Source organism: Salmo trutta, chromosome 17, assembly GCF_901001165.1.
Source record: "Salmo trutta chromosome 17, fSalTru1.1, whole genome shotgun sequence".
Classification (NCBI taxonomy): domain Eukaryota; kingdom Metazoa; phylum Chordata; class Actinopteri; order Salmoniformes; family Salmonidae; genus Salmo; species Salmo trutta.
This window is the reverse complement of record NC_042973.1, coordinates 53337404-53481582: the sequence shown is the minus strand read 5'-3', so window position 1 is coordinate 53481582 and position 144179 is coordinate 53337404. Positions and strand designations below refer to the sequence as shown.

Here is a 144179-nt window from a genome sequence, read left to right as displayed (position 1 = left end):
CTCTGACCTCGCCATGCCACACACACCAGTGTCTGAAGGTCATAGACCATCTATTGGTGCTGGGACCCCTGAGGAGAGAGAAAGAGAGAGATGGAGGGTAAAGGCCCAATGCAGGCGTTTTTATGTCAATATCAAATAATTTCTGGTTAACAATTAAGTACCTTACTCTAATAGATTTACATTAAAATTGGCAAAAATAGCTTAGCAAAAAATAATTTCTCAAGCAGTAATTTTGCTAGGACTGTCTGAGAGTGGTCTGAGTGGGGAAGGGAAAACTGAAAACTAGCTGTTATTGGCAGAGAGTTTTGGAAGTCTTTGTAATTGGTCTATTAACCAATTTACTGCATGGTGATGTCACCATGGAAAGCCGAAACTCCCGCCCATGCAAACCTGCTGATTAGAACATCCTATGTAGATTGTATTTTCAAACAGAAACTATCAGGAAATAACACTGATCACATTGTTTAACACTTTCACAGTGTTCGTTTAACCAGCTGTTAATATCATACAAAGGAAAACAGAATTTTTTGTGTACTGAGCCTTTAAAGCATGCTCAGAACTTACACACAGCGTTATAATACCTAGTGTGCACCTCCTATCTTTCCATTGATAGGCTGCTGTGACATTTGTGGCAGTGTGCCCTATAGGTTTTATAAATCTGTGACTTTACATTATCACTATTTGTTTTAGCTAAGCCCTGGATTTGGTAAAATATATACCTGGATGACTTCAGTTGGAACTTTATGATCAGTCCTTACCGTGTTGGTTTAAACCAGAGGGTTTGAATCTCGCTCAGGACCTTATGTCCAGGACAGAAATTGGGCCTTCGAAATAAGAGCAGATCAGTGTCATGCCTATTACACCTTACTGAGTTCTTTATGATAAGTGACCACGTTTACATGCGCACAGTATTCCGGATAGTAGCTCGTAACTCCTACAGAATTATGCATTTCTTGCAGTAAAATGATACAACAAATGTTAATTTTGTCTTGAGGAGCGGAGAAATATGATTTCTTTCTTTCAGCATCTCAGAAAATGTGAATGTGCGTGTAATGTTATCTTTGACACTGTTATGCAAGCAGACAGTACTTCAACAACATAAAATATGTTCCCAAAACGAACTGAAGCCTTATCAGAAAGGTTTCATCGTTTTCACAGCTTTTCATTTCCTTAAAACCGGTCAAACTGATGGCATTTGTACATTTTGCACAGGACCAATCATTCCACTGTTTAGGAGTTTTTGCGTTTTTGCGTTTTCTCCCCGGTCCCTAAACGAAACAGACAACTTTACCAGTATTAATTAGGTTACTAACACATTCATTTTATCAATGTAAGACATTATTCTGGTGAGCACTACTTTATTTAGTCTTTTTGGGTAACAAGTTATGACAAAAGAGAAGCTGCATGTATCTAACTATACTGTAGTTGACAAACAAATGGTCTACCAAATGTCGGAAATTATAATATGGCCTACCAAATGTCAGAAATTATAAGCAGAAAGTTGTCTAAATTAGGGGTGAAAGTAGCCAGTAGGCTTTACGGGCCAGTACGGAGTATCAGCAAAACGTATTATTATGGAATTATGGTGTATCATACTGCGAAGGTAGCCTACTTTTTGAAGTGATTTGTTTGACAATCTGATAAAAACATCATCACACAACATCCATGATATGCGAAAATGAGCCTACACAGACCGCAAAAAAACACAGTAAATGGGATAAGATGTTTACATGCCACAGTATCCAGTCTAAGATCAGCATATCCCAGGCATCTTATCCGGCTTTCTTACAGCCAGGATAAAAGCTTTTCGGGTTATTGTAAATGGGATATGATGTTTGTGTGTCAACTCGAAAACTGAATACTTGAGTATCCAGAATAATAAGGGAAAATTGGTCTGCATGCAAACGTGGTCAGTGTGATGAACTTACTGAGTTGGTTCTCTTGCGTTTCCAGCAGTCAGGGTTGAGTCTCTTCTGCTCGTCAGCCAGAGCCTTGGCCTCTATGGTGTACATCCTCCTCTCCTCGTTCTTCATCTTCTTCCACTTATCACCCAGGATCACACTGATGGCTCTATATAGGGACACAAGGACATACTATAATTTATACCGTAATTCATTCAGTCACTCATGTGTGTGGAACTTTATTAATTACTGTGAGAGACAACACTCTTTTCTCTGCTACTGTAATCCTACCTGTGGCTCTGGTCTAAAGCAATAGTCTACTCAGAGACGTTCCTAACATAGAGATCCTTTCATTTTGTAAACAATTTGTCAGAACAGGATGGATGTACTACTGACCATCCCCCCCAGAAAATTACATTTTACACGCATGCACACACACACGTTTGGTCTGCCTACCCACCTGTTATCCTTCCCAGGGTACATCTGTGTGTACTCCAACCTGTACTTCTTAGCGAAGAGCATGAAGGCGTTCATTGGCCGCTTGCATTTGGTGGGCGTGGCCCCGCCAGGGGCCGTCCCTGAGGTATTGCTCCTGTTTGATTTGCTGGTGGAGGAGGGGTGGGAGGAACTGGAGAGTTTCTCTGGGTCAGGGGAGACAGCGCCACTGCTGGACTGGGAGGTCCTACGCTGCCTGGCCATGCTGCTCAGCACATACACAGCTGAAGAGTCCAGAGGGGTGAAGTCATAACTGGAGAGAGATATAAAGAGAGAGGGGAGATTAATACAATTTATATCATTTCACCAAAATCGTATCTACTGTGTCATACTGAGGCATTGATATTGTCTGAATAAACTAAGCCCTCGGGAGCATATACCAGTGTGCAGACATTTTTGTTTAACATTGGCATTATTCTGTACCTCCTGAAGGTGTCGAAGACAACAGAGTCGTCACAGTTTATGGAGTCTCTGTGACCTGGAGGAAGACATAGGTCCCCCACCTGCATCTCATAGCAGGGGATACCGTGCTGCACCACCGTCAGGCTGGGATAGAACGAGGACCAGCCTGGGACAGGAAGAGACATGGAGTTGTAATTTTTTTTTTTAAATACACAAAAAATATGTGAACCTGTCCAAGATGTAAATCTGGCCTGTACTATAAGGCCCTATCGCCCATAAAGTCTCAAAGATTATCCTACCAATAGGCCTATCCGCTTCCATGGAACATCAAGAGCTGAACATTTGCTTAATCAATCTGATGATAGCTAGAACTTCCGGACTTCAGATTAATAGCGCCTGCATTTATCATTTGCATGCAGTTCCAGTTCGCCATGTTCCCTTAACTGATTCAGTTATCTTGTTAACAATTCAAAGACATTTAGTTCTTTTACCTTTGTTTTTCACAAAGAAGGGGTGATCAAATCTGCACTCTGCCGTTAAGAGTCCATCTTCTGGCGAGCCGGGGTCAAAGGTGAGTTTGAGGACAGCCTGGCCGTATGACACGTTCTCCTCGTGGGCCACTAGCTTCAGACCTTCCGAACCGTAGCTCTGTAAATCAATCAAGGCATGTTCATAAGGCATCAAACGGAAGAAAACAAACAAACAGGGAGGGACTAGCTGGACTTCTTTTTTTTCCCCGCTGTAAAACATTTTGCTACCTTTCGGGCGGTGGACGGCATTATTCTCTCATCATCATCTGACACGTCATCAGAGTCTCCCAGGTCCTCAGCCTCTTGCCACTCCTTGTTAGAACCCCTGTGGAACCGCAGCCGGGTGCCTGAATAGGAGGATAACAGCAAAACATTTAGTCAAATAGAGTAAGAGAGAGAGAGAGAGAGAGAGAGAGAGACAGATAGATAGAGAGACAGATTTTTCTTCTTGCCTTGAGACTTGACTTTTGATGCTTCTTATTGATACATCCTTACTTACAAAGAAGTACAAACAGTATTGGCCTGTCATACTGCTGTCTAAACACCAGAGGCTGATATTTCCCTATGAATTTATGTTCACTCTGGATTAAGTTAGCAACTCACACAGAGGAAACAGGTACATTTATACAACGGAGTAAACACAGGCTTAAAAAAAGAATATATTTAATATAACACTTTTCATTACAGAGTTATCGCAAAGCTCTACTGAGGAAAAAAACAAGTGATATACAATAAAAACAACATACATTTAGAAACAAGGCAGGTAAAATAGCAATAGTAGGCTAGTTGCTAAATACATTTTAGTTTGGGATTAGGACAATGAAAAAGACTGTGTCTAGAGAAGTGGGTTTTAATAAGACCCATTTTAAAAGTTCTGAGTGATGGAGCGGCTCTCAAATGGTCAGGAAGAGCATTCCATAGGCGAGGGGCAAGGGAGCAGAAGGCTCGGTCCCCCATAGTTCGGAGACGTGTCTTGGGGACTTGAAACAGTAGGGAGTGGCTGGAGCGGAGAGTGCGTAGTGGCTCGCTGATTGAGATGAGGTCGCTGATGTAGGTCGGGCTCAATCCATTCAAGGATTTAAATATAAGCATGATGACTTTGAAATCGATCCTGTTATTGACCGGTAGCTAGTGGAGTTGGTCCAGGATCGTTGTAATGTGGTCTGACTTCTTGGTCTTGGTTAGGACCCTGGCAGCACTGTTCTGGATTAGTTGGAGCCTCTGTAGTGATAGCTGGGAGGCTCCCAAACAGCACATTGCCGTAGTTGATCAGAGAGAAGATGAAGGCATGGATGAGTTTCTCTGTATCTGGCTGGGAGATGGTATGACCCGGACAAATGGAATAACTATGTTTTACATACTTGTTTTATGTGGGCATCGAAGGACAGAGAAGGATCAAACTTGACTCCTAGGTTGGAGATGACAGTGGACAGCCTAGCCATTGATTGTAGGGCAGATGTTTCCAGCACTGATGACCTGCTTGGGTGTCCCAATAAGCATAGCCTCAATCTTGCTACTGATCAAATGGAGGAAGTTCTCTTTCATCCATTCCATGCCACAGGATCTGTGATATGTTGCCTGATACAGTCCTGAATCCAGACTGCACAGCCACTTGTTATCAATGTGTTAGCTAGGCTTTTTCCACAAGGAAAAGGTAAACACACTCAAGGTCATAATTCTAGGAAAAGCTTATCCATTTCTCTCTGTGTATGTGTGTGTCTGTGTGTGTGTGTGTGTGTGTGTGTGTGTGTGTGTGTGTGTGTGTGCGTGCGTGTGTCCATACCTTTCAGGAAACAGTGCCAGGCAGTTGAGGGCCAGGAGTTAGACCAACCCATGTCCTCATCATCAGAGAAGGATGACATAGAGAACACACCAGACTCTGACTCACTGCTAGCCTGAATGGGGGATGTTCAAACAAAGAAAAACATATTACAAAACAGGTGATTAGCACGTCATAAATTGCAGTGTTGTCGCAGAGTTATAGAACAGTTACATTGCCCTGAATGAAGCATGCCCATCAGGGTTGGCCAATGCCACCTCAATTCAGTTCAATAAGGAAATTCCTCAATGAATTTCTAATCCATAGAGAGAAAATTAGAATTTCAGTGAGGGATTTCAGTTTACTTCCTGAATTGACTAAACTAAAATGGAATTGACCACAATGAACACTAATGGTCATACATAATCTTGTAGTAGACAGTCTAGATGACGTGACACGTACAAAAACATTTTATTAATTAATTCAGTATAGGAGTGGAGAGGGTGATAGGGTCCACACACAGGAAATGGTTGAACTGAACTGAAAGGTAAATGGTGAAAGGTCGTACTCTGACACGTCTGCTGCGCTCCCTAAGGTGACCCCTAGAGGGGCTGGGTGCACTGCTGGCCAGGGGAGGTCGGGCGTAAGAATGTAAACTACGACTGGTGGCAAAGATGTGCATAGGAGACGACCTGATGAGAGGAATAAAGAGAAATACATATTAATTATCAATACATTAACAATCTAACACCATCACTTTGCCCGTCCATGAGACGACCTGATAAGGAGAAATACAGATATACATATCAAATTCAATATATCAAACATCAACCTAATGCTTTGTTGATGTGTGGCTCTGTCTGTGTGTCTGTCTGTGTGTGTATGTGTATGTGTACCACGTGCCTTTGTGTGACATTCATGTGTATTGTGTACCACATGTGTGTATGCTACAGTAAATTAGTGTGCATATGCGTTGTCAACCCCTAAACACAACAGGTACCTCTTGATGGGAGGAGGCTCCTGCAGTAGGGGGCTCTGAGGGCTGGTGGCGATGTTAGCCAGCTCAGTCAGCCAATTGGTGTGAGGGTAACCAGCTATACACTCCTGATGTGACACCCCAGTTCCCACATGGAACAGCACCGGAGAGGACTGGTTCTCCTCTACCTCCTGCAGCTCTGGCAGGTCATCTGGAGCGGGAGGGGAGTGAGGTTGGTCAGGGTTGTGCTTATAAGTGTTCAGAATATAATTAAATAGAAAATTCCTGTCCTTTATGGTAACACTTTACATTGCAGATTTATACCTGTATACTGTGTGTGTGTGTGTGTGTGTGTGTGTGTGTGTGTGTGTGTGTGTGTGTGTTATGTCAGATATTTACCATACTCCATGGGAGTAGGGGGGCAACCAGGTGATGAGGACAGAGCCTCATTGCATTTCAGAAGATCAAAGGAGTCTTCCATTCTATTTGCATCCATCTTGTTTTCCTCAACTTGTTCAGTCTTATTAACTTCCCATAACATATTACACCATGTCAGCTGGCAAGTCTGTAGACAGCCACTGGAGACAATGATAAATTACAATTTCAGAATCTGACCACAACAGGTATATATAAAACATACACAATTATGAATTAATATGCTTTGAATTATTTGGTTAAATGCTAGGCCTATGTAATTTATGTTTGCATTGAATATGAATAGGTGAATAATAAAATAAAAAGCACTGGTTAAAAAAGTATAGATGACTGCATTATTCTACAATCACAAATCCCCATTTCCTGTGGCAATATCACATTATGGCCATAATAAATTCAATCAAATCTGCAGGTCATTACATAGGGGATAAAAAGCCTCCATATCTGTGTGGACTAGATAAAGAACAGTCATGTGACCATATGCGTGCAGCCCTTGTTTATAAACTTTGGGAACTTCGCGCATGCGCACCAGAGCTCATTCATTCATAACTGCGTAACAAGCACTGGTCAATAACGCTGTTATGATCATACAAAAATTCACAAAATATCGAGAGAAAAAAGCAATATTATTTCATAGATAAAGCGAGTTGAGAAATATCAACGTGTCATGCCATCTAGTCTGAGCAATGTAGGCTACATTATAAAGGATCAGCTGAAGACAAGAACAAGCTTTCTGCTTCGTAGCTGTGGCCAAATGAAATGTAGCCATTCTTTTAGGTTATCGTAGAAACTTAAATTGTAAAGTTAAAATGATATCTAATGTTAGGCGATGAATGGCTTTCTAGATATCCGATAACTAATCTTGCGCAATTTATTTCTTGACATTTTGATTCTTGGAAAACTAGCTAAAACATAGAATGACACTTATTACTCTTAGAAATGTGAAAAGTTGACATAAGCCTATAGCCAACTGTCCAATTACTTTTTTCTATAATGCAATCTGTTATTGTGTTGAGTGTTGTCACAAGGGAATATGCTTTCTTGTCTAACAGCTAGAAAATAACCAAGCTCACTTGTAAAAAAAAGAATGTCAACAAGTTCAGACACGACACCGCTTGCAGTGTTCGAGATTGTCAAATGAATGAACCGAAAATGTACATTCAGTCCTAAGTTTTTTCCTGAAACATTGTTTTACTACTTTGAAAGCAGGCTGTCTTTGTCACTATATTAATGAATATCTAGCAAGCCTGCTAGCCTAGCAGGCTAATGTTACAACCAAAATAACAAACATAACAATGAACAAAATCTGTCTAGAATAAATTGTCAATCGACATCGAACAGTCGAATGACAACTGTTCCACTCCACCAAACTATACGCACTGAATAAATAAAATTACACTGCTTATTTCTCAAGATTAGTTAAACTTTAGTTTCTTAGAAATCTGTTATTTTACCAAACCTGTCGCCATCAAGTAACTCTCTGGCATTCATTGAAGGGGTGGGAAGGAATATTTCCAAAACAGGTCATCTATTGGTGGATAAAAACGTCAGTAAAGTTAATCTCTAATCGTTATTGGTGGGTTCATGACGGTACTAAAAGGGCCTGGTTTGGTTTGTTAATCAAACGCCCATTGGTTGAATGTGCACGTCCGTTATTTCCCAGAAACAGATGATTGGTCATAACAAGGAGAATACAGTTAATCCTTTGTTATTGAAACTCACAGGAATGTTCTTATATTATCTCTGTTGATTAACAGTGTAATATCAAAATTGTCTGAATTCATTTTAACAAAGGCTTGCATGTTATGAGGAGATCCAAATACGGTATTGTCTTTTTTTAATTTTTTAATTTTATTTTATTTTTTATTAACAACAAATCAATACAGGAAGTACATGAGGGAACACAAGTATATATGGATAATATACAATGGACAATTGAGCTAGGGGGTACAATATCACATTACACAAGGACCTTAAGGGACACACATACACTTATAATTCTAACAGCTTTTTTGTTACTAGAATATTTAATTGTCTTAAAATAAAGTTCAATTTCTTTTTGTAGGGTAAGAAAATGTGTTTTTTTTGTAAATTTACATTTGTGAATATGAAATTTGGCCAAAAGAATAATGAAATGAATTACACAAAAACGTTTGAGGTTATTCCTATCGTCGGTAAAGAATCCAAGCAGTACATCTCTCCACAATAGTGGAAGACCTTCATAAATGTGTTCAATTATAAATCTACTGATGTCTTGCCACAGTTTTCTTGCATGAATACAATGCCAAAAAAGATGCAACACTGTTTCTGGGTGGTCATTACAAAAGGAGCAATCTGAGTTGATGTTTTCCTTAAACTTCTTCATATAGTGGTTGACAAGATAATATTTATGAATAATTCTAAAGGAAACTTCCTTAATTTTGTTAAGTAGGTATGTGTGTGGCAAAATCCAAACATTTTTCCAACAGATATTATCAATAAATCCATTCCAATAAGGCATGACATAAGGTATAGATACAACATCCTGCTGAAACAAGGTTTGTATCGCTCTGTTGAATGGACCAAAAGAGAAACAAATCTTTCCTACTGATGAGTCAACAGGGTCAATTGCAGGTAGGTTCTGAGGATCAGGTCTTGACACGTTCCTGAATAATAAAGCAACACCTGAGGGAATGGCATCTACAGTGAGGGAAAAAAGTATTTGATCCCCTGCTGATTTTGTACGTTTGCCCACTGACAAAGAAATGATCAGTCTATAATTTTAATGGTAGGTTTATTTGAACAGTGAGAGACAGAATTACAAAAACAAAAAATCCAGAAAAATGCATGTCAAAAATGTTATAAAATGATTTGCATTTTAATGAGGGAAATAAGTATTTATGCAGGACCACATACTTGACATTCACTGTTCCCAGATAATGAGTAAAGTTCTGCCCTTCTTCAAAGTCAGCAGCGATGGCTGTCCAGTCGTCCTTGGTTGGGACAGGCATGAATTCCCACTCACGACGATGCACCCAACCGTGCAGTGCCCTACACAGTAACTGTAGGCAATCGCTTTGAAGGACTCTCCAGTTACAAGGTATCTGTAGGAATATGGAAGATAATGTCCTTATTAGACATTTATACATCACCAGGTCATTGTGGATTTATCACGTTTCAGTGAAGACCCAGATGCAGAAAGTGTCGAAGTATCAAAAGTGTATTACCAGAACAGGGGGCAGGCAAAATGACAAGTCAAGGGCAGACAGAGATCAGTGATCCAGGTCAGTCCAAAATATACAGAACAGCAGGCAGTCTCAGGGTCAGGGCAGGCAGCGGTCAATAGTCCAGGGTAGTGGGACAAGGTACAGGGTGGCAGGTAGGCTCAGGGTCAGGGCAGACAGAAAGGTCAAAACCGGAAAAACTAGAAAACAGGAATTTTAGAAAAGACAGAGGCAAGGGGGAAAACGCTGGTAAACTTGACGAACAAAACGAACTGGCAACAGACAAACAGAGAACACAGGTATAAATACACCGGGGATAATGGGGAAGATGGGCGACACCTGGAGGGGGGTGAAGAAAATCACAAAGACCAGTGAAACAGATCAGAGTGTGACAGGATTACTAAAGTATAATATCTCTTATACCAAATCATGATAACATTGGATAGATAGATGCATGTGCACACACATGAGCATGTGTAGCATGTGACAAAAGCAAGATCATATCAAGGATAGCATCACAAATGAATGCATAAATACCACAGTAGCATCAGTAACCTCAAAGATGTAATCAATACACATTTCATGTAAATTAATCCCATAAAGAATATTTCCAATGTAAATTCTGAAACATTTTGCGTTACAATGTTATTTGTTATTGTTCTGATCTATTCTTATAGGCTATTGTCTCACTCCTTATATGTTTATTGATCAATAGTAACATGTCAGGATTCTAGAATTGATTGACAATATTTACCTTTAACAAATGGTGAGAAGTTCAGCTGGACAAATATCTCGTCAAAATGTCATGTCTGCCCTTGCAATGCGAGGTCCCATCCTGGACAGCAGCTCATCGAACTGGGCTTTATCAAGCCTGAAATAGCCCTGGAACATCACATCGTCGAACCGCAGCTCCTGCACCAGATGTTGGTACTCTCCATACTGGCTGTGGGACATCAGATGGGGTGAACCCACATGGAGCGCCATTGCCGCAGGTTCCACCGTTGATAGATAGTCAGGAGGTTCCTCAGTGTTAAATTGATGATGGAAAGTAAAAAATACTTTAAAATACTTAAGTAAAAATACTTTAAATGACTACTTAAGTCGTTTTTTGAGGTATCTGTACTTTACTTTACTATTTATATTTTTTATAACTTTTACTTCACTATGTTCCTAAAGAAAATAATGTACTTTTTACTCCATACATTTTCCACCCAAAGTACATTTTGAATGATTAGCAGGAAAGGAAAATGGTCCAGTTCATGCACTTATCAATTGAACATCCCTGGTCGTTTCTACTGCCTCTGATCTGGTCTCACTAAACACAAATTCTTCGTATGTAAATAATATCTGAGTGTTGGAGTGTGCCCCTGGTTTATTTATTTATACTTTTACTTTTGATACTTAAGTATATTTTTGCAATTACATTTACTTTTAATACTTAAGTACGTACATTTAAAACCAAATAATTTTAGACTGTTACTCAAGTAGTATTTTACTGGGTGACTTTTACTTGAGTACGACAATTAGGTACTTTTTCTACCACTGGTGGATAAAATCACTATTTATAAGCAAATAGCCTACTCTCCCTCCAAAAATATTAATATTAGCAGGTAAAATTCATTTGGTGACAAGGTGTCAATAATGTTATATTTTTTCAAATTTGCCTATCATATGCAAATAAACAATTAAATACCTTTTCTGATTTTAAACCAGATTTTTATTAATAATTTAAAAATGTTAAATTATTATTTCCCTGTGAATAAATTAATGAAATAGAGATGGATTAAAGTATTTACCCATTTAATAACCAGACCTTCATACAAACTTGCTATGCTCAGTCTTGATGCACAACTGAACTTGCTGCTATATGCTGCCAGCACACCCACAAGCGAGCCACACTGGGCGGATACAGTTTTGCACCCTTCGATGCTCACCATAAGTTTTATACACTGCAATGTTAACATATTTATATTTTTTTACCTTTATTTACTTTTTTAACCTTTATTTTATGAGGGAGTCCCATTGAGAGTTTTATTTAGCAAGGGAGCCCTGCATGACAAGTCCAGCAGCAATTAGACATTCATGTTTGAAACTCAAATACTTAAATTAGTTAATATTGGCCATTAATAAGTATTGTCATCTTGAGTGTAGTACCTAAAAGAAATGAGCGTAGCAGCTTCTTAATACAAAATTGTTCTTTATTGTAATGAAAAGTTAGATATAACCGACAATAGCCAATAATAATGGATTTCCTCAGATATATCCAGTTCCCAGTCTGTAGTGGACCTTCTTCACAAAATCAACAGCACTGCCAGCACAAAGAATTATACCATTAAAAAACGATTAGTGAAATACCTCCTGTATAAGCCAAGTTAGACCTAACCAAATCATGAGAAAACAAAAAGATCATTACTTGACACACTGGAAAGAATTAATAAAAAAACTGAGCAAACTGGAATGCTATTTGGCCCTAAACAGAGAGTACACAGTGGTAGAATACCTGGCCACTGTGACTAGACCAAAATTAAGAAAAGCTTTGACTATGTACAGACTCAGTGGGAACATCCTTGCTATTGAGAGAGGCTGCCGTATTAGAAACACATATTTCCTTCAGATTACACAGACCCACAAAGAATTGGAAAACAAATCACATTTTTATTAGGTGAAATACCACAGTGATCCATCACAGCAGCAATATTTGTGACCTGTTGCCACAAGAAAAGGGCAACCAGTGAATCACAATCACCATTGTAAATACAACCCATATTTATCAGTTTATTTATTTTCAGTTTTGTACTTCAACTATTTGCACATTGTTACAACACTGTACATAGCCATAATATAACATTTGAAATGTCTCTATTCTTTTGAAACTTTTGTAAATGTAACGTTACTGCTCATTTCTGATTGTTTATTTCATTTTTGTTTATTATCTGTTTCACTTGCTTTGGCAATGTAAACATATGTTTCTCATGCCAATAAAGCCCTTTGGATTGAGTTTAATTGAGAGAGACAGAGAGACAGAGAAAGAGGCTGCTATTGAGAAAGCAGGGGACCATTGTGCACGTTTTCCAAAAGGTACAGGTTGTTTGCAATTTATGTAGAGGTAGACAGCAATAAATACAATATAACTATGTCTGTGTACCAAATGGCACCCTATTCCCTATATAGTGCACTACTTTGGACCAGGACCCATAGGGCTCTGGTCAAAAGCAGTGCATTATGTAGGGAATAGGGTGTCATTTGGACACACATTATCAATGTCCTTGAAGTCATGGCTAAAAACTGCATATTATTATGTTTCACTGGCACACGAGAACAGTTGCATTTAATAATTAATGTTGTACATTTAAAATGAGAAACACAAGGAAATAAACTAGCTCATTAAAGACAATGGTTCAAATACCATATTACCGGTATGTGTCTAGTGCTGCAGCTTAGAGGATTCAAGAGCTCAAAGATGGTCAGCCAACTGTATTTATATTCTTAGAAAACTATGATTATTTTGTTGTGCAAAAGTATGGCATTATTAACTGCTTCTTAAAGCACACAGTGAATAATGTATTACAGTCTGTTCACAGACATGTTCAGGGAGTTGAATCACATGTTTGAGGAGACACATTTGCTATGAAAAAAGAACTACTGCTTCCATAAGTAAATTTATATTCTGATGTAGAAAGAAGATCTCTTATTTTCTGATGACAAGATTGTTTGTTCTTACCACCATGTTGAAACAAAAGGACCTAGTTCCCTTCTGTATCCTATTAAATGCATGATCCCCCCTTGCTAAAAGATACGTCAACATGAGAATATCAAATGAACAAAAAACTCTTAACTGTGAAATGCAATAATTACTGTGACGTTATGACACCATCATAATCTAACAAGGATTTGAATGGCCTTTGGCACATGACGAAATATGTTATCAGAATATTTGAAAGGACAATTTATATATAATCTATAATGTTATAGTGATCATTATACAAACAGTGACTTAAAATGTCAAAATGTGATAAATTCAAGAAAATGCACACTTGTAGAAAATCTAAGAGGAAAAAGTTGTGAGGACAGAACAAATTAACATTTACATTTTGGATTAACACTGATCTTTCTTTCAATAAAAATATGACTCCCAGACAAAATCCTTTAAAACATACCATTGTGTCATCTGGAATCAAACTTACACATTTTGTCTTACCCTATCTAAATCACTAATGGTAACATACTGCGTTTCACATTTTCTGAACGGAAAACAATACTTTCTACCCACTGGTTTCAGCAACACTTTATTTGACACCCAGCGTCATTATGTCATAACAGCTGTAACACTGTCATGACACATACATTTAGACCTGTTGTGACATATATTGCATTATTTTATCTGGTTATGACACCTTCATAAGTGTTAAAAACCCCCAAAACCTACTACACAAGGCAAAACATTCCATTATACCATTGCCTACTTGTCAACAGTATGTTTATGTTATATAACATTTTATGAAATTGACCATATTAAATTATCATTGTAATTGTCCACACATTGATGTCAGACATGCACCTACCCCAATGCTGTTGCTGAAGACTGGGATGAATGCAGGAGCAGATTCCAGGAGCAGGACAAGACACCCTCTTTTTTGACTGATGACTGACATAAGGGCACGCACGTGATAGGCCTATCTGGCTTATATGATTATGATAGTCATAATGCTTCTTCACAGGGTCATAAAGAGTATTTTCTTAGTCTGATTAAAGTGACACAGGATAGGCAAAATGCTTCATGACAGTGTCATAAAGTGCATTTTCTGCAATTTATTTAAAATATGACAGAGACAAAAAAAAAAGGAAACTTCTTGGCAGGGAAAAAACAAATACATTCTTATGTAGGTGTCATTACCAGCCATAAAATAACGCAATATATGTCACAACAGGTGTAACTATATGGGTCATGACAGTATTATGACCATGTTATGTCAGCTTTCATGACATATTATGACATGTTTATGACCATGTCATAATGTGTTATGATGCTGGGTGTCAAGTAAAGTGTTATCCTGGTTTCTCACATCTTCATCATAGTGCATCTCACTTAGTCTTTTTTCCCTTTCTGGATTTCATAGGTTTTTCCCCTCAATGTCAGTGGTGCTATTTCCAAACAACGTGACCAGCTGCTCTTCGTAATTTGCAATGTTTCTCTTCATGATGTCCATGCATGGGCCCAGCAACCTCTCAAATGCCTGGACGTCCATAACTGGCAAACACAAGAGGAGAGGTGTCAGACACAGGAAGGGATGACTCTTAACAGATTACTTATATCACATGTAGGTCCTGATCTGACAAAGATCCACATTGATAAAGAATAAGAGCAGGCCATGATTGGGTTTGGAAACGTTATTAGACCTTAAATCCTTATGTCTTCCGTCCTTGTTTGTCCAATTATTCTCAAACTGAATTGGAGGAGACTCTAATAAGCTTTGAGAAAAAATGTAGGACAAGGACGGAGGAGTATATAAGGATTTGAGACAGCCCACAGAGTAAAGGCAGTATACCTAAACATTTAACACTTCCCACAGCATAAGCTGAAGCAGCTCTGGGTTTGTTCGTGACCAAAGCCAGTTCTCCAAAGTACTGCCCTCTTGAGCACGTGGCTATATCGACCTCCTCATCCTCTTGGTCTTTTTTCGTCTAGAGAGAAGACATAAGAGAGCAACATAAACAACATAATATCCCACAAATGGCCTCCTGAGTGGCGCAGCGGTCTAAGGCACTAGAAGCGTCACTACAGACCCGAGTTCGATCCTGGGCTGTATCACAACCGGCCGTGATCGGCAGTCCCATAGGGCGGCGCACAATTGGCCCAGCATCGTCCGGGTTAGGGGAGGGTTTGGCCGGGGGGGCTTTACTTGGCTCATCTAACTCTAGCAACTCCGGGCGCCTGCAGGCTGACCTCGGTCGTCAGTTTCCTCCGACACATTGGTGCGGCTGGCTTCCGGTTAAGCGGGCGGGTGTTAAGAAGCGCGGTTTGGTGGGTCATGTTTCGGAGGACGCATGACTCGACCTTCACCTCACGAGCCCGTTGGGGAGCTGCAGCGATGAGACAAGATCGAAATTGAGGAGAAAAAAGGGGGTAAAATCCCACAAAAAATGTAATAAAAAAAATCTCACAAATCCATTTTAACTAAATTTCTATGTATGATAAATTCAAATCTGTAATGTCTTAGAGACAAACTTACCCTGCTTCTTTTCATGGTGATTCTAACTTGACCAGATTCAACTATATAAAAACAATCTGCTAGATCCCCCTGTAACAGAACATACATTACAGTATTTCAATTTGCAAATAAGCAATACATTAGAATGAAAGAAATACTTGCAAGAACTGGAATTACCTGGCATGATCATATAGAATAGAATAGAAGATGGAGAAAACAATACCTGAGAGATGATCTGTTCTTCATCGCTGAATGGTTTAGAAGACAGCACGTCCACTACTTTCATTCTCTCTGAAAGCTGGGGATAACAGGGAAGGCAAACTTTGTTAAGACTGGTTTGCAGGGATGAGTTTGTTCTATACTTTAAAATACACATCATCTGAAAGCTGGGGATAACAGGGCACACACTGATTGGATTGCAGGGACGTGTTTGTACTAATGTGAGAAAGAAAATGCCCTTTACGTTCACAAAAACATATTCTACTGATAAAGACAGAAACACAATAGACCTATACCTCTAGTGATGTAAGGAATGGAAGGGATTCAATGAACTCCTCATAAAGTCTCCTCTTCAACGCGTTGTTCTTTACAATGATCCTCCTGAATGTCAGACGATCCTGAAAACAGACACAGTTGTCAGTATATCTCTAATCATTTATAATGGTAGGATGAAAACAACAAGTCATGTTGATGTCTGGCAATGGTGAATGATATAGTCAAGACAAACAGTCCACAATTTGGGATTGTTTTGTTCAATGCAGTACTATTTCCACTCCTATGATTCATTTTTCCTTTTAGTCCCTGTGTCCAACATAACATTTTCCAGCAGAGGGAGCTGCATCTCTAACCAATGTCAAGATTTTCCCCAAAAAGCTGCAGAAGTGTCCTATTATTATATCAAGCTATTATCATTGGTTGGTTTATCCGGATCCCCATTAGCTTTTACCGAAGCAGCAGCTATTCTTCCTGGGGTCCACACAAAAACATAAAACACGACAAATAACAAAACACTGATACACTCAGACAAGAACAGTCACATAAATCTATAATACAACAATATACAAACAATACAGCTAAATAATAATGTATGTGTAGATTGCGTGTTAGAGTGTGATAGAGTGTGTCTGTATGTGGGTGGCAGGTAGCCTAGCAGTTAAGAGCGTTGGGCCAGTAACTGAAAGATTGCTGACTCGAATCCCTGAGCCAACTAGGTGAAAAATCTGTCGATGTGCCCTTGAGCAAGGCCCAAGTCGCTCTGGATAAGAGAATAAGCTAAATGACTAGAATGTGAATGTTTGTGTGTGTGTCATTTCACAGTCCCTATTGTGCCATGAGTTGTTGTTTATACATTTTTTGTGGTAAATTTGCTGTTTGGTTGAGTAATTGGAGATAGCTCTGTATAATACTGTGGTGGGTGATTCTTAAACCAGTTTTAATCATGGCGGTAACAAAGTGAGTTAGAAAACAATGATGCATCTGCAACAATCAGCTATCATTCTGAAGACTAAGATGCTTAGTTTATGGCACAGTGTCTTAATTTAAATATATTTAACATTTGTCCGAATTTTGTACATTTTCACCCCCAATTCTCATTACCGAAATGCGTCCGGATTAAATTCTCTGGTCATTTTATACAATTTACTTTAGAAAAACCTAACTTATTTGAATAAAACACAAAATATGTTGCTGTAGTTTGTCTATAAATCATAAATGTTTTATACTAGTTGAAGTTCACATTAAACTATAATATTTATTACGTAAAAACACAATGTCTTTCTTATTACCGCAACATGTATTTTGATTTGCTGTAAAAACACTAACACATTTTTTTTATAAAGTTGTATTCACCCATGATGGATCATCTAGAAGAGTAGTCCTTAGATGAGCACAAGTTAATTTAATTTCTTCACTTATATGAGGGAATGAGGATCTTATTCTCAAACACCCTCTTTACGACGCTTGACCTTCTCATTACCAAAATGATTAAAAAGCTCAAATTAGGAAAAACTTAAGAGAACCATTACCTTACCAAAATGGAGGCATGAACAGGCCTCAGTGACGTGTTCAATTGTTCGCTGACTCATGATAGCCGTCTCCTGTTACTTGCAGATTGAGCTAAGGGCCTCTAACTACCGAAACACACATTTGTCATTACCATATAATTTTACGTCCGTTTCGGTATTGAGAACCTTAATTTTGGTTACGATAATAAGCTAATTCTAATGTATAGTCAACGAGTGTGCTGTGCTGATAACTTAGATTTTTTTTACCAGGACCACTGTTTACACCTATTGTATAGATTTTTTGTAAAACATCAGTTATTTGAATAAGTAGAAGTGAACAAGAAATATGTGTGTATAAACCGACATTTAATTTACTTAAAGCCACAATCTGAAGTTTGTGTTTCAGCAAACTTTTTAGGGAAGTTAGAGACCAATACACAGGCAGTTAGAAAAGCCAAGGCTAGCTTTTTCAAGCAGAAATTTGCTTCTTGCAACACAAACTCAAAAAAGTTCTGGGACATTGTAAAGTCCATGGAGAATAAGAGCACCTCCTCCCAGCTGCCCACTGCACTGAGGATAGGAAACTCTGTCACCACCGATAAATCCACTATAATTGAGAATTTCAATAAGCATTTTACTACGGCTGGCCATGCTTTCCACCTGGCCACCGTTACACCGGTCAACAGCACTGCACCCCCCACAGCAACTCGCCCAAGCCTTCCCCATTTCTCCTTCTCCCAAATCCAGTCAGCTGATGTTCTGAAAGAGCTGCAAAATCTGGACCCCCACAAATCAGCCGGGCTAGACAATCTGGACCCTTTCTTTCTAAAATTATCTGCCGAAATTGTTGCAACCCCTATTACTAGCCTGTTCAACCTCTCTTTCGTGTCGTCTGAGATTCCCAAAGATTGGAAAGCAGCTGCAGTCATCCCCCTCTTCAAAGGGGGACACTCTTGACACAAACTACTACAGACCTATATCTATCCTACCCTGCCTTTCTAAGGTCTTCGAAAGCCAAGTTAACAAACAGATCACCGACCATTTTGAATCCCACCGTACCTTCTCCGCTATGCAATCTGGTTTCAGAGCTGGTCATGGGTGCACCTCAGCCACGCTCAAGGTCCTAAACGATATCTTAACCGCCTTCGATAAGAAACAGTACCGTGCAGCCATATTCATTGACCTGGCCAAGGCTTTCGACTCTGTCAATCACCCACATCCTCATCGGCAGACTCAACAGCCTTGGTTTCCTAAATGATTGCCTAGACTGGTTCAACAACTACACTGCTCAAAAAAATAAAGGGAACACTTAAACAACACAATGTAACTGCAAGTCAAATCACACTTCTGTGAAATCAAACTGTCCACTTAGGAAGCAACACCGATCGACAATAAATTTCACATGCTGTTGTGCAAATGGAATAGACAACAGGTGGAAATTATAGGCAATTAGCAAGACACCCCCAATAAAGGAGTGGTTCTGCAGGTGGGGAACACAGACCACTTCTCAGTTCCTATGCTTCCTGGCTGATGTTTTGGTCACTTTTGAATGCTGGCGGTGCTTTCACTCTAGTGGTAGCATGAGACGGAGTCTACAACCCACACAAGTGGCTCAGGTAGTGCAGCACATCAATGCAAGCTGTGGCAAGAAGGTTTGCTGTGTCTGTCAGCGTAGTGTCCAGAGCATGGAGGCGCTACCAGGAGACAGGCCAGTACATCAGGAGACGTGGAGGAGGCCGAAGGAGGGCAACAACCCAGCAGCAGGACCGCTACCTCCGCCTTTGTGCAAGGAGGAGCAGGAGGAGCACTGCCAGAGCCCTGCAAAATGACCTCCAGCAGGCCACAAATGTGCATGTGTCTGCTCAAATGGTCAGAAACAGACTCCATGAGGGTGGCATGAGGGCCCGACGTCCACAGGTGGGGGTTGTGCTTACAGCCCAACACCGTGCAGGACGTTTGGCATTTGCCAGAGAACACCAAGATTGGCAAATTCGCCACTGGCGCCCTGTGCTCTTCACAGATGAAAGCACGTTCACACTGAGCACATGTGACAGACGTAACAGAGTCTGGAGACGCCGTGGAGAACGTTCTGCTGCCTGCAACATCCTCCAGCATGACCGGTTTGGCGGTGGGTCAGTCATGGTGTGGGGTGGCATTTCTTTGGGGGGGCCGCACAGCCCTCCATGTGCTCTCCAGAGGTAGCCTGACTGCCATTAGGTACCGAGATGAGATCCTCAGACCCCTTGTGAGACCATATGCTGGTGCGGTTGGCCCTGGGTTCCTCCTAATGCAAGACAATGCTAGACCTCATGTGGCTGGAGTGTGTCAGCAGTTCCTGCAAGAGGAAGGCATCGATGCTATGGACTGGCCCGCCCGTTCCCCAGACCTGAATCCAATTGAGCACATCTGGGACATCATGTCTCGCTCCATCCACCAACGCCACGTTGCACCACAGACTGTCCAGGAGTTGGCGGATGCTTTAGTCCAGGTCTGGGAGGAGATCCCTCAGGAGACCATCCGCCACCTCATCAGGAGCATGCCCAGGCATTGTAGGGAGGTCATACAGGCATGTGGAGGCCACACACACTACTGAGCCTCATTTTGACTTGTTTTAAGGACATTACATCTAAGTTGGATCAGCCTGTAGTGTGGTTTTCCACTTTAATTTTGAGTGTGACTCCAAATCCAGACCTCCATGGGTTGATAAATTGGATTTCCATTGATTATTTTTGTGTGATTTTGTTGTCAGCACATTCAACTATGTAAAGAAAAAAGTATTTAATAAGATTATTTCATTCATTCAGATCTAGGATGTGTTATTTTAGTGTTCCCTTAATTTTTTTGAGCAGTGTACTTCTCCGACAGAGTTCAGTGAGTCAAATCTGAGGGCCTGTTGTCCGGGCCTCTGGCAGTCTCTATGGGGGTGCCACAGGGTTCAATTTTTGGGCCGACTCTCCTCTCTGTATATCTTCTCTATGGCCAGTGGGACGTCCCACCTACGTAACAGCCAGTGGAATCCTGTGGCGCGTTATTCAAATACCTTAGAAATGCTATTACTTCAGTTTCTCAAACATATGACTATTTTACACCATTTTAAAGACAAGACTCTCGTTAATCTAACCACACTGTCCGATTTCAAAAAGGCTTTACAACGAAAGCAAAACATTCGATTATGTCAGCAGAGTACCCAGACAGAAATAATCAGACACCCATTTTTCAAGCTAGCATATAATGTCACATAAACCCAAACCACAGCTAAATGCAGCACTAACCTTTGATGATCTTCATCAGATGACAATCTTAGGACATTATGTTATACAATACATGCATGTTTTGTTCAATCAAGTTCATATTTATATCAAAAACCAGCTTTTTACATTAGCATGTGACGTTCAGAACTAGCATACCCCCCGCAAACTTCCGGTGAATTTACTAAATTACTCACGATAAACGTTCACAAAAAACATAACAATTATTTTAAGAATTATAGATACAGAACTCCTCTATGCACTCGCTATGTCCGATTTTAAAATAGCTTTTCGGTGAAAGCACATTTTGCAATATTCTAAGTAGATAGCCCGGCATCACAGGGCTAGCTATTTAGACACCCAACAAGTTTAGCACTCACCAAAGTCAGATTTACTGTAAGACAAATGTTATTACCTTTGCTGTTCTTCGTCAGAATGCACTCCCAGGACTTCTACTTCAATAACAAATGTTGGTTTGGTCCCAAATAATCCATAGTTATATCCAAATAGCGGCGTTTTGTTCGTGCGTTCAAGACACTATCCGAAAGGGTAAATAAGGTTTACGCGCCCGACGCGTTTCATGACAAAAAAAATTCTAAATATTCCATTACCGTACTTCGAAGCATGTCAACCGCTGTTTAAAATACATTTTTATGCCATTTTTCTCGTAAAAAAGTGATAATATTCCGACCGGGAAAGCGTGTTTACGTTCAAAGAGAGACAAAATAAAAACATGGGATCCCCTCGTGCACGAGCCTCAGTCTGATGGTCCTCTGACCGGCCACTTTCCAAACGCGCTAATGTTTTTCAGCCAAGGGCTGGAATTACATCATTCAGCTTTTTCCCGGGTTCTGAGAGCCTATGGGAGCCGTAGGAAGTGTCACGTTACAGCAAAGATGCTCAGTTTTCAATAAAAAGAGTCAAGAAGAACAAGAACTTGTCAGACAGGCCACTTCCTGTAAGGAATCTTCTCAGGTTTTTGCCTGCCATATGAGTTCTGTTATACTCACATTCAAACAGTTTTAGAAACGTTAGGGTGTTTTCTATCCAAAGCCAATAATTATATGCATATTCTAGTTACTGGGCAGGAGTAGTAACCAGATTAAATCGGGTATGTTTTTTATCCGGCCGTGCAAATACTGCCCCCTAACCCCAACAGGATATATCAACGATGTCACTCCTGCTGTTGGTGAGTCTCTGATCCACCTCTACGCAGATGACACCATTCTGTATACTTCTGGCCCTTCTTTGGACACTGTTAACAACGCTCCAGACGAGCTTCAATGCCATACAACTCTCCTTCCGTGGCCTACAACTGCTCCTAAACACAAGTAAAACTAAATGCATGCTCTTCAACCGATCGCTGCCTGCACCTGCCCGCCCATCCAGCATCACTACTCTGGACGGTTCTGACTTAGAATATGTGGACAACTACAAATACCTAGGTGTCTGGCAAGACTGTAAACTCTCCTTCCAGACTCACATAAAACATCTCCAATCCAAAGTTAAATCTAGAATTGGCTTCCTATTTCGCAACAAAGCATCCTTCACTCATGCTGCCAAACATACCCTCGTAAAACTGACCATCTTACCGATCCTTGACTTTAGCGATGTCATTTACAAAATAGCCTCCAACACCCTACTCAACAAATTGGATGCAGTCCATCACAGTGCCATCCGTTTTGTCACCAACGCCCCATATACTACCCACCACTGCGACCTGTACGCTCTCGTTGGCTGGCCCTCACTTCATTCTCGTCGCCAAACCCACTGGCTGCAGGTCATCCACAAGACCCTGCTAGGTAAAGTCCCGCCTTATCTCTGCTCGCTGGTCACGATAGCTGCACCCACCCGTAGCACGTGTTCCAGCAGGTATATCTCACTTGTCACCCCCAAAGCCAATTCCTCCTTCGGCCGCCTCTCCTTCCAGTTCTCTGCTGCCAATGACTGCAACGAACTACAAAAATCTGTGAAACACTTATCTCCCTCACTAGCTTTAAGCACCAGCTGCCAGAGCAGCTCACAGATCACTGCACCTAGCCCATCTATAAATAGCCCAAACAACTACCTCTTCCCCTACTGTATTTATTTATTTATTTTGCTCCTTTGCACCCCAGTATTTCTACTTTGCGCATTCATCTCCTGTGAAATCTACCATTCCAGTGTTTTAATTGCTATATTGTGTTTACTTCGCCACCATTGCCTATTTATTGCCTTTACCTCCCTTATCTCACATTGTATATATACTTATTTTTCTACTGTATTATTGACTATGTTTGTTTTACTCCATGTGTAACTCTGTGTTGTTATATGTGTCGAACTGCTTTGCGTTATCTTGTCCAGGTCACAGTTGTAAATGAGAACTTGTTCTCAACTTGCCTAACTGGTTAAGTAAAGGTGAAATAATTTTTTTTTTAAAAGAGCAACCCCTCCACTTAAAGGAGGATATCCCCTATTTTTACATGTACCCGTTTTAGCACTTACCTGTACTGTTGTTTGATATCCCAATAATTTTTTGTCCATATCCCACATATTTCGATTATTTATAAGCATACCATGTGATGCCATTAAATTTAGAAATCGATCTAAAATACCTTAGAACAACACATATCCATGTCTTACTACACCAATGTTACCTGTAAACACCTTGGAGAAATAAAACCTTTTTTTTTTTTTTAAGTCACCTTTTAACTTTGAAAATACATGCATGTAATTACAGTATTTATACTTATGCTAAAATAAGGGGTATTTTAGTCAATTGCATTAAGATCAGTGATTTTAGTATTATACAAGTAATTTGAGATAAACAAATAACACAGTTTGATGAAGTATTGGGTTACTGAATCTCTATTAGCTCAGGACAGTTTTTCAATGGAAATCTATGCAACACTCATTACCAAAACATGCATTCTCATCTACGAAAGATGCTTTTCATTACCGTAATGCACCAATATTTAGGAAATATTCCGAAAAATAAAATGTATACTTTAGTAATTTTTACTTAATCTGATAGTGTGCCTTTTGTTCTTTATCCAAATATGTGTACATATATATCACATGTATACACAAGTAATTATGACAAAAAAACAAGATTCAGAAAAGGTTGTGTTGCTGTAATTAAATACATTACAACATAAATGTGTATAATTAAATTTGTTATATATTTGTTTGCCGTGTTATGCTTAATGCAGGCCTTTTCAATAAGTGAGAAATGTAAAAATGTTTTAAAATTATGTTTATATCTTTTTTGGACTTTGAAAACTATTGCGGTAATGAGAATTTTTGCATTGGTAGTTTTGGAAATTGTGGTAAAATGCATAATATCTGATCAATAAACATAATAATTATTAATTAAATAGCTAAAGATCCTAATCTTAGTAATCCAAGAGGAATTATGGTTGAAAATGTGTTTCTTTTTTTAACATCATTATTTTGTCAAGTGCCAGTTTCTTGAGAATCACCCATGTGTTCCCGTGAATTTGGACTTGGGGACTGTGAAGAGACCCCTGGTGGCATGTCTTGTGGGGTGTGTATGGGTGTCTGAGCTGAATGTTATTTAATTATGCAGACAATCTGGAATCTTCATCACAGTAATATCTCTCATAAAAACTAAAAGAGAAGATGATAATCTCTTGTCAACCCTCAATCAGGAAAGACTGGCATGCATGTTGTTGATGTTAGTTCTATATGCAACAAGGCATGCTGCTCTGTTTGAGCCAGCTGCAGCTTTGCTTGGTATTTTTTTGCGGCACTTCACCATTTTACTGGACAGTAATCAATATTGGACAAGACCAGAGCCTGAACAACTAGTGCAGTTGATTTGTGTAAAAAACGCAGAACACCTTTTTATAGACATACCCCTCCACATCTTCACAACTAATTTGTCAATATGACTTGACCATAATAATTGACCATCCAATGTTATACCTAGGAGTTTACCGTCCTCAACTTGCTCAATGGTCACACCCTTTATGCACAACTCCAGTTGAGGTTTACATCGTAGAGAATGTTTTGAACCAAATACAATGCTATTATGAATTACCCATTCTAACTTTCCCCAAGTACTCAATGCCATGGTCTGGTAGCATTTGGGGTTTATCACCTGTACAAGGACTCATGTGCTGCTAATGTACAGAGTGTAATCCTTACAGCTCAGAGAGGAAGGATTCTTGGAAGCTCATTGTACAAAACATGGCTTTTACCTCACTGAGCTTTCTCAGATGTTTATCGTGCATTCAGTGCATTCGGAAAGTATTCAGACCCCTTGACTTTTTCCACATTTTGTTACAACCTTATTCTAAAATTGATAAAATAATTTTTTCCCTAATCAATCTACACAGAATACCCCATAATGACAAAGCGAAAACAGGTTTTAAGACATTTGTGCAACTGTATAAAAAAATATGTTATGTATCTTATTTACATAAGTATTCAGACCCTTTGCTGTGCATCCTGTATCCATTGATCATCGTTGAGATGTTTCTAGAACTTGATTGGAGTCCACATGTGGTAAACTAAATTGATAGGACATGATTTGGAAAGGCACACACCTACAGTATCTATATAAGGTCTTACTGTTGACAGTGCATGTCAGAGCAAAAACCAAGCCGTGAGTTCGAAGGAATTATCTGTAGAGTTCCGAAACAGGATTGTGTCGAGGCACAGATCTGGGGAAGGATACCAAAAAATGTCTGCAGCATTGAAGGTTCAGCTGAAATGTGTATTCTGCATTTAACCCAAACCCCTCTGAATATGAGAGGTGCGGGGGGCTGCCTTAATCGACATCCACGTCTTCGGCACCCGGGGAACAGTGGGTTAACTGCCTTGCTCAGGAGTGGCCAGACTTCTCAGTGCAAGGCACATGACAGCCCACTTGGAGTTTGCCAAAAGGCACCTAAAAGACTCAGGCCATGAGAAACAAGATTCTCTAGTCTGATGAAACCAAGATTGAATTCTGGTCTGAATGCCAAGCGTCACGTCTGGAGGAAACCTGGCACCATCCCTATGGTGAAGCATGGTGGAGGCAACATCATGCTGTGTGGATGTTTTTCAACGGCAGGGACTGGGAGACTAGTCAGAGTAAAGGGTCTGAATACTTATGTAAATGGATTATTTCAATTATTTATTTTATTTCTAAAAAGCTGTTTTTGCTTTGTCATTATGGGTATTGTGTGTAGCTTGATGAGTGAAAGAAAATATTTAATCCATTTTAGAATAAGGCTTAACGTAACAAAATGTGGAAAAAGTCAAGGGGTCTGAATACTTTGCACCACCTTACAAGCATTTTGTCCATGTGATTGATGCAAAATTGACGACTGAGCCATGCTGACAATGACCGTTTCCCAGAAAACTGCTACCCCATCATACAATATGCACTGTACAGTGCTGCCGGTTACTGCATGTACTATGAGGAACAGTTTAGGGGACAGAAAATAATAATTCACTCACCAGGCACCAAAGAGCTCCGGGCGAGGTGGCTATGATGGTAGCAGCCCTGGGGGTGTTATACATCAGGGCCAGCTCTCCAAAGCTCCCCCGGTTATCATAGGCTCCCACAGTCTTCTCAATGCCATCAACCCTCATGCAGATATCAAATATCCCTCTGAGAAAGGGGGGAGAGAGGACAAGATTTAAAGAGAACAATTTGGATCATATACCAGTCCTTTCAAGACAAATACAGTGATGAACTGAAATGAAACTATTGCCAAATATACTATGACGTATTGAGGAACATTTGGGGAGTAACCCCGAAAGGTTGTCAGTCCAACAGTTTAACCATTACGCCAAGAAGTCCAAACCTCTTGATGAGGTTGTTAGGTTTTAAGGTTACTATAGTATGTCAGCGTTTACCTTTCTATGACGTAGAAGTTATCCCCATCGGCATCTTGATCTATGATGTGCTCTCCTACCTCAAAGAACTTCTCAAACATGGCATCAAGTACTTGGGAAAATTGTTCCTGTGGTATGAGAAAACAAACAATAAATACAAATAGACTGAAACAAAGACCTGAGGATTATATCAAACTTGCAGTCGATTCAAATAGAAAACATTGTATTGAGTATTTGTAATAGTAAGGCCCGAGGCTACACATTACTCATTACACAGCATCAAACATACAGTACGTAGGATACATGAATACTTCAACTTGATTCCTCGCTACATGCTGTTACAATACTTAAAAATAATTGGCAAAACAATCCCACAGCGCATCGGGCCATGGCACAAAGCTACTGGCCACAGGCTACAGTCTGTTCTCTTTTCTGTGTATAAAGCGTGTGCTTGCGTGTGCGTGTGTAATGAACCATAGCAGATAGTGAATGGAGGGAAAGGGAGACCCACTACAGTACGATGAGGGAATAAAAATATAACATTCTTCATCTTACCGGGTCCAGGTTTTTAAACAGGAGGATATCTCTGCAGGCCTCCTGTAGTCTTTGCCTCTGCTCGTCTGTTTTAGGGTGGGTAACCTGGGAAAGCACCCACATGCTATGTTATTGACAAAGATATTTTGAAAGAACACTTCTTGTCCTTCACATCCAATTATCTGTATACTCCATGCACTAATACCAATACTAATCTAGTACAACATCATTTAGAAAACATAGCTGACATTTGGCTTGTCATCATTTTTTATCTCCAGAGAGTTAATTTCTTCAGCAGTTCCTCTGTAGTCTCTGTAATAGTTTCTTGTACAGTACCACTTTTTGAAATGCAGGGCCATCTTACCCTCTGCTCTTTGTCCTCCTCGTCTTCATCAGGGTTGAATGCCTCGGCACACACTGTATGATAGAAGAGAGATTATTGAAAGTTACTGCAAGACATTCACATTCACTGAAAATACAATATGCTGACCAGAAACAGACACATTCTGTTGAAGACATATGTTGCTTGTCAGAAAAGGTTAACAAAAAAATCTAAGAAATGTAGAAAAGTAGAAATACAAGATTGTGCACAGAAAGGTGTCACAGTATTTAATCCATTACTGATCCTAGTCTTATAAGCAACTGTCTTATTCATGGTGGATTTAGAGCCTTTGTGTAAAATTATTTTATTAAACACAACCTTGTTTTAAAGTATTGGGCCTATAACGAACTTCATCAAGATGTACGTTGTCTGTGTAAGAGATTCATTAAAGATAATACGAGGTCCATGTTCCAACAAAGGAATATATTGTAAAAATATGTAGATATCCATGACATCTCTGAGAGATTTAGTAATCATAATAAAGTATCCCTTTTTAAACAGATCAGAGAGATAAAGAGTGAGTTAACACAACCAGAATTGAGCCAGAGTTCAGACCCTACTTGTGACTAACATAAAGCACATACTGTATTTATTATGGGGTGATAATACCTTCATTTTACACTTGAAGTTGACACAATAAAGACTTTTTGATTGAAGATGCCATAGACCTTTTTCACAGTGTGATGACAGTTCAGCTTCTCTAATACCACACAAAAACAAAAAGGCACTGACCCCAAACCTCCCCTGAAGACTTTAAAGATAGGTGACCAGGGGGCCTCTCTTTTCACCTTTCTTCTGGCAAGAGTGCCCAACAGCTAGCCTGGTCAACCAGACTGAGTGCTACGCTCATTGGTGAGCGCACTGGTCAGTATCGTTGACCGGCCTAGCCAATCAGCTCCTAGATGCCTCCAGCCAACCATCCTCTTACTAACCATCCAGAAAACAGTACAGTCACTCTTCTGTCTGTCCGTCTTCATCAATAACCTCAACTTCCCACACAACAGACGAGGATGGATCCTCATATCAACACGGTCCTGCTGCCGCTAGTTTCATCTCATGTCAACCTACATCATTTTGTGATTGACTTCCTTCCTGGGGTTTGTTAAAGGAAGATCGAGATGACGGTGATAATTCATCTCTATTGTAAGCAGAGGCCGGGTAAAATGAAACACAGTGGAGGAAGAGATTGGATTAATGGCCTCTGTGAGTGTTAATGCCTACCAGTTACATTATCCAGGGGATTTTCATATCCACAACGACCGGAAATTTTACCTGTCCTACATACTCATTCTTACTCTAATTTTAAACAAAATCAAAAGAATATGAAAGAATATAACTAAAAACATTGTGATCTTTACTACAGAGTGGACCTAAAAAAGTATGCAGCCTGACTACCTGTGTAACTTCAGAAATTATCCTTGAGTAAGAGATCTGTTTTGTAAGTAGACTGCTGACTGAACGAACAGGCCAGACAGAGAAGTACCGTACTGTAGAAAATTGAAGATTCCTGGTAAAGTAAGTCAATTATTGAAATGGTGGTGTGTTGTTATAAGAAAAGACACTACAGTGCTGCTGACTAAATTACTGCTGATTTCAGGCTCTCTGGGACTGGGTATTTCACGGTTGAAAAGTTAAAATAGACTACAGCAGAAGCATATCCCTACAGTGGTTTGTCCTTTAAAAGTTGCAGCGTACTGCGCCACAGCTTACATGGTGCCGCAGAATTCTATGGCACGTTATTTAAGTGCCAGACACTGGTACCATTAATGCTAGTTAGTGCTAGTTTGACCATCAGAGGACATCTTTGAGAAGCATTTGATAGCCTTCAATAAAGGCTGTACAAGAGAATTTAAAACCTTCTTTGTAAGAACATAGTATATGGGACTGATTTTAAGACATTTTTCTTAATTAATTTGATTAACATTATGATGTTTCTATTCCAAGAAAAATGAAAAACGCTCTGGTTTTACGTTAGGATGGAATGGAAAATATGGCGCTGTACAACGTGACGGTCGGGAGTAGGCTACAGTACGTGGCTATTTTTTTTAAAGAATCCCTGTGTTGTGCGGGCACACGGGAGACCGGGGTTCAATTCCCCGACTGTCCTTGTAAATAAGAATTTGTTCTTGACTGACTTGCCTAGTTAAATAAAGGTTACACTAAGAGCATAACATTTCTACACCCTAATTGTATAATTGTAGTCTACCCAATACCCAAACGGAGATTCAGTGAAAATAAAAATCACATTGATTTTTCAAGACCAGTCCCCATGCTTGTCTCAGAGCAGTGCGAAATGGTGCTAAAATAGTTGTAGGCTATTGCTTCAAATCCTATTGCTTCCATCTTCAATATGCTTTTTAAATAAATAAGGCATACACCACTTTTAACAGCACATTACTCAACACTAGTGAGACTCATGTTGCCTACGGTAGGACTACAGTATATAGAAAAATATGACATGACTCTCCGCCAATAATTACATATGAAGGATTGGAGGATTCTAAATTAAAACCAAAAGCCACCTCATGGGTCTCCCGGTGGCGGCCGGCACTGGTATCAAACCTGCATCTGTAGCAACGCATTTTGCACTGCGGGAGCCCCCATCCACAAAAGTATCAAAATACAGAGAGGTGTTGGTAAAGGTATATCGTCCTGCTAATAGCCCATAAATGGGCTATTATAATACTGTACATGGTGTCCAAGTCAGGATAACCAAAACATTTATTTATTAAAGACTATCAAAAAAAAATGTGGTACTTATTTATTTTGATCCAAAGCCATGAATGAGCGAGTCACTCAGCTTTTTGTAGGTGCCGGGCTATATGACTGTGCCATCAACTTGATAATTTTTCACAATATTTTGGAGTTTATTTCGTTTTCAAAAAATGAAAGTGAGCAATTGTAATCTGAATAAAGGCCCAAACATTTATTTATGTTTTTAGATGTAATACATAATACTTCTTGCTGTATTATTTGTTTTGTCTTTTCTGGTGGATTAAACTGAAAGTGCAACCAATCGCGGCCGGTTGTGATACAGCAAACCTAACATAGAAATACATTTGAAGATATAACTATCCCCCTACCCTCCTTCTAGGCAAGTCTATTGTCCAGCTACCTGCTAATAGCCATAATGGCGGTGTACAACGTGACCGTGTGTGTTTGAAAGAGTATTTTCCAGTAAGCAACAATTTGTTTATGTCACACCCTGAACGGTTTCATCTGTCTTTGTGATTGTCTCCACCCCCATCCAGGTGTCACCCATCTTCCCCATTATTTCCTGTGTATTAATACCTGTGTTCTCTGTTTGTCTGTAGCCAGTTCGTCTTGTTTTTTCAAGTCAACCAGCATTTTGTGTCTCAGCTCCTGCTTTTTCCAGTCTCTCTTTTCTCGCCCTCCTGCTTTTGACCCTTGCATGTCCTGACTCCGAGCATGCCTGCCTGACCACTCTGCCTGCCCGACCCTAAGCATGCCTGCCGACCGGTACCGTTGCCCCGCCTCTGGTTTACTGACCCCTGCCTGCCTTGAACTGTCTATTGCCTGCCCCGTTGGAATATTAAACTATTGTTTATTCAACATGGTCTGCATCTGGGTCTTACCTTCACACCTGACAGTTTACCTTCATTAGACAACTTTGTTCCAATATTTCTGTAATTCAGTAATATTTTTTCCCATAGTATTGCTTTATGGAGCCCTAACTAAATAAACATCGGATTTTGAAAGAGTATTTTTATAATTATTTCATTAACGAAAGCATTAAGATGCCATTATTGGTTACATTGTTTTAGTTTGAACGTGCAGACTGGCACTAAGAACAGCGGGAACGTCTCCCTAGTCAGCTCCATTATTAGTGCAACGCCCCTTAAAGTGCTGCTCTTTGCTACCCAGTGTGGCGGGGTGGCGGTCCACCCCCCCCCCCCTTCCCCATAGGCTAGGTCTGTCTTCTGTGCGCAGCTCTACGGCCCATCCCGTGCCCCCTGCCCTGGTGCCTTGAACCTCGTGTGCTTTCAGTGGATACAGCTGGAGAACTGCAAGGCAATCCCATTGTGCGCCACTCGGGTGCCATGACCAATATGACCCATATATATTGTCCTTCTAAAAACTGTGTTAATAATATATCTGAGAATATCCAAGGGGCTTTTACATAATTCTAAATTAATAACAATAATAATCGCTTTGTTTAAAAAAAATAACATTTTGGAGAGCCTTCCCTGTGGCTCAGTTGGTAGAGCATGGTGTGTGCAACGCCAGGGTTGTGGGTTCGATTCCCACGGGGGGCCAGTACAAAAAAGAAATGAAATGGATGAAATGTATGCATTCATTACTGTAAGTCGCTCTGGATAAGAGCGTCTGCTAAATTACTAAAATGTAAAATGTAAATGATTTTTGTTTTCAAATAACGTAAAATGTGCGAGAAAAAGGCCAATCTTGAACATGGGGTGAGACACTGTTACTAATTTGCAAATAAAGCCAGTTTGTTTTTTAGAATTATTTATGTTTTTAGAGGGAGAGAAACCAAATACCTACAGTCATCTCATGGGTCTCCCAGTTGAGACCAGCACGGGTATTGAACCAGCATCTGTAGCAACACAGCTTGCACTGCTATGCAGTGTCTTAGACCTTTGCGCCACTCAGGCACTGTACAACGTGACCGGTCGGGAGAGGGCTACAATACTACAGTAAGAGCAAAATAATCCTAACAAAATAAAATGATAAAAACCTTAGTGTAACAACAGTTTTAGTAAGTAATACTGAAGTCGTGCACAATTATCCGTTTCTATTTAGGTTTATGTCGCCCATTCATTGTCAGTTAGAGACACAGAAGGACCCAAAAGCATAATCGGTGCTCTAACTCCCCCTTGCACTGGTCTGGAGCAATGAAGTGGTGACGCAGGGTACCGTACTAAACCACAATATTACCTCTAAGTCCCGCAGCATAATAAACTTTTAGTGGAGCAACCACTGTACTAATAATGTTCAGGCTTTTGTTCTACCCTAACACACCAGAAACAACAAAAATAACACACTCACCTGATGCTCTTCTAATAAATCGACTCATCACAGGAGCTGAAAAAAAAGTGGAAAAGCGAAGTGTGAGGTGATCATATAGGATTACATTGGAATCTGTTGTGGTGAAACTGCCATGTCAGTTTGCGATATTACAACAACAAATATCACTTCAAACAACGAACACTGTTTTATTCCCTCAGACGTCATTGCATATCATTGCACACGCGTTAGAACAGCAGAGTGTGTCCTATGATTTTTTTTAAATTACTTTTCTGGAAGCTCATCTCCTCCTTTTCCGAAACAAAACCAATAACAAATGCACCTGGGGCGACCAGTGGCACCGTTTCACCTTTTGCAGATCTCAGCTTTAAGGCCAAATCAAGAAATATTGCAGTGATACCATACATGTTCTACCATTTTTTTTATCAAAGCTGGCAACTGAATGACAGGTGAAAAAGGACTCTTAACCTACTGTGGATTGTTATAACAATGTTGAACACAGATGTTACCTACTGCTGAATGCATATCCCCCCTTTTTGATAACTTCATCAATATTGCCCATGTGGAGCTAACATGGCTGCCATGGAATTGGTTGTGTCATGCAAATGCATCATAATACTTTTGGTAGAAACCGCAATGTCCAAACTCTATTATATCTTTGCTTTGCAAAACACCAGGGAAGCAAGCACCCTTTGCTAACCTAAAACTCCCAATAAGGAAGTGATGCTGAGTCCTTTAAAGTGTGTTTTGCTTGTTTGATCAAGTAACTGTCCAATGAAAATCTAACTTTTAAAAGTTCATATTCATTCAAATGTATCTATAAAGCCCTTTTTACATCAGCCGCTGTACAGAAACCTTGCCTAAAACCCCAATATTCTGTTAACTCATACCCAAATAACTCATCCTATACTTTTATTTTTGGCCAAAGCATGAATTGGAGAAAAAAACACTTCAAAAAGCCCACCTCAAACTTGTATCTCAAACAGACTGTTTAAAAAATGCTTGCTATTGCCTCATAGAGGATGATGAGCTGGCCAATCAGAGGTCTACTCGCATGAATATTTTTAATGACCGGTATACGCCCACACCATTCTATTGTTGGGGTACGCCTACATCATTCTAACACAGAAAAGCTGCCTTTTAACACACTTAATTCACATTTTATGGAAGAAAAACCATTTCCCTCATAATTCATTATAGGTCATATTTCATAGAAATCTGAAAACACTGGACAGTTACTTTAAATGAGAACAAAATGTAATCTTAGTGAACCACACCTACACATGAAAAATACCAGCCTTGTCTCATAGACTAGACGTAACATAGTAAATGTAAATCCAAAACACTCAAATTAGTATGAGATCTTACGTTTGGTAAGACAGAAGGTTACTTTTGGCAAAAACGAAAGGAGGGTGGTCGGTCGCAGTGGATGGGAGATGTATAACGCGAATGTCTAGCAACCCAAAGATTGCATGTTTGAATCTCATCATGGACAATTTTAGCTAATTAGCAACTTTGCAACGACTGAGTACTTTTTAGCTACTTAGTATGTTAGCTAACCCTTCCCCTAACCCTTTAACATTTTCACAAGTGAGTTCCACCCAGAGTGAATTTCTTTATGCACGTCATGTCAGAATGCACTCACTGTTCCAAAATGTGATTGTTACGCAACCGGACAATTAACCCGTGAGGCCTGCTAATTATCTATAGGCTATTATCTACTTGTCAAATTCAAATAATTTTAAAACAAGTTTTATTTACCTGCCATTTCCTGGTTGAAAAATTCAAATAGTTTGCCTAATTTCAGTTTTTGTGACAAAACAAGCAAGTATAGTGTAGAGAATAATTGAACCATCTAAATCGCTGTGAAATAGTTTCCATAACCCAAAGAATGTGAAATGTCAGAATAATATAAGAGAGAATGATTCATTTCAGCTTTTATTTCTTTCATCACATTCCAAGTGGGTCAGAAGTTTACATACATTAAATTATTATTTTGTAGCATTGCCTTTAAATTGTTTAACGTGAGTCAAAAGTATTCGGTAGCCTTCCACAAGCTTCCCACAATAAGTTGGGTGAATTTTGGCCCATTCCTCATGACAGAGCTGGTGTAACTGAGTCACGTTTGTAGGCCTCCTTGCTCGCACACACTTTTTCAGTTCGGCCCACAAACTTTCTATAGGATTGAGGTCAGGGCTTTGTGATGGCCACTCCAATACCTTGACTTTATTGTCCTTAAGCCATTTTGCCACAACTTTGGAAGTATGCTTGGGGTCGTTGTCCATTTGGAAGACTCATTTGCGACCAAGCTTTAACTTCCTGACTGATGTCTTGAGATGTTGCTTCAATATATCCAAATAATTTTCCTGCCTCATGATGCTATCTATTTTGTGAAGAGCACCAGTCCCTCCTGCAGCAAAGCACCCCCACAACATGATGCTGCCACCCCCGTGCTTCACGGTTGGGATGGTGTTCTTCGGCTTGCAAGCCTCCGCCTTTTTCCTCCAAAAATAACGATTGTCATTATGGCCAAACATTTCTATTTTTGTTTCATCAGACCAGAGGACATTTCTCCAAAAAGTACGATCTTTGTCCCCATGTGCAGTTGCAAACCGTAGTTTGGCTTTCTTATGGCGGTTTTGGAGCAGTGGCTTCTTCCTTGCTGAGAGGCCTTTCAGGTTATGTCGATGTAGGACTCATTTTACTGTGGATATAGATACTTTTGTACCCATTTCCTCCAGCATCTTCACAAGGTCCTTTGCTGTTGTTCTGGGATTGATTTGCACATTTCGCACCAAAGTACACTCATCTCTAGGAGACAGAACACATCTCCTTCCTTAGCGGTATGATGGCTGCGTCATCCAATGGTGTTTATGCTTGCATACTATTGTTTGTACAGATGAACGTGGTACCTTCAGGCGTTTGGAAATTGCTCGCAAGGATGAACCAGACTTGTAGAGGTCTACAATTTTTTTCCTGAGGTCTTGACTGATTTCTTTTGATTTTCCCATGATGTCAAGCAAAGAGGCACTGAGTGTGAAGGTAGGCCTTGAAATACATCCACAGGTACACCTCCAATTGATTCAAATGAGGACAGTTAGCCTATCAATCAGAAGCTTCTAATAAAGCCATGACATCATTTTCTGGAATTTTACAAGCTGTTTAAAGGCACAGTCAGCTTAGTGTATGTCAACTTCTGACCCACTGGAATTGTGATACGGTGAATAAGTGAAATAATCTGTCTGTAAAAAAATGGTTGGAAAAATTAGTTGTGTCATGCACAAAGTAGATGTCCTAACCGACTTGCCAAAACTATAGTTTGTTAACAAGAAATCTGTGGAATGGTTGAAAAACAAGTTTTAATGACTCCAACCTAGGTGTATGTAAACTTCGGACTTCAACTGTATAGGCTTAAGGCCAAGACAATAAGAAGACACAGTGGCAGAAGAAATTCAAGCACACATTTGTTTCATTACAAAACCGGAGAGCGACATCTGTCCGGTGAAGTACACAAAACATATTGCATGTAACAAAGAGTTACATTACCTACAGCATGGTCAAGCAAAGTAATGTTTCCAACATTTACGGACTACTAAACAACTAGATTTAGAACCACAGAGTTGGTTCTAAAGAAAACAGGAGCTGCCTCCACTATTCAAGTACCATTTCAACATCTAATCACATATCCTTAGTCTAAAACACTGACCAACTAAAAAAATACCAAAAACGAGTTAGTCAACGTAATCCAATGACAGTATGATGTGGCTCTCCATGGTATTGATTTCTGTGTGTGTCTGTGTGTGTGTGTGTGTGCGTGCATGCATGCAAGTAGAAAAAAACATGTTTACTCACCCTACTTGTAGAGAAATGCCAATACCATCCTCCTCTTTCAGGTTGCCTAAATGGTCTGTGACTCATACAGCACACACTTTTAGTTTTTGTTGTCCTAGGCTACCAGGCGTAAAATACTTGCTCGCTAGCCTAACTTCCTTTCATGGGCAACGATACACCAGGCCAGCTAGTTAGAATCACCTTTGGAAATGATTACAGCTGTGAGTCTGAAAGAGCTTTGCACTCCGGGATTGTACCATACAGTATGTGACTCACCACCTGGATTCGGTTTTATGTAGCAAAATGTGAAATTGTGTTTTTTACATTAGATAAAAGTAGAAACTCAGAGCTACAAAATGGTATATTGTACACTGCATTTGAAGAACAATCGGAAAGTCATTCTGCTTTGAAAGTTGATCAACTTGTAAACTCACTTGAGAAAATAGCCTTTGAATGTTTTGGTATCTAGTGAAGAGCTCTTTGTCTATACCCATTCAGCATTGTTCACACCCTCTTAAGCTTTGGCAACACCCATCTCTTTTCGCTCTCGGAGCGCACACTTGACGCTATGGCCAATGACTTGTTTACCTCTGGATAACATGAAAACAGCTTAACCAGCTCTGCTGGCAAAATTTCATTACACTTTTTTGTAGACGTTTACTGACACCAGCCATATTCAACGGGTGTTGTACACACGTCACGTAACGTTAGCTAATGAGCCAACCAGCTGACATTAGCTAGTTAAACAACAATGAACAAAGTGCCAACACTGCCTAACATTAGGCTCTAACTAGAAAAGCAAACAGCTCTGGGAAACAAATAATTAATGTCCACTAGGGAGCCAGCCAGCTAACGTTAGCTAGCTAACAGTACACTTTAGCATAAGACATATAGCTAGGTAAACAATGACCCTAGCTAGGTAAACAACTAAGGTTATATATGTAACCACGTTATGTGAGCTACATGGATCACTAATATATTGATATCACTCCGCGGCGGAGGGATACATCCGAGGTGAGAATTTACAGATTTACTCCCGTGTACACCTGTGTCATGGCTGGGGTTTGCCCATATATATACACACACATACCCCATGGCCATGACACACATTCTCTACAAAATTTTTGAGGCACATCTAGCCCCGTAGGGGATTGGAGTGATCTATATAGCTCACATAACCGTGATTACATAAGTAACCTTTTATGTTTCACAATATTGGATCACTCCAATATATTGGTATACCCCCAGAAGGGGAGGCGACGCCCAGGACCGCTGAACCAACCACAGAGGGAGGTGCCACATTTACCCGATAATACCTAGCAAAGGTGCAAGAGAAAGCCCAGCTGGCCACAGCACAGATATCAACGAGGGGCATTCTCCTCAGTATAGCCCAGGACGCAGCCACACCTCGTTTTGAATGCGCTACCACAGATCCCAGCACTGGCCTGCCAGCCAGGCGGTATGCTGTCGTAATCGTGTCCACGATCCAGTAAGAGAGCCTCTGCTTTGATAACCCAGCCCCCAGGACTCTCTCACCATAGCAGACAAAGGAGGATATACTGCACCCCGCATGACTCGGGCACAACCTCAATACCAGTGCACCAAGAGCAGAACATCCGCCAGTGCAACTGGTATGCTGCGGTTGTAGCCGATGCCCTTGCACTCTGCATGGTGTACATTACGCCCTCCTGTAGTCCTAACATGGACCATTGGTGCCGTTCAGCAGCCAAGTCCACAGACTGAGGCGGTGCGGTCTCGGATGCCACAGAGTTCCCCCGGCCTAAGACATCATGTCGGGTCTCAGGGGCAGTTGCTAAGGTGTCCCAGACAACAGGGACAGGAGAAGGCTGAACCAGGGTTGTCTTGGCCAGTATGGGGCCACCAGCAGGAGATGATGCTCCGCCATCCTGGTCCTGTCCAGCACAGCCTGGATCAGGGGAAAAGGGGGGAATGCGTAAAGCACCAGCCCTGGCCAATCGTGAGCCAGAACATCCAAGCCCAGAGGCCCTGGTTGCTCCGACATGGAGTACCACATGTGGCAGTGTGTATTGTCCAGGGAGGAAAACAGGTCCACCTGCACCCTCCCGAACTTGTCCCACAGGTGCTGCACTACCTGGGGATGTAGGCTCCAGTCCCAAGGGGGCAGGCCCTCCCTTGAGAGCATATCCACTGCCACATTCAGGATGCCAGGTACATGCCCTCCGCATAGAGACTCTAGACGTCCCTGAGCCCAGAGGAGGAGCTCCCGTGCCATAAGATGGAGGTGGTGGGACCTCAGTCCACCCTGATGGTTGATGTAAGCCACCACTGTGGTGTTGTCCATAATCTCACCAGGACATGTCTTCCCTTCAGATGTGGAAGGAAAGACCGCAGGGCCAGCAGTACAGCTCTTAGCTCTAGTGTATTGATGTGCCTGCTGCAACAAGGGGGTGGCCAACAGCCGCTGGCCGACCTGCCCTTGGTCAGCCGATCTGGGAGGTGTCTGTGCTGACCAGCTCCAGGCTGCACATCCTCAGCATCTCCACCCCACCTGAGAAAAAGGAGCAACAGCGCCACCTCAATAATGCCCTGAGGCACTGTGCGGTCACCCGCAGTTGAAGGTGGCACGTCGGGTGCAGCCGGAGGGAGTTGAACCACCATTGAAGAGGCCAGAGATGGAGCAGGCTCAGGGGAATCAGCAACGAGGCTACCGTCAGCAAGCACAATAGGCGTTTGCAGGTTAGAGCGGATACGACCCGCACCTGCCGAAAGTGGTCGAGGCAAGATAGGATCGCCTGAACCCTTCTGGTGGGCAGGCGTGCTCCCATGAGGACTGAGTCTAGTTCCATGTCAATGAAGGCCCCCCTCTGGGTGGGCGTCAGACAACTCTTGTTGTTTACAGTAATGCCCAGCCCGCCGATGTGGGTCAGGAGCATGTCTCTGTCTGACAGGACCTAGGTCTTGGTCGGGGCACAAATCAGCCAATCGTCCAGGTAATTGAGGATCAACAATCCTCGGGACGTGAGAGGTGCCAGGACAGCGTCCATGCACTTTGTGAAAGTGTGGGGTGCCAAGGAGAGGCCGAAGGGAAGAACCATGAATTCGTAAGCCGTCCCTTCGAAGCGAATCGGAGGTACTGCCAATGAGCTGGGTGAACAGGAACATGGAAGTATGCATCTCTCAGGTCCAGGTTCACAAACCACTGGTCCCTGGACACGGCCTGCAACACACTGGCTGGGGACAGCATGTGGAACCTCAGTACTTCAAGCACCCATTGAGGTTGTGGAGGTCCAGAATCGGTCGAAACCCTCCGTCTCTTTTTGGGACAACAAAATAAGTGGAGTAGAACCCACCTAGCCATTCTGATGTCTCGATCCTGCCAATGGCACCCTTGTCCAGGAGTGAGGAGATCTCCAGCCACAGGGTTTTCTTCAGGGGTACCGACACCAGAATTGGTGTCGGTACCCCTCGAGCATTGTGGATAACACCCAGGGGAACTCCACACCCTCCTCCCACTTTGCCCTTTGAGACCGGGAGAAGCGGCCGGGGCCAGCGAAGGGTGTGTCAGGGGTCCTGCCGGGGCCCGCCTTTCCTCTGGCACCCCGAGCACCTGGGTCCCTCAGACACGTCCCTATGGCGGTGATGGTTGACAGGTTGTTGCTCCACCGCACGCTGTGCCCCTTCCCCGCTGTCGTCCCTTAGCATTACGCGATGGGGCAGGAGAGGGACCCCACCATCATTCGGGTGCAGGTGGGTGGTGACGGTCTGTCTGCCTTGGACCCAAGGCCTGAGGAGGCGTCATGAACCGTCTCAGGGTCTCCCGGTCCCTACGAACTTTGTTGGTCTGCTCCAGAACGTCATCAACCCCTGGGCCATACATCAGCACTGGGGTGATGGGGAGAGTGGCAAATGTGCTCTGGAGAGCAGCTGGCAGATGGGTTTGGGCCAGCCAGAGATGGTGCCGGGAGTTAACCACCTGCGCCATGGCCCATCCGTTGGCGCGGACCACATCCCTCTGGATCTTGGAAAGCTGGCGAGACACCTCCGCTCTGTGCCCTCCTGCAGACGGGGCAACAGAGTCTGCAGGTAGGCCTGCAGCAGCATGGCCACGTTGGTAAGGTGGCCAAGAGAGCAGAGGGACCCATGTGGTTTTCAAGTCCGCATCAAAGACTCTGGAGGGCTTCAGTCGCGGGTTCAGCCCTATAATCTCCTGGTCCGGGAGGACCATGGCAGCTCTCATGGTATCCATGGTCGGGTACTCCTGGAGGCCAAGTGACTCTGCACCTGCAACATAACTCCATGGTCCAGTCTCTGTTGTGAGTCGGAAGCGCCCCCTGGCAGAGGCCCAACTCTCCCGCAAGGCCTCACAGAACTTAGCAGAGATGGGGACAGATGGAGAGTCCTTACTGTCCAGTTTTGATGTCCAGTGCAGTGGCTACCCGAGTGAGTAGGCTCCTAATAGCCTCTCGATCCGCTGGGGGCCATGAAGCCCCGCTGTCGGCTTCTGATGGCTTGTCAGCCTGGTAGCCCCACTCACAGTGGTGAACAGTGCCAGCATCGTCCCCCAGGAACAGCCTATCACTGGCCAACAGGGAACAGCTGTTGTTGCCATCAAAGCTATCAACCTCCTGCCGCAGGGCATGCGACCTCCATTCAAGGTGGTCCCAGCGGCTGACTCCTGCCCCCGTCCAGGACTGGCAGCAGATGAGCTCTGCCTACGCTGGCTCCAGCCACGCTTCCTGGGAGGGGTACTGGGCCCAGGAGAGAGACTAACAGCTCGCTGGCGCACCACTCCTGAGGGAGGGAGCTCGTCCCCAGCCTGAGCCCCAGCCTTGCCGATCCACTCGCACATGGCCTCCAATCGCGCCAGGCGATGGCGTTTTGAGAGCACCACACAAAACATGCAGCCAGTAGGGCGTTCCACCGCCCTCTCCACGTGGCTCAAACCTAGGCAGTGCATACACAAGGTATGTGAATTCTCAGGGGGAATGCCACCATCACACCTGTCACAAAGGGAAGCCATAAGGTCAGCCAAGCTAACAAGGCCACGGAGCAGGGGTCCGATGCCCTGGAAGAGCTTATGTCGTGACCTTCTTGAAGGAATAGGAACCTGGTGAAAGAAAAATGACCCAGTACCTCTGCAAAAAACGGGGAAGACCCGTGTGGGAAAAGGCCACTCAATATTGTCTTGGTAAGCAACTCCAGTGTATATTTGGCTTTGTGTTTTAGGTTATTGTCCTGCTGAAAGGTGAATTTGTCTCCCAGTGTCTGTTGGAAAGCAGACTAAACCAGGTTTTCCTCTAGAATTTTGCCTGTGCATTGCTCAATTCCATTTATTTTTATCAACCAAAAAAACTCCCTAGTACTTGCCGATGACAAGCATAACTATAACATGATGCAGCCATCATCATGCTTGAAAATATGAGAGTGGTACTCGGTGATGTGATGTGTTGGATTTGTCCCTTTGTATTCAGGAAATCATTTTCTTTGCCATTTTTTGCAGTTTTACTTTAGTGCCTTATTGCAAAGAGGACGCACGATTTGGAATATTTGTATTCTGTACAGGCTTCCTTTTCACTCTGTCATTTAGGTTAGTATTGTGGAGTAACTACAATGTTGTTGAACCATCCTCAGCGTTCTCCTATTACAACCATTAAACTCTAACTGTTTTAAAGTCACCATTGGCTTCATGGTGAAATCCCTGAGTGGTTTCCTTCCTCTCCGGCAACTGAGTTAGGAAGGACGCCTGTATCTGTAGTGACTGGGTGTATTGATACATCATGCAAAGTGTAATTAATAACTTCACCACGCTCAAAGGGATATTCAATGTCTGCTTTTCTTTTTTACCCATCTACCAATACGTGCCCTTCTTTGCGAGGCATTGGAAAAACTCCCTGGTCTTTGTGGTTGAATCTGTGTTTGAAATCCACTGCTCGACTAAGGGACCTTACATATAGTTAGTTGTATGTATGTATGGGGTACAGAGATGAGGTAGACATTCAAAAATCACGTTAAACACTATTATTGCACACAGAGTTTACTCCTGAACTTATTTAGGCTGGCCATAACAAAGGGGTTGAATACTTAGACTCAAGACATTTCAGCTTTTCTTTTGAAATTAATTTGTACACAATTCTAAAAACCTAATTCCACTTTGACATTATGGGGTGTTGTTTTTAGGCCAATGACACCTTTCTCTGTCCAGTTTCAACTGAAATTGTCCAACATGAACTGCACTAGCTAGCTAACTAGCTTAGCTCGTCGCTAGCTTGGTTAGCTAGCTAGCTTGGTAATACATGGTTGGCACATTTTTATTTCACCTTTATTTAACCAGGTAGGCCAGTTGAGAACAAGTTCTCATTTACAACTGCAACCTGGCCAAGATAAAGCAAAGCAGTGCGACAAAAACAACAACAGAGTTACACAAACAAATGTACAGTCAATAACACAAAATAAAAGAAATAGAAAGATCTATGTACAGTGTGTGCAAATGTAGAAGAGTAGGGGAGGTAAGCAATAAATAGGCCATAGAGGAGAAAATAATTACAATTTAGCATTAATACTGGAGTGATAGATGTGCAGATGATGATGTGCAAGTAGAGATACTGGGGTTCAAAAGAGCAAGAGGGTAAGTAATACTATGGGGAGGAGGTAGTTGGGTGTGCTATTTACAGATTGGCTGTGTACAGGTACAGTTTTAGGTAAGCTGCTCTGACAGCTGATGCTTAAAGTTAGAGAAGGAGATATAAGACTCCAGCTTCAGAGATTTTTGCAATTCATTCCAGTCATTGGCAGCAGAGAAATGGAAGGAAAGGCGGCCAAAGGGGGTGTTGGCTTTGGGGATGACCAGTGCAATATACCTGCTGGAGCGCGTGTTACGGGTGGGTGTTGCTATGGTGACCAGTGTGCTGAGATAAGGTGGGGCTTTACTTAGCAAAGACTTATAGATGACCTGGAGCCAGTGGGTTTGGCGACGGATATGTAGTGAGGGCCAGCCAACGAGAGCATACAAATCGCAGTGGTGGGTAGTATATGGGGCTTTGGTGATAAAACAGATGGCACTGTGATAGTCTACATCTAGTTTGCTGAGTAGAGTTGTAGGGGCTATTTTGTAAATGACATCGCCAAAGTCAAGGATCGGTAGGATAGTCAGTTTTACGAGGGTATGTTTGGCGGCATGAGTGAAGGAGGCTTTGTTAGCGAAATAGGAAAAGGGGTTGAATACTCTAGCCGATTCTAGATTTAATTTTGGATTGGAGATGCTTAATGTGAGTCTGGAAGGAGAGTTTACAGTCTAACCAGACACCTATGTATTTGTAGTTGTCCAAATAGGCAACAGTTTAGGTAGCTAGCTAAATTGTACAGCCAGCATTTTGTCTATAGTGATGCTGTTACAATTACCAAACATTTGGATAAACAAATAATTTATCAAAATATGATGTATGGACAGGATCCGATGTTGCAGCAATTCGACCATGAAGGCCTGAGTCACAGTCTCCTCTGAACAGTTGATGTGTCTGTTACTTGAACTCTGTGAAGCATTTATTTGGGCTGCAATTTCTGAGGCTGGTAACTCTATAATCAACCTGTCCTCAGCAGCAGAGGTAACTCTGAGTCTTCCCTTCCTGTGGCGGTCCTCATTAGAGCCAGATTCATCATTGTGCTTGATGCTTTTTGTGACTGCACTTGATGAAACATTCAAAGTTCTTGAAATATTCCGGATTGACTGACCTTCATGTCTTAAGGTAATGGACTGTCATTTCTCTTTGCTTATTTGAGATGTTCTTGCCATAATATGGACTTGGTCTTTTACCAAATAGGGCTATCTTCTGTATACCACCCCTACCACCCCCGCATTAAGAAGGAAAGAAATTCCACAAATTAACTTTTAAGAAGGCAATCCTGTTAACTGAAATGCATTCCAGGTGACTACCTCATGAAGCTGGTTGAGAGAATGCCAAGAGTGTGCAAAGCTGTCATCAAGGCAAAGGGTGGCTATTTAAAGAATCCCAAATATAAAAATATATTTTGATTTGTTTAACACTTTTTTGGTTACTACGTAATTCCATGTGTTATTTCATAGTTTTTATATCTTCACTATTATTCTGCAATGTAGGAAAGAGTAAAAATAAAAAACCTTTGAATGAGTAGGTGTTCTAAAACCTTTGTGCATAGAGTTTTATTTCATTCTATTTGTTAGGTAAATTAAATCATTAGAGCTCCACCCTGTTTTGAGCCCCACCAGTTTAGCAAAAACTAAATAAATTGTTGCCTGTTTTACATGTTTTTTTGGCATTAATACGTGTCACATATATTACAAACACAGCCCCAAAAAAATATACTAAAAAAATGTATTATGAGTTAATAAAGCCGTATACAAACATGTTCCCTTTTTTGATTTCTTGAGTAAGGCAGCTCCAAAATGCAGGTGTTTCAGCCTAGTTCAGTGCTTTCTGTGGTGGAAGGGCAGCCAGCGGAAAATATAGAGCGTAGGGGTTGGTAATCTTCTCCAGTTGTGCAGTGATTGGCTCAGTGTTCTGTCACTCATGGGGACACTATGTCACCACAAAATCTACAGGGAGAGCTCGAAAGTTCAAGCCCCCTTGGGTGCTGCCATAGATTTACTTTAGAAGTGCCCATCCAAGAAGGCTCAAGTTCATTGGTCACAGATAAAATGACGTCAAATCACGTTATATCTACCGTAGCTTTGATTGGACTGATCATGTAAACATTATACTTTCAAAATCTTAGCTAACAAGCTAGACATGCAGTAATAATCATGAATCACATCGCTAATCTACTGGAAAATCCCCTTTCAATCCTTGTCAATCCTTGTGAAGAGAAATTATAGATAAAACGTATCGGTGCTCATCGGCCATGAAGATTACACAACAAGTTGGAAATCGCAAATTCAACATTGAGTGGTTTGGAAGGAATCAGAGGCTAACTGCAAGCATTGCAAAGCAATCACTAGTATGCTTCCCCTGCCTGCTATTCGGTGGAGTGTGTGGTCCAAGTCTGGGTTAAAAGGTCTCTTTTCCAAGCTTAAAAAGGATAAACATTCACACCCAACACCATGGGGTAGAAAAGGTTGAATACATTGGCCATGCTGTCAATCCAGCATGACTTCTGCCGCGTTCAAAACAACTGGAAACTCGGAACAGGGAAGTCTCAGACTTCAGTGATGTCAAGACACCTGGGAACTGTGAAACAATTTGCTCCGACTGGGAAAATACGTTTTGAACGAACGGTCATCCAACTCAGAATTCCAAGTCGGGAACTCTGGCCTCTTTCTAGAGCTCTGACCTGAAGAACACTGACATGATTCAACCTCCCCCCCACCCCCCAGAGTTCCCAGTTGTCTTGAAAGCACCATAAATACCGAGAATGTCAGACTTTGATGACAAAGTTTCATGACAAAATTTGCCCACAAGAAGGACCGCAGTGCCACCTTCCTGTTCAAGTGAGCACAGCACAACGATGAGGCCAAAAATGTCTTGTATGCTGCTGCATAAATTATGTAATATGCCAGGGAGATATGTATACTGTAGCTAAGAAAGTAATACTACGTGTATGTTGTATAGTAAGCTGTTAGTAGCCCATGTGCCTCACCCTAATAATTTGGTCCATTTCCCCCTCATAACTTAGCCTACTGTTTTAACTTGGTGGTGCACATGTAGCCTATAGCCTGTTTCAGAGAAATGTAATCGAATAATGTCTGCTTATATGCTCCCTTTATTTATCCTACAGTTCTGACTTGGTGTACAGGGAGAATACTGCAAGAACGACCCATGTTCTGAATTCTGTCAATGTACATTTCGAAAGTGCTGAACAAATAGTTATTTTGACTACGTCTGTCTTAGCTCGCTCATTAATGTCTTAATCGAAATTACGCATTACTTCTTATCCGCTCATCGTTCCATTATGCCATAGTTTGTATGTCTCAATTATCAGTAGAAACCACATTTGTTTAAGCGAGTCAGCAATATCAGCTATGTTTTTTTTAAAGGCAGTGAATTAGGCTGAATTAAAGGTTTCGCTAACAGCCAGGTGTAGCAGTGGTAAGGATTTATTTACTCTATGGTGCTGAAAAGAAAGCTCTGCTGTTGAGACAGCTTTATGTAGCACCGTTTGTCACTGTTATAGTGCAATTAATGGATTGTTTAGTGTTGTGTAGTGGCTTTGCTGGCATGCATCTACAAATATATATATATTTTTTCCCCCACCAAGATTTACATGCTAAAATCGCCACTACTAAGGTTTATGTGGTTTTCATGGAGGACTGTGTACTCTATTGTTGCTCTAACTCCCTCTGTAGTAACTTGGACTATATGCATTGTGTAAGCCTAATGATGTCAAATGAAATTCTCAGGAATCAGAATAAACTGTTGGCTAGAGATCGAATGCTACACAGTATGTTCATTACGTGTCAATCAGACGCCATCACCATGTCCATATTTGGCGTATGACAGCCCAGACAGAATCATCATGGCATGGTGTTGTTACAATGTGGAAAACAATTTGAAAGCTCATCACACATCACTGGCTACAGTGGCTACATTTAAGAGGAAAACATGTTGCAATTGTAGAATTCCATTCCATCTCATATACAATTTATTCTGTTCCATTCCGATATTCCACTGGCTGAGTAATATAATAGAAATTGAATACAATATAATAGAATGGAGCTCAACATTGTTATTATTCATTTATTAGCCTACCTGTGAATTCCTCATCGTCACTCTCCTCCTCTCCATTTTCAGAATCAATCTGCATGGCTTCCTCAATGAAATTGACCGCTTTCCCACTGGGTCTCGTGGCCGAATTTTGGTCATTGCCAATCGCGGCTCCTCTAATTTCACTGTCCTTCAGTTGGGTGAAATACTGCAAAGCAAACTCGAGCAAATCTCCCGGCTGATTCCTCAGCACTTCCACGGTAAAGCTCTGCAACAGCTCCGTCAATCCTTCAGGAATTTCTATACTCATTCCTGATGTCAAATCTATGAGAAATACGAATAAAATGTATATCTTTGTGCTTCCAACAAATGAAAGAATTCTATTCAATTCTACTCAAAGCAAAATACAGATTTATTTTCTTTACTAAGATATGCGCTTAATTGCCCGGGGAATGTTGTATAATCCCCATGCAATGCAGATAATCCTTTCAATGTGCTGAATGAAAATGGCTCTGAATTCTTTGGACTCAGCATCTTCTGCTGCTTCTGGCTACACATGTGACCAAAGAAACCATGGCAACCACCATCCCAGAGATTGCGTATGAGAGCGAGCTGCAGCAATGCAATGGATGGCAAAAACTGCAGTGGCATAATGTTGTAGGCCTAATGAACTCTGCAATTGAGGGCAAAAACTGCAGTGGCATACTATTGTAGGCTAAATCAGATGACAGCTATTACATCAATGCTGCTTAATAAATTATACAGTCAAACTATTTTCATTATGTAAATCAAACATTTTTACTTAATATGTGTGCAACATTCACCAATGCCTTGTGCACACCAGTTGCATCAAAATCCATTCATTTCAATGGGATACAATCCGCACTGCTGCGACTCATCTGGTAGACATCTGCCAAACTAGGCTGCAGTGAATTTTTACAATTTGTAGGTTGTATTGACGTGCGGCAGAGATATGTATATAATGACGAGATGCTCATGTCTCCACCCTAACAATGTGAGTCATCCCAAAGGCGGCAAGGCAGGTAACAAGTTTAGGTCCAAAATTAGCCCATAGGAACGCTTAGGGTTTATTATGGACAGATTTTGGTGAGAGTGAAACCTCTCGCTTCGCCGCTTCCTCTCTGTGTAGGGTCTTACATGCTGACCAATTATTGCAAAAATAAATTTAAACATACATGTTATTCAATTATTGCGCTAACGAGCGTATGCGTTGCCAAGTGGTAAAAGAGAATTCAGTTCTATTCGTGACGCGGCATAATCCCAAACGCAAGTCTTGCCTCTCCCATCTCATTGGTTTATAGAAGCAGATAGACACGTGCCATCTCCTCATTGGTTATACCCACGTGTGTGATTGAAAGACGAACTTCGGTCGGATGGTCGTGGTAATACACCCATGAAAGTTAGATGCCAATCGCCATTTGAAGTACAAAGAAGAAAAAGCCTGGAAGGAGGAGAGATGACTACAAACGATTCGGTTGACTGGTTTATGTGTGGATTAATTGTCAGAGTAGAGGACCTTGTGCATTTCAGGTAAAATAACGTTTATATCCCAGGACAAATTAGCTAGCAACTGCCAACTGCCAGTTGCTAGCTAAATTGCTATAAAATGTTTAATGCTTTTCGACCTTTCCCCAAATTAATATAATTGGTTCATAGTTTGTTTTGATATTTCAACCTGCATGTCGTGATCACGTTTGGTGTGGGGGGGGACAAGATCAATTTGCACGCGCATGGCCGGATTGGGTAGGTGACCACACCGCTTGCGTTGCAAAATAAATTTAAACATATATGTTATTCAATTATTGCACCCACACTGCTCACACGCGCCAACAAGATTATGCGTTGCCAAGTGCTAAAATAGAAGTCAGTTCTATTTTTGACTCTGAATGCAGTACAAGTCCTGCCTCTCCCATCTCTTCATTTGTTTATAGAAGCAGATACACACGTGCCATCTCATTGGTTATACCCACGTGGGTGATTGAAAGATGAACTGAGTTCGGTCGGTCGTGGTAACTATGAAAGTTAGAGGCCAGTCTATAAAAAAATAAAGCCCAAAGAAGAAAAAGCCTGGAAGTAGAGATGACTAGAAACGAGTCGGTTGACCGTTTTGTGTGTGGATTAATTGTCGGAGTAGAGGACCTTGTGCATTTCAGGTAAAATAACTCCACGTTTATATCCCAGGACAAATTAGCTAGCAACAGCAAGCTAGCTAAATTGCCATAAATGTTTAATGCTTTTCAACCTGTCCCCAAATTAAAATAATTGGTTCAGAGTCGTGATCGCGTTTGGTGTAGGGGGACAAAATCAATTTGCGCACGATTTGGGTACGGTGTAAGAAACTGAAGTAGATTAACCACAGAAGGTGCTTACGTGTAACTTTCTGTTTCTGGGATAGCAACAAGATTTTTTTTTAAATGGGATTTATTGAATATATACAAGGGAATGGTTTTGGAAGTATAAGGACCATATCTTTCATATCAGTGAGAAATAATTTTCACAAACAAAAGGTTAAATTGATACACACCTTGATAGGGTTATTGTTCCCACATGGCCATATGTTACAGCGCTTGTTTATGGAAGACAGGCGGAAGACAAGAGGCAACCACCTGTGCTTTTTAGTGATCTAGCATGCTCCGAACACCGGTGTGTAAGTGTAACTTGGGAAGTGTAGTTTCGTCGGATGGTTTTCGAGAGCTAGGGGGATCATCAGCTGCTAGTCAACTATGCCTGTTTAGAGTGTTCTGACGGTACTTTTGACATGACCGAGGCAAGTTTGACCTCTTACTTGCCAAGATAGGAGCAAGCGTCGCTAGGATGGAGACCAACTACCACAACTCCAGCTGAAAGGCTCACAATTTGTGTATTTACCTAATAGTTGGCTGCTGATTACAAAATTGCCCATGGTAAATTAAACTATCAACATTGGAAGCTGAAATGTACTAGCCTATAATGAGTTTGGTGTAGCCTACACTACAGCATGGAGCAATAGTTTGCCCATGGTACATGAAACGATCAACGTTGGAAGCTGAAATTGAATAGCATAATGACTTTGGTATACTGGTAGCCTGCAATGGAATAGGCTACAGCATGGATGAAATGGTTTTGCCCATGTACCATGGGCAAACTATCAACTTTGGAAGCTGAAATGAAGTTGTGTATAGCCTACAATACATCATGGATGTAACAATAGTTTGCCAGATTATAATTTGAGGCAATGGTGAATAGATTAGGCCTACTGTTTAGATTGAATGAATTTATTAAAAAAATATATATATATTTGTTGCAGATTCCTGGCAACTGGGGACTAGTGTATGGTATAATGCCCTTAAACTCAACTCTGGAACTCAAAGCCAGTTCCACTGCATTTTTTTTTCTCCATTGTTCCCCTCTAATCTTGGACACCAGGTAGGTACAATTAATTATCAGTTAGAACAGAAAACCAGCAGGCTCCAGACCTCGTAGGGTAGAGTGGAATACTCCTGGTATAGTTTATATACATGTCACAGGTGTGACTCATTTGCATGTTTAACCTAACAAGAATTTCTATTGGTTAATTGCCTTGTCATGTGATTTGAGCTGCATGTATTTAAACCCATCTTTGTGTTTCTTTGGCAGCTGCCCACAGGAAGTGAATGCAGTCTGGAGCCTAGGTTTTACCTGAGCATGTGATGGCTTCTTTTGGTAAAAGCACATGGCTAAATGGAGTTTGTTTGAGCTGAAGCGAGATCGCATCCTGAGCCCCTTTTTGTTGGTGTGGTTATGTATTTTAACTAGCGTGGTTTTAAGAGTAAGATACAGTGCATTTGAAAAGTTCAGACCTCTTGATTTTTTTCCACATTTTGTTACATTACAGCCTTATTCTAAAATTGCTTACATTCCCTCCCTCCCCCTCCCCTCAAATCTACACACAATACCCCACAATGACAAATCAAAAACAGGTTTTTAGGTCTGACGCTACAATCTTGGCACACCTGTATTTGGGGAGTTTCTCCCATTTTCTTCTCTGTAGATTCGCTCAAGCTCTGTCAGGTTGGATGGGGAGCGTCGCTGCACAGCTATTTTCAGGTCTCTCCAGAGATGTTCGATCGGGTTCAAGTCCGGGCTCTGGCTGGGCCACTCAAGGACATTCAGAGATTTGTCCCAAAGCCTCTCCTGCGTTGTCTTGGTTGTGTGCTTAAGGTTGTTGTCCTGTTGGAAGGTGAACCTTCACCCCAGTCTTAGGCCCTGAGTGCTCTGGAGCAGGTTTTCATCAAGGATCTCTGTACTTTGCTCTGTTCATCTTACCTCGATCCTGACTAGTCTCCCAGTCCCTGAAAAACATACCCACAGCATGATACTGCCACCACCATGCTTCACCAGAGGGATGGTGCCAGGTTTCCTCCAGATGCGAACTTTGGCATTCAGGCCAAAGAGTTCAATCTTGGTTTCATCAGACCAGAGAATTGTGTTTCTCATGGTCCGAGAGTCATTTAGGTGCCTTTTGGTATATTCCAAGTGGGCTGTCATTTGCCTTTTACTGAGTGGCTTCCGAACTGGCCACTACCATAAAGTCCTGATTGGTAGAGTGCTCTAAAGATGGTTGTCTATCGGGAAGGTTCTCCCATCTCTACAGAGGAACTCTGGAGATCTTTCCGGTTCTTAGTCACCTCCCTGACCAAGGCCCTTCTCCCCCGATTGCTCAGTTTGACTGGGCGGCCAGCTCAAGCAAATGTCTTGATTTTTCCAAACTTCTTCCATTTAAGAATGGAGGCCACTGTGTTCTTGGGGACCTTCACTGCTACAGACATTTTTTGGTGACCTTCCCCAGATCTGTGCCTCGACATAATCCTGTCTCAGAGCTCTGCAGATAATTCCTTCGACCTCATGGCTTGGTTTTTGATCTGACGCGCACAGTCAACTGTGGGACCTTATATAGACAGGTGTGCCTTTCCAAATCATGGCCGATCAATTTAATTTACCACAGGTGGACTCAAATCAAGTTGTAGAAACATCTCAAAGATGATCAATTTCGAGTCTCATAGCAAAGGGTCTGAATAGTTATGTCAAGGTATTTGTTTTTGATGAACTTGCCAACATTTCTAAAAACCTGTTTTTGCTTTGTTATTATGGGGAATTGTTCAGTCGCAAAAACTGTCTCTCGAGGACCGCCACAGGAAAGGAAGACCTAGAGTTACCTATGCCGCAGAGGATAAGTTCATTAGAGTTACCAGCCTCAGAAATTGCAGCCCAAATAATTTCTTCAGAGTTCTATTAACATACATCACCATCAACTGTTCAGAGGAGACTGAATCAGGCCTTCATTGTCAAATTGCTGCAAATAAACCACTACTAAAGGACACCAATAAGAAGAGACTTGCTTGGGCCAAGAAACACGAGCAATGACATTAGACCGGTGGACATTTGTCCTTGGGTCTGACGAGTCCAATTTTGATATTTGTTTCAACTGCCGTGTCTTTGTGAGACGCAGAGTAGGTGACCGGAGGATCTCCGGATGTGTGGTTCCAACTGTGAAGCATGGAGGAGGTATGATGGTGTGGGGGTGCTTTGCTGGTGACACAGTGAGTGATTTAGAATTCAAGGCATACTTACCCAGCATGGCTACCACAGCATTCTGCAGCAATACGCCATCCCATCTGGTTTGCGCTACTAGTGGGACTATAATTTGTTTTTCAACAGGACATTGACCAAACACACCTCCAGGTTGTGTAAGGGCTATTTGACCAAGAAGGAGAGTGATTGAGTGCATCAGACGGTTTGGCATGAGTTGGACCGCAGATTGAAGGAAAAGCAACCAACAAGTGCTCAGCATATGGGAAATCCTTCAAGACTGTTGGAAAGCATTGCAGGTGAAGCTGGTTGAGAGAATGCCAAGCGTGTGCAAGCGCTGTCAAGGCAAAGGGTGGCTACTTTGAAAAATACTTTTTTGGTTACTACATGATTCCTTGTGTTATTTCAGTTGATGTCTTCAATATTATTCTACAATGTAGAAAATAGTACAAATAAAGAAAAACACTGAGTAATGAGTAAGTGTCCAAACTTTTGACTGGTACTGTATACAGTTGAAGTCGAAAGTTTACATACACCTTAGCCAAACACATTTAAACTCAGTTTCACAATTCCTGACATTTAATCCCCGTAAAAATTCCCTGTCTTAGGTCAGTTAGGATCAACACTTTTTATTTCATCACACTCCCAGTGGGTCAGAAATGTACATGCACTCAATTAGTATTGGGTAGCATTGCCTTTAAATTGTTTAACTTGGGTCAAACGTTTCGGGTAGCCTTCCACAAGTTGTGTGAATTTTGGCCCATTCCTCCTGACAGAGCTGGTATAACTGAGTCAGGTTTGTAGGCCTCCTTGCTCACACGCTTTTTCAGTTTGGCCCACAAATTTTCCAATGGATTGATGTCAGGGCTTTGTGATGGCCACTCCAAGACCTTGATTTTGTTGTCCTTAAGCCCTTTTGCCTCAATTTTGGAAGTATGCTTGGGGTCATTGTCCATTTGGAAGACCCATTTTTGACCAAGCTTTAACTTCCTGACTGCCGTGTTGAGATGTTGCTCCAATATTTCCACATAATTTTCCTTCCTTGTAATGCCATCTATTTTGTGAAGTGCACTAGTCCCTCCTACAGCAAAGCACCCCTACAACGTGATGCTGCCACCCCCAGGCTTCACGGTTGGGATGGTGTTCTTCGGCTTGCAAGCCTCCCTTTTTCCTCCAATGATGGTCATTATGGCCAAACAGTTCTATTTTTGTTTCATCAGACCAGAGGACATTTCTCCAAAAAGTACGATCTTTGTCCCCATGTGCAGTTGCAAACCGTAGTCTGGCTTTTTTATGGCGGTTTTGGAGCAGTGGCTTCTTCCTTGCTGAGCAGCCTTTCAGGTTGTCGATATAGGACTTGTTTTACTGTGGATAGAGATACTTTTGTACCCGTTTCCTCATCTTCACAAGGTCCTTTTCTGTTGTTCTGGGGTTGATTTGCACTTTTCGCACTAAAGTACATTCATCTCTAGGAGACAGAGCGTGTCTCCTTCCTGAGCGGTATGACGGCTGCGTGGTCCCATGGTGTTTATACTTGCGTACTATTGTTTTTACAGATGAACGTGGTACCTTCAGGCATTTGGAAATTGCTCACAAGGATGAACCAGACTTGTCGAGGTCTACAATAGATTTCTTTTAGGTCTTGATTGATTTTTGATTTTCCCATGATGTCAAGCAGAGGCACTGAGTGTGAAGATAGGTGTACCTTTGGATGTATTTCAAGGCCTCCAATTTACTCAAATGATGTCAGTTAGCCTATCAGAAGCTTCTAAAGCCATGACATCATTTTATGGAATTTTCCAAGCTGTTTAAAAGGCACAGTCAACTTAGTGTATGTAAACTTCTGACCCAATGTAGCTTCTAAAATCGGTCATGTTTACAGTTGTTGCTGTTTTGCAGACACTTGGATATTTCTTTACAGTTGAGTTGCCATGGTTGTGTCCGCATACAGTAACTTTAAAACTAACTAATGACATGTTCCACCTCTACCTTGCAGATGATCCTAGGAGAAGGACAGATGAGAACAGCAGGTCAGTGGAGCATTTATAACAGCAGCAGCCAGGGGCAACTGGCAGGGAAGAGGATGATTTAGGTGAGCCAGACACAGGCCCAAAACAAGTTAAGCCATCACAGTATCCAGTTGAGCACTTTGGATTGCAAAACTAAGATTAGTGACACACCAATTACATTTTTGGCCGATACCGATATTTTCCTTGCCAAAAAAACGATACCGATCACTGATATTTAAAGTTTTAGCGGCCTTAAGCATTCTAGTACAGTTAAATAGTTAACACATGCACGCAATGGTCTAAAATCAAATCAAACTTCATTTGTATTCGGCGCATGTGACAAGTGTAGCTCTTACCATGAAATGCGTATATTACAAGGCCTTAACTCTACTTGAACTGCACTGTTGGTTAAGGAAATATTCACCAAATAAAATAGTAACACAGGGCTATATACAGGGGTACCGGTACCGAGTCAGTGTGTTGGGGGGGTACAGGTTAATTGAGGTAATTAGTACGTGTAGGTAGGGGTGAAGTGACTATGCATAAATAAACAGCGAGCAGCAGCAGTGTACAAAACAAATGGAGGGGGGAGTCAATGTAAATAGTCTAGTGGCCATTTGATTAATTGTTCATTCACTATTAATTCTTGGTTGCGTGATCTCGACTGATGAGTGATATTCCGAGGGGACCTCGTGGCGCAGCGGTCTAAGGCACTGCATCTCAGTGCAAGAGGCGTCACTATAGTACCTGGTTCGAATCCAGGATGTATCAAAACCGGCCGTGATTTGTGAGTCCCATAGGGCGGCGCACAATTGGCCCTGCGTCATCCGGGTTTGGCCGGGGTAGGCCATCATTGCAAATAAGAATTTGTTCTTAACCGACTTGCCTAGTTAAATAAAGGTTGCACACTGACCAAAATGTTATTTTGTTGGTATTTACGCACATCCCCATTACCAGTAAAACACAACCTATCAAAACCTAATTCTTTCACTTACTTGCTGTTTCGCTGTTCAGGCGTTTCATTCTCAACAAGGATTTCATCATACATGTCAAGCAGTGAAGTTTCAGCTGTCTGTCCATGGCCTCTCTTCCTCGGTACGCACTGTCACTGTGTCCATTTCCATCTAGTCCAGCTGTGTACGTAACATTTAACATACACCCTGTTTGTCTGCATTGAAGAAGCGGTCCTTGTACATAGCATCGAGCATGGTGGCAACACAGTAAAGAGAGAATGCCTCCGGATCGCTTGTTCACAGCCGGTGTGGACAGTTTGTTGAGCAGGCGTTTCAATGCCATGACAGAGGATATCACGTCTGCTGCAGGCGCAGTTGATGAGCTTTTTCTCAGGTCAGTTTGAATGGAGCTAGCTAGCGTGTTCATGTTTCAAACATGTTCTCAAATGCCGTTGAATTGGCAGCAGTGGTATGACAACCAGCACATTCATTAGCATGCAATACAACTTCCCTCAGTACGGAATCCTCATCGACCCACTGTGCTGTCAGACTCCGCATGCTCATGAGGCTGATATTGCTGGTCCCAATGTCAGTCGTGAAGCTAATAGCAGTGATGCTATGACCAACACCGGTAGGGCAACATCTGAAAATTAGCGCACTTGGTAGCGTGTACCGGTGCTCAACCAGGTCGGTGAAAGCCAACGTCACCCACGACAGAACGGTTGTTTATCAAGGGCAATTATCTTGGCATTAATGGATTTTGCCTTTGAGTTGTCTCGCTGAAATTCTTACTCTTTCAAATGACGGCTCAACTTGTTGACTACTCGATCCACATAACAGAAATTGTGGGCTAGATTAGGAATGCTGTGTTGCACGTGTAGCGCAAAATTTTACGTGCCGTCATTACATCATGTACCTACGTTAGATTAGGTATGCATGTTAGCTTAGACATCAGTTTTACACATCGTCGTTAAACTAGACATCAGGCTGGTGCCGAGGTTGGCATTTCTAGCTAATGTCGGCCGATTCCGATATTTTCACCGATATATCATGCATCCCTCAAAAAGATACAACAGAAAAGATAGACCGCAACAGAAGAGTAGATGAGACACCAAACAAGAAGCCGAGACAGCAAAAGAAGAGTAGGACATGATTGAGAGGCACACCAGACCCAGGGGGGATACCTAGTCATTTGCACAACTGAACGCATTCAACCGAAATGTGTCTTCCGCATTTAACCCAACCCCTGTGAATCAGAAAGGTGCAGGGCCCACCTTACTCAACATCCACGACACCAGGGGTTAACTGCCTTGCTCAAGGGCAGATTTTTCCATCTAGCCGGTTCGGTAATTTGAACCAGCGACCTTTTGGCCCAATGCTCTTAACCACTAGGCTACCTGCTGATGGAGACAAAAAGCATCTGTTGTGCACAAATTTGTATACATCCCTATTGGTGAGCATTTCTCCTTTTCCAAGATAATCCATCCACCTGACAGGTGTGGCATATCAAGAAGCTGATTAAACAGCATGCTCATTACACAGGTGCACCTTGTGCTGGGGACAATAAAAGGCCACTAAAACTTGCCTTGTCGTCACAACACAATGCCACAGATATCTCAAGCTGAGGGAGCGTGCCATTGGCATGCTGACTGCAGGAATGTTCACCAGATCTGTTGCCAGAATTTAATGTTAATTTCTCTACCGTCATTTTAGAGAATTTGGCAGTACGTCCAACCAGCCTCAACCACAGACCACGTGTCAACATTGACCAGAGTGCCTATGGTGGCGGTATGGGCAGACAACCTACAGACAAAACAATTTTAGTGATTGCAATTTGAATGCACAGAGATCCTGTGACGAGATCCTGAGGCCCATTGGTCGCGCCACTCATCTGCCGATGTCACCTCATGTTTCACCATAATGCACGGCCCCATGTCGCAATGATCTGTACACAATTCCTGGAAGCTAAAAACGTCCCAGTTCTTCCATAGCCTGCATACCCAGACATGTCACCCATTGAGCAGGTTTGGGATGCTCTGGATCGACGTATGACAGCGTGTTCCAGTTCCCGCCAATATCCAGCAACTTCACACAGCCATTGAACAGGAGTGAAACATTCTACAGGCCACTATCAGCCTGATCAACTCTATGCAAAGGAGTGTGTCATGCTGCATGGAGCAAATGGTGGTCACACCAGATACTGACTGGTTCTGATTCACGGCCCTACCTTTCTTATTTAAGTATCTGTGACCAACAGATGCATATCTGGACTCCGTCATGTGAAATCCATAGATAAGGTTTTAACAAATTCATATAAATAGACTGATTCCTTATACCAACTGTAACTCAGTAAAATCTTCGAAATTGTTGCATTTATATTTTTGTTCATTATAATAAAAATCACAATGGATTCATTTTAAATGAAGCAGCTGCCTGTTAGCTGTCGAGTCAGTGGAGTTGCTAGATAGGTAGGTTGTGCTAACAAGTGAATTGGAAGTATGGGAAGTGAATTACATTTCTTTATCTTGCTAGATAGCTAAGTTTGGTAAAGCATTTAGTGTTGTGTGCATTGTGCTGCACTTTCCACCCCATTTGTTTCATATGAAATGTACCGAAGTGACTTTTTCGTAGCAGTTTAGGAGACTGAGGTTAAGAGAAATGATCTAACCTGCTATGAAAGTTCCCCTCCGCCTGGCTCCGTTAGCTAGTGAACTAATGAGCAGGTGCACATTATCAACCTAACCAACGTGCCCTCTAATTACACCTCTGCTGTTTTCAACCAAGATCTCAGCGATCACTGCCTCATTGCCTGCACCCGTAATGGGTCAGCGGTCAAACGACCTCCACTCATCACTGTCAAACACTCCCTGAAACATTTCAACGAGCAAGCCTTTCTAATCAACCTGGCCCTGGTATCCTGGAAGGATATTGACCTCATCCCGTCAGTAGAGGATGCCTGGTTATTTTTTTTTAAATGCCTTCCTCACCATCTTAAATAAGCAAGCCCCTTTCAAGAAATTTAGAACCAGGAACAGATATAGCCCTTGGTTCTCCCCAGACCTGACTGCCCTTAACCAAAACAAAAATATCCTGTGGCGTTCTGCATTAGCATTGAACTGCCCCCGCGATATGCAACTTCTCAGGGAAGTTAGAAACCAATACACACAGGCAGTTAGAAACGCCAAGGCTAGCTTTTTGAAACAGAAATTTGCTTCCTGCAACTCGAACTCTAAAAAGTTCTGGGACACTGTAAAGTCCATGGAGAATAAGAACACCTCCTCCCAACTGCCCACTGCACTGAGGATAGGAAACTCTGTCACCACCGTAAGCCCACTATAATTGAGAATTTCAATAAGCATTTTTCTACAGCTGGCCATGCTTTCCACCTAACTACCCCTACTGCATTCAACAGCACTGCACCCCCCACAGCTACTCGCCCAAGCCTCCCCCATTTCTCCTTCTCCCAAATCCATTCAGCTGATGTTCTGAAAGAGCTGCAAAATCTGGACCCCTACAAATCAGCTGGGCTTGACAATCTGGACCCTTTCTTTCTAAAATTATCTGCCGAAATTATTGCAACCCCTATTACTAGCCTGTTCAACCTCTCGTGTCGTCTGAGATTCCCATAGATTGGAAAGCAGCTGCTGTCATCCCCCTCTTCAAAGGAGGAGACACTCTCGACCCAAATTGCTACAGACCTATATCCATCCTACCCTGCCTTTCTAAGGTCTTCGAAAGCCAAGTCAACAAACAGATTACCGACCATTTCGAATCCCACCGCACCCTCTCCGCTATGCAATCTGGTTTCAGAGCTGGTCATGGATGCACCTCAGCCATGCTCAAGGTCCTAAACGACATCGTAACGGCCATCGATAAGAAACAATACTGTGCTGCCGTTTTCATTGACCTGGCCAAAGCTTTTGACTCTGTTAATCACCACATCCTCATCGGCAGACTCAGTAGCCTTGGTTTCTCAAACGATTGCGTCGCCTGGTTCACCAACTACTTCTCTGACAGTTCAGTGTGTCAAATCGGAGGGCCTGCTGTCCGGACCTCTGGCAGTCTCTATGGGGGTACCACAGGGTTCAATTCTTGGGCCAACTCTTCTCTCTGTATACATCAATGTCGCTCTTGCTGCTGGTGAATCTCTGATCCACCTCTACGCAGACGACACCATTCTGTATACTTCTGGCCCTTCCTTGGACACTGTTAACAACCCTCCAGACGAGCTTCAATGCCATTCAACTCTCCTTCCGTGGTCTCCAACTGCTCCTAAACACAAGTAAAACTAAATGCATGCTCTTCAATCGATCGCTGCCTGCACCTGCCCGCCTGTCCAGCATCACTTCTCTGGACGGTTCTAACTTAGAATTTGTGGACAACTACAAATACCTAGGTGTCTGGTTAGACTGTAAACTCTCCTTCCAGACTCACATCAATCATCTCCAATCCACAGTTAAATCTAGAATTGGCTTCCTATTTCGCAACAAAGCATCCTTCACTCATGCTGCCAAACATACCCTCGTAAAACTGACCATCCTACCAATCCTCGACTTCGGCGATGTCATTTACAAAATAGCCTCCAATACCCTACTCAACAAGCTGGATGCAGTCTATCACAGTGCCATCCGTTTTGTCACCATAGCCCCATATACTACCCACCACTGCGACCTACGCTCTCGTTGGCTGGCCTTCGCTACATAATCGTCGCCAAACACATTGGCTCCAGGTCATCTACAAGACCCTGCTAGGTAAAGTCCCCCCTTATCTCCACTCACTGGTCACCATAGCAGCACCCACCTGTAGCACGCGCTCCAGCAGGTATATCTCTGGTCACCCCTAAAGCCAACTCCTCCTTTGGTCGTCTCTCCTTCCAGTTATATGCTGCCAATGACTGGAACGAACTATAAAAATCTCTGAAACTGGAAACACTTATCTCCCTCACTAGCTTTAAGCACCAGCTATCAGAGCAGCTCACAGATCACTGCACCTGTACATAGCCCATCTATAATCTAGCCCAAACTACTACCTCTTCCCCTACTGTATTTATTTATTTTATTTATTTTGCTCCTTTGCAACATATTTATATTTTAACTTTGAACTTTCTTCAAACTACAAATCTACCATTCGTGCTATACTTTATTTACTCTGCCACCATGGCCTTTACCTCCCTTATCTCACATCATTTGCTCACATTGTATATAGTCTTTTTTTCCCCCCTTTCTACTACTTCATTGATTGTATGTTGTTTTACTCCATGTGTAACTCTGTTTTTGTATGTTGTCGAACTGCTTTGCTTTATCTTGGCCAGGTCGCAATTGTAAATGAGAACTTGTTCTCAACTTGCCTACCTGGTTAAATAAAGGTGAAATAAATAAATAAATCAAACTGAACCTAAAAGAAAGTTTAAGCGCAAAACTCCTTCGCTAGATGTAAATGGTCAAGAGTATAGCCTATTCTTATTTCCAGATCTGTTTTCCGTGTCAGCCACTGCATGTGCTTCTTCAACAATTAAAATTTAAAAAAATAAATAGAGGGCCTCCCGAGTGGTGCAGCCGTCACTACAGACCTAGGTTCGATCCCGAACTGATTCACAACCGGCTGTGATTGGGAGTCCCATTGGGAGGCGCACAATTGGCCCAGTGTTGTCTGGGTTAGGGGGAGGGTTTGGCCAGGGTAGGCTGTCATTGTAAATAAGAATTTGTTCTCGACTTACCTAGTTAAAATATATAAAAAGTCATTATTTTCCCAATAAATATTTATTTAATGGGATCAAGTGACAGTATCGATCACATCGTTCCCAAAGACAGCTCAGTTAAATATTAACAAATTTACAATCCTGAGGAATGTAAAAAAAAAAAAAAAAAATCCCATCAGGACCTTCGAGTGAGTGAAAGGTGGCCAATGGCCATCAATGTCTCGACTTAGCCTGATCTGTTGGGCAAGACCACACAAACAGATCTGGGACCCGGCTAGTCTTCACTGACCGTTGTTCATCTTGGCTATCCTGGATATCCAGACTGAATCACACTGTCGTAATGACTAATTCATAAATAATGGAATGAAACATACAGAATTAAGCTAAATTCAGTCTGAATTTCAAGGCTAGGACTTGGTTGGCCATGGGTGGTCTTGATTGTGGCTCAGCTCCAGGATAGGTCCATCATGACACCCCCACTCATTTAGTGCTTTATAATTCATCTTTATCTGTTACCTGTATGGGAAAGAGGAAGGAAAAGGTTAGTAACAGGACTTAATGTGTGGATACTGGCCTAAACATATTTGTTGTACTTAGAAACATACCAATTCATCCTCATCTTGAATTTCCTCTTCTTCCTCAGCCTCTGCTGCCTCTTCAGGCTCCTCCTCAACCTGTTCGTTGAGGTCCACGTTCATACTGAGCCGCAGCATGCGTTCAATCCTGTCTCCATAGGCCTTGGTGTCTTGAAGCTGGTAGCCTGAACGCAGCGTGGCCGTCTCAAACAACACCATGGCCAGGTCTGAGGCAGTCTGGTCCTCGGCATCAGTCTATGGGGAGAGGAATACAAGTTAGTTATATTTACAGTTTGAGTCATTTAGTAGCAGTGTTGGGGAAGCTATTCTTAAGAGTTTACCAAGCTACCAATTACTTCACACTGAAAGTTAAGCTGAACTAAAGCTAACCTTAAAAGTAAACTATTTAAGTGAAATTCTCTTTGAAAAAACAGTTTACTACATCCAAACAACTTAATTTTTAACCATCATAGGTATATCGGAAATGTCAAGACTACAAATTGCAAGAACAAGTCACTTTGGGGTCATATGTTAACAGAATGTAACAACCTATTAAACACCAAAAACAAATGGACTAAGTGAGAATTAGGCAGGGCCCGGTTTCCCAGATAATGACGGAACTTAAGCTTACGAGTGTTTTAACAATTAATCGTTCCTACAACGGCCGAGGATGTAACATGCGTTTCCCAAAACACCACGCAGATAGTGACTTTTCTAAGTGAGTCATTGGAGCATGTGTCGATACTGATAGGTTCGAAAGAAAGGGAGCGCTGCCCTCTGAGCCGCTTTCTCCATTAAATTTTTACCTTTACATTTCACAATACTAACAAGGGATCAGCTCCTAGAGAAAAACTACCACTATTAAAGTGGCTACACATGAAATATAAGGGAGACGAGTTAGACGTAGCCTACAAGTAGCAAAATGGAACATGAAATGCATTTCAATATGACTGAAATAGGCCTATATTCTAGCGTTTATATTTTAATTCAGCCATCTCAGTTAATTTGAAGAATCTTTTTATAGGTTGGTTGTATTAAGACATTGGCAACTTTGTTTCGTCAATTTTGTTCTGAAGTTAAGCAGTCAGAGACTTAGTATCACATGGTTTATGTTCGATTACGAGCATTTTCAAGCACAACGTTAATAACGATGGTTTTGGGAAACCGCTGAGATTTAACGATGCTACTACGAAGGTTCTAACGAACAACTTAGCCTTAAATATGCTTTTGGGAAACTGGGCCCAGGTCTGATGCCGAAAAAATGAATGCCTACTTCACAACTTTAACAAAAATAAAATATGGGTGTAGTTTGCTACACTGTTACATGGAGAGAAATTTACTGAAAACACTACCTGGATATGAATTCTGTTCAACTACCACCAAGCTACTGCAACATTTAGTTAAATTACATGTAGTTCACTACTCCAACACTATTAGCAGACACTTGTCGAGGGTGACATCCAGTTAGTGTATTGAACAAAAAACAGTAATACCTGCCCACAGATCACCAGACTGACAGCAACATTTAACATTTCAGTTGTCAGTGTCTATCAGTGAGCTCCAAAAGTAATGGGAGAGTGACACGTAATGGAAGGATAAAATTAGGTTAAAGTGCAGACTCCGCTTTAAATTGGAGGCCATCCATATCGGTTGAACCATTTAGACATTACAGCACTTTTTGAACATAGTCACCATTTTAGGGGACCAAAAAGTATTGGGACAATTTTACTTGTGTATTAAAGTAGTAAACCATTTAGTATTTGGTCCCATAGTCATAGCACACAATGACAAGATCAAGCTTTTGAGTACAAATTTGTTGGATGCTTTTTGTTTCAGATTTTGTGCCCAAATAGAAATGAATGGTCAATGTATTGTGTCATTTTGGAGTCACTTATTGTAAAGAATGTTTCTAAACACTTCCACATTAATGTTGATGCTACTATGATTATGGATAATTCTGAATGAGTGAGACGCACAAAAACTACCGTAATTTCCGAACTATTGAGCGCACCCGAATATAAGCCGCACCCACTGAATTTAAAAAATATATTATTTTGAACATAAATAAGCCGCAGGTGCCTACCGGTACATTGAAACAAATTAACTTTACACAGGCTTTAACGAAACACAGCTTGTAACAACAAAATTTGCAGTAAGCTTTAGTTGTCTTTTTGCACTGAGTCAATTCCCCACACTGCTGTTTCCGTCTGATCATCGACTCATTAAGACCAAGCTACTGTGCAGCAGCTCTAATTCCTTTTCCAACAGCCAGATCAATCGCCTTCAACTTGAAAGCTGCATGATATGCATTTCTCCGTGTCTTTGCCATGAGGGTGACAAAATGACTACCGTAATCAGAATGACGGGAAGTTTGAGAGCGCTCGACTTAATCTAAACGGTAAACAAAAAAGTTGTTTGACCTTAACCCGTTCAGCAATTTCATTGGTCTAATGAAAGCTTCATGCCGCCAAAAAACTGAGCACGTCACAGAATGTGTTTTTTTTGGGGGGGGGGGGGGGGAATTGAAAGCGGGAAAAATTCATATATTAGCCGCGTCATTGTTTAAGCCACGAGGTTCAAAGCGTGGGAAAAAAGTTGCGGCTCATAGTCCGGAAATTACGGTACCCCATTACAATAACAGAAACATTATCCTCCCCTGTTATAATGGTGAGATGTTAGCATTTCTTGGGGGTATGATGCGTTTAACTTTCTCACCTCATTATTCACGATTCAGTCAGGATTATCCGTAATCATGGTAGCATCCACATTAATGTAGAAGTGTTTAGAAACATCCTATTCACAATAGAAGTGACTCCAAAATGAATACATTACCCATTTATTTATAAATCGGGCACAAAATAAATCAAACAACCAAAACAAACATTTGTAGAGTCACAAGCTTAATGTAGTCATTGCATGTTATGAACATGGGACCAAACACTGAACTTTAATCCACATAAGTGAAATTGTTCCAATACTTTTGGTCCCCTAAAATGGGGGGGGCAATTATGTACAAAAAGTGCTGTAATTTCTAAGCGTTTCATCTGAGGGTATTTTCATCCAGATCAGGTGAATACTGACAGTCTGCACTTTGACCTCAGTCATAACAATTTCAAATCCAAAGTGCTGGAGTACAAAGCCAAAACAAAAAAAGGGTACTGTCCCAATACCTTGGGAGCTCTGTATAATGGATCAATAATATTGTGTTGTATTAGACATCACTCAAGTGATGAGAAACGTTCTCTGGCTTGGACCACATTGGCACCACTCAATAATCAGGTTGAGATGGAGTATTATGAACACAGCTTCACAAGGTTGTGTGTATGTGATACTTACAGAAATGCGTTTCAGCATTTCCTTGATGAGCGGGTGCTTTGGGTTGATTTCTAATGTTTTCTTCTGGCTTGCATAATAACTGGAAATACAAAGCAGAACCCCCCCAAAAAAAAAAGAGATCAAGAAGGATCAAAGGGTGGTATTATGAAGTGAGATCCAGGTTTACCTCATTCATGCAAGTCTCCCATTGACAGATTGATGTTACACAAAAGCTCAACACTTCAGAATGCTACCTGAAGTGCATAGTGATCACTCACTTTGTGGAGATGTCTTTTCCTGTCTGGTAGGCCTGTGCCTTCATGATCCTCTCCATGTTACCGGACCAGCCATACTGGCTGGCTACCAGGGCACAGGGAGACTTGGTCAGCCTCTGGGACAGGATAGCCTTCTCAATCTAAAGAAAAAATAAAATTGGCAAATAAGAAAAGGTTTCCCACAATATATGACAAATAGCCTAGTGGTTAGTGTTGGGCCAGTAACCAAAAGGTTGCTAGATTGAATCAGAGCTGACAAGGTAAAAATCTGTCCTTCTCCCCCTGGATGCAGTTAACCCACTGTTCCTAGGCAGTCATTGTAAATAAGAATTTGTACTTAAGACTTGCCTAGTTCATTTTATTTATTTTTTAACATTTCATCCCAAAACATTTAGGGCTGGATTCACCGTTGAGCATGTTTTTAATCATGACAAGGGCTGTTGCGGTGACCATATTACTGCCACACTGGCAGGCATGAGTCATACATCTTCGGAAAGTATTCAGACCACTTGACTTTGTTGCGTTACAGCCTTATTCTAAAAATGGATTAAATGAATACAAATCTTCAGTAATCTACACAATACCCCGTAATGACAGAGCTAAAGCATGTTTAAAAAAAAAATATACAAAAAATTCCGTAAGTATTCAGACCCTTGGCTATGAGACTCAAAATTGAGCTCAGGTGCATCCTGTTTTCATTGATCCTTGAGATGTGTCTAGACCTTGGAGTCTACCTGTGGTAAATGCAATTGCTTGGACATGATTTGGAAAGGCACACCTGTCTATATAAAAAAAGGTCCTACAGTTGGCAGTGCATGTCAGAGCAAAAACCAAGCCATGAGGTCGAAGGAATTGTCCGTAGAGCGTGCACTCTGGTTTATGCACCTAACCCTCCGATCCAACAGGTCTTAGAAGTGCTCAATGGGATTGAGATCCGGGCTTGTCGCTGACCAAGGCAGAACACTGACATTCCGGTCTTGTAGGAAATCATGCACAGAACAAGCAGTATGGCTGGTGGAATTGTCATGCTGGAGGGTCATGTCAGGATGAGCCTGCAGGAAGGGTACCACACGAGGAAGGAGGACGTCTTCCCTGTAACGCACAGTGTTGAGATTGTCATTGCAATGACACTCGGTCCGATGATGCTGTGACACCACCCCAGACCATGACGGACCCTCCACCTCGATCCCGCTCCAGAGTACAGGCCTCGGTGTAACGCTCATTCCTTCGATGATAAATGCAAATTCGACCATCACCCCTGGTGAGACAAAGCCACAACTCGTCAGTGAAGAGCACTTTTTGCCAGTCCTGTCTGGTCCAGCGACGGTGGGTTTGTGCCCATAGGCAACGTTGTTGCAGTTGATTTCTGGTGAGGACCTGCTTTACAACAGGCCTACAAACCCTCAGTCCAGCCTCTTTCAGCATACTGTGGACAGCCCGTGCGCTGATGGAGGCATTGTGCGTTCCTGGTGTAACTCGCAGTTGTTGCCATCCTGTACCTGTCCCGCAGGTGTGATGTTCGGATGTACCGATCCTGTGCAGGTGTTGTTACACGTGGTCTGCCACTGCGAGGACGATCAGCTGTCCGTCCTGTCTCCCTGTAGCGCTGTCTTAGGCGTCTCAGTATGGACATTGCAATTCATTGCCCTAGCCACATCTGCAGTCCTCATGCCTCCTTGCAGAATGCCTAAGGCACGTTCACACAGATGAGCAGGGACACTGGGCATCTTTCTTCTGCCGTTTTTCAGAGTCAGTAGAAAAGCCTCTTTAGTGTCCTACGTTTTCATAACTTACCTTAATTGCCTACCGTTTGTAAGCTGTTAGTGTCTTAACGACCATTCCACAGGTGCATGTTCATTCATTGTTTATGGTTCATTGAACAAGCATGGGAAACAGTGTTTAAACCCTTTACAATGATGATCTGTGAAGTTATTTGGATTTTTACGAATTATCTTTGAAAGACAGGGTCCTGAAAAAGGGATGTTTTTTTTTGCTGAGTTTATTTAATTTCCCAAAATAAGCACTGGGTAGCTGCAAGAACAGGGTTACAGTTTGGGCAGAATATCACCTGTCGCACAGGGAGAGCATGCTCCAAACAGTTGTGAGAAAGTTTATTTCTCAGCTGCCTACCCGGCATCATTGAAACACACCGGCAGGAAAGTGTGCAGCCTCCATTCGCATGCATACAGATTACGTTTCTTCTTTCCCCTGCCCATTTGACAAATGGGCCATTCTAAATCTAAACAAATTTTACATAATATTGAAGACAAAATTAAATTGAGATCAATCTGATTGGTGAAAAGATGATCACTTGCGAGAACAGCCGTGCAGCCCGAGGCAACGAACAGAACGCAAGCTTTTTTTTCTTCAACTTTCTCAATAGTCTAGTCGCATCATACAAACTTAATCAAAATGTATATGGGTTGCATCATTCACAACTCAATTCACCAAATAACTAAATCTAGCCTATAGAACCCATTTCAAATGATCACTTTTCCACTCAACATAGCCACTTCATATGCACAGTCCACAGGAGGTTGCTGAGGGAAGAACAGCTCCATGTCTGGAATGGAGTGAATAGAATGGTATTAAATGCATGCATTTGTGGAACGATTGATACCATTCTATTTATTCCATTCCAGCCATTACTATGAGTCCATCCTCCCCACTTAAGGTGCCACTAGTCACCTGTGGCACATGCGCTCTGGAATGTGAAACATATTTTATTCGGCTAAGTTTAATTGTATGTGTAGAGGCCTGGAGATGCTAAACATGTTTATTAAAAGGTAAATTACCGTGAGATTGGCAGTCTTTTGCATGACAACAGGCTGACAATGTCATGACCGCCACAGCCCTAATCATGACTAAACAGTCTGGGGGAAAAAGTTGTCTGAAGTCTGGTCTTTCACATTCATGATCTGCATGTTACCTTGTCCTTGAGGGCGCTGTCCTTCATCCAGGTGGTGAGGGGTTCGTACTCCTTCTCCAGGACCTCCCTGGTCACCTTGGCCTTGTCGCTCTCGTCAAACTTAATGCCCTCCTTGGCCACGTTCTGGAAGCGCTTACCGTCGAACTCTGGCAAGGCCTGGACACAGTACTCATCCACTGGCTCTGTCAGGTAGATCACCTCATAACCCTTCTTCAACAGACTCTCTACGAAGGGAGAAGATTCAGCCTGGGGGAGAGGACATTCCACAAGGGAAGACAAGGGTAGGAACCTTGGCTATATTACTCCTTACAGAGCTGCAAACAAAGGGCCAGGGCAAAGGAGTAGTGAGCGAATTGGGACCAGCTGAGAGTGGTTGATTCAGATTTTCGGAGATGCGACTTTCTTCCTTACCTTGACCTCGGTTGAAAATGTAAATTCAAGGTAAGGGAGGAAAAGTCAAGGGAAAAGTTAGAGGATCGCATTTTAATTCATCCAGTTCATGGTCCACCCTCTACCCACTTCCTTGTAGCTGGTCCTGGCCTTGAAGTACAGCTGGTCCCACTTCCCCTTCATCTGTTATACATACCATTACACAAGAGTCACCTATACCTATAGTACACACCCCTGCATATGTACTTGGACAGTGAAGCAAAAACCTTTCATTTGCCTCTATACTATACGGAGGGGAGTGTTCAAAGTCAAACTCTGCCCACCTCCCTGCGGCTGGTCCCGGCCATGAAGTAGATCTTGTCCTGCTTGTCCTTCATCCTCTCTACGTACTGCTCCAGGCTGGCCAGCACTGTGTCGCTGTTGGAGGTCTGAAAACGCAGCAGTTTGGCCAGACGAGTCCTGTTGGAGTGGTCCTCGATCACACCCAGTTTAATGTTGGTGCCAAACTCCTTCCAGAACTTCTCATTGTACTGCTCCTCTGCAATCTTCTTTATCATGTCCAGGGTCTTACGCACCAGCTTCTTACGGATGACCTGGATGGAGGGGAAACGTAAGAGAGGAAGGGGCTTTAATTATGAAGCTCATATCATTCACTACATTGGTTAATGATAAGTAATTTTATGTTGAAATCATCATCTTCTATAAGCACCAAAGAGAAGAGATCTGACCGAAACATGTCAGTTAACAGTGAACTTGCTCATTTGAGATTGGAGAGGCTCACCTTGAGCAACTTGTGTTGCTGCAGGGTTTCTCTTGACACATTCAGTGGCAGATCATCAGAGTCCACCTAACCAAACAATCACATTATCATAAATCAGAGAAACTTAAGTACTAAATTAACTATCATTCAACTGTACAGCAGGGTCTAGGGTCAAATACATTTCTATTCAGTCAATTCAGATCGTAAACTAACGTTTTCAATTTCCTTTATTGATCCAAGCCTCCATAGCCCTAGAAGCTCCATCACTCACCACTCCCCTGACAAAGTTCAGGTATTTGGGCATCATGTCATTGAAATCATCAGTGATGAAGACTCTACGGACAAACAGCTTGATGAAGTCGTTCTTCTTGGTTCCATACTCGTCGAACATGCCCCTGGGGGCAGCAGTGGGGATAAACAGGATGGACTTGAAGGTGACCTCACCCTCAGCTGTGAAGTGGATGTGGGAGAGGGGCTCATCTGTGTCCTGGAGTGAAGATTGAAAAATCAATACAATTCGAACACCAATCAAATGTAAAGATTTATAAAGCCCTTTTTATATCAGCAGTTGTCAATGTTTCAGTAAACTAAGACCCCAAAGAGAAAAAAAATAAAAAGGCACATTAGCTAAGAAAAACTCAGTGGAAAGAAGTAATGTCAAAAGGAGGTGCAGACTGCATACCTTAGAGAAAGTCTTGTAGAAGGCTTTGTACTCATCCTCCTCTACTTCTTTGGCTGGTCTCGTCCAGATAGGCTTGATGTCGTTCATCAGCTCCCAGTCCCACACGGTCTTCTCAACCTGGACGAAAGGAATGAAGTTGCTTGGGTATTTAAAAAGTCACTTAACAAAATCAAGTTGATGGCTTAGGTGTGCTACTATTGGAATGGATCAAATCAACTGAAGGAGAGTTTTGGGAAACAAAATAAAAACTCTTGTTTTAACCTTCTTGGGCTTGTCCTCTTCCTCCACCTCTACCTCTACCTCTACCTCTACCTCATCCTCAGTGTCATCTTTCTCCACCTCAGTGTCATCAATGGGCTCCTCAACAGTCTCTGTCTGGGTAGGGAGAGTAGGGAACATGGCAAAATGTTATTTCCACAGCTCACTGCTATTAAAACACCATGGGTTGTGCCATTGACAACGAACTATGACACCCTCAGTTGTCTCAAATCCATCCTCTCCATCTGCACTGATCTGAAAACAGACCACATGAAAGCCAGTGATGATGAGCAACTAGCACCATAATGTTTCCAATCAGTGCAGATGAGAGGACAGGAGATAATGTACAGTAAATTTTAGTAAAGTTCCACTCCTATACCTTGCTGGCCCAGATGTAGATGGGGAAGTTGATGAACTGTGAGTATTTCTTGACCAGGTTCTTGATGGTTTCCAGCTCCAGGTAATCTGTAGCCTCCTCCTTCATCACCAACCTGGAAGAGTAAAACAAATGCTAAATGCAAGGCTTTGTACATTGGATTTCATTGTGGGCTTTTGTCCCGTGTCATCTTATCTTTCAATGCTACATAAGTAGTTCATCGAAATCATGGCCACTGTATGAATACCATCACCAAGTATTCAAAACTTAAATACTTGGAGCACTGCCAGATGGGCGGGGTTCTCACGAGAGTACGCCATTGGAGGCACTTACGTGATGGTGGTGCCCCTGCCGAGCATATCCCCGCGAGGGTCCTCAATGACAGAAAATTCATTGGAGTCAGACTCCCAGATGTGCTGTGTGCCATTGTTGTGCTTTGAAGACACGATCACCTTGTCGGCAACCAGGAAGGTAGAGTAAAAGCCCACGCCGAACTGGCCAATAAGCTCAGAGGTGGACTGGCCCTCGGTTTCAATCTCCGTCATCTTGTTGAGGAACTCGCTGGTGCCTGACTTGGCGATGGTACCCAGGTTCTTGACCAAGTCCTCTTTGGTCATGCCGATGCCCGTGTCAGTGATGTGGAGCATGTTCTTCTCTTTGTCCATCTGGGGAGGAGAAAATTAAGAAAAGCTCAAGCTCAGAAGTCCTAATAGTATTTATCTTATGATTACCATGTCTTGTAGAATGGATCAGTCAAAAACATTTACAAAGTTAAGGCGTTTGGCTCTTCCTCAATTCAGCTTTACTTGATTCCTTGCATCCTCTCCTAACAGTCTCAAAACCCACTGGAGAAGGTCTGAAAGGAGGAACTTTGGACATTCTCCAGTACGGAATGTGAATTGAGATTGAACCTGTGAAGACCATGAAACACCTTGATCTTGATGGTGAGCTCCTCATTGCCTGCCAGTGCATCCTCGTTGGTCAGAGACATCAGTCTGATCTTATCCAGAGCATCAGAGGCGTTGGATATCAACTCCCTCAAGAAGATCTACAACACACAGGAGTAAAGGATGGTTATGGTTGACTTATATCCATTTGCCCCCTTGGTTTGATCAAATCCACAATCTGTATTTAGGGACCACTCTTTCAAAAGGATAGCCTACACAGTTCCTATTATCAGGCAGGTGTGCTATTAGCAATAAGCATTATTCTGTAGGCTTACTGATGTAGCATAGTGGTTAGGCCAGTGGCTCCCAAACTAGGGCTTGCGTCCCCATGTGGGGTCACCCGATATAAAAATAGTCTCAATCATTGTAATGTGGTTAACCTTCAATTAAATTGATTACAATCTAAAGTTAAAATTCAGTCCGAGATCACACTTAGATCACGGGAAAAGGCTACACTTGAATCATTCCCACGGTGAATGGCTAAACCCACTACATTATGAAACCACACACTAATTGCAGAGACTTTGATATTACCGGCCGCAGTTGATTTGGGATGGTCATATGACCTTTGACTGTTCCAAGTACTGGCATGATTTTTTTTTGGAGGACTACAAAATAAAATTTATACAAGCCATTTTTAGAAAAGCAACATTTCACTACACACCAACCATGACTAATTTATCATAATTACAGATAACGAATCCTAATTGCCTCATTTTCAGTCAATAAATTGTAATTTAAGATTAATTTATTGAAACTAATATCAATTGGTTATATTGTGGAACAGAATCTTCAAAAAAGGTAATAACGTCAGCAGTGTACCACTTGTAAAAGCCTATGGTTGCGCAATGGCATGGCCTCGTTTTGTTCATTTAACAGACAATCTGCTCTTATTTCCCGAGACCTTATCACATCCAAGACATTTTTTGGTAAAAAAAAAAAAATCATGTTATAATAGAATAAAATAGGTCAGATTAGACCGAAGTGATTCACATCTCATGTCAAGAACAGTTATTCAAAGAGTACTCATTTGAAAACAGGGCTCAATTTGGAAAGTTGAAAGAAATCTCATGGTTACAAACCAAAAATCGGTCTTTCCAATATACAGACGATCGATTTAGTTAATTAAGCCTGTTCTGAATTTTCTAAATGGATTAACAATTCTACATTGAACACTATGGGGATGAATTATGGCCAGGACATCGGTTTTGTGAGTAGGCCTAGGCTTAATGATTCTGATGAAAAATAGTTTGATAGACTCTATGTAATGTTTTAGCATATTTTCAGTGTGGAAGCAGTCTGTCTAGTGGGGGGTAATAGCCTAGGTTAACCAATTTGAAAATGCCACTAGTAGTTTGCAAAGTAGGGTCGCCACTAACATTAGTTACCACAGCCACGAAGTCATAAACCCTGTCCATTTCTACAATTTAGCTTCTTAAAACTTAACCAGTGTTAAGGTTAAGACCAAAAAGCACATTTTTGCATTTATTATTTTCTTGGTGCCTGTGGTAACTAGTGACAACCGCAAAGTAACCTAATGCCTCGATCACACCGACAGAGTCATTGGCTGTGTTTGACTACCCACACTAACATACAGTATACTACACTGCTCAAAAAAAATAAAGGGAACACTTAAACACCACATCCTAGATCTGAATGAAAGAAATAATCTTAAATACTTTTTTCTTTACATAGTTGAATGTGCTGACAACAAAATCACAAAAATAAATCAATGGAAATCCAATTTATCAACCCATGGAGGTCTGGATTTGGAGTCACACTCAAAATTAAAGTGGAAAACCACACTACAGGCTGATCCAACTTTGATGTAATGTCCTTAAAACAAGTCAAAATGAGGCTCAGTAGTGTGTGGCCTCCACATGCCTGTATGACCTCCCTACAACGCCTGGGCATGCTCCTGATGAGGTGGCGGGTGGTCTCCTGAGGGATCTCCTCCCAGACCTGGACTAAAGCATCCACCAACTCCTGGACAGTCTGTGGTGCAACGTGGTGTTGGTGGATGGAGCAAGACATGATGTCCCAGATGTGCACAATTGGATTCAGGTCTGGGGAACGGGCGGGCCAGTCCATAGCATCAATGCCTTCCTCTTGCAGGAACTGCTGACACACTCCAGCCACATGAGGTCTAGCATTGTCTTGCATTAGGAGGAACCCAGGGCCAGCCGCACCAGCATATGGTCTCACAAGGGGTCTGAGGATCTCATCTCGGTACCTAATGGCAGTCAGGCTACCTCTGGCGAGCACATGGAGGGCTGTGCGGCCCCCCAAAGAAATGCCACCCCACACCATGACTGACCCACCGCCAAACCGGTAATGCTGGAGGATGTTGCAGGCAGCAGAACGTTCTCCACGGCGTCTCCAGACTGTCACGTGCTCAGTGTGAACCTGCTTTCATCTGTGAAGAGCACAGGGCACCAGTGGCGAATTTGCCAATCTTGGTGTTCTCTGGCAAATGCCAAACGTCCTGCACGGTGTTGGGCTGCAAGCACAACCCACCTGTGGACGTCGGGCCCTCATACCACCCTCATGGAGTCTGTTTCTGACCGTTTGAGCAGACACATGCACATTTGTGGCCTGCTGGAGGTCATTTTGCAGGGCTCTGGCAGTGCTTCTCCTGCTCCTCCTTGCACAAAGGCGGAGGTAGCGGTCCTGCTGCTGGGTTGTTGCCCTTCTTCGGCCTCCACGTCTCCTGATGTACTGGCCTGTCTCCTGGTAGCGCCTCCATGCTCTGGACACTACGCTGACAGACACAGCAAACCTTTTTGCCACAGCTCGCATTGATGTGCCATCCTGGATGAGCTGCACTACCTGAGCCACTTGTGTGGGTTATAGACTCCGTCTCATGCTACCACTAGAGTGAAAGCACCGCCACCATTCAAAAGTGACCAAAACATCAGCCAGGAAGCATAGGAACTGAGAAGTGGTCTGTGGTCCCCACCTGCAGAACCACTCCTTTATTGGGGGTGTCTTGCTAATTGCCTATAATTTCCACCTGTTGTCTATTCCATTTGCACAACAGTATGTGAAATTTGTCAGTGTTGCTTCCTAAGTGGACAGTTTGATTTCACAGAAGTGCGATTTTTGAGCAGTGTACATACTTAATGAGAATACACTACATACTGTTAATTCTTTAGTATACTGTAAACAAACGGTATCGTTTCAGTTGAGCATAGTAGTGTCGCCTGTCTACCGGAAGTTGATGCTGTTGCTATGCAACCTCTTGCTAACTTGTTAGCATAACAAATGACTAGCTAAACATTTTACAATTTCTAGTGTGTACGTAAAGTCAATCTGCAGTGCTAGAGCACGTTCTGGGCATTCGTAAATCCAGAGCGTTTAGCTCTGAGCGTTCAGAGCGCACACTGGACGCTCTGGCCGAGGAGTAGGGTTGAGCAGAGCATTCAACTGCAGTCAAGCACCCAAGCTAACTGGCTAACGTTGGCTAGCTACTTCCAGACAATGAGAGAACACCGACCATTTCACACACCATAGCAGAGCTGGTTAGGCTGTTTTCACATTATCCAGAGCCTTGGTGACTTACTGTGCTACTGGCAACAATTATTTTTTTGCTGACGTTTAGTGACACCAGCCATATTCAGAGTAGATGCTCAGAAATCGGAGTAGATAGCCAGAATTGACAATTTCCATTGAAACGCACCATGACGATACCACTTGTGAATATAATTATTAATAAAAATTGATTAGTTAATATACTGCCTGGCAAGTTGATGTATTAGTATCCATCAAACGTTAGGTAACATACCTGTACATACTGCTGTAGTGCTATGCGGTTTGTAAGGATAGCGTAGCTAACAAATTGTCAGCCAACATAACATAATGTAACATTTCATCGTGCAACATTTGTCCTTAGTTAAGTCAATGAATTTGTAGTCGCTCTCAGACTCTAGCAGCATATTTCCTGTCATTTTCATCAAATCTGAAAACATTGTGAAGCCACAACCATTTTCTGAAGAATCGCATTATGGGCCCTAAAAGTACAGATAGTGTCATCCTCTTTGTGTATAATACGTATTTAGTACGACATCCGTGAACTTTTGGCATACTAACTATATCCATACTATGACCAATGTGCATACTAAAAACAAAAAAAAGAAATGTCCTCTCCCTGTCAACGGCGTTTATTTTCAGCAAACTTAACATGTAAATATTTGTATGAACATAAGATTCAACAACTGGAGACAAACTGAACAAGTTCCAGACGTGTGACTAAGAAACAGAATGTGTACCTGAACAGGGGGGAGGGGGTCAAAATCAAAAGTCAGTATCTGGTGTGGGCACCCAGCTGCATTAAGTACCGCAATGAGTCTCCTCATGGACTGCACTAGATTTGCCAGTTCTTGCTGCGAGATGTTACCCCACTCTTCCACCAAGGCACCTGCAAGTTCCCGGACATTTCTGGGGGGAATGGCCCTGACCCTCACCCTCTGAGCCAACATGTCCCAGACGTGCTCAATGGGATTGAGATCCGGGCTTTTCGCTGGCCATGGCAGAACACTGACATTCCGGTCTTGGAAGAAATCACGCACAGAATGAGCAGTATGGCTGGTGGCATTGTCATGCTGGAGGGTTATGTCAGGATGAGCCTGCAGGAAGGGTATCACATGAGGGAGGAGGATGTCTTCCCTGTAACGCACAGCGTTGAGATTGCCTGCAATGACAAGCTCAGTCCGATGATGCTATGACACACCGCCCCAGACTATGACGGACCCTCTACCTCGTTCCAGAGTACAGGCCTCGGTGTAACACTCATTCCTTCGACGATAAACGCGAATCCGACCATCACCCCTGGTGAGACAAAACCACGACTCAGTTTAGAGCACTTTGCCAGTCCTGTCTGGTCCAGCGACGGTGGGTTTGTGCCCATAGGCGACGTTGTTGCCGGTGATGTCAGTGAGGACCTGCCTTACAACAGGCCTACAAGCCCTCAGTCCGGCCTCTCTCAGCCTACTGTGGACAGTCTGAGCACTGATGGAGGGATTGTGCGTTCCTGGTGTAACTCGCAGTTGTTGCCATTAGGTACCTGTCCCGCAGGTGTGATGTTCGGATGTACCGACCCTGTGCAGGTGTTGTTACGTGGTCTGCCACTGCGAGGACGATCAGCTGTCCATCCTGTCTCCCTGTAGCGCATTTCCAATGGAATGCTGCGTGTGCCTTGCAGCATTGTGTTGCAGAGGCAGTTGCAGTGTGTTCTGCATATGTTGGATTTATCAAGCGCATACATCAAACTATGCGTAGACCGCTTGACAGAAATGTTAGCAGAAGGTGAATGTTGAACTTTGTTGCGCCCTTATCCAGATACAGGGTACTATTTTGCACGACGCTACCAGTGTGATCTAGGCCGATGAAGTCATGCGGCAAAATAGTGTGCAGTATCTGGATGTGCACAAGAGTGCTTCTGGTGAACCAAAATGCAATGACACCGTTTGGTTTGATCGAGGCGTGAGAGGAAAATTATGCAATTCCAAAACTGTAGTTCATTGTTGGAACACATTTCCCTACTTCAGTCAACCAGCATTTAGAATGTGATAAAACTGCCATCACTTGGCAAGACATGTCACCTTGTGAAGCCCATCAGTTAACACAGATGGGGCTCCATTGATCACGGGTCAGTGGATAGGCCTCTGCACTCTAGTTATTAACGCGTCTTCCTCTGCACGCATTGTATGATACACCCACTTAGCTACTATAATGGATACAATTAGACCAAATGGCAGCAATAGAGCAGAAATCAGATGATGCAGGTAACAGATTGTAAACTACATCGCGCACACCTGTCTTGCATCAAACTATGTGGAGATATGGGATCAGAGCATGACAATATTCTATTTCCCACTGAGGCCTGGTGGTTAGCGAGCGGGAAGGTTGGAAAGATTTTTGGAATTGGGTTGGGAGTGACTTGTCATCCGTTATGATCTTAAATTTGTTTTTTTAGTTTTTTTAAAGTCTCCTTGCTGCCGTAACAGGCATTTGGGAAACTGCAGGAACTCAACACAAGCATGTATAGCAAATACAAGAGATGAGTGACAACCTGCGAAATCCGTTTGAATGTGATCCTGGCTCAGGTGATGGGCAGATTCGATTTCACTTATAGCTGATCAGATGCCTTAAGTCAAATATACAGCACCGTTACTGTATAAGACACACAACTCTCCATCTGGAGATCTAGGTTACCGGTGTGCAGGCTTTTGATCCAGCTTAACAAGATCTTGTTGAGCAGTTGATTTGTAGAATCTGATGTGTTAGAGCAGGGCTGGAACAAAAGGGTGGAGTGCACACCCAGTGCCTCTCCTGACAGAGCTCCAGACTAACCCCCACCCGTGCTACTTGCCTTTTCCAAATGGTGGCACCAGACCATGATTTGAGTCGCACCCTCAGTGTGGTATCGACTTCCGGTGACGCAACTTAGGAAATGGCTGCTTAGTTTTTCGTTGGGCGTTTCCCCCCTAAACTCAAGTATTTACTCTGAGCATTAAAATAACTTCCACACAATGGGAAAGGTCATGGAGCTACAACAATAGCCCGTAACAAGACAAGATTATCGTTGACGAAACAGATGGCTAATGCTAGTGCAAATAAGCTAGCAGCAAAATAGCTAATTTCGTGAGGTGATAAAGAATGGCTTGCGCGAGGCACTCACAGGTTTACGAGGAACTTTGAGAAGTTGTACGGAAAATAATTAAGGAGGACATTGAAGGACATTAACCAGAAACTCAAAGAAAACAAGGATCTACAATAATGGGGGATGCAGAAAAGCGCATTGGGGAAACAGACACATCGAACACTGCAGCCAAGAAAATACTTAGTTTTTGAAAAGCCATCACGCACTACAGGCAAAAGTGACAGAACTCAAAGGTTTCTCACAGCGAAACAGACTATTCTGTGGTGGAGGGCACAGAAAAAGACAATGCCCAAATTCGTGGAGCGTATATTCAAAGAAATACTTGACACTGACCTGGGAATCGAGAGAACACACCGACCTCTGGCATTAAAACCCCCCAGCGGCACCCCACCAAGGTCCATAGTAGTACGGTTCCTTAAATTCTCAGTAAAAGAGAAAGTCTTACGTGCAGCCTGGGAAAAGCCTGTTTAATTCCCAAGACCAACGAGTGTTCTTTGATCATGACTACGCAGGAGAGATACTGAAAATGAAGGAATACACCATCAAGAAAGCACTTAGAGAAAAGTATTTGTTTCCAAACACCATTCCTGTCAAAAATGCAGGTATTTCTGGATAATGGCCCGGTTACATACAAGCATGCAGACAAAGCAGCTGATGACCTGAAGTCGAGGGGCATCCCAGTGGAGTACACCGCCAGGAGAAAGGCGTCTTCACCAGCAGAAAGACGCGAGCAGGACCTTCCATGGATTGTTGTCGGTGAGCAGTCACAGAAAGAGGGAAATCACCTCGGCGAGAAGACGTTCACATCCAAGAGAGACTCAGACATTTCCAACGAGAAAATTGAAGACACTGAATCGGATTTAACAGACTTAGTTACCTCTCGCTTTTAAGACATTAGGTTGTTAAAGTTGACATTGCAATAGGTAAAATGTCTCCCTATTTCCCCCAATCCTGAACAAGGGTGAGTAGCCGAAAGTATGTGTTCTTTATGGACACATTATGTATGTCACGTTAATAACATATCTAATAGCTAATGATTAATTAGACAACGGGGTGACAGAAGGGCATATCAAGGGGAGGATTCATGATATGCACACATGACCTATATAGTTTGCACTTGAAATTAACCAACGTGTATGTGGACAATAGGCACCCTTTTTATTTATTTTCAGTTCCAACAGGTCGTTTGTAACTGCATCACGCATTTTCAAATCTAAGTGAGGGGCTCCTCCTGCGGAAAGGCTCATCCCCACAAACTCCAGAGGAAAGAGACCGTCCTCTGACATGGGACTCCAAATAGCAAAGTATTTGCTTTATTGTTCTTTCGTTCATTTTTAGGCTCATGTTAAGCAGGCAGTTATGGTGCACATGTTCTTTTTTATTTATATTGATGCGTTTCAATAAGCATTTCTCTACTGCTGGCCATGATTTCCTGCTGGCTACCCCAACCAACAGCTCCGCACCCCTCGCAGCTACTTGCCCAAGCCTCCCCAGCTTCTCCTTCACCCAAATAGCTTATGTTCTGAAAGAGCTGCAAAACCTGGACCCGTACAAATCAGCTGGGCTAGACAATCTGGACCCTCCTAAAATTATCCACCACCATTGTTGCAACCCCTATTACCAGTCTGCTCAAACTTTCATATCGTCCAAGATCACTAAAGATTGGAAAGCTGCCGCAGTCATCCCCCTCTTCAAAAGGGGGTGACACTAGACCCAAACTGTTATAGACCTATATCCATCCTGCCCTGCCTTTCTAAAATCTTCAAAAGCCAAGTTAATAAACATATCACTGACCATTTCGAATCCCACCGTACCTTGTGCAATCCGGTTTGAGCTGGACACGGGTGCACCTCTGTCACGCTCAAGGTCCTAAACAATATCATAAACGCCAGCGATAAAAGACTAATGTGCAGCCGTATTCATCGACCTGGCCAAGGCTTTCGACTGTCAATCACGGTATTCTTATAGCAGAATCAACAGCCTCGATTTCTCAAATGACTGCCTCCTGGTTCACCAAGTACTTTTCCGATAGAGTTCAGTGTGTCAAATCAGAGAGCCTGTTGTCCGGACCTCTGGCAGTCTATGGGGGTACCACAGGGTTCAATTCTCAGGCTGACTCTTTTCTCTGTATATATCAACGATGTCGCTCTTTCTGCGGGTGATTTCCTGATCCACCTCTGTGCAGACACCATTCTGTATACATCTGGCCCATCTTTGGACACTTACCTAACCTTCAAACAAGCTTCAATGCTATACAACACTCCTTCCGTGGCCTCCAACTGCTCTTAAACGCTAGTAAAACCAAATGCATGCTTTTCAACCGTTCGCTGCCTGCACCCGCCCTCCCGACTAGCATCACTACTCTGGACGGTTCTGACTTAGAATGTGTGGACAACTACAAATACCTAGGTGTCTGGCTAGACTGAACTATCCTTCCAGACTCATATTAAACAGGTCCAATCCAAAATTAAATCTAGAGTCGGCTTCCTATTTCGCAACAATGCCTCCGTCACCTCACGCCGCCAAACATACCCTTGTAAAACTGACTAACCTATTGATCCTCGACTTCGGCAATGTAATTTACAAAATAGCTTCCAATACTCTACTCAGCAAACTGGATGTAGTCTCAGTGCCATCCGTTTTGTCACCAAAGCCCCTTATACCACCCACCACTGCAACCTGTATGCTCTAGTCGACTGGCCCTCGCTACATATTAGTCGCCAGACCCACTGGCTCCCGGTCATCTATACGTCTATGCTAGGTAAAGCTCCGCCTTGCCTTAGGTCACTGGTCACGATAAAACCACCCACCCATAGCACGCGCTCCAGTAGGTTAGTAGGTATGTCTCACTGGTCATCCCCAAAGCCAACACCTGCTTTGACCGCCTTTCCTTCCAGTTCTCTGCTGCCAATGACTGGAACGAATTGCAAAAATCGCTGAAGCCTTATATCTCCCTCTCTAACTTTAAGCATCAGCTGTCAGAGCAGCTTACCAATCACTGCACCTGTACATAGCCCATCTGAAAATAGCCCACCCAATCTACCTACCTCATCCCCATATTGTTTTTATTTACTTTTCTGCCCTTTTGCACACCAGCATTTATACTTGCACATCACCATCTGCTCATCCATCACCCCGGTGTTAATTTCCTAAATTGTAATTACTTCGCTACTATGGCCTAACTCACGCCATTTGCACACAGTGTATATAGACTTTGTCTATTGTGTTATTGACTGTACGCTTGTTTATTCCATGTGTAACTTGTTTGTGTCGTGTCGCACTGCTTTGCTTTATCTTGGCCAGGTCAGTTGTAAATGAGAACTTGTTCTCAACTAGCTTACCTGGTTAAATAAAGGTGAAACAATTTAAATGTAAACTGACTGGGGAGTGCCATCAAGATAAGGTAATAGCAAAGATGAAACAGGAGTGTAGATTGAAGGAAAAATGTTACTTAATCAATTTCAGAATACTGTAACATAACAATGTGAAAATTCAAGCGTCTGAGTACTTTCTGAATGCACTGTAGATAACAACATGAGCAAGTCTACTTCTGATAAGCTTCCCAGTAAAGCATTAATAACAATCAAGCAAACCAGAAGTGCTCAAAATAGGCTACATATGTTAATATTGTCTAAGAACCATGGTTCATGAAGTCAACTTGCGTGTAACAGATGACATTTATATCCTGACTATCTGACACTCACTTAGATAATACCTTTGATGATACAGTGGTAGGAACACATGGTTATAACCTCTACTTGAAAGATATGCCAATGGGGGCGGTGTTGAGGTCTATATTCAAAACTTTCCTTTAAAGCTTAAAGGATCTCATGTTAAATACTGTTGAAGTAATATGGCTACAGGTTCATCTGCCTCACCTAAAGCCCATTCTTGTGGGAAGCGGCTATAGACCACCAAGTGCTAACAGTCAGTATCTGGATAATATGTGTGAAATGCTTGATAATGTATGTGACAGAAAGGAATATTTCCTGGGTAACTTAAATATTGAATGACTTTCAACAAGCTGCCCACTCAAGAAAAAGCATCAAAAACTGTAACCAGTGCCTGCAACCTGGTTCAGGTTGTCAACCTACCAGGGTAGTTACAAACAGCACAGGATTGAAAAACATGTACTGATCATATCTTTACTAATGCTGCACACATTTGCTTTAAAGCAGTATCCAAATCCATAGGATGTAGTGATCACAATATAGTAGCCATATTTAGGAAAACCAAAGTTCCAAAGGCTTGGCCTAATAGTTTATAAGAGGTCATACAATAAGTTGTAGTGATTCATATGTTGATGTAAAGAATATTTGCTGGTCTGGTGTGTAATGAGCAACCAGATGCTGCTCTTTCCAAATTTATGAAATTGAGTACTCCCATTAAGAAAACAATAAAAACCCCTTGGATTGATGAGGAATTAAAAAATTGTATAGCTGAAACAGATGAGGCAAAAGGAATGGCAAATAAGTCTGGCAGCACAACCAATTGGCAAATGTAATGCAAATTGAGAAATGTGACTAAACTAAATTAACAGAAGAACTTACTATGAAATAATGATCGTTAAAAGCTTTGGATCACCTTAAGACATTTTGGGCAAAAAGTCACTCAGCTCCATCCTTCATTGAAACAGATGGCTCATTCATCACAAATCCCACTAATATTGCTAACTATTTCAATAATTTTTTTCCATTGGCAAGACTAGCAAACTAAGGCTAGACAGCAACAAACTGACACTACACATCCAAGTGTATGTGATCAAATTATGAAAGACAAGCATTGTACTTTTGAATTTCATAAAGTGAGTGTGGAAAAGGTGAAAAAAAATAGTTTGTGAGAACCTGGATGGGAAATGGCAGACAATATTGCCACTCCTATTTGCGAAGAACAGTAAAGCCCCCTTTACTGCCTCAAACAGCACTTAATTAAAACAAATGGCGTTTGACCAGATGCTATTTTACAGTAAAATAATTGACAGACCTGCGTGAATTGGACCATATTGCTGCCCTGCCGGAGTATTCGAAATGTAACTAGTGCTTTTGGGTGTACGGGAAATGTGAGAAAATCTACTTTTTACTTCAGGAATGTAGCGGAGTAAAAGTGGCCAAAATAGTAAAGTACAGCTACCCCAAAACACTACTTAACTAGTATCAAAGTATTTTTACTTAGTTACTTTACACCACTACAAATGACTGATTGGCTGAGAAAAGTATGATAAGATTGTGGGGGCTGTTTTGTTAAACTTCAGTGCAGCTTTTGACATCAATCATAGTCTGCTGCTGGAGAAACGTATGTGTTATGGCTTTACACCCCCTGCTATATTGTGGACAAAACATTACCTGTCTCACAGAACACAGGGGTGTTCTTTAATAGAAGCCTCCAACATAATCTAGATAGTAAAAGATTGAAAAAGTAAGGGGCCTAGACAGCTGACCTGAGGAATTCCTGATTAAGGACATGCCACTGGCTTTTTTGACGCAACACTATACAAGTCAGCTACTACAGCAACTGAAATGACTGCAAAACTTAGAGCTGCAGTTAGTGTCAGAATGGGTGGCAAAAAATAAGTTGTTAAATATTTAAGAAACTAAAAGCATTGTATTCAGGACAAATCATTAATTAAACCGCAACTAAACCTTGTAATGAATGATGTGGGAATTGAGCAAGTTGAGGTGACTAAACTGCTTGGAGTAACCCTGGATTGTAAACGGTCATGGTCAAAATGTTGATACAACAGTATCTAAAATGAGAAGTCTGTCCATATAAAGCACTGCTCTGCCTTAACACTATCAACAAAGCAGGTCCTACTTGTGTCACGGGGGGGCATAGAACAATTACAATTGGCTCAGAACAGGGCAGCACGGCTGGCTCTTAAAAGTACACGGGGCGCTAAATAATATGCATGCCAATCTCATGGCTCAAAGTGGAAACGAGATTGACTTAATCACTACTTGTTTTTGTAAAAAGTACTGACACCCATGCATACCCCACAAGACATGCCACCAGAAGTCTCTTCACAATCCCCAAGTACAGAACAGACTATTGGAGGCGCATAGTACTACATGGCACTATTCCACATCAGGTAACTGATGCAAGCAGTAGAATCAGGTTTAAAACGCATAAAAATACTGCTTATGGAACTGCGGGGACTGAAGACAAAGTTACAGACACACATATGCACACAAGCGCTACACACACATACATTATAATATTGTTGTATGGTAGATATGTAGTGGTGTAATAATGTTATATGTACAGATTTCTCTTTTAATATTGTTGTATGGTAGATATGTAGTGGTGTAATAATGTTATATGTACAGATTTCTCTTTTAGTTTTATATGTAATGTAAGTGCCTAAATGTGTTTGGACCCCAAGAAGAATAGTTGCTGCCTTGGCAACAGCTAATAGGCATCCCTAATAAATACAAATACGGCAGCAGACCCCAGCGAAACAGGCACATCGGCATGCCAGACATGAGGATAACCGACTTCAACGTTTGACCAAAATCATTTAATAGCTAAATAGTTAACAAGCTAGCTAACCAGCCAAACTACAAGCAATGTTTAGAATAGGCCACCTATTTAGTGTCCTTGTTTATCAAATTTTGTAGGCTACCTTACTCGCTCCTCTCCCCCATCTGGCAACGGCCCGACTCGCATTGGCACAAGCCTCATGTGCGCAGAGTGGCACATATGGAGCTCTCTAGCATCTTGGAAGTGCACCTCAGGAGTACCATTTGATGTTAAAAAATTGTTGCCATGGTGGCAACAATTAAGCAGCTGCATTATAGAGGAAACAGATCATCTCTGGTCACATTTTAGACATTTAAATTTAAGACATTTGAATGCCGTTAACTTAAATATCTAAAACACACAGGACGGCAGGTTAGTTAGCTCCTCCTCAAATAACATTAAATGGCTTCAGGATAAGGTGGCAAAATTCCAGAAATAACAGTTGGAGGATTACCAGAATCAGGAGGGAATAATCAGGAAGGGAACCCTTCAGCTGGGAATCCTCCAATTTTGGGGATGTTTTCATTATCTTTCAAGTTCACTTCAGGATAAGGGCTGTTCCCCAGCATGTTTGTGTGCGAGTGTGTCCCCAGCCACCACCACTCACCTCCTTGTTCTTATAGAGCGAGTTGATGATAAGCTTCATCATGCGGTTGACCTCTGCCTGGAAGACATGTTTCTCAGATTTCTCTCTGATCTCTTTTATCTGAGCTGCGTTCAGCCCATCCAGCTGGATAGACTCCTCCTCCCTGGAGGAGGAGAAGAAAATTAGTGATATTGAAAGGATTAAGCACTTAAGTCAATAACCACTGTCATCACATTTTTGTTCCCTAGACAATGCTTTAAACATTGCTGACAAGAATTTGATTTAAAGAAGGGCTGATTCACAGTCAGCAATGTAGACCTTGGGAATGACTCCTGGAGAGGGTGCGTCAAGCATCTACCAGTGGTATTTTTTTATTTAACCTTTATTTACCTAGGCAAGTCAGTTAAGAACAAATTCTTATTTACAATGACGGCTTAGCCCAGCCAAACCTTCAACTAACCCAAACAGGTCCAATTGTGCACCGCCCTATAGGACTCCCGATCACAGCCGGTTGTGATACAGCCCAGGATCAAACCTGGGTCTGTAGTGACACCTCTAGCACTGAGATGCAGGGCCTTCCGAGGCCTAGTTCAAAAGGTCATGGCATAGTGACATGTCGAAGTGTACGGCGTCATTTTCTGTCATCTGTTCAAATACTGTACACAGATCAAGGTTGAGTTCATTAGGGCAAAAAAATAGAAAAAGTGGTAAAGCATCCACTTGTCAGTTTCCTTTCTTTTGGTGCCTAATGAATACAACCCAGCTGTGAGATGCTATGACCTCCCCTATGAATCTAGTACCTCAAGTTTCTTCCTCTGACCTACCTCTGCACCACCTCATCATCTGTTTTGGAACCATCTCTGCTTTTTCCCAGATCATCTTCCACAGTCCCATCAACGTCAAGTCCATCTTCTGCTCTCACAGATGCTGAAATTAGAAGAGTAGTTAGGAAAAGACTTAAGTGAATGGACTTATTTGAAGGGCCACCTATTCAGAGGCTGAATATGTATCTAGTTACCTTAGCTGGATTGAAAGATACTTAATTGCATACATCTGCTTAAAAATATTCATTAATGGGCTATAGCTAAACAGCTTTATTATTTAGATGCATTTCCTGTATTATGGTTACAACAAACTGAGATAACTAGGATGAGCAAGCCAAGACTAGCAGCAAAGAAATACTGTAATCAGAGAGGGTGTAGGGCTATGGGGTAACTAGATAACCAACTATAAAACTAGGAAAGGAACGATGTTTGTTTGTACCTGTAAGGAAACTTTCAGAAACACGTGTGAGGTGAATACATTTCCTTGAATCAATTCCAATGAATAAAACGTTAATTCATACAAATAAGAAGCCCAATGATATCCATATCTAGGTAACTAACTATTCGTTTGAATTGCAAGCTTGCATTTTAGCTAGCCAGCCATCTAGCTTACCTGGCTACAAATGAAGGAACTCGAGTTCAAGAGCTAGATAGCGCATGTGGGTGAATGCCGTTAATAATAAAACATATCCTTAGATACTCACCGAATGCTAAATGTGCACAGAGCAGCCCAATCAACCAAATCCGCTTCATTTTGTGAAATATGATTGAATGAAGCCCAGCTCTTCAGACAAAAGCTGGGATCAACACAATTAACGATGCCTTGGAAAGGAAGAATGACAAACTCCCACTCTCACAAAAGCGCTCCATTTAATACCCCCATAACGGACCAATCACAGGACACCACGCACAAACCTCAGCCAATAGCAGCAGGACATTTCACGATCTACAGGACAATTCTCCCAATAAATGTCTTCCATGTACAATTTAACACGTGCCTTGTAACCATTAGCAAAATAATTGTTTTAGTGGTTCTAGTTGAGGCAGCAAATATTATTGCTCAACAAACAATGTCTACGCATGTTGCTCAATCAGTGGTTGTAGATTATAAATTGTATTGTAATGATGATTATTGATCAATGTTCTATTTATTCACTATAATGATGTTTTGTTCACTTACAGAAGCTCATAGCCTACCAGACGTTCATTATGCAAAACATAAGAAACATTTATTCAAGCAATAAAGAAAAGCAGGGCGATAGGATATTTTAGGGACATAAATCTATGCATATGCAGGAGGCATGAGCAGACATGTTTACCACAGTCAGCTCAGTAGCATCTAGGTTTCTGGGATAACCTGAAATATTTTATATGATTAAATGGATAGATAATTTTATCTGCAGTAGACTGTCGGTTGTCTGCAGCTTCAACAACCAACCACAAGGTGGTGCTCAGGAATAATTTTTATAAAGTGGTGATAATGCTGTGTGTGTGTGTGTGTGTGTGTGTGCGTGTGTGCTTGCGTGTGTGTGTGTGTGTGTGCGTGTGTGTGTGCTTGCGTGTGTGCTTGCGTGTGTTTGTAGTCTATTTTGAAGAACATGAGTTGTATATATCCCTTCAATTACAACCTCTGAATTTTCTGCATGTCGTGCCGTTCAATATTTTAGAAAACTGAAAATTGGTTAAATAGCTCGGACACAGCCTGGAGGTGTGTTGGGTCATTGTCCTGTTGAAAAATAAATTATGGTTCTTCTAAGCGCAAACCACATGGGATTGCGTATCACTGCAGAATGCTGTGGTAGCCATGCTGGTTAAGTGCCTTGAATTCTAAATAAATCACTGACAGTGTCACCAGCAAAGCACCCCCACACCATCACCAATCCTCCTCCATGCTTCACGGTGGGAACTACACATGCGGGGATCATCCGTTCACCTACTCTGCGTCTCACAGACACAGCAGTTGGAAACAAAAAAGAATTGACTCATCAGACCAAAGGACAGATTTCTACCAGTCTAATGTCCATTGCTTGTGTTTCTTGTCCCAAGCAAGTCTCTTCTTATTGGTGTCCTTTAGTAGTTGAGATATGTATGTTACTTGAACTCTGTGAAGCATTTATTTGGGCTGCAATTTCTGAGTCTAATAACTCTAAGGAACGTATCCTCTTCAGCAGATGTAACTCTGGGTCTTCCTTTCCTGGGGCGGTCCTCATGAGAGCCAGTTTCATCATAGTGCTTGATGGTTTTTGCGACAGTACATTTCAGTATTGACTGACCTTCATGTCTTAAAGTAATGATGGACTGTCGTTTCTCTTTGATTATTTGAGTTGTTCTTGCCATAATATGGACTTGGTCTTTTACCAAATAGGGCTATCTTCTGTCTACCACCCCTACCTTGTCACAACACAACTGATTGGCTCAAACGCATTAAGAAGGAAAGAAATTCCACAAATACATTTTTACAAGACACACCTGTTAATTGCAATTCATTCCAGGTGACTACTTCATGAAACTGGTTGAGAGGATGCCAAGCGTGTGTAAAGCTATCATCAAGGCAAATTTGAAGAATCTCAAATATAAAATATACTTTGATGTGTTTAACACTTTTTTGGTTACTACATAATTCTATATGTGTTATTTCATAGTTTTGATGTCTTCACTATTATTCTACCATGTAGAAAATAGTAAAAATAAAGAAAAACCCTGGAATGAGTAGGTGTGTCCAAACTTTTGACTGGTACTGTACGTCTCGTGTCTGAGCCGTTGAATTGCAACCCCGCTTTGTCTCTTTACTGATGTTTTGCATGTTTGATTGCCTTACGGAGGGAATAACTACACTGTTTGTATTCAACCGTGTTCCCAGTCACCTTGCCATGGTTAAATGCAGTGGTTCGCTGTGATGCCCCTCAGCCTGCAGTGAATGTCATTCATCAGAGGGATCCTGAGATACTAATAGTGAAGAAGGTAGACTTTGTTGCGTTTATTGCGCAAATTATAAATTATACTGGACAAACAAAAACATTTTTGTTATTTTTTATAATAGAAATCATTGTGAAGGTGTCAAAAATATTTTGGGATCTTCAGGACTTCAAGGAGAAAACGTTACAGGGGATAATGAATGAAGAGTTTCCACCCTCTCAGGTTCCTGAGCCTGTGTTGGTATCTGAGTAGACATTTAAATCCGCTTCAAGGAGGAACGCTTTAATTTTTGTTTCCCCTTCCCCTATTAATCCTACATTAAAGTTGATCCGTTGTCACCCCATCCAATAGGTGGCAGCACGCACCTCTAACGTTTGTTTGCAAAACACTATACTACTTTTTAAGAAGAATAAGGTCTGTCATTTTGAGTGTTGACCATAGACAAAGATAGAAGCCTCTAAGTGGCCAAAACACTATTTATTAGCATGGGCAGCGCCATTGAGGGCTTCCACCATTATAACGTAGTCTACTGGGTGGTACTTCCAACCTCATTGGCTGATCCCTACTGGTGACCCTATTGGAATAATGTCCAACTGGGTCATCAGCCAATCGTGAAGAAGAAACATTACTACTTCACCATGGAGACAGCCTCAATGGCTCTGCCCATGCCGTCGCAGACGCTGTATTTTCACAGATACAACAATTAGTCCTCTATCTATATCTACGGTGTTGTGAGTGGAACCAAGGAAGTGACGTAGCCACGGAAGAGCATGGACCGATTCGGTTTCTGTATTTACAGAAGAGTGCTCTAACCGAGTGCATTTACCTAGAGCCCACGACCTACACGCTGGTTACTGACAAACCGAAGGCGACTAGTCATGACGCCGTTGTCACTGTACTTGTGTAGTCTGTTAAATAATAATAATAAAAAGAAGTTGTTAATTTGCTACAACTACTTACATACGCACCGAACATCACTACACCTCGTCGATCGGGCGCCGCAGAAGACTCGACTCGTTCGGTTATTGGATATGAATATCCGTGCAGTGTTCCGTGGTAGGGTCACCGGGAAGGTTTTGGCGCAACAATCCGGTGCCAGAAACTATAGGGAGGCTACTATGTGTACCAGTTCCGCAAGTGGCCAGGACATGACCAACTGGTTGTGGTCTATTTACAACGAAACCAAAAAACAGACCGAAGGTAGGGCATGCATTTGTTGAATTCAATGTAAACAAGTGTGGTTTAGGATGCAAAACAATTTTGTCCAATAACTCATTACTCTGTAGCATATTCCTTTGAAAGACGTTGTGTAACTTTCACTTAGCTAGCTACTGTACCAGGGGTGTCATGTCAGTAGTAAGAAGTACTTATTGTATGCCAGTTATTGTACCAGTTAAAAACGGGTACCTATTATTGTAGCTACCACTTACAAGTACTTATTATTCTACCAGAGACACTGGACATTTCACCTGCTGGTGGCCATTGTCAATGGCACACTGTCAAAGGTATCCTGAACTGTGGTTGACTGACTGAATGGACATAGACTGTGACACTGGCATTTTGTTTCACACAGTGATTGCTTGCTGTCCCTCCCGTAGTCTCTGGAATACAGGCTTTTGAAATCCAGCAAATGGGCAGTGGACTCATCGTGTCCAACATAGAAGGGGCCAGGGGTCACCAAGCTCTTAAAAACCCTTCTCTGTATGTTGGGTTTTTAGCAGTTACACTCGCCATCACAGCAAGCTATACTGACACCCGCCAAGTTCGGGGTCACCTAAACTCAGAATTAGTATTATAAATATTCTCTTACCTTTGCTGATCTTTGTCAAAATGCACTCCCAGGACTGCTACTTCCAGAAGAAATGTTGTTTTTGTTTGAAATAATCCATATTTATGTCCAAATACCTCCGTTTTGTTTGTGTGTACAGATCACTTATCCAAAGGCATAATGCGCGAGCGCGGTACCAGAGACAAAGTCAAAATGTTCCATTACCATTCTTAGAAGCATGTCAAACGCTGTTTAAAATCAATCTTTATGGTATTTTTAACGTAAAATTGCGATAATATTCCAACCGGACAATAGCATATTCATTCAAGAAGGAAAGGCGCGCTCGCGGGATCGCGCATATCCAATCCCTTTGTCCACAGGCAGTCCACTGATTGACTGAGCTCCTATACTCTGCCCAGTGACAGGAGAATGCTGAAAGAACTTTCTGGAGGCTGTTGACAGCCAATGGAAGCCGTAGGAAGTGCAACGTGACCCCACAGAAACTATAGTTTCGATAGAGAATCAAAAGAACTACAATTCTCAGACTTTCCACTTCCTGGTTGGATTTTTCTCAGGTTTTTGCCTGCCATATGAGTTCTGTTATACTCACTCAGACACCATTCAAACAGTTTTAGAAACTTCAGAGTGTTTTCTATCCAAATCTACTAATACTATGCATAGTCTAGTTTCTGGGCCAGAGTAGTAACCAGTTTAATTTGGGTACGTTTTTCATCCGGCTGTGAAAATACTGCCCCCTACACCCCAACAGGTTTAACACACTTTGCTGTAGGCTACTATTTACTAGTTAACAAAAAATGATGTATGTCAGAAAAAATATTCACCCCACCCAGTATTGTAATCAAAACTTACCAGAAAGCATGTAGTCCTTGGCTCAGACAGTGTAGTAGTGTGGGCTCAATAGCATCTCATTAGTGTGCAGGATCTTGAGAATCAGCTGTACATGTGATGGAAGAATATACTGTGCATGCAGAGGGTTGCAATTCCATTGAATTGGGGATAGTTTAATCAAAATATGCCACATACCTAGAACTGCCTTATGTATAAGCCCACAAAAAAGGTTCACTGTTATAAGCTAACTTTTTTGGATGAATTTAAGCAAAATTCCCAAAATTCCAGGGCTTAACTTCCCAAGGAAATTTACCGTAAAGTTTCCGACCCTTTGCAACTCTAGTCATGATTCATGACTAGATTCATGACTCTAGTCATGATTCATGACTAGAGTCATGAAGGGCATGGGAAAGACAGAGGCCTGTATTAATTTGCAGAGTCAGTGGAAATAGATTTAGCTTACATTGATACAACACAACTAGCAAGAAAGGTTGATTTCACCCTATTCTTCCTTCTATTTTAGCCTTGATCCCAGTGATATCCAAGAACAGTGTGAACCCCAACACTGTCTTTGCCAATAATGAGATGAGTCTGCACGATATAGAGATCTATGGGTTTGACTATGACTACACCCTGGCTTTCTACTCCAGACACCTCCACACCCTCATCTTCAACATCGCACGGGACATCCTCATCCAGGAGCACAGGGTACGTAGTCTATTCCTCCAGTCTAGGCTGAACTCAGATCTGTAGCAGAGGGGTCTTTCATGTGACAGGGATGAAGAGGTAGAGCAGAGGAACAGTAGCCTGATCCCAGATCTGTTAGTGCTCTCTTAACAACACTTATGTTAATTGTCATACCAAGTTTGTGCCATATTGCCAATTGCTCACTGGGGCCAAGGTTGGCTTGACAATGAATGGCAAGATAGCACAAACTGATCTGGGACCAGAGTCTGTTCCTCTAGCTTGGTGTCCCAGATATGTTTGTGCTGTCTTATCAATAGGACTTGGCAAGACAGCAGATACAAAATAGCCAAATGTTCTGGTCATTGTCATGCCAAATCTATTTGTGCTGTGTAGCCATCTCCTACAGTCATTACCATGCCAAACTGCCACTGGCATGACAATAACCATATGTGACTTGTTTCAGGAAACTAGGCATATGTCGCGCGTCACTACTTCGCAGGAGAGCCATTTGAATGCCTTTTTTGGCAGGAATGCCTTTCGAACATGTGAACTTTCATGTGCCTTAATAACAAACATGTATGCCTTCTGTAAATACGAATGAATTGTTAAATTACGACCCTAGTTCGTTTAGCCACAGAAAAAGGGAGCAACCTTCCCGCTAGCCATGATTGGCTGATATAACGAGTGGGCTGGACATGCCGAGAGATGAGTTCGGATTGGTCTGCCCTTCTGTCTATTTGAGCTGGTCATGTGTAGGTAATCCTGTCTAACGTGGCTTTTAAAAACATATATTGCACAGTAGAACTGCATAAGTGTTGCTCTCCACTTTCTGGAGGACAGAGTTTTGAAATCAGTGGAATTAGCTATCATACTCTAAGGAGATAAAGAAAACGCCTGTCTCTGGATTACTTCTTCAAATTAAGGGCAACCATGGCATCCGTGGCAGAGAGGGAAGTGTCCATCCATGTATACAGATAAGATAGTCTAGCTGGCTACATTTTCAGATATTACACGTTTCTAATTTTGTCAAAGTCGTTTTCATTTCAAGTTAATATACTGTTAGTTAGCTGGCTGGCTCGCTAGCTAATGTTACGTGTATGATCTGTGTAGCAATATTATTTGTATCTCAGAGCCATTTGCTTTGCTAGTTATAGACTAATGTTAGCTAGCTAACATTGAACCTGGTTGGTGAGCTACCTGCAGATTCATGCAGGGTAGGAACGTCATGATTTGGAATTATGGTTAATTGTTTAGCTAGCTAGCAACATGTCTTAACAAAAGACTCCACTATGCAAGTAGAATGTTAATGTCACTGCAACAACTGTTGATAGACTTAGCCAGAGCGAATTTACCAGATATCTACTCTGATTTCAGAGCGCTCTCATCTGAGTGTACCAGAGCACAGAATAACTGACGAATTTACGAACGCTTACCACCCTTTGATAATGGCCGGTGTCAGTAAACGTTGGCAAAAAATATTGAATTGTTGCCAGCAGCACAGTTGCAGCCACCAACGCTCTGGATAGCATAGAAACTGCCTAACCAGCTCTGTTAGGGTGAGTAAAGTGGTCACTGAGCTCTTCTCTTATTTGTGTCTGATAGTAGCTAGCAAGCTAGCCAACGTTAGCTTGGGTGCTTGACTGCTGTTAGGACAGAACACTCAGATCAACCCTTAAAGAGATGGGTGGGGCTAAAGCTTAAGAGGGTGTGAACAATGCTGAATAGGTGTAGACAAAGAAGAGCTCTCCAGTATGTGTACCAAAACATTCAAAGGACATTTTCTCAAAAGTGAGGTTACAAGTTTATCAACTTTCAAAGCAGAATTACCTTCTCATTGTTCCTTAACTGTAGTGTATGATATACCATTGTGTAGCTCTGAGTCTCTACTTTTATCCAATGTAAAAATAAAACAAAATGTCATATTTTGCTACATAAGACCGAATTGAGCCGGTTGGGCACATATGAGTTGGTAAGAAGACAGAAACAGCTCCTCTAGTCCTTGGCATGCCAGATCATAGGAGTTGACAAGACAGCATTAACAAATCTGACCAGGTTTCTTTTTCTGTGCTTTTCCTCTGCTCTTTCATGTGACGATGAAATCTGCTCCAGATACGTAATAATCATAGTAACAGAAAGCTATTTTATTAGGCTATGTAATTCTGTTTTACTTGACAGACCACAGTCAGGCCTCGTCTTGTTCGTAACCTTGACAATTTTCCATTTGATTCAACACTCACAATTTTTCTTCCATAGTGAGATATTCTATTTGGTGTCAGTGTCACCCTATTCAAGTTGACAAATTATTTTTTCATAGTCGTGGGAAATTCTCTGGAGTCTCTTACCTTTCAATTCCTTTCAAGGTCTTCCATGATGAGTTTTTCTTCAATGATTGAATGACACTGACGTTAACTTTTTCAATAGACTCTGCACACTTCTCAATTGGTTGATATGACACATTTGTGTTCCACTCAAAGCTCTGATAACATCTATTTTCCTTCCTCTTTAGTACCCTGAGGGCCTACGTGAGTACGAGTACATCCCAAACTTTGTTGTCAGGGGACTGCACTATGACGTCCAAAAGGTGAGCATGGTTGATGTTATAACATGTTATGTATAAAAGCGAGCACATAGCCATGCAATCTCCATAGACAAACATTGGCAGTAAAATGGCCTTACTGAAGAGCTCAGTGACTTTCAACGTAGGATGCCATCTTTCCAACAAGAGCTGCCCCAGTCAACTGTAAGTGCTGTTATTGCTGTTATTGTTATTGAAACGTCTAGGAGCAACAACAGCTCAGCCAGTGAAGTGGTAGGCCACACAAGTTCACAGAGCTGGGCCGCCGAGTGCTGAAGCGCATAGCGCATAAAAATTGTCTGTCCTCGGATGCAACACTCACTACCGAGTTCCAAACTACCTCTGGAAGCAACGTCAGCACAATAACTGTTTGTCGGGAGCTTCATGAAATGGGTTTCCATCGCCGAGCAGCCACACACAAGCCTAAGATCCCTATGCGCATTGCCAAGCATCTGCTGGAGTGGTGTAAAGCTTGCCGCCATTGGACTCTGGAGCAGTGGAAACGCGTTCTCTGGAGTGATGAATCACGCTTCACCATCTGGCAGTCCGACGGTCGAATCTGGGTTTGGCGGATGCCAGGAGAACACTATCTGCCCTAATGCATGGTGCCATCTGTAAAGTTTGATGGAGGAGGACTAATTGTCTGGGGTTGTTTTTCAAGGTTTGGGCTAGACCCCTTAGATCCAGTGAAGGAAAATCTTAACGCTACAGCATACAATGACATTCTAGACGATTCTTGAATGGCCTTCAAATGACCCCTGACTTCAATCCCATCGAACAACTTTGGGATGATTTGGAACACCGACTGTGAGCCAGGCCTAGTCACCCAACATCAGTGCCCGAACTTACTAATGCTCTTTTGGCTGAATGGAAGCAAGTCCCCGCAGCATTGTTCCAACATCTGGTGGAAAGCCTTCCCAAAAGAGTGGAGTCTGTTATAGCAGCAAAGGGGGGACCAACTCCATATTAATTTCTATGATTTTGGAATGAGATGTTTGACGAGCAGGTGTCCACATACTGTAGCGGTTGTAAGGCTTTATATCACTGCTTGTGTGAATATTACATTTCTGATTGGCACTTGTCAGCCAATCTTTTTCTAATTTGTGTAAATCAATTATTTGTTCCAGGCATTACTGATGAAGATAGATGCCTTTCACTATATCCAGTTGGGAACAGTATACAGGTATGTACTATCACAGTTTACAATCAATACCTTTACATTCAACACACTTTTGGATTAAACATATGGATGGAGTGGCATATTGGAAGTGTATGGGGCTAGGTACTTCCTTGTTTGGATGGTAGCACAAAGTTGTTTTTTATTTACATTTTTTATTTTATTTCACCTTTTATTTAACCAGGTAGGCCAGTTGAGAACAAGTTCTCATTTACAACTGCGACCTGGCCAAGATAAAGCAAAGCAGTGCGACAAAAAACAACAACACAGAGTTACATGTGGGATAAGCAAAAGTACAGTCAATAACACTATAGAAAAATCTATATACAGTGTGTGCAAATGGAGTAAGGAGGTAAGGCAATAAATAGGCCATAGTAGCGAAGTAATTACAATTAAGCAAATTAACACTGGAGTGATAGATGCACACTAGTATTTCTACTTGCACGAAAGAGCAAAAAAGTAAATAAAAACAATATGGGGATGAGGTAGGTAGTTGGATGGGCTACTTACAAATGGGCTATGTACAGCTGCAGCGATCGGTAAGCTGCTCAGATAGCTGATGCTTAAAGTTAGTGAGGGAGTTATGTCTCCACCTTCAGCAAATCATTTCTTTATTTTTTATTTAATTTTTTGCAATTTGTTCCAGTCATTGGCAGCAGAGAACTGGAAGGAAAGGCGGTCAAAGAAGAAGTTGGCTTTGGGGATGACCAGTGATATATACCTGCTACGGGTGGGTGTTATGGTGTCCAGTGAGCTGAGATGAGGCGGGGCTTTACCTAGTAAAGACTTATAGATGACCTGGAGCCAGTGGGTCTGGCGACGAATATGTAGCGAGGGCCAGCCGACGTGAGCGGACAGGTCGCAGTGGTGGGTGGTATATGGGGCTTTGGTGACAAAACGGATGGCACTGTGATAGACTGCATCCAGTTTGCTGAGTAGAGTGTTGGAGGCTATTTTGTAAACGACATCGTCGAGGATCGGTAGGATAGTCAGTTTTACGAGGGTATGTTTGGCAGCGAGAGTGAAGGAGGCTTTGTTGCGAAATAGGAAGCCGATTTCTAGATTTCATTTTGGATTGGAGATGCTTAATATGCGTCTGGAAGTGTTCTCTTGTCACATGTAGGGGTCTTCACCCGGTGCCAGACAAGGAGGTGATTGCCATGTACGACGGCTGCCACGTTCCTCTGGAGAATATGAGTGACTTTTATGGCAAGGTAGGGCTCATCTCATCTCCACCCTTCCACATTCACTATATACAGATCAGCCTCATTTACCCCTTTACATTTCGCAGCAAGGCCACTCTGTTTATCCCAGTCACTCCGGTCATTCACTTTTTTCACCCCTACAGTCAGGCACACGATACTGTAGTATTACGTTTCTACCCTGTGGAGCCCAGTTATAGGTAATCAGTGAACCCAGAACCAAATCTTACATGTGCTAGCTAACTATCTACAAAATGTACTTCTGTGGGCAGAGGTTAGGGATACACTTCTGTTTTGCATACCCTAGTAACACCTCGCTTTACTAGTGTCTTGTCCTATCTGATCTCTAATAATCTCCCCTCTATCCTCCACAGAGTTCCCATGGCCACACTATGAAACAGTTCATGGATATCTTCTCCCTTCCAGAGATGAACCTACTGTGCTGTGTTAATGACTACTTTATGAAGCACAACATCGACTACGAGCCTGTCCACCTCTACAAAGACGTCAAGGTAAAGAGACCAGAACAGTGGTGTTCCAAAGACACCTTCTTTGGACTGGAACTGCAGCCAGTGGGGGAAACTCATAGGGAGGGGCAGTTTCCCAGACACAGATTAAGCCTAGTTCTGGACTAGTTAGAATCATGTTCAATGAAGAATCTCCTTTCACATTTTACCTGATGGTGGAGCTCTAAACATGCGCAAATTCCCATAGGAACACAGCAATATTAAGTGCAGAGCTTCTGCCTTCATTTTTCATCTTACAGGAATGATATACTACTGTACATGTGAGGAGAAAGCGGAAGGCTCTACCTATCCTTTGATGCAAATAACCCCTGTTTGATTCCCAGGTCGTCCGCTAGATAGCAATTGCATTTGGTTTGGGTAGTCAGTCACTGTGCCAAAACGGCTGAACGGATCTTCAAGCCGACATCTTAAAATGACCTTAGCAATCAGGGCTTTGAAGCTATAGTTATTTAAAATAAGACACAGACAGATGAGGGAATTTCGAACTTCTTGTCCCATTCAAGGATTCGTACGGCATTGCCAGCAGTAAGATTTGAGTTCGATTTCCAAAAGACAAGGGCTGTAGCTTTCAAATGATATATCACTTTTCTATTTTCTTGTACCAGGTCCAAAACAACCACTCAGAGTTGAATAGGTTAAAACAGCTACAGAGTTCAATGGCTGTGAAGGAAGAAAACTGAGGATGGATCAATATCATTGTAGTTACTCCACAATTATGACTTAAATGACAGCGTGAAAAGAAGATTCCAAATATTCCAAAACGAGTCACTAAAGTAATACTGCAAATAAACATGGGGCTCCCGAGTGGCGCAGCAGTCTAAGGCACTGCATCTCAGAACAATAGTTAGAATCCAGGCTGTATCACACCAGCCATGATTGGGAGTCCCATAGGGCGGCGCACAATTAGCCCAGCGTCGTCCGGGTTTGGCCGAAGTAGGCCGTCATTGTAAATAAGAATTTGTTCTTAACTGACTTGCCTAGTAAAATAATGGTTAAATAAAAAAAGAATAAACTTTTTGGCTTAAACGCAAAGCCTTATTTATGTTTGGGGAAAATACAACACATAACTGAGTAACTGCCTCCATATTTTCAAGCATGGTGGTGGATGCATCATGGTTTTGATATGCTTGTAATCGTTAAGGACAGGGGAGTTTTCAGGATTAAAAAAAAAACGAAATGGAGCTCAGCACAGGCAAATCCTAGAGGAAACTGAGATTTTGCGGAAAAAGATCAGGGTGCCTTGTGAGGATCAGGCGACAAGTGGCTAATCTGCCTTTACCTTCCGTCCTGCTAGCTAACGTTCAATCGCTGGAAAATAAATGGGATGAACTGAAAGCACGTATATCCTACCAACGGGACATGAACTATAATATCTTATGTTTCACAGAGTCATGGCTGAACGACGACATTAAGAACATACAGCTGGTGAGTTATACACTCTCGGCAGGATAGAACAGCAGCCTCTGGTAAGACATGGGCGGGGCCTATGCATATACGTAAACAAAAGCTGGTGCACGATATCTAAGAAAGTCTCAAGGTTTTTCTCGCCTGAGGTAGAGTATATCATGATGAGCTGTAGACTACACTATCGACCTAGAGAGATTTCATCTGTATTTTTCGTAGCTGTCTACATACCACCACAGACCGATGCTGGCACTAAAACCGCACTCAATGAGCTGTATACCTCCATAAGAAAACAGGAAAACGCTCATCCAGAGGTGGCGCTCCTAGTAGCCGGGGACTTTAATGCAGGGACACTTAAGTCCATTTTACCTCATTTAAAACAGCATGTTAAATGTGCAGCCAGAGGGAAAAAAAAATTTAGACCACCTTTACTCCACACACAGAGATGCGTACAAAGCTCTTCCTCACTCTCCATTTGTCAAATCTGACCATAATTCTATCCTCCTGATTCCTGCTTACAAGCAAAAACTAAAGCAGGAAGCACCAGTGACTCGGCCTATAAAAAAAGTCGTCAGATGAAGCAGATGCTAAGCTACAGGTCTGTTCTGCTAGCACAGACTGGAATATGTTCTGGGATTCTTCCGATGGCATTGAGGAGTACACCACATCCTTCCCGCAGTGACTGTATGTACATACCCCAACCAGAAGCCATGGATTACAGGCAACATTCGCACTGAGCTAAAGGGTAGAGCTGCCGCCTTCAAGGAGCGGGACTCTAACCCGGAAGCTTATAAGGAATCCCGCTATGCCTCCTGACAAACCATCAAACAGGCAAAGAGTCAATACAGGACTAAGATCAAATCGTACTACACCGGCTCCGAAGCTCGTCGGACGTGGCAGGGCTTGCAAACTATTACAGACTACAAAGGGAGCTAAACAACTTATATACTCGCTTCGAGGCAAGTAACACTGAAACATGCATGAGAGCATCAGTTGTTCCGGACGACTGTGTGATCACGCTCTCCGTGGCCAATGTGAGTAAGACCTTTTAAACAGGTCAACATTCACAAGGCCGCAGGGCCAGACGGATTACCAGGACGTGTACGCCGAGCATGCACTGACCAACTGGCAAGTGTCTTCACTGACATTTTCAACCTCTCCCTGTCCCAGTCTGTAATACCAATATGTTTCAAGCAGACCACCATGGTCCCTGTGCCCAATAACTCTAAGGTAACCTGCCTAAATGACTACTGACCCATAGCACTCACGTCTGTAGCCATGAAATGCTTTGAAAGGCTGGTCATGGCCCACATCAACACCATTATCCCAGAAACCCGAGACCCACTCCAATTTGCATACCGCCCCAACAGATCCACAGATGATGCAATCTCTATTGCACTTCACACTGCCCTTTCACACCTGGATAAAAGGAACACCTTTGTGAGAATGCTATTTATTGACTACAGCTCAGCGTTCAACACCATAGTGCCCTCAAAGCTCATCACTAAGCTAAGGACCCTGGGACTAAACACCTCCATCTGCAACTGTATCCTGGGTTTCCTGACGGGCTGCCCCCAGGTGGTAAGGGTAGGCAACAACACATCCGCCACGCTGATCCTCAACACAGGGGCCCCTCATGGGTGCATGCTCAATCCCCTCCTGTACTCTCTGTTCACTCATGACTGCATGGCCAGGCATGACTCCAACCCCATCATTGTTTGCTGATGACATAACAGTGGTAGGCCTGATCACCGACAACGATGAGACAGCCTATAGGGAGCAGGTCAGAGACCTGACCATGTGGTGCAAGGACAACAACCTCTCCCTCAGCGTGATCAAGACAAAGGAGATGATTGTGGACTACAGGAAAAGGAGGACTGAGCATTCTTCCTTTCTCATCGATGGGGCTGTAGTGGAGCAGGTTGAGAGCTTCAAGTTCCTTGGTGTCCACATCACGAACAAATTAACATGGTCCAAGCATACCAAGACAGTCGTGAAGAGGGCACGACAAAACCTATTCTCCCACAGGAGACTGAAAAGATTTGGCATGGGTCCTCAGATCCTCAATGTTTTACGGCTGCACCATCAAGAGCATCCTGACTGGTTGCATCACTGCCTGGTATGGCAACTGCTCGGCCTCCGACCGCAAGGCACTACATCGGGTAGTGCGTACAGCCCATTACATCACCGGGGTCAAGATTCCTGCCATCCAGGACCTCTACACCAACCATCCTATTCGTATATTGTTCTCTCTGCTATCGCGCGGCAAGCGGTACCGGAGTGCCAAGTCTAGGTCCAAGAGGCTTCTAAACAGCTTCTACCCGCAAGCCATAAGACTCCTGTACAGCTAATCAAATGGCTACCCAGACTATTTGCATTGTCCCCTCCCCTTCTATGCTGCTGCTGCTACTCTGTTATTATCTATGCGTAGTCACTTTAACTCTACCTGCATGTACATATTACCTCGATACCGGTGCCCCCACACATTGACTCTGTACCGGTACCCCCTGTATATAGCCCCGCTATTGTTATTTACTGCTGCTCTTTAATTATTTGTTATTCTAATTTTAAAAAATGGGGTGGGGGGTTCTTAACTACATTGTTGGTTAAGGGCTTGTAAGTAAGTTGTATTCGGCGCATGAGACAAATAAAGTTTGATTTGATTGTCTGCTTTCCACCAGACACTGGGAGATGAATTCACCTTTCAGCAGGACAATAACCTAAAACACAAGTCCAAATATACACTGAAGCTGCTTACCAAGAAGACAGTGACTGTTACTGTGTCCGAGTTACAGTTTTGACTTAAATCTGCTTGAAAATCTATGGCAAGACCTGAAAATGGTTGTCTAGCAATGATCAACAACTAATGTGATAGAATTGAAGAATTTTGAATAGAGTAATTGGCAAATCCAGGTGTAGAAAGCTCTTAGACTTACCCAGAAATACTCACAGCTGTAATCACTGCCATAGATGCTTCTACAAGGTTTTGACTCAGGGGTGTGAATACTTATACTACCAGTCAAAAGTTTGGATACGCCTACTCGTTCCAGGTTTTTTTCCCCCCTTATTTTTTATGTTTTCTATATTGTACAATAATAGTGAAGACATCTAAACTATAAAATAACACATGGAATCATGTTGTAACCAAAAAAGTGTTAAAGAAATGAAAATATATTTGAGATTCTTCAACGTAGCCACCCTTTGCCTTGATGACAGCTTTGCACACTATTGGCATTCTCTCAACCAGCTTCATGATGTAGTCACCTGGAATGCATGTCAATTAACAGGTGTGCCTTGTTAAAAGTTCATTTGTGGAATTTCTTTCCTTCTTAATGCATTTGAGCCAATCAGTTGTGTTGTGACAAGGTAGGGTTGGTATACAGAAGATAGCCCTATTTGGTAAAGGACCAAGTCCATATTATGGCAAGAACAGCTCAAATAAGCAAAGAGAAACAACAGTCCATCATTACTTTAAGACATGAAGGTCAGTCAATACGGAACATTTCAAGAACTTTGAAAGTTTCTTCAAGTGCAATCGCAAAAACCATCAAGCGCTATGATGAAACTGGCTCTCATGAGGACCGCCACCGGAAAGGAAGACCCAGAGTTACCAGCCTCAGAAATTTCAGGCCCATCAAATGCTTCCCCTGCCATTTTTTTTTTCTACTGTATTATTGACTGTATGTTGTTTACTCCATGTGTAACTCTGTGTTGTTGTATGTTGTTGAACTGCTTTGCTTTATCTTGGCCAGGTCGCAATTGTAAATGAGAACTTGTTCTCAACTTGCCTACCTGGTTAAATAAAGGTGAAATAAAAAAATAAAATAAAAAATCAACTGTTCAGAGGAGAATGTGTGAATCAGGCCTTCAGGGTCAAATTGCTGCAAAGAAACCACTATTAAAAGACAGCAATAATAAGAAACTTGCTTGGGCCAAGAAACACAAACAATGGACATTAGACTGGTGGAAGCCTCCTTTGGTCTGATGAGTCCAAATTTGAGATTTTTGGTTCTGACTGCTGTGTCTTTGAGACGCAGAGTAGGTGAACGGATTATCTCTCCGTGTGTAGTTCCTACTGTGAAGCATGGAGGAGGATTTGTGATGGTGTGGGAGTGCTTTGCTGTTGACGCAAGCAGCAAAATTTGATTTAAAAAACAGATGGGAAAAAAACTTTATTGAACAGTGAGGACTGTGAAGCAACACAAACATTGGCACAGACGCATGCATACACACACACGATAACATATGCACTATATATACACATGGGTTTAGTACTGTAGATACAGTTGAAGTCTGAAGTTTACATACACCTTAGCCAGGTGACATTTAATCCTAGTAAAAAATCCCTGTTTTAGGTCAGTTAGGATCACCGCTTTATTTTAAGAACGTGAAATGTCAGAATAATAGTAGAGAGAATTTATTTATTTCAGCTTTTATTTATTTAATCCCATTCCCAGTGGGTCAGAAGTTTACATACACTCCATTAGTATTTGGTAGCATTGCCTTTAAATTGTTTAACTTGGGTCAAACATTTTGGGTAGTCTTCCACAAGCTTCCCACAATAAGTGTGGCTCAGTTGGTAGAGCATGGTGTTTGCAACACCAGGGTTGTGGGTTCGATTCCCACGGGGGACCAGTACGGAGAAAAATGTATGGAATGTTTGAAATGTATGCATTCACTACTGTAAGTCGCTCTGGATAAGAGTGTCTGCTAAATGACTAAAATGTAATGTAGATGTAAGTTGGGTGAATTTTGGCCCATTCCTCCTGACAGAGCTGGTGTAACTGAGTCAGGTTTGTGGGCCTCTTGCTTGCAAGGAGAATAACAACAAAGAAATCCAGAAAAAACGCATGTCAAAAATGTTATAAATTGACTTGCATTTTAATGAGGGAAATAAGTATTTGACCCCCTCTCAATCAGAAAGATTTCTGGCTCCCAGGTGTCTTTTTATACAGGTAACGAGCTAAGATTAGGAGCACACTCTTAAAGGGAGTGCTTCTAATCTCAGCTTGTTACCTGTATAAAAGACACCTGTCCACAGAAGCAATCAATCAATCATATTCCAAACTCTCCACCATGGCCAAGACCAAAGAGCTCTCCAATGATGTCAGGGACAAGATTGTAGACCTACACAAGGCTGGAATGGGCTACAAGACCATCTCCAAGCAGCTTGGTGAGAAGGTGACAACAGTTGGTGCGATTATTCGCAAATGGAAGAAACACAAAAGATCTGTCAATCTCCCTCGGCCTGGGGCTCCATGCAAGATCTCACCTCATGGAGTTGCAATGATCATGAGAACGGTGAGGAATCAGCCCAGAACTACACTGGAGGATCTTGTCAATGATCTCAAGGCAGCTGGTCACCAAGAAAACAATTGGTAACACTACTCCGTGAAGGACTGAAATCCTGCAGCGCCCGCAAGGTCCCCCTGCTCAAGAAAGCACATATACATGCCCGTCTGAAGTTTGCCAATGAACATCTGATTTGATTCAGAGGACAACTGGGTGAAAGTGTTGTGGTCAGATGAGACCAAAATTGAGCTTTTTGGCATCAACTCAACTCGCCGTGTTTGGAGGAGGCGGAATGCTGCCTATGACCCCAACAACACCATTCCCACCATCAAACATGGAGGTGGAAACATTATGCTTTGGGGGTGTTTTTCTGCTAAGGGGACAGGACAACCGCATCAAAGGGATGATGGACAGGGCCATGTACCGTCAAATCTTGGGTGAGAACCTCCTTCCCTCAGCCAGGGCATTGAAAATGGGTCGTGGATGGGTATTCCAGCATGACATTGACCCAAAACACACGGCCAAGGCAACAAAGGAGTGGCTCAAGAAGAAGCACATTAAGGTCCTGGAGTGGCCTAGCCAGTCTCCAGACCTTAATCCCATAGAAAATCTGTGGAGGGAGCTGAAGGTTCGAGTTGCCAAACGTCAGCCTCGAAACCTTAATGACTTGGAGAAGATCTGCAAAGAGGAGTGGGACAAAATCCCTCCTGAGATGTGTGCAAACCTGGTGGCCAACTACAAGTGACCTCTGTGATTGCCAACAAGGGTTTTGCCACCAAGTACTAAGTCATGTTTTGCAGAGGGGTCAAATTCTTATTTCCCTCATTAAAATTCAAATCAATTTATAACATTTTTTACATGTTTTTCTGGATTTTTTGTTGTTATTCTGTCTCTCACTGTTCAAATAAACCTACTATTAAAATTATAGACTGATAATTTCTTTGTCAGTGGGCAAATGTACAAAATCAGCAGTGGATCAAATACTTTTTTCCCTCATTATACATGCAGACCAACTCTGGGAGGAAGGACATCAGTGCTGCGCAGCTGCTGAATCCTGGTGTTGTGATGTGACTATCATTAATCTGATGACTGTTATTTATTTTATCAAGTAACTGTTTAATTGTTACTCGATTAAATTAATCATATAACAATTAACTCATTAGGAATTTGGGGCACCACGGTAAAAGTTATTTAACGAGGTACTATCTCCCAACTTAAACTCTAAAGATGTATAGATATCTCTTACATCAATAAGTCACTTATTAATCATTACCTCATCAGTCTCATTCTGAACGTTGCATACTCCTCAATATCGGCAAGAACCCTAACCTTATTGATGAATCAGCAATACACAAATTGACTTAGTAAATAAATAATTAACTAAATAATAACACAGAATGCATAAACGCACACACAGTATAGGTTATTGATTACTAATGCAATACAATGAAAACAGGTCCCTAGTGGACTAACAAAATCATGACCGTTTGGTTATAAAAGATGGAGGGATGGAAAGAAAGGGAGAGACAGAGTCAACTATCGTTGTTACAGTTGGAAGCTGCGCTCAGGGAAATACGAATATTTTGCACCCTAACCACCACTCATTCGTATTAGAATTGCAATATATATTTACGCGTAGCTGTCCTTGATCATCGTCTAACTCAATGAGTCCTATGGTGAAGTTGTCGAGGAATGTAAGATTCTGGTTTGTCCACCTGAGGTCACAATGTCCTTTGTAGAGCTTCTCTGGTAGTGGAGTGGTTGTTAGACAGATACTTCAGATATACCAATGGTTGTCTGAGAGGGATCTCTTCTTCCCCCTTGTGTCTTTGGTCAAATGTCCTAGACTACTTTACATGCCAGCTGTAGACTGGTAAATGCTACGGTCTATTGAGTTTTTTCTTGCGTAGAGAGTTTGAGTTTCACCATTTCAAACGTATGGACAATCGTCTCACGTTTTCTGGTCTGTAGAGTTTAAACCATTTGTCATATTCAGCTTGCTGTCTGCGTTGGCTGGTCTCGTAGTGGTCTCAAGGTTGATTATTCACGTTCAGGCTCCCGACCACTTTACACGCCAGAAGCAACCCAGCATGTTTTGGTCTAATGTAAATTTCGGAGTCCAAACACTCCTTGGTGACAACAACACCAGTCTCCAGAGCATAAAACAGGAAAATATATTTTATTTTAAAATAGATGAGACATTACAACCTTGCATAACATCAATTCACCTTCCAAGTTTAGATGATAAGACCATGCAATGAAAATGATATTCACCTGAAGTGCTGGTACCACTTGATCTCTAGCAGCGGCCTGAAGTACGTAGTCAGCAGCTACTCTTCCTGGAGTCCAAATACATTTAGGCACTTACAGTGCATTCGGAAAGTATTCAGACCCCTTGACTTTTTCAACAACAACAAATACATTACAGCCTTATTCTAAAATTGATGAGGATTTTCTCTCATTTAATCCATCTACACACAATACCCCATAATGACAAAGCAAAAACAGGTTTTTAGAAATGTTTGCAAAAGTTTTTTTTATTTTTAATACAATAACATTTACATAAGTATTCAGACTCTTTACGCGGTACTTTGTTGAAGCACCTTTGGCAGTGATTACAGCCTTGAGTCTTGGGTATGACGCTACAAGGTTGGAACACCTATATTTGGGAAGTTTCTCCTATTCTTCTTGGCAGATCCTCTCAAGCTCTGTCAGGTTGAATGGGGAGCGTTGCTGCACAGCTATTTTCAGGTCTCTCCAGATATGTTTGATCAGGTTCAAGTCCAGGCTCTGGCTGGTTGTTCTTCTGGAAGGTTCTTCCATCTCCACAGATGAACTCTGGAGCTCTGTCCAAGTGACCATCGGGTTCTTGATCATATACCTGACCAAGGCTTTGCCATATTGCTTAGTTTGGCCGGGCGGCCAGCCCTAGGAAGCGTCTTGGTCGTTCCAAACTTCTTCCATTGAAGAATGATGGAGGCCACTGACTTCTTGGGGACCTTCAATGCTGCAGAAATGTTTTGGTTCCCTTCCCCAGATCTGTGCCTCGACACAATCATGTCTCTGAGCTCTACGGACAATTCCTTCAACCTCATGGCTTGGTTTTTGCTCTGTCATGCGCTGTCAACTGTGGGACCTTTATATAGACAGGTGTATGCCTTTTTCAAATCATGTCCAAGGACGATCAATGGAAACAGGATGCACATGAGCTCAATTTCGAGTCTCATAGCAAAGTGTCTTAATACGTATGTAAATAAGGTATTTCTGTTTTTAATTTGCAAACATTTCTAAAAACTTGTTTTTGCTTTGTCATTATGGGGTATTGTGTTTAGAATGATGAAGGGATTTTTATTAATTTTTTTAATCAATTTTAGAACAAGGCTGTAAAGTAACAATGTGGAAAAAGGAAGGGGTATGAATACTTTCATAATGCGCTGTACACCACACATAAAACAAAAGATAAAACAGTACATAATATACAATTATTACACCACTACATATCTACAATACAAAATGTATAATACCACCATACAACAATTACAATGTACGTGTGTGCTAGTGTGTGTGTGTGTGTGTGTGTGTGTGTGTGTGTGTGTGTGTCTTTCACAGTACCTGCTGTTCCAGAAGGTGTATTTTTATATATATATATAAAAAAAAGATTCTACTGCTTGCATCAGTTACCTGATGTGGAATAGTTCCATGTAGTCATGGCTCTGTAGTACTGTGCACCTACCATTAGTCTGTTCTGGACTTGGATTGGGAAGAGACCTCTCGGTTCATTCATCTTGTCAACACTTCTTACAAAACAAGTACTGATTAAGTCAATCTCGCTTCCACTTTGAGCCATGTAATTTTCCTAAGTCCCTCCACACGACTGAACAGTAGTCCAGATGAGACAAAACTAGAGCCTGTAGGACCTGCCTTGTTGATATTTCTTGCCACCCGTTCTGACACTCACTGCAGCTCTTTGTTAAGTGTTGCAGTCTTTTCAGTTGCTGTAGTAGCTGAAGTGTATATAGTGTTGAGTCATCCGCATGCATACACATTTGCTTTACTCAAAGCCAGTGGCATGTCGTTAGTAAAGACTGAAAAAAGTAAGGGGCCTAGACAGCTGACCTGGGGAATTCCCGATTGTACCTGGATTATGTTGGAGAGGCTTTCATAAAAGAACACCCTCTGTGTTCTGTTACAAAGGTAACTCTTTGTCCACAATATAGCAGGGGCTGTAAAGCCATAACACAAGTTTTTACAGCAGCAGACTATGATAGACTTCAGTGCGGCTTTTGACACTGTCTAACAAAACAGCACCCACAATAGTTGTGTCATCAATTTGTCTCTACCAGTCATTTGTGTAAGTGTTGTGCTTGTTGAATGTCCTTCCCTATAAGCATGCTGAAAGTCTTGTCAGCATTGTATTTTACAGGAAACAAAGTATCCGGTCAAACACACCATTTTGTCCCAAAAGTTTACTGAGGGTTGGTAACAGGCTGATTGGTTGGTTATTTGAGCCAGTAAAGGGGGCTTTACTATTCTTGGATAGCAGAATTACTTTTGCTTCCCTCTAGGCCTGAGGGAACACACTTTCTAGTAGGCTTAGATTGAAGATCTTGCAAATAGGAGTGGCAATATCATCCACTATTATACTCAGTCATTTTCCATCCAAGTTGTCAGGGGCTTGTCATTGTTGATAGAGAACAATAACTTTTGCACCTCTTCCACACTCACTTTACGGAATTCAAAATTACAGGGCTTGTCTTAATTTGGATCGTTATGATTGGATGTGTAGTGTCAGCATTTGTTGCTGGTATGTCATGCCTGAGTTTGCTTATCTTGCCAATGAAAAAAATCATTAAAGTAGTTTGCGATATCAGTGGGTTTTGTGATGAATGAGCCATCTGATTCAATGAAGGGTGGAGCTGAGTTTGTGTTTTTGCCCAAAAGCTTTTTACTATAATTATTTATCTTTGTTTCATAGTATAGTTACTTCTTCTTATTCAGTTTAGTCACATTATTTTTTTGTAGTACATTTGCCAATCGGTTGTGCTGCCAGACTTATTTGCCATACCTTTTTGCCTCATCCCTTTCAAACATAAATTGTTTCAATTCCTCATCAATCCAAGGGGATTTAAGTTTTTAAAGTCATTTTCATAATGGGTGCGTGCTTATTAGTAACTTGTATAGGCAATTTCATAAGCGTCTGGTTGCTCCTCATTACGCACCACACACCAGCAAATATTCTTTACATCATCTACATAAGAATCACTACAAAAGTTATTGTATGACCTCTTATACACTATATTAGGCCTTTTGAACTTTGGTTTTCCTAGATATGGCTGCTATATTGTGATTACTACATCGGATGGATTTGGATACTGTTTTATAGCAAATTTCTGCAGCGTTAGCAAAGATGTGATCAATACATGTTGATGATTTCATTCCTGTGCTGTTTGTAACTTCCCTGGTAGGTTGACTGATAACCTGATAATCTGGAGGCGAAAGAAATGCACACCTGTTTAGGTGAGGTGCTGGCCAACAGAGTAGAACACTTGAAAAGCAAAGGAGAGACGCACACTCTTGGAGCTCAGATGCAATAATTTAATAAACTACTAACCAACATTTCGACAGACAAGCTGTCTTAATCAAGGTATAATGACAAACACTGCTGGTCACTAGTTTATATAGTTGTGGCAGACCAAGGGGTTTGGTCAAGACGTTTACCCATGTCAGACACGGACAGAGAAGGATTAGCTCAGTTTCAACGGTGTTTATTTCAATAATAGATCGAAAAGAAAAGGTCTCCCCCATGAGACCCTCTCCGGGATGCCGTCTTCTGGGATTCCGGGTCTGGCTGTATCCTGTCGGGCACAAAACTGAACTCCCTCTTGTTATCTCTGTAACCGTCAACAATAACACGAGTCCATTCTCCCCCCCCCCCCCACTCTCCCTCTGTGCTGCCCTTCTGGCAGCTTCATGGGCGTTGCACAGCTGGTGACCGATCCGCCGTTGATTACTCACCAGCTCCCAATCAGCCCCAATTAGTCCTGGCTGGAGAGTCCGTCGAGACCTGGCACATCCAGCAGATGGAGCCATCGCCTCGTGATGTGTACTCCATCTGTTACCAGGCCTCGATGAGTCTCCCCCTGGTGGCTGACCTGCTGTACGTCACAAGTGTTAAAGGACACTCGCTATAATGGCGCCGGAGGGGATGGCTGCCGTTTTTACAGGCTCCTAACCAACTGTGCTATTTTGTTAGTTTTTTTCTGTTTGTAACTTATTTTGTACATAATGTTGCTGCTACCGTCTCTTAATGACCAAAAGAGCTTATGGGCTTCAGAACAGTGATTACTCACCTCGAACTGGACAAAGAAAGCAAGAAAATACTCATCCAGAAGCAGTGCTCCAAGTGGCCGGGGATTTTAATGCAGGCAAACTTAAATCCGTTTTACCTCATTTCTACCAGCATGCCACGTGCCACCAGAGGAACAAAATCTCTTTACCACCTTTACTCCAGACATAGAGACGCATACAAAGCTCTCCCTCGCCCTCCATTTAGAAAATCTGATCATAATTCTATACTCCTGATTCCTGCTTACAAGCAACAACTAAAGCAGGAAGTACCAGTGACTCGCTCAATACGGAAGTGGTCAGATGAAGCAGATGCTAGGCAACAGGGCTGTTTTGCAATCACAAACTGGAATGTGTTCTGGGATTCATCCAATGGCTTTGAGGAGTACTCCACCTCAGTCACCGGCTTCATGAACAAGTGCATCAATGACATCATCCCCACAGTGACCGTACGAACATATCCCAACCAGAAGCCATGGATTACAGGCAACATCTGCATCGACCTAAAAACAAGAGCTGCCACTTTCAAGTAGCGGGACACTAATCCAGACGCTTATAAGAAATTCTGATACGCTCTCAGACGAACCATTACACAGGCAAAGCATCAATACAGGACTAAGATTGAATCCTACTACACCGGCTCTGACGCTCATCGGATGTGGCAGGGCTTGAAAACTATTACGGACTACGAAGGGAGACCCAGCCGCAAGCTGTCCAGTGACGCGAGCCCACCAGATGAGCTAAATACCTTTTATGCTCGCTTCGAGGCAAGCAAAACTGTGTGATCACGCTCTCCATAGCCGATGTGAGCAAGACCTTTTAAACAGGTCAACATTCACAAAGCCGCAGGGCCAGATGGATTACCAGGACATGTACTCAAAGCATGCGCGGACCAACTGGCAAGTGTCTTCACTGACATTTTCAACCTCTCCCTGACTGAGTCTGTAATACCAACATGTTTCAAGCAGACCACCATAGTCCCTGTGCCCAAGGAAGCGAAGGTAACCTGCCTAAATATTTACGTCGGTAGCCATGAAGTGCTTTGAAAGGCTGGTCATGGCTCACATCAACACCATCATCCCGGAAACCCTAGACCCACTCCAATTCACGTTCCACCCCAACAGATCCACAGACAACGCAATCTCAGTTGCACTGCCCTTTGCCACAAAAGGAACACCTATGTGAGAGTGCTGTTTATTGTCTACAGGTCAGCGTTTCCACACCATAGTGCCCACAAAGCTCATCACTAAGCTAAGGACCCTGGGTCTAAACACCTCCCTCTGCAACTGGATCCTGGACTTCCTGACAGGCCAAGCCCATGTGGTAAGGGTAGGCAACAACATCTGCCACGCTAATCCCGAACACTGGGGCCCCTCAGGGTTGTGTGCTTAGTCCCCTCATGTACTCCCTGTTCACCCACGACTACATGGCCAAACACGACTCCAAGACCATTGTTAACTTCTATGGTCTAGGTGGGACGGTAGCGTCCTGCGGGACACAGCCAGTGAAATATCAGGGCGGCAAATTAAAAAACAGCAAAATGTCATAATTCAACTTTCTCAAACATATGACTATTTTACACCATTTTAAAGATACACTTCTCCTTGATGTAACCACATTGTCCGATTTCAAAAAGGCTTTACAACGAAAGCAAAACAATAAATTATGTTAGGAGAGTACATAGACAAAAATAATCACACAGCCATTTTCCAAGCAAGGACATGTGTCAATAAAACACAGCGAAATGAAGGACTAACCTTTGACGATCTTCGTCAGATGACACTCCTAGGACATTATGTTACACAATACATGTATGTTTTGTTCGATAAAGTTCATATTTATATCCAAAAACAGCATTTTACATTGGCGCATGATGTTCAGAAAATATTTTGCCTCCAATACTGCCGGTGAATCAGCACAACAATTTACAAAAATACTCATCATAAACGTTGATAAAATATTAAACTGTTATTCAAAGAATTATAAATTAACATCTCCTTTATGCCCAGTCTTGAAAAACTACAATCCACCTCCTGGTTGGATTTCTTCTCAGGTTTTTGCCTGCCATATTAGTTCTGTTATACTCACAGACACCATTCCCATCAGTTTTAGAAACTTTTGAGTGTTTTCTATCCAAATCTACTAATAATATGCATATTCTAGTTTCTGAGCCAGAGTAATAACCTGTTTTAAATTGGGTACGTTTTTCATCCGGCCGTGAAAATACTGCCCCCTAGCCCAGACAGGTTAAGTTTGCTGACCACACAACAGTGGTAGGCCTTATCACCGACAATGATGAGACAGCCTATAGGGAGGAGGTCAGAGACCTGGCAGTGTGGTGCCAGGACATCAACCTCTCCATCAATGTGAGCAAGACAAAGGAGCTGATTGTGGTCTACAGGAAAAGGTGGGCCGAACAGGCCCCCATTCTCATCGACGGGTTTGTAGTGGAGCGGTTGAAGAGTTTCAAGTTCCTTGGTGTCCACATCTCCAACGAACTATCATGGTCCAAACGCACCAAGACAGTCGTGAAGAGAGCACGACAACACCTTTTCCCCCTCAGGAGACTGAAAAGATTTGCATGGGTCCCCAGATCCTCAAAAAGTTCTGCAGCTGCACCATCAAGAGCATCCTGACCGATTTGCATCACCGCCTGGTATGGCAACTGCTCGACATCTGACCGTAAGGCGCTACAGAGGGTAGTGTGTACAGCCCAGTATATCATTGGGGCCAAGCTTCCTGCCATTCAGGATCTACATACTAGGCGGTGTCGGAGGAGAGCCCATAAAATTGTCAACGACTCCAGTCACCCAAGTCATAGACTGTTCTCTCTGCTTCCGCATGGCAAGTGGTACTGGGGCGCCAAGTCTAGGACCAAAAGGCTCCTTAACAGCTGTAATATTTGTGTTGTGGAGAAATGACCAGGCAGTAGACGGGAGTACAGTTAGTTTCTTTTAGTCAAAAAACTTGTGCTCTACAGCCCCTGGCCCAATAGTGCGCATGTGCATTTCCTATTAGGTGTAGTAACATAACACTGCCGTAATACATTACTGCTTAGTAACAGCATAGTAATTAATATAAACAGATGTATATCACAAATTTCTACACTCCTCCCCATAGTGTTTAACTCCCAGAGAACAAGGTAAATATGTTAGGGAACTACTAATGCAATATGTGAACAATGCATTCTTAAACATTTTTCAACTACTGGTTTGAAGCAGACTTTTCAGAGCTCAGCACAAATCCAGGGGATTATTCTGCCCTGAAGATGGAATTTATGTCCTAGTAACTAACCCAGCTGATGTCCTTTTTCTTTCCTTTTATCTAGGACATATTAAAGTGTTTGTTTGTTTTACTGTCTGTTACCTCCTGAAACAGCTCAACTCACAGGTCAAGCTTTTGAGGTGCCCTTCACTGTCGAATAGGATATCTCCGCTCCTCCTGGGCTTCCGGTGGGGGGCCAGGTTTGGGTGGAAGGTCAGGCTCTGTCTCTCCCGTACGTCCACAGTCAGGAGAATAGTCCTGGGGGTGGTTATTTTTTTTTGTTCTCTCGGCATGTCTCTGCTGGAGCATTGGACCGTAGCAGATGATCCACATGAACGTTGACATGGCAATGACCAAATTGGACTTGGTAAGTCAAAGGTCCTCTGCTTTGCAAGATCACACCTGAGTTCCACAGGCGCTTGGGGTGTCTGAAATCACATACCATCACCCTCTCTCCCTCTTTAAATTCTCTGTCAGTCTTTGAGTGTCTGTCATGAGCTTTCTTCTGCTGTAGCTGGTGCTTTACCACAGTGCTTGACAAGTCTGGTTTCAACAATGTCAGGCGGGTACGTGGTTTGTGTTTCGTGTTTCAGGAACAGTTCAGCTGGTGTACATTCGTGTGTGGTGTGTTACAGTAAGTAAACAGGAACCGGGGAAGCCTTTGGTGGGTGGGAACAGACTGAACCTCGAGTCTAGTCCAGGCCTTCTTAAAGGTTTGCACGGCTCTCTCCGCTGCTCTGTTTGATGCCGGATGGTAAGGTGGTGACAGGATGTGCCTTACTCCATTGTTCTTGAGAAACATTTCAAAATCGTTTGACATGAAAGGAGGGCCATTGTCCGATACGAGCTCCTTGACTAGTCCAAAGGATGCAAACAGGTGTCTGAGAAGATTGATGGTCTTCTCAGGTGTGGTCAGTTGTGTAGGAAACACTTCCATCCACTTGGAATGAACATCGACGACAACAAGGAAATGTTGCTAGTCAGTCTCGGCATAATCCACATGGATGCGTTCCCATGATGTAGCAGGGCAGGACCATGGGTGAAGAGGTGCAGCAGTTGGCTTGTTGCGAAGAGCTTCACAAGGTGAGCAGTGGCATACATGCTGTTGAATGTCATGATCCAGTCCAGGCCACCACAGATAACTGTGGGCGTGTGCTCTCATTCGAGTGATCCCTGGATGCATGGTAGTCTTGATAGTGCATTTGCTTGATCACTGGATCGTCTGTACTCGATCTCGTAGTCATAGGCTAGCAATATCAGAGCCCAATGTTGCATTCGAAGTGCAGCAAGGGTTGGTATGGCTGATTTTGGTCCAAGGATGGCCAACAGAGGCTTGTGATCTGTCAGCAGTTGGAACTTCCTTCCGTAGAGGTATTTGTGAAACTTCTTCACTCCGAATATTATGCTCAGGGCTTCCTTCTCAATTTGAGCATAATTTTTCTCACTTGATGACAGAGTCTGTGATGCAAATGCAATAGGGTGTTCTCCACCTGACGGTAGAACATTTGAGATGACTGCTCCTACTCCATATGGAGATGCATCACCCGTGAGTCTCAGCTTCATCTCTGTGTCGTAGTGGGCAAGCCACATGCTCTTTAGCTGACGCTGTTTGCAAGTCTTGAATATTTCTTCGCATTTTGGGGACCAATTCCACTTTGTATCGGCCTGCAGCAGTTGGTGAAGCGGATGCAACAATGTGGACAAGTTTGCCACAAACGTTCAGGAGTCCCAAAAATGACCTCCGCTCTGGGTGCAGGCCTTGTGCATCAGTCTTGTATCCAAGATACTCCACTGAGTCCTGGAGGAACTCACACTTGCTGCGTTTCATTCTCACTCCGTATTTCTCCAGTTTTGACATCACTTTGTCCAGCACTACTAGGTGCTCTCCAATGGTTGGTGCTGACACGAGGATGTCGTCCATGAAGCACACAACATTGTCTATACCGTCCAAGATCTGATCTATTGTGTGTTGGAATATCGCTGGAGCTGTCGAGATTCCATAGACCAAGCGATTCAATCTGAATAGCCCCTTGTGTGTATTGATGATCAGATACTGTTCTGACTCCGGTTCCAGCTTCAGTTGCTGATAAGCGAATGCCAGGTCCAGTTTACTGAAAACCTTCCAACCAGCTAGAGTGGCAAACAGATCTTCAGCGTTTGGTAGTGGATATTCCTCTGGTAGTATGTAGCGATTTACTGTGACCTTGTAATCTCCGCACATTCTGATGGTCTTGTCTTTCTTTGGGACTACAACGATCGGAGCGGCCCAGTCGCGCCTCGCTACTTTTGTGATGATGTTATTCTTCTGTAGGCGGTCCAGTTCCTTCTCTACTGCTTCCTTAAGAGCATAGGGAACTGGACGTGGTTTGTGAAAGATGGGCTTGGTTCCTTCTTGCACTCTGACTTTTGCTGTGAAGTCTTGTATTTCGCCATAGCCATCTTTGAAAAGTTATTTGTGCTTCTCCAGCATGCTAGTGAGTGTAGCCTGACTCAGTGGTTTGTCATTTCTCACTGAAGATTTTTCCCCGCTTCAACTTGACCTTTTGTAGCCAGTTTCTGCCTAGCAAGGCTGATTTTTCTCCTTTAACAATGACAAGCGATATCGTCCACTCCTTCCCCTCATACCGGACTGGTACCTGGATCTGCCCTAACACAGGAATAGTGTCACCAGTGTATGAAGATAGACGGATGGGCGCTGGCTGAAGAGGGAACTCTTTCAGTTTTTCTTTGTAGTGTCTTTCTGGAACCAGAGATACAGACGCTCCGGTGTCCAGCTGCATTTTTACTGGTTTTACCGCTAACTCCATGCTGAGAGAGATTCCATCTTTTTGTTGTTGAGCTGTGTACACTGTGAACACTGTGAACAGTTCCAATACTGTTTGTTGTACCTTCCTCTTCTTGTGCTGCATCTGACACCTTGTGCGCTCTTGGTGTGCATTTTGGAGCTCTTGCTGTGCATTTTGGAGCTTTACACACACTGTGTAAATGTCCAACCTTTCCACAATTGTGGCACTTTTCATTTTGGAATCGACATTCACTGTGCTGATGATTATCTCTCCCACATCTGTAGCAACTTGGCTTAGACCTTTGTGATGTGGGCTGCTTTGTTCTTATGTAACCTTGAGGACAGGACTGAGAAAAGTGTGACGTTTGTGAGCCTTTTCCTCCACGTGTCACTGACCTTGTGAACACCTTTCTGACGTTCTGCATGTCCCGATAGCTCAATAGTATCCCTGTGGGCAAGCTCGAGTCCAAGTGCAATATCACCGGCTTTCTTAAAGGTCAGGTCCTTCTCTGACGGAAGCCTTCTGTGATATGCTTCACCTGTGAGACCACATACAAACTTGTCTCGGAGAGCATCATCAAGAAATCGTGCAAACTCGCATGTACTTGCCAGCCTTTTCAAAGCAAGGATGTAGTCAGCCATGGTTTCCCCTTGCCTCTGGTGACGTTGGTAAAATCTGAAATGTTCTGCAATGAGAATTGGCTTAGGCTTGAAATGCCTTGAAAGAGTTTCAGTCACTTCTGCATAGGTCAACTCCACTGCTTTTATTGGTTACATGAGACCTTTCAGCAATCCATACTCAGTTGAACCCAAAACACTGAGAAATACGTCTGCTTTCTTTTCATCTTTGATTTCAATTGCAGCCAGCCAACGCTCAAAACGCTCTACATAGGAATCAAAATCCTCTTTTGTAGCCTCAAACTCTGGTACTCGACCAATGGTTGCCATTTTCACAGTTAATTGTTCAGTTTTCTTATTCCTTGTATTCCTTAATTTTCTGAATTTTCATCTAATTCTTCACTTAATTTCAGAAGTTGCTGAAATGACTTCATTCACTGCACTCATTTGTAATAATGTACACACTGTGTTACATTTTCTTCTTCCTTTTTCCTTTTTTTTTTTTTTTTTAAACAATATTTCTCCACTGAGATCGCCTAATTTCAATGGGTTCAATGACACCATCAGAGGGCAGTGTCTCTATTCTGGACTCCAATAGGCTTGCTACTTGGCAGCTCCTGAACACTGTACCTACTAGCAGCCTTTTCTACTGGCGAAAAAAATAAAAAATAACTGACGATTTACATAATTATTTTGAATTTCATTACTCACGCAACATTCTTCCCTTCAAGCAATGTCCATTTAAGAAGCTTAGTCACATCGTCGCCACTGTAATATTTGTGTTGTGGAGAAATGACCAGGCAGAAGACGGGAGTACAGTTAGTTTCCTTTAGTCAAAAAACTCGTGCTCTACAGCCCCCGGCCCAATAGTGTGCATGTGCATTTCCTATTAGGTGTAGTAACATAACACTGCCATAATACATTACTGTTTAGTAACAGCATAATAACTAATATAAACAGCTGTAGATCACAAATATTAAAACAGCTTCTACCCCCAAGCCATAAGACTGCTGAACAATTTATCAAATGACCATCCAGACTATTTACATTGACCCCCCTCCCCCATATGAGTTTTTTCACTGCTGCTACGCGCTGTCTATTATCGATGCATAGTCACTTTACCCGTACCTACATTTAAAAATGACCTCGACTAACCTGTATCCCGCACAAATTGTTAACAGAATTACCCAAAAATCTGTAACAGAAAGACTGCAACTGAATTAGTAGGCACAAACCACAGTTTGGTCACCTGTTACTAGCCTCCCTTTCACTGGCATACTGTTATGTTCAGCTCAATGTTTTCTTTCGCTTTCTGTCACATGGTGGTCAAAGCAAGAGTGTGAAAACAGTCTGGACAACCCCTCCCTCTCTCTCTCTTCTCCCTCTCCAGTTAATGTCACATTTCCTGGCTCTTACTGACACCAACCCATGAGCCCCTTTTTAAATTCCATTTACTCTAATCAGCCCTCTCACCCACTGAGCATTGACTGACACCGGACGTCCGTTGAAAAGTAGTTGAAATTTAGTCCAAATCTGAACCAGTCAATGTCTGTTTCACATGTTTATACACCACAGTAAAGAAAAGTAAAGTAGTTTAGTACACTATAATTTACTGTGCTGAACTATACTCTACTGTGCTATACTGTACTGAACTCTACTTTACTGTGCTGTACTGTATTCTGCTCTACTGTGCAGTACTGTGATGTCCAAACTTGTGAAACATAGATGTCTATGATTAGTACAGGTATGGTCCAGTCCGGACCAACCAAATTTGGTCTTGTTTGGGTGCGGAGCTCATTAGAATAATACCCAAACATGCAAAAGAGGATATTACATTTTTCTACCTTTTGTGTACCTATTCAGGATACATCATGAGGAGAATGATATTCATAATTATGCATTTCTCTATTGTACAGATCAGGGACCCACGATGTCATTCTGTTACCGGGTGTTAATCCACTTCTCTTACTGTAGCTCAAACTCAATGTGTCAAATCATAGATGACCCCCTATTCTTTCTGCAGATATTTTAATCTTAATACGGAGTAGATATTTAACGCTTTTTGGAAAACGTAGTCAAATAAAAACTGCAGGAGATTTTACCATCATTCTGTTACCAAACTTTACGTCTGCACTGTTCTTCGAGTAAATGCGTTTTTGTAAAATGTTGTATGATTTGTTTAACTTTCTTGTCGTCCCTCTCACTGTTTGTAAAGTGCTGTATTTTGTGAAAAAGATTCCTCCTGCCACAAAATACAACCTTTGTAACATCTCATCCTCTCTCTGTGTTGACAGGCAGCGATAGGAGATGTCCATGTGAAGGGTATTATGTATCGAGCTGTGGAGGCAGATATGGGTAAGGATAACAAGGATCTCTGTGTTGTTCTCTAAAATGGTTACTTTATGATCATTGGAGTGAGGGGAGTGTATGCTCTGATTTGGGCAACCCAGTCTGTTATGTTATACGTGGTATCTTTACAAATTATCTCAGGTGTTTGTGCTACTCTGTATGAATGTCTGTGAGAATGTGAGGAGAGTTCTACATCAAGGTCATTGCCATTGCTCGTATCTTGGAAGAGATTACTATGAAATGTTATTATTGTAGTTCCTATAGAAAGAATGTATTTTCTGTAGACAATAGTAATTGTCTGACAGTGTAGCTCAGTTTGTACTGTATTTTCACTACCCCCCCAATATCTTTCTCTCCCTTTCTTTTCTCTCTCTCTCTCTCTCTCTCTGTCTCTGTCTCTGTCTCTCTCTGTCTCTCTGTGTAGAGAACTATATTTCCTATGGGGAACAGACTCACGCTGTGTTGAATAAGCTCTATGAGGATGGCAAGAAGATGTTCCTCATCACCAACAGCCCCTTTGACTTTGTGTGAGTGTCAACTGTCAACCTGTGCTCAGGCGTCTTGTGGTCCTGTGTGGCTGAGATGGTAAGACCTTGGCACTAGCAAACGGCAGTGTTGTGGGTTCAAGTTCTGAAGATATCACATACAATATTTTTTATCACTGTACTGTAAGTTACTCTGAGATTTCCGTCAGTACTGAGCTAGGCTTTACAACCACAACATTTGTTAGATTCACATGGAGGCTTGACCCAAATCCACTGGTCTAAATCAAAGAGCTTCCATCACCTACTCATGTCATGGTTACAGGAATGTTAGCTACATTCAGTCCTCACTCTGATGAAATGCCAACGGCTTGAAACAAGACTGATTTAAAAAATAGAACAAACGGTTGATGAACTACCCTCATGAGTGTGCAGATATGTTTGATACTGGCAGAGTGTGCTGTGTGTTCTATATTCTGTTGTGTACTGTGTGAATTCTAATATAAAATCTAATCTGTGAATTCCCAGGGACCGGGGAATGATCTACATCGTGGGGAAGGACTGGAGAGATTTGTTTGATATTGTCATTGTGCAGGCCGACAAACCAGGCTTCTTCAACGACAGGAGGAAGTAAGTGTTGGAACTACATAAAGACCTTGAAACTTCCGTTATGTCCCTTTTGGTCTCCACAGGGTACCTACATAAAGACTTCATAACACGTTAATAAACCATACATGACACATTCATAAGCAGTACATAAGCACTCCATAAATGCTTATGTCAACAACCGCAAGTTGAAGTCCTCATGAAAGTAAGTACTCTTCAAATAAAGTGTTAGTGTTTTTCTTCCTCTGTCCATCCTAGGCCCTTCAGACGAGTAACAGATAAAGGGGTGCTGCATTGGGACAGGATTCACAAGCTGGAGAAGGGGAAGATCTACAAACAGGTACAGGACAATTCAATTTAGCTATTGAATATGAGTTAAAACTCCTTTGTGGGTTCTATGGAATTATTGCATTTTTCTTTGATACAGGTATGTGTTTGTTTCAGGGAAACCTATATGAGTTCCTGAGACTCACTGGTTGGAGGGGGTCCAAGGTGCTGTACTTTGGGGATCACATTTACAGTGACCTGGCTGTAAGTGCAACAACAATTTGCAAATGCTTTAGCTACAACAAGCAGTCATTCAAGTGACAACATTTCGACATACTTTTATGACGTACATTGTATTTGTACTGTAATTGGTTATTTGAGGTGTTATGCGTCTCCCTATAGGACCTGACTCTGAAGCACGGCTGGAGGACAGGAGCCATCATCCCAGAGCTGAGGAAGGAGATCAAGATCATGAACACTGAGCAATATGTCCACCTGATGACCTGGCTACAGGGCCTGACCGGACTCATAGAGCACATGCAGGTAGGTGGGGGCGGGGAGAGGTGTGTGGGGTGTGTTGAATACTGAGAAGTACGTCCACCTAATGACCTGGCTACAGGGCCTGACGGGGCTCATAGAACATATGCAGGTATGTTGGTGTGGGTGGTAGCTCTATGCCTACAGCTATGCTCCCTCCTCGGTGTTGGGTAGGTTACTTTCTAAATGTAATCCTAGTTTACAGTTATTGGTTACCCATCCCAAATTGTAATCAGTAACTTTTGGATTATCCAAACTCAGTAAAGTAATCTGATTGCTTTCAGTTACTTTTGGATTACTTTTGCCTTAAAAGATCTCACCCCCAGAAGAAGTTGGGGCCACTATTTCAACATAGTTTTCTGTCCAATAGATGAAATGCACATTTAGGTTCCACCTGCGAAGAATGACGAGGGCTGCTTATACATATTCACGAATGTATGTGGGAATTTCCACATGGAGTTGATAAACATCAACAAATAAGGCACTGACAGCTGTCAGTGTAGCTAGCTAACATGCTAACCTTATCTAGCTAGCTAGCTATCTTGCTAACCTTATCTCCCTAGCTAATATTATGTTGTTTTTTTCCATATTCAAAAGATTAGCCAGCTGGCCCTATGGCTGGTCCTGGAGCTGAATTTGTCATAAGCGTTGATTTAGGCCATCCCTAGTGAAGTTCACCCTATCTTTTTCCAAGATGGCGTAGCAGTGCAGACATGGTTTTTCGTCCTCTCGTGTACTTTTTGTATTTTTCGTCTTTTTTTTGTATATATTTACATTTATTTTCAATCTCTTTTCCATTTTTAAATTAAATATACCTTCCAGTAACTCGCCTCATCCAATGTCCACCTCCCAACCTACTCAGTGATCACTCAGCTACACAGCTGAATGCCTCCCGGACTCTACCCCAACACGGCTAGAATCCACTACTCCACCGGATCCTTGCCGTAAGCTCTGGACCTTTGCATCGGATCATCGCTGCTAGCTAGCTACTACCGAGTGGCTATAGTGGCTAATGCCCCTGCCCTGAAGCTAGCACCAGTTAGCCGTGAGCCAGGCGCATCTCCCGGCTAGCAAACAAAATTACTACAACTACAATACCTCTCTCGCCATCTGGCCTGGACCCTTTGTCGACACGGCCCCCCGCCGTACCACCACGACTGGTCTGCCGACGCAACTCCATCCGCTGTGCCCTCAACCGGCCTTTGCCGGACATCGGAGTAGACGCTTCTACTTACCCCAGCCTGCTAACTTTAAACGCCGTGTCTCCCGCGTGCTAGCGTAGTAACGACTAACCCGCGGCTTCCCTGTTCCATCTATTGCTGTTCACTGGACCCTATGATCACCTGGCTACATAGCTGATGCCTGCTGGACTGTTCATTAATTACGGTACTCCATGTTGTTTTATTTTTTGTTTATCTGTCGGCCCCAGCCTCGAACTCAGGCCCTGTGTGTAGTTAACCGAACCTCTCTGCCCATTCATTGCCATTTTACCTGTTGTTGTTGTTGTCTTAGCTGATTAGCTGTTGTTGTCTTACCCGTTGTCGTCTTAGCTAGCTCTCCCAATCAACACCTGTGATTGCTTTATGCCTCGCTTTATGTCTCTCTCAAATGTCAATATGCCGTGTAGACTGTTTAGGATAGTTACCATTGTTTTAGTTTACTGCGGAGCCCCTAGTACCACTCAACATGCCACAGATAACTCCTTTGTCCCACCTCCCACACATGCGGTGACCTCACCCAGCATAACTAGCGCGTCCAGAGATGCAACCTCTATCATCACTCAGTGCCTAGGTTTACCTCCACTGTACCCACACCCCACCATACCCCTGTCTGTACATTATGCCCTGAATCTATTCTACCACGCCCAGAAATCTGCTCCTTTTATTCTCTGTCCCCAACGCACTAGACGACCAGTTTTGATGGTCTTTAGCCGTACCCTCATCCTACTCCTCTGTTCCTCAGGTGATGTGGAGGTTAACCCAGGCCCTTCGTGTCCCCAGGCACTCTCATTTGTTGACTTCTGTACCGAAAAAGACTTGGTTTCATGCATGTTAACATCGAAAGCCTCCTAAGTTTGTTTTACTCACTGCCTTAGCACACTCCGCCAACCCTGATGTCCTTGCCGTGTCTGAATCCTGGATTAGGAAGGCCACCAACATTTTGGAGATTTCCATCCCCAACTACAACATTTTCCGTCAAGATAGAACTGCCAAAGGGGGAGGAGTTGCAATCTACTCCAGAGATAGCCTGCAAAGTTCTGTCATACTTTCCAGGTCTATGCTCAAACAGTTTGAGCTTCTAATTTTAAAAATGAATCTCTCCAGAAATAAGTCTCTCACTGTTGCCGTGTGTTATAGACCCCCCTCAGCTCCCAGCTGTGCCCTGGACACCATATGTGAATTGATTGCCCCCCATCTATCTTCAGAGTTCCAACAGCTCCGCACCCTCCGCAGCTACTTTCCCAAGGCTCCCCAGCTTCTCCTTCACCCAAATCCAGATAGCAGATGTTCTGAAAGAGCTGCAAAACCTGGAACCGTACAAATCATCTGGGCTAGACAATCTGGACCCTCGCTCTTTCTAAAATTATCCGCCGCCATTTTTGCAACCCCTATTACCAGTCTGTTCAACCTCTCTTTCGTATCATCAGAGATCCCTAAAGATTGGAAAGCTGCTGTGGTCATCCCCCTCTTCAAAGGGGGTGACACTCTAGACCCAAACTGTTATAGACCTATATCCATCCTGCCCTGCCTTTTCTAAAGTCTTTGAAAGCCAAGTTAATAAACATATCACTGACCATTTCGAATCCCACCGTACCTTCTCCGGTGTGCAATCCGGTTTCCGAGCCTGTCACGGGTGCACCTCAGCCACGCTCAAGGTACTAAACGATATCATAACCGCCATCGATAAAAGACAGTACTGTGCAGCCGTCTTCATTGACCTGGCCAAGGCTTTCGACTCTGTCAATCACCGTATTCTTATCGCAGACTCAACAGCCTCGGTTTCTCAAATGACTGCCTCGCCTGGTTCACCAACTACTTCTCAGACATAGCTCAGTGTGTCAAATCGGAGGGCCTGTTGTCCGGACCTCTGGCAGTCTTTATGGGGGTACCACAGGGTTCAATTCTCGGGCCGACTCTTTTCTCTGTATATATCAACGATGTCGCTCTTGCTGCGGGTGATTTCCTGATCCACCTCTACGCAGACGACACCATTCTGTATACATCTGGCCCTTCTTTGGACACTGTGTTAACTAACCTCCAAACGCGCTTCAATGCTATACAACACTCCTTCCGTGGCCTCCAACTGCTCTTAAACGCTAGTAAAACCAAATGCATGCTTTTCAACCGTTCGCTGCCTGCACCCGCCCTCCTGACTAGCATCACTACTCTGGACGGTTCTGACTTAGAATATGTGGACAACTACAAATACCTAGGTGTCTGGCTAGACTGTAAACTCTCCTTCCAGACTCATATTAAACATCTCCAATCCAAAATTAAATCTAGAATCGGCTTCCTTTTTCGCAACAAAGCCTCCTTCACTCACACCGCCAAACATGCCCTACTAAAACTGACTATCCTACCGATCCTCGACTTTGGTGATGCCATTTACAAAATAACTTCCAATACTCTACTCAGCAAACTAGATGCAGTCTATCACAGTGCCATCCGTTTTGTCACCAAAGCCCCTTATACCACCCACCACTGCGACCTGTATGCTCTAGTCGGCTGGCCCTCGCTACATTTTCGTCGTCAGACCCACTGGCTCCTGGTCGTCTATGAGTCTATGCTAGGTAAAGCTCCGCCTGGTCATCCCCAAAGCCAACACCTGCTTTGGCCTCCTTTCCTTCCAGTTCTATGCTGCCATGAATTGCAAAAATCGCTGAGACTTATATTTCCCTCACTAACTTTAAACATCAGCTATCTGAGCAGCTAACCTATCGCTGAAGCTGTACATAGCCCATCTGTAAATAGCCCACCCAATCTACCTACCTCATCCCCATATTGTTTTTATTTACTTTTCTGCTCTTTTGCACACCAGTATTTCTACTTGCACGTCATCATCTGCTCATCTATCACTCCAGTGTTAATTCCCTAAATTGTAATTACTTCGCTACTATGGCTTATTTATTGCCTTACCTCCTCACGCCATTTGCACACATTGTATATAGACTTTTTTCTTCTATTGTGTTATTGACTGTATGCTTGTTTATTCCATGTGTAGCTCTGTGTTGTTGTCTGTGTCGCACTGCTTTGCTTTATCTTGGCCAGGTCGTAGTTGTAAATGAGAACTTGTTCTCAGCTAGCTTATTACCTGGTTAAATAAAGGTAAAATTACAAAAATTATATTAAAAAATCTTTGACTTTTTGTATTTTTTCACAAACATCCTTTCTGAATTCAAAAGTAATCCAATAATTAATAATCTAGTTTTTAAAAAGTATCTATAATCTGATTACAATATTTTTGCTGGTAATGTACTGATTATACTTAGTTTGTAATCAGATTACATGTAATCAGTTACTCCCCAACCCGGTCCCTACTTCCCAGCTCCACAGATATTTATTCTCAGTATGTATGTAAACAGTTACACAGTATGTCTCCTCTTCTCCCTCCGTTCCAGGTCCACAGAGACCCAGCGTCGCAAGCTGTTGTCCAGGAGTGGATCAAAGAGAGAGAAGCCATGAGGTACCATGGTGAATTACTTTTAATGTGCATAGATGGGACTGGGGAAGAGCCTTTCAAGAATCTCAAGAGAAGCATTATGTCATTTGTGATGAGTCCTCGTATTTGGTCAAAGTCTAGAAGTTATGCTATAGATATTTTGATAATACTTTCTTTGAAAGGCACCAACAGTACATAAGGACTTCATAAGATATTTATAATCTACATAAGAATTCCATATGAATGTAGCTACCCTTCAAATGAAGTCTTACCGATATTTTCCTTGACATGCAATGCAAATGAGCACTGTCACTTGATAACAAATATCTTACGTATTTTATCATACAACAGATCACAGACTAAGGACATCTTCAACAGCCAGTTTGGGAGTCTCTTTCGAACGTACCACAACCCCACCTACTTTTCCCGCCGCTTGTCTCGTTTCGCTGACATCTACATGGCCTCCCTCAGCTGTCTGCTGAACTATGACTTCCAGCACACCTTCTTCCCTCGCCGGACCCCCCTGCAGCACGAGTCACCCTTCTGGCCCGAACAGACCAGCGCCGGAGCCCTGAAGATGCCCTTCATACCCCACAGGACCACGACTGAAGAGTAGAGAGGGGTACGGTTTCAGTGTAACACCCCATCCGGACCTGTTCAAAGTAGAGGGGGACGGGTTTCATTGCGACACACTCCGTCCGGACCTGGTCCGGGCCCTATTCAGAGTTGAGAGATTAGTGTGCGCAACTTAGTGTGCGCAACTCAGTTTTGCGCCGATCATTCATTCCATTCATTCATTCATTCATTCATTCATTCATTCATTCATTCATGTAAATTGGAGACTGGCACAAAATTGTAAGTTAAGTGCGTTGTCTTCAAGTCAGAATACTGTCCTGAGATGGGTTCTGGACATGGCTGACTTGGACTTCAACCATTCATTACATATTTAGGGCATGTGGACTGTAACCTAAAGGCCATTCACTAGATACTGTACATACTCCATCTCATATGCTGGCTTTTTCACAATAACTTGAATACTGCTGCTCCTCTTTAAAATCTTGTCATGACATCTCACTATTACACGTGGAGGTTTCATCTATCTATAAAGATTTAGGACGTTAGATAGTATACAGTAAGTACATACCCTCTTTAATAGTTCTGTAATGTTTCAATGCAATTCTATTGTCATTAAGAGAACCACTCACAGTAGAGTTGCTTAGTATGCCAAACACAAAGTATTAAGTTGAATGAATGTGCTTGACAGACATACAGTATGTAACCAAATGGAGATTTACTTAGATCAGCAAACTTTTACTTTCATCCAAACAAGGTCAAAATATGTCATTGTGATCTCTAATTTCTTAGTAAGTATGTGTGGGTGTGAGAGAGAGAGCAAGAGAGTATGGTTGTCCGTACAGAGTGAATAGAGTTTATTTTATAGCAGTCTTGAAAGACGTCGGGCCAAGACATGATATGTGCATGATCTGTAACATTCATGGTAATCATATATTTATGTAAATGTGTGATTTGCACTTGTATAGTTAGTTACCTGTGTATTAAGATGATCTTGGCCTTTTTAACTATATACTGTATCTGTAAATAAGGGGGAAGTTGGTTATAAAGGGGTAATAAGGGATGACCATCTAAAGCAGGTGGTCTCTGAACCTGTAAGCACAGAGAAACACAGACTCCTGATATTATCAAGCACAGGTGTTTTTGTGTGGAGATGAATTGTTTGAAAATATGACTTGACATTTTCAAAGACATGCCTTACGCGTCTGTCACTAGAACTGCACTGTAGATTATATATTAGTGATGCTTTAGTTTAGAATATATTATTCCCTGGTAATAAGGGAGATAGGCCTACCCTAAAATCATATTTTTCACACAGGCTTTATTGTTATTAGTAGTCCTTACTAGTTCAGGTACTAACCTCATTAATAGCACTCAGACACAACCAACAGTTTATTTTTCATAGAAAAGGGTAATATGCTGTATTTCATTGACAAATGTATTTATCATCGTCCAGTGTTGCTTGGCTATCTTTTTTGTTTCTTTTCATAAACATTGTTCTTTATAAAATATAAAAGTGTATTCAAATAATTTACTTTGCATTGAAATGTTAAAACATTTGATTTATTAGTTTTTTGGGGGAAACAAACAAGAAAAGGACATTGTTTATGATCATCGATAAGGCTTAATGTTTTAGAAATCTATTGTTTGATATATACAGTGTGGTCTGAAATTATTGACATCCTTGATAAAGATGAGTAAAAATTACTTCATAAAATAAATTATTAAATTCAAATACTGAGCTATACTGAACAAAAATATACATGTAACAATTTCAAAGATTTTACTGAGTTACAGTACATATAAGGAAATCAGTCAATTGAAATAAATTCCCTAGGACCTAATCTATGGATTTCACATGACTGGGAATACAGATATGCATCTGTTGGTCTCAGATAACTTTTTAAAAAATGTAGGGGCTTGGATCAGAAAACCAGTCAGTATCTGGAGTGACCACCATTTGCCTCATGCAGCGCGACACATTTCCTTCGCAATGAGCTGATCAGGCTGTTGATTGTGGCCTGTGGAATGTTGTCCCACTCCTCTTCAATGGCTGTGCGGAGTTTGTGGATACTGTCGGGAAATGAAACACGCTGTCATACACGTCGATCCAGAGCATCCCAAACATGCTCAATGGGTGACATGCAGGCCATGGAAGAACTGGGACATTTTCAGCTTCCAGGAATTGTGTACAGATCCTTGTGACATGGGGCCGTGAATTATCTTGCTGAAACATCTGGTGATGGTGGTGGATGAATGGCACAATGGGCCTCAGGATCTCATCACGGTATCTTTGAGCATTTGAATTGTGTTTGTTGTCTATAGCTTATGCCTGCTCATACCATAACCCCACCGCCACCATCGGGCACTCTATTCACAATGTTGACATCAGCACACAGCTTGCCCACACGACACCATACACATGGTCTGTGGTTGTGAGGCCGGTTGGACGTTCTGGCAAATGAAAATGTAATTCTCTGACAACATCTCTGGTGGACATTCCTGCAGTCAGCATGCCAATTGCACCTGTGTAATGATCATGCTGTTTAATCCACTTCTTGATTTGCCACACCTGTCAGGTGGATGGATTATCTTGGCAAAGGAGAAACGCTCACTAACAGGGATGTAAACAAATTTGTGTAAAAAATTTGAGAGAAATAAGCTTTTTGTGCTTACGGAAAATTTCTGGGATCTTTTATTTAAGCTCATGAAACAAACACTTTACATGTTGCGTTTTTTTTGTTGGTGTATATTGTATGCTTAAAAAAAAAGGGAAATTATATTATACTAAAATAATTGCTGAGAGAAAGATTTTGTTTATCGTGTAAAACATTCTCTCAAAGGTAGGGATCAAAATTATTAAGACCCCTGTTTTCAATACCTTTTTAATACCTCACCTTGCGAGGATAACGACACTGAGCCTTTTTCTAAAATGTTTAATGAGTTGGAGAACACATTTGGACAGATCTTAGACCATTCCTCCATACAGACTCCTTCCAGATCATAGATATCAGCTGTCTGCGCTTATGGATTACCCTCTTCAGTTCAAACCACAGGTTTTCAATTAGTTTTAAGTCTGGCGATTGCAGCCATAGCAAAATGTTGATTTTGTGACCAATTAACCATTTCTTTGTGGATTTTGAGGTGTGCTTAGTGTTATTGTTTTGGTGGAAGATCCACTTGCGGCTAAGTTTTAGCCTCCTTGTAGAGGCAACCTATAAGGGCACAAGGCGAGACCCAGATGCAGACACGGGAGGCAGATGGTTTGAGTCTTTTGATATTTATTATATCCGCAAGGGGTAGGCAAGAGTCGTCGTGGACAGGCAAAAAGTCAAAACCAGTTCAGAGTCCAGGAGGTACAGTGTGGCATGCAAGTTGAATGGTCAGGCAGACGGGTACAGAGTCCAGAAAACAGGCAAGGGTCAAAACCGGGAGGACTGGTAAAAAAGAATAGAAAAGGCAGGAGCACGGGAAAAACACGCTGGTTGACTTGGAACATACAAGACGAACTGGCACAGAGAGACAGGGATAACAAGCGACACCTGGAGGGGGTGGAGACAATAACAAGGATAGGTGAAACTGATCAGGGAGTGACACAACTGGGTTTTTGGCTAAAATATCCTGGTACTGGATAACGTTCATGATGCCTTTGACCTTAACTAGGGCCCAGGACAAGTGGCAGCAAACTAGCCCCATAAAATCAACCATAACATCATCCACCACCATATTTTACAGTAGGTATGGGGTTCTTTTCTGCTCATGCATTCTCATTTCGACACCAAACCCACCACTGGAGTGTGGCCCAAGAGCTCTATTTTCATGTCATGCCCCCTAGTTGATTCTCAATGGGAATTTACTGTGCCTTCAGAAAGTATTCACACCCCTTGACTTTTTCTACATTTTGTTGTGTTACAGCCTGAATTTAAAATTAATTACGTTGAGATTTTTTTGTCACTGGCCTAGACACAATAACCCATAATGTCAAAGTGGAATTATTAAGTAAGCATTTTAAGATGAAATGTCTTGAGTCAAGTATTCAACCCCTTTGTTATGGCCAGCCTAAATAAGTTAGAGTAAATCTTTGGTTAACAAGTCACATCTCATCGCTGTACCCAACACAAACAATTATCTGTATCTCATTCGAGCAGTGACTTTCAAACACATATTCAACCACAAAGACCAGGGATGTTTTCCAATGCCTCACAAAGAGGTGTACCTATTGGTAGATGGGTAAAAAATGTAAAAGCAGATATTGAATATCCCTTTGAGTATGGTGAAGTTATTTACACTTTGGATGGTTTATCAATACACCCAGTCACTACAAAGGTACAGGCGTCCTTCCTAACTAAGTTCTCGGAGAGGAAGGAAACTGCTGAGTTGATTTCACCATGAGGCCAATGGTGACTTTAAAACAGTTAGAGTTTAATGGCTGTAATAGGTGAAAACAGAGGAGGGATCAACAACATTGTAGTTACTCCACAATACTAATCTAAATGACGGAGTGAAAATAAATATGCCTGTACAGAGTAATATATTCCAAAACATGCGTCCTGTGTGCAACAAGGCACGAAAGTAATACTGCAAAAAATGTGTCAAAGCAATTCATTTTTTGTCCTGAATACAAAGTGTTATATTTGGGACAAATCCAATATAACACATTGCTGAGTACTACTCCATATTTTCAAGCAATAGTGGTGGCTGCATCATGTTATGGGTATGCTTGTAATCGTTAAGGACTGGGGAGTTTTTCAGGATAAAAAATTAACTAAATGGAGCTCAGCACAGGCATAATCCTAGAGGAAAACCTGGTTCAGTCTGCTTTCCATCAGACACTGGAAGAGGTTTTCACCTTTCAGCAGGACAATAACCTAAAAAACAAGTCCAAATCTACACTGGAGTTGCTTACCAAGAAGACAGTGAATGTTCCTGTGTCCGAGTTACAGTTTTGGCTTAAATCCGCTTGAAAATCTATAGACCTGAAAATGGCTGTCTAGCAATTATCAAGAACAACCAATTTGACAGAGCTTGAAGAATTTTGAAAAGAGTAGTTGGCAAATGTTGCACAATCCAGGTGTGGAACACTCTTAGAGACTTACCCAGAAAGACTCCGCTGTAATCCTTGCCAAAGGTGCTTCTACAAAATATTGATTCAATACTTATGTAAAATAGATATTTATGTGTTTCTGTTTCAATAAATGGGCAAAAACTTCTAAAAACATGTTTTACAAACATGTTTTGTTATGGGGTATTGTGTGTAGATGGGTGATATAAATATTTTGTTCATTTTGAATTCAGGCTGTAACAAAAACATTTGGAATAAGTCAAGGGGTATGAATCATTTTTTTTATTGACCCAGTTGCCTGAATATACACTACTGGTCAAAAGTTTTAGAACACCAACTCATTCAGGGGGTTTTCTTTATTTTTACTATATTTTACATCATAGTGAAGACATCAACTATGAAATAACACATTGAATCATGTAGTAACCAAAAAAGTGTAAAATAAATCAAAATATATTTTATATTTGATTTTCTGTAAATAGCCACCCTTTGCCTTGATGACAAATTTGAACACTCCTGGCGTTCTCTCAACCAGCTTCATGTGGTAGTCACCTGGAATGCATTTCAATTAACAGGTGTGCCTTGTTAATTTGTGGAATTTCTTTCCTCCTTAAAATGGGTTTGAGCCGATCAGTTGTGTTGTGACAAGGTAGGGGTGGTATACAGAAGATAGCCCTATAGTCCATATTATGGCACGCCCATATAAAGTTATTGAAAATGCAAGTTTAATTTGATCGAGTTAACTCAATGTGTTGAATTAGGTTCATGGGGGTTTATTCAGATCTTTGTAGTTTTGTGGTTGTGAATCCAGGGCCCATATTCATAAAACATCTCAGAGTAGGAGTGCTGATCTAGAATCATTTTTGCCTTTTAGATCATATTGAATAAGATTAAATGAACAGGACCTGGACCTGATCCTAGATCAGCACTCCTACTCTGATATACTTTATGAACACACAGCCCCTGGGCTCCTCTCCCTCAGGTCTGGTGTCTATGTCCACGTTGACCCTGCTGGCATATGAGCGGTACAACGTGGTGTGTAAGCCCATGGCAGGCTTCAAGATGAACATATGTCGGAGCTGCTAGCGGCTTCTGGGTGTCTGGCTGTTCTGGGCCGTGGCCCCGCTGCTGGGCTGGAGCTCTTACGGCCACGAGGGGGTCCAGACATCCTACTGTCTGGGCTGGGAGGAGAGGTCTCTATAATGTCATATAACTTGTTATAAGCATGTATAATGCTGGAGCTCCCACCCCAAGGGCGTCCAGACATCCATCCTGGGCTGGGAGAGAAGAGGTCAGTAACACTTTATTAAAAGGCTTGGTAACTTGTTATAAGCATGAGCCTTTATAATGTCTTGTAACAACAAATTTGTCCAGACATCCTGCTTCCTCGGCTGGGAGGACTGGTTGGTAACACTGAGTACTTTTCAGACCTTTTATTGAAAAGGTAGGGCAGTGTAGATTAGAATGAGGAAAGTGAGGAGAGTTTGCCACGAGCGCATATAGGCCATGTGTTGAAGGTCATGGTTGGTAACACTTCTTAAAGCATCCAGGTATAATGTCTTATAAAAGGGCTTATAATGTGTTATGTCTCTCTAGGTCCTGGAGCAACTACAGCTACCTCGTCCTCTACACACTGCTGTGCTTCCTCCTGCCTGTAGCCATCATCATCTACTGCTACACCAAGGTCCTCATATCCATGAGCAAGGTACACATAAATATTGTCCACCAGTCAGCTCTCTCTGTCAAACAAATCTCTCTGTCTGTATGCTGTATCAATTGAGCCTGGGGATGAGGTCAAGTACACAGACAAGGTTTAGCTCTGTAGTCTATATAGTTCAGGACCCCCGGAGGGAAAGCAACTGTGTTCTACTGTATGCTCACAAATATGTGAATGATGGTAGCCCTGTCCGGTTTCTCTTCCTCTAGCTGAATAGAAGCTCCACTGTGGAGCTCCAGGAGAACACGTTTTAAAAACTTTTTGTCATGGAAAATGAAACATGTGTTTCTTATTGGACAATTCCATGTAGTTACTCCCTTTTTCAGTCTGTTTTCTTCCGGTAGATACCTAATGAACACAACCCTGTCGTGGGGTGTTGTCTTCTTTTTTGTCTTTCTATTCCTCTCCTTCCTCTTCCCCCAGCTGAACCGTAGTGTGGAGTTGCAGGGAGGGCATCCCAGCCTGGAGGAGAATGAATGGCGGTGAGGATGGTGCTGGCCATGATCGGGGCCTTCTTTTTCTGCTAGCTGCCCTACACGGCCCTGTCCGTGGTGGTGGTGGTGGACTCAGACCTCCACATCCCTCCACTGTTGGCTACCATGCCTATGTACTTCGCCAAGACCAGTCCTGTCAACAACCCTATCATCTATTTCCTAAGTAACAAGCAGGTATGTGTAGGAGTGCCAGAATAAAGTGAGGACACAACACATCAATTGAGTTTGTAGATTATTGAAGGAGACTGCTAAATATCAGGTCCCTGTGGTCTTAATTCAATTAGGATATTTACATAAAAATGTTGGTTATTAAGTAGATTACACTCTTATCAAGAGAAACTTAAATATCTTGTGTATTGAATAGTGTATGAATTGTCTTATAGTTCTTTACTACACATTATGTATGTAGCTTCTAACAGTTGGTGTCTGTCTATACTCCCTGTAGTTCCGTGATGCCACTCTAGCGGTCCTCTCCTGTGGGCACTGCATCCACCACGGCCCGGCCATCGACACCCTCACCGTGAACTCAATGACCCTGATGAGCACCGTGGGCACAGGGAGCCGAGGGATCAGCGTCCACAGCAAGGTGCTGCCTCTGTGAATCCTCTCTCCTTTGTCCTCTCCATCACTCCACCGGAAACAGAAATAGGAACCTAGAAGTATCACAGTGGTCTGGGTACATCCCGTCCCGGCCCAATCAAGGGGGAGAGGAGAGAATAGCTTCCTCCTCATCCTCAGGCCACATAAAGTAGTCCCCAGACAATTCCACTTCAGTTAGTCTCAGCAAGACCGCAAGCCACATAAAGTAGTCCCAAACCTGCAATTCCACATCAGTCATCAGCCAAGACCGCCTCCTCAGTGCTATCAAAATGGGAATGAGCGTGCAACAGATCAGTGTACGGTCTACACTCGGTCTGTTGTTTTTCTGAAATAGTTTTTATTAAATAGTTTTTAATCATACCAACAACAACATCTTTAACTATTGGAAGTTCTGATGGCTAAGGATTCCTCGACGTAGCTGGCTTTTTCGGCTGGGTCTGCAAGTTTGTGTCCCGGATTCCTGCTAAAAAAACAGTTAGCGGTTATCCATCATGCTAACAGAGCAAGATAACGCTAACAGTGCTAGAATCAAAACACCAGTGGTATTTGTGTCTTTGGCTGGGCTCAAATGTGCTAGGTGCGAGATGATGTCTACGCAAGAGGAGGAAAATAAGGTGGAACAAATAAATTAACATTCATTCTTTGTCTGTTCCAAATGTATCATCAACCAGCATAGGGAAGAGATTCTCCAGCTGCTATTTCAGCTGCCGGAAAAACAAGATGTGCTTTCTAAGTACTTTGATTCAGCCCAGGGGTCGATGAGAATTTTAGTTCTGAATACCTCCTACAGCCAAGGGGTCGATGAGTCGGGCAGTACTGACCTGCTCCAATCCACTGGACAGATGGTAAGGTCAACTCCGCGCCAGGTAGCCTAGTGGTTAGAGCGTTGGACTAGTAACTGAAAGGTTGCAAGATCAAATCCCCAAGCTGACAAGGTAAAAATCTGTTCTGCCCCTGAACAAGGCAGTTAACCCACTGTTCCTAGGCCGTCATTGAAAATTAGTTTATTAAAGTTAAATTAAGGTTAAAAAATATCTGGGGAGAAGGGCTTTGGTCAGGGTGACCAAGAACCCGATGGTCACTCTGAGTTCCTCTGTGGAGATGGGAGAACCTTCCAGAAGGACAACCATCTCTGCAGCACTCAACCAATCAGGCGTTTATGGTAGAGTGACCAGATGGAAGACACTCTTCAGTAAATGGCATATGACAGCCCGCTTGGAGTTTGCCAAAAGGCACCTAAAGGACTCTCAGACCAGTACAAAAACAAATGCATGAAATGGAGGCATTCACTACTGTAAGTCGCTCTGGATAAGAGCGTCTGCTAAATGACTACAATGTAAAAATGCAAATGAGAAACAAGATTCTCTAGTCTGAAACCAAGATTGAACCCTTTGGTCTGAATGCCAAGTGTCACGTCTGGGGGAAACCTCGCACCATCCCTACAGTGAAGCATGGTGGTGACAGCATCATGCTGTGGGGATGTTTTCAGCGACAGGGACTGGGAGACTAGTCAGGATCGAGGGAAAGATGTACGGATCAAAGTACAGAGAGATCCTTGATGAAAACCTGCTCCAGAGCGCTCTGGACCTCAGACTGGGGCGACGGTTCACCTTCCAACAGAACAACGGCTATAAATACACAGCCAAGACAACGCAGGAGGGGCTTTGGGACAAGTCTCAATCTCCTTGAGTGGCCCAGCCAGAGCCCGGACTTGAACCCAATCGAACATCTCTGGAGAGACCTGAAAATAGCTGTGCAGTGACGCTCCCTATCCAACCTGACAGAGCTTGAGAGGATCTGCAGAAAAGAATGGGATAATCTCCCAAGCTTGTAGCGTCATACCCAAGAAGACTCGATGCTGTAATCACTTCCCAAGGTGATATGTAAATGTCATATTTCATTTTTTATTTTTAATACATTTGCAAAAAATAAATTCAACCTGTGTTTGCTTTGTCATTATGTGGTATTGTGTGCAGATTGATGAGGGAAAAAAACAATTTAATTCATTGTAGAATAAGTTTCCACAACAAAATGTGGAAAAAGTCACAGGGTCTGAATACTTTCCAAGTGCACTGTATGTCCAGAGTCATATTCTTGTTAGGTTGAGAGAGGATCTCACGTCAGATGATTTGGAAGTAATATGGCTACAGGTTCATCTGCCTCACCTAAAGCCTATTCTCGTAGGAAGTTAATATAGATCACCAAATGCTAAAGATCAGTATTTGGACTATATGTGTGAAATGTTGGATAATGTATGTAATATCAACAGGGAAGTATATTTTCTGGTTGACATAAATATTGCAAACAATTTAGAATCCTTCAATCCTATAGCCTACTCCCAACCGTCATGTTCTACATCGCCATATTTTCCATTCCATCCTAACAGAAACCCTGAGGGTTTTGTTTTTCATGGAATAGAAACACCATAATATTATTCAAATTAATTTAGCAAGTACCAGTCAAACGTTTGGACACATCTACTCATTCCAGGATTTTTATTTTTACTATTTTCTACATTTTAGAATTATAGTGAAGACAGCACAACTATGAAATAACACCGGTCTCCCGTGTGCCCTGCATTCTGTAGTACAGACATGGCCTGCTCTCCCTTATGTAAAGAATTAGGCACTTTCCCATGTTAACTATAGTATGTATTGTAGACTGCACAGGAGCCTAATAAACAAATAAACACATTTAATTAATAATGCTAAAAATATTCTTTAAAGATGCAGATGTTGATTTAGTTATGGATCCATAACGAATTACTATGGGAATAAATGTCACTGATTTACAGAAATATTGGAACAAAGTTGTCTAATGAAGGCAAACAATTTAGAATCCTCCAATCCTGTAGCCTACTCCCGACCGTCACGTTGTACAGAGCCATATTTTCCATTCCATCCTAATGGAAACCCTGAGAGTTTTGTTTTTCGTTTTTCTCTGAATAGAAACACCATAATATTAAGCCAAATTTCTTAAAATCAATCCTATATACTATGTTATGACAAAAAAGGTTTTAAATTATCTGGTAATGCCAATACGGAATACTATCAAATGCTTCTCAAAGATGCCCTCTTGTGGTCAAACTATCAATAACTTGCAGTAACAGAAACAATGGCTGACAATTAAATGACGTGCCACAGAATGCTGGGGCAGCACACAAGGTGTGCCGCAGTATGACACACTTTTTAAAGGAAGAACCATTGTACAAAGGGAATCCCAGCCGCGAGCTGTCCAGTGACGCAAGCCTACCAGACGGGCTAAATGCTTTTAATGCTCGCTTCAAAGCAAGCAACACTGAAGAAAGCTTGAGAGCACCAGCTATTCCGGGCGACTGTGTGATCACACTCTCCGTAGCTGATGTGAGTAAGAACGCAAAGGTAACCTTCCAAAATGACTACCGCCCCATAGCACTCAAGTCTGTACCCATGAAGTGCTTTGAAATGCTGCTCATGGCTCACCATCATCCCGGAAACCCTAGACCCACTCCAATTCGCTTACCACCCCAACAGGTCCACAGATGACGCAATCTCAATTTCATTCCACACTGCCCCTTCCCACCTGGACAAAAGGAACACCTATATGAGAATGATGGCAGCGTAGCCTAGTGGTTAGAGCATTGGACTAGTAACCGAAAGGTTGCAATTTCAAATCCCCGAGCTGACAAGGTACAAATCTGTCATTCTGATCCCTGAACAGGCTGTTAACCCACTGTTCCTAGGCCGTCATTGAAAATAAGAATTTGTTCTTAACTGACTTGCCTAGTTAAATAAAGGTAAAAAAAATAAAATAAATGACCCTCCGCAACTGGATCCTGGACTTCCTGACGGGCCACACCCAGGTGGTAAGGGTAGGCAACAACACATCTGCCATGCTGATCCTCAACACGTGGGCCCCTCAGGGGTGCGTGCTCATTCTATCATCAGCTTGCAAGACTGAGTTTAAGAGTACATAGGGGTTAGATTTTTATTTCTGTATGTTGTGTAACTGATCATTCATTCTTATTACATGGTAGAACATTCTAGAAACATGGTAGAACATTCTAGAAACTAAGCTTTAAATATTTACTAGTAATATCACTAGCTTTTTGCATTTTCCCCTAGTGAGTCAATATCATACAAGTTAATTTACTGAGATGGCCTTTTCACCACTATTCTCATGCCAATCTGAGTCTTTGGTGAGAGGGTTACACAAGAATATGTACTTAAAGATCTTATAGTACTCTTAGCATTGTTGGCTTCCTTACACATCAAAACATCCTCACCCTTTGCCAGATCAATAAAGTGTTTATGCCTTCATTAGTTTTGGCTGTGCCCCACAGTGCGTGTCAAATCAAGAGGGGTACCAGGCTCTCAGGTAATATAAAGTGTGTCCTTGTTTGGGTACCAGGCTGGCTGGCTGCCTCTCAGGTGGGTTAACAGCTGTCACACATTTTCAGCTGTTAGTGAACACTGAGGTGTTACCTGCGGTGCTGTGGGAACCTAGACCAAAATGTGGACCAAATAAACAGGCTTTCTACTGCGATGGTTCAGTCTCTCTAGTGTTGTTATACGGATAAGTTGAGCTACAGGCATGCATGACAGAGCCTTACTTCATCCCCTGTCTCTTAATCACATGTGTGTGTCTGCCTGTGTTAATCAAAGACTCCTGGTCTGTCTCTGTAGGCCCTCCACCCTGGACCAACCACTGGGTCTGTCAGGCCCTCACACGCCCTCCAGCCCCCCTGGATAGACAGGCGAGGAGACCTCATTATTACCCTGTACAGAGTCTTACTCACTGGGCCAAGTTTCACAGCCTGGGGTCAATCTATGGCTGCGCTGTGTCTCAAATGGTACCCTATGGGCCCTGGTCAAAAGTACTGCACTATATAGGGAATAGGATGCCATTTGGAAGACAGCCTATGTCAAGAACTTCACAGCAGGGCATCAAGGGCTAAAGTTATGAAACCAACGCAATGAGAGAGAGTTTGCGTTTCACTTCTTGTGTCTAGAATGAACACATAAGCATTAGATAACTTGTGAACTCTCTAAACTGCAATGAAACCAGTACCTCCACCATTATTATAAACATCAGCTGTAAGAAATAAATTAAGAGACTTAGCTTGGTCTTATCGAGTGTTTTAATTTAACTATTTATTTATTCTATCCACTGTACCAAAACGCACAATTCAATTTGTCATTTTTTACCTTCTCCTTATCAATCTATATATTTTGTCCATAATAGGATCAATTAAATTCAGTGTCCTCTTCAATTTACATCTTCATATCATGTACCATTTTATATTTATTTATCTCCCCCATCAGTCTCTCATGTTGTCACTCACAAACCTCATGAGCCTTAGACACCTTCAATGAGAGCATGCAAAATGCAAAACTCCACCAGTTATGAACAGAACTACTATATTATGTGTTACAACTGTCTTAACTAAACCTAGAAATCAGAGGAGTTATGGTATAAGGGTGTTTTATGAAGATAACACTGAGAAATATATTTACCAACAATGTACAGCTTGTACTATTTTAACACAGTAAGTCTACCTAGGTCTTGCTTTTAAAGAATGTAAAAAAAGGACATTATGGCTTCTGTTTCTTAACCCATTGACCTCTTTTGACAAGTATTCAAATGCAACCAACCTTAAAAGGGGAAGTTCAGGATTTTCCAGCTGATGTAAGATGGTTCATCACCCTTGTAGTCTATGGGCAACTGTAATCCATGGTTTGGTTTTCATTAAACAGCCACTACAAACTTCAGCTAAACGTTAGCCACCACAATCAATGGAAGTGATAGGGGCATGTGAGCATGTTCTAAAATCCTGAACTTCCTCATTAGTACTTATGTCTAGATCTTCATACATAGGAAGATAGGACAGTGATTTCTCTCCAGGTTTAGATTGACAGATCTACATGGATTCTAGTAGTGGCAGTGCTTTCCTATTTGTAATAACTTCTTTATACTATACAACCTTATTTCTACCTGGTAGCTAACATCTACTTTTTATAACTTCAATGAACGTCAGTTGAGGTAAAAATTAATTCTGAGAAATTGTTGTGAAATTGATGCTACATCAATGTTCCTATCAGTAAGTCAGGTACGCACTTACAGTTAAGCTATAAATCGATTGAGAACATCAGAATTTAGAATATCAGAATTTCACTTTGAATATTTCACAAACAGTTTCAGTACGGGGGAAAATATACTCATAGAGCAAGACGTTAACCAGTAGATGATGGATATTCAGTGGCTATTCTTCTTTGGGGTGACAGGTAGTCTAGTGGTTAGAGCAGTTGGGCCAGTAACCGAAAGGTTGCTAGATCAAAACCCTGAGCTGACAAGGTAAAATCTGTTGTTCTTCCCCTAAACAAGGCCTGTTTCTAGGCCGTCATTGTAAATAAGAATTTGTTCTTAACTCACTTGCCTAGTTAAAGGTAAATTCATTTAAAGGCACAATGCAGCAGTTTTATCTCAATATCAAATACTTTTTGGGTAATAATTAAGTACCTTACCGTGATTGTTTCTTTTTGACAAATTTGATTAAAAACAAACAAAAAAAGCTTCTCAGCAAGAGTAATTTCTCAAGCAAGAATTTAGCTAGGACTGTCTGGGAGTGGCCTGAGTGGTGGGGGGGGGGGGGGGGGGGGGGGGGGGGACTGAAAATGTGTTTTTATTGGCAGAGAGGTTTGGAACTCTTTTTCTTATTGACCTATTAACGAATTTACCATCTGGTAATGTCACCAGGCAGGCCAAAACTCCATTCTACCAAAACAGGCTTCAATTTCTGGTGGTCTTTTATTCAGGTGGTCTTTTCAAACAGCTCTTACACTAAAATGCATGATCATAATTTTCACAATTTCACAGTATTATTCCAAACACTGATTGACAATAAATTTCACATGCTGTTGTGCAAATGGAATAGACAACAGGTGGAAATTATAGGCAATTAGCAAGACACCCCCAATAAAGGAGTGGTTCTGCAGGTGGTGACCACAGACCACTTCTCAGTTCCTATGCTTCCTGGCTGATGTTTTGGTCACTTTTGAATGCTGGCGGTGCTTTCACTCTAGTGGTAGCATGAGACGGAGTCTACAACCCACACAAGTGGCTCAGGTAGTGCAGCTCATCCAGGATGGCACATCAATGCAAGCTGTGGCAAGAAGGTTTGCTGTGTCTGTCAGCGTAGTGTCCAGAGCATGGAGGCGCTACCAGGAGACAGGCCAGTACATCAGGAGACGTGGAGGAGGCCGTAGGAGGGCAACAACCCAGCAGCAGGACCGCTACCTCCGCCTTTGTGCAAGGAGGAGCAGGAGAAGCACTGCCAGAGCCCTCCAAAATGACCTCCAGCAGGCCACAAATGTGCATGTGTCTGCTAAAACAGTCAGAAACAGACTCCATGAGGGTGGTGTGAGGGCCCGACGTCCACAGGTGGGGGTTGTGCTTACAGCCCAAGACCGTGCAGGATGTTTGGCATTTGCCAGAGAACACCAAGATTGGCAAATTCGCCACTGGCGCCCTGTGCTCTTCACAGATGAAAGCAGGTTCACACTGAGCACGTGACAGAGTCTGGAGACGTCGTGGAGAATGTTCTGCTGCTTGCAACATCCTCCAGCATGACCGGTTTGGCGGTGGGTCAGTCATGGTGTGGGGTGGCATTTCTTTGGGGGGCCGCACAGCCCTCCATGTGCTCGCCAGAGGTAGCCTGACTGCCATTAGGTACCGAGATGAGATCCTCAGACCCCTTGTGAGACCATATGCTGGTGCGGTTGGCCCTGGGTTCCTCCTAATGCAAGACAATGCTAGACCTCATGTGGCTGGAGTGTGTCAGCAGTTCCTGCAAGAGGAAGGCATTGATGCTATGGACTGGCCCGCCCGTTCCAGACCCGAATCCAATTGAGCACATCTGGGACATCATGTCCCGCTCCATCCACCAACGCCGCGTTGCACCACAGACTGTCCAGGAGTTGGCGGATGCTTTAGTCCAGGTCTGGGAGTAGATCCCTCAGGCGTTGTAGGGAGGTCATACAGGCACGTGGAGGCCACACACACTACTGAGCCTCATTTTGACTTGTTTTAAGGACATTACATCAAAGTTGGATCTGCCTGTAGTGTGTTTTTCCACTTTAATTTTGAGTGTGACTCCAAATCCAGACCTCCATGGGTTGATAAATTGGATTTCCATTGATTTATTTTTGTGTGATTTTGTTGTCAGCACATTCAACTATGTAAAGAAAAAAGTATTTAATAAGATTATTTCTTTCATTCAGATCTAGGATGTGTTGTTTAAGTGTTCCCTTTATTTTTTTGAGCAGTATATATATATATATATATCTCAAACACAGGAAATCATGTTTTTGACTGCACTTTGCTTTTAACGAATGCTGCTTACATTACATATCAGCTGAATTATTTTACAGGAGTAAGGGGGAGATCAGTTCAATGAAGGGCTTCCAGGACCGGCTGTGTATATTTGATTTGAGCGGAGGGCAAGGTATGGACCATAAACTTGTGCGTACAAATAGACAGATCTGAGAATTGATATTCACAGGGATGATTGAGCTTCATGTCAGTACTTGAATGCATATGTGCTTTGTCTTGAGTTTCCCCTCTTCAACAAAAGACAGGGAATTGACTTACAACTCTAAACACAGTCCTTCCCTCTCATTCCACCTGGAGTCATAAAACAGATGACATATCCACACTTAATAGTCC

At 42.3% G+C, this 144179-nt stretch overlaps 4 protein-coding genes and 1 pseudogene across 6 annotated transcripts in view; 2 read left to right on the top strand and 3 right to left on the bottom strand.

Annotated features, from left to right (window-relative positions):
* Nucleotides 1–8026, bottom strand: part of LOC115152417 (HMG box-containing protein 1-like) — an 8983-nt gene extending 957 nt beyond the window's left edge. The window contains exons 1-12 of one of the 2 annotated variants that reach the window (XM_029697273.1): nucleotides 7953–8026; nucleotides 6463–6641; nucleotides 6088–6274; nucleotides 5656–5779; nucleotides 5112–5223; nucleotides 3557–3675; nucleotides 3290–3446; nucleotides 2820–2964; nucleotides 2362–2649; nucleotides 1929–2070; nucleotides 759–824; nucleotides 1–68 (exon numbers count right to left, since the gene is read on the bottom strand). The exon at nucleotides 1–68 is cut by the window's left edge and continues 957 nt beyond it. In XM_029697273.1, the coding sequence (XP_029553133.1) occupies nucleotides 801–824; nucleotides 1929–2070; nucleotides 2362–2649; nucleotides 2820–2964; nucleotides 3290–3446; nucleotides 3557–3675; nucleotides 5112–5223; nucleotides 5656–5779; nucleotides 6088–6274; nucleotides 6463–6604 (1440 nt within the window). In that variant the 5' untranslated portion in view covers nucleotides 6605–6641; nucleotides 7953–8026 and the 3' untranslated portion in view covers nucleotides 1–68; nucleotides 759–800. The remainder of the gene's footprint in view (nucleotides 69–758; nucleotides 825–1928; nucleotides 2071–2361; nucleotides 2650–2819; nucleotides 2965–3289; nucleotides 3447–3556; nucleotides 3676–5111; nucleotides 5224–5655; nucleotides 5780–6087; nucleotides 6275–6462; nucleotides 6642–7952) is intronic. The other variant, XM_029697272.1, reaches the window with a different exon arrangement.
* A 6309-nt stretch (nucleotides 8027–14335) lies between these two features.
* On the bottom strand, nucleotides 14336–48197 carry LOC115152416 (cAMP-dependent protein kinase type II-beta regulatory subunit). The gene is made up of 11 exons (XM_029697270.1): nucleotides 47445–48197; nucleotides 32935–32970; nucleotides 27889–27941; nucleotides 27546–27629; nucleotides 27012–27118; nucleotides 26610–26763; nucleotides 16426–16527; nucleotides 16134–16208; nucleotides 15932–16000; nucleotides 15248–15383; nucleotides 14336–14949 (listed from the first exon to the last, which is right to left on the bottom strand). Exons 1-11 carry the CDS (start codon nucleotides 47707–47709, stop codon nucleotides 14813–14815), a joined length of 1218 nt encoding a protein of 405 aa, XP_029553130.1. The 5' UTR covers nucleotides 47710–48197; the 3' UTR covers nucleotides 14336–14812.
* Nucleotides 48198–61671: 13474 nt separating this feature from the next.
* LOC115152415 (endoplasmin) lies at nucleotides 61672–87591 on the bottom strand. The gene is made up of 16 exons (XM_029697269.1): nucleotides 87426–87591; nucleotides 86722–86824; nucleotides 85919–86060; nucleotides 72119–72235; nucleotides 71521–71852; nucleotides 71191–71302; nucleotides 70815–70928; nucleotides 70554–70670; nucleotides 70143–70358; nucleotides 69893–69958; nucleotides 69435–69704; nucleotides 68722–68967; nucleotides 65796–65932; nucleotides 65539–65617; nucleotides 62233–62457; nucleotides 61672–62143 (listed from the first exon to the last, which is right to left on the bottom strand). Exons 1-16 carry the CDS (start codon nucleotides 87472–87474, stop codon nucleotides 62120–62122), a joined length of 2349 nt encoding a protein of 782 aa, XP_029553129.1. The 5' UTR covers nucleotides 87475–87591; the 3' UTR covers nucleotides 61672–62119.
* Nucleotides 87592–90288: 2697 nt separating this feature from the next.
* On the top strand, nucleotides 90289–129335 carry LOC115152413 (5'-nucleotidase domain-containing protein 3). 2 transcript variants are annotated; one of them, XM_029697268.1, is made up of 14 exons: nucleotides 90289–90837; nucleotides 92778–92962; nucleotides 95448–95522; nucleotides 96644–96699; nucleotides 97817–97907; nucleotides 98270–98407; nucleotides 120425–120485; nucleotides 120904–121006; nucleotides 121490–121591; nucleotides 121826–121907; nucleotides 122012–122098; nucleotides 122237–122377; nucleotides 126990–127062; nucleotides 127382–127647. In XM_029697268.1, exons 1-14 carry the CDS (start codon nucleotides 90516–90518, stop codon nucleotides 127510–127512), a joined length of 1647 nt encoding a protein of 548 aa, XP_029553128.1. In that variant the 5' UTR covers nucleotides 90289–90515; the 3' UTR covers nucleotides 127513–127647. The 2 variants fall into 2 exon arrangements, with proteins under 2 accessions (XP_029553128.1, XP_029553127.1); XM_029697267.1 differs by having other exon boundaries at nucleotides 90291–90837; nucleotides 126990–127054; nucleotides 127382–129335.
* Nucleotides 129336–133613: 4278 nt separating this feature from the next.
* Nucleotides 133614–135758, top strand: LOC115151383 (pinopsin-like; annotated as a pseudogene).
* The last annotated feature ends 8421 nt before the right edge of the window (nucleotides 135759–144179 follow it).

Coding starts and splice junctions, on each gene's coding strand:
- LOC115152416 (XM_029697270.1), bottom strand. CDS start 47,709: ATGAGTATAGAAATTCCTGAAGGATTGACGGAGCTGTTGCAGAGCTTT. Junction 26,764..27,011: donor AACTTCTACGTCATAGAAAG/GTAAACGCTGAC, acceptor CCCCTTTCTCAG/AGGGATATTTGATATCTGCA. Junction 16,209..16,425: donor CATTCCTTACATCACTAGAG/GTATAGGTCTAT, acceptor TGTTATCCCCAG/CTTTCAGAGAGAATGAAAGT.
- LOC115152415 (XM_029697269.1), bottom strand. CDS start 87,474: ATGAAGCGGATTTGGTTGATTGGGCTGCTCTGTGCACATTTAGCATTC. Junction 86,825..87,425: donor CTGTGCACATTTAGCATTCG/GTGAGTATCTAA, acceptor TTCTAATTTCAG/CATCTGTGAGAGCAGAAGAT. Junction 72,236..85,918: donor CGCTCTATAAGAACAAGGAG/GTGAGTGGTGGT, acceptor TGTGTGTTGTAG/ATCTTCTTGAGGGAGTTGAT.
- LOC115152413 (XM_029697267.1), top strand. CDS start 90,516: ATGACGCCGTTGTCACTGTACTTGTGTAGTCTGTTAAATAATAATAAT. Junction 96,700..97,816: donor CAGTTGGGAACAGTATACAG/GTATGTACTATC, acceptor TGTCACATGTAG/GGGTCTTCACCCGGTGCCAG. Junction 98,408..120,424: donor ACCTCTACAAAGACGTCAAG/GTAAAGAGACCA, acceptor CTGTGTTGACAG/GCAGCGATAGGAGATGTCCA.